A 144,179-nucleotide genomic window follows, 5' to 3' on the forward strand; every position below is an offset into this window, starting at 1 on the left:
GCTGGTGCATCTTCCTCAGGTGGTCTGAAACCCAGTTGGTTATGCTTGGCTTTCTCTTGTCTTTGGAAACATGGTGGTGTCTTTGCTGGTGTGGTGCTAACATCCTTTTGTTTCTTTTCTTCTCTTTCTGTCTCTTTTCTCCTCCTTTCCCTCTCTCTCTCCCTCCCTCCTTTCCTTCCGTCAATTCACCTTCTTGTAATTTTTTTTTCACATATGAGTTATGATTATGTTCCATATTTTGTGATCAAATAGGGCATTCTTCACTTCAACTCCTCAGCTGAAGGTAGCAAACACATCTTATCATTGTGTATGATACAGTGTGGAATTTCTACTCTTCTTGATGTCATAAATGATACATATAAATCTATATGATAAGCCACACTTCCAAAATAAGTTAACGTTGTGTTAGCTTATATGCAACATTCTGGTTCTTCATTTTCCTAGTAACTTAGGAAAATCTTTCATTTGTCTAATATCTGATGCTGACTTTGCCAATTTGGATGCTAATTACAGCCCTTGTTAGTGTTCACTACCTAGTAGTAAGAAGCCTCTCCATTCTCTCTCTGCACACACACACACACACACACACACACACATACACACACACAGATGCAAAATTAGTATAGTATCTCACAAACATATAGAAGCTATATCTAAAATATATACATAAAATAGATATGTTTAAATAAAATGTCAATACCTTAACTGAATAAAGTAAATGGCAATTATATTAATTGAAAAAAAATCACCTATTTAAAAATCTGTTTTAAAATATTGATTGGTTAATTTAAAAATATGTTGTCTATTCTATAGCTTAAGAAAGAATGCCTTATTTCCTATGTACTCAGTTTCAGTTATATAATCAACACCATGACATTTAGGTAAATTATTACATAATGTCAGTATTTTATTATGTAGTTTTTGGCCTAAGTCTTTTAATATTCTGTGAATAAATGTGGCAAAAGTGAGCACTTTTGTCTGGTTTCTTGCTCCGCATTAGAGCTTTTCCAGTTGCATTTGATGTTAGACGTAGTTTTGTCATATATGGTCTGTATTATACTGAGGTATTTTTATCTATATCTAACTTGTTGAGAGTACTTAGGTTATTATTTAGTCTCTGTGTATTTTTTTAATGCAGTGAATGTCTTTAAACCTGTTTCTGCCAAGTCTTCTGTTGATTCTCATTTACTTATAGCAAACTTCCACCTGCAAAACCTTGATTCTCAACATCCTGCTCACATCCTACAGTTGCTGTAGGTTAATTTTTGGAGTTAGAAAATTCTGTTGGCATTTCCAGCTAAGATTACTTACGTTTTTATGAAAAAATTTGACAGCTTTGCCACATATGAAATATTTATTTTTACATAATATATTCCTAGGTTTAGAGAAGGCCCAAGTTTCAATAAAATTGTTAACAAAAAAGATCCAGAAAGGAGTTATCTAATGCATTCATTTTATTTTGTTTTTTAACTTGAAATTTTATATTGATTGTCAAATACTATAATCCTTTCCATGGGTGATGGTCATTATAACATATAAATTATATACATTCTCTCTACTAAGAATTCTATATATTCTTTACTAGGCTGCTTATATTTTATCTCATATATCCTATATTACTTAAGGTATATTTATTTCTATTTTTAATTAACAAAGCTTATTTAATGCATAAGCTTATCTTAAAGACATGAATTAAATTCTTTTTTGTGTGTGGGTACAGATTTTAGTACTGCTTCTAAAATGGTCTACTTCACATTAAGTCCTTTTGTAAACGTAACTTGTCTCTATCTGATGAATCCATTAGCTCAAGACTTCTTAAAAATATGTAATCCTTTGGACTGCATGTTCTCTCTCATTAATATCTACAAATACATCCAATATGCATATGAAACTCAAAAAGATCAATAAAGACTTAGCCCAGAAAGAAGTTCTGCCAGAAATCTTTGAAGAGTATTTGTTTCAAAGAAGCATGTCTATACTGATAGTTCTCCATTTTTAAAAGGAAGACACATTTACCCCAAGCCAATATTGTTTTTGAATGTTAACCACAACCTCATTACTAATCAGGATGCTACTCTAGAATTTTAGCATGCATCTTCTTGAAAGAGCAATATGTTAACCCCTGACGAGGTAAAGCAAGGTACCCTGAGATAAAACAGGATAAATAGGACAAAATGCAAGATTCACCTTGCTTCCTTTTATTGCAAAACGTGAGTTTAATTAAGAATGAATGCACTTTAACAATTAGCACACAAATGAGGCAGACTTCTGTGTTCATTTAGTAAAATAACTTAAAAATTTATAAAAGATATTTTTGAATATTTCAAATATGGCTGAAGGTAAACTGCATGTGTGCATACTAATTTGCTTCAGTTGTGTCCAACTCTCTGCAATCCTATGGACTGTAGCCTGCAAAGCTCATCTGTCCATGGGATTCTCCAGGCAAGAATACTGGAGTGGGTTACCATGCCCTCCTCCAAGTTCAGTTCAATTCAGTTCAGTCACTTAGTCGTGTCTGACTCTTTGTGACACCATTGACTGCAGCACACCAGGCTTTCCTGTCCATCACCAACTCCCAGAGACTGCTCAAACTCATGTCCGTCGAGTCAGTGATGCCATCCAACAATTTCATCCTCTGTCGACCCCTTCTCCTCCCACCTTCAATCTTTCCCAGAATCAGGGTCTTTCCCAATGAGTCAGTTCTTCACATCAGGTGGCCAGAGTATTAGAGCTTCAGCTTCAAAATCAGTCCTTCCAATGAATATTCAGGACTCTTTTCCTTTAGGATAGACTGGTTGGATCTCCTTGAAGTCCAAGGAACTCTCAAGAGTCTTCTCCAACACCACAGTTCAAAAGCATCAGTTTTTTGGTGCTCAACTTTATAGTCCAACTCTCACATCCATACATGACTACTGGAAAAACCATAGCTTTGATTAGATGGACCTTTGTTGGCAAAGTAATGTCTCTGCTTTTTAATATGTTGCCTAGGTTGATCATAGCTTTTCTTCCAAGGAACAAGCATCTTTTAATTTCATGATTGCAGTCACCATTTGCAGTGATTTTGGAGCGCCCCCCCCGCCCCCCAAATAAAGTCTGTCACTGTTTCCATTGTTTTCCCATCTATTTACCATGAAGTGATAGGACTGGATGCCTTGATCTTACTTTTCTGAATGTTGAGCTTTAAGCCAACTTTTTCACTCTCTTCTTTCACTTTCATCAAGAGGCTCTTTTGTTCTTCTTCACTTTCTGCCATAAGGGTGGTGTCATCTGCATATCTGAGGTTATTGATATTTCTCCTGGCAATCTTGATTCCAGCTTGTGCTTCATCCAGCCCAGCATTTCTCATGATGTACTCTGCATGTAAGTTAAATAAACAGGGTGACAATGTACAGCCTTGACATACTCCTTTCCCAATTTGGAATCAGTCGATTTTTCCTTGTCCAGTTCTAACTGTGGCTTCTTACCTGCATACAGATTTGTCAGGAGGCAGGTCAGGTTGTCTGGTATGCCCATATCTTTAAAAATTTTCGAGTTTGTTGCGATCCACACAGTCAAAGGCTTTGGCATAGTCAATAAAGCAGAGATAGATGTTTTTCTGGAACTCCCTTGGTTTTTCCATGATCCAGCAGATGTTGGCAGTTTGATCTCTGGTTCTTCTGCCTTTCTTAAATCCAGCTTGAACATCTGGAAGTTCATGGTTCACGTATTGCTGAAGCCTGACTTGGAGAATTTTGAGCATTACTTTACTAGCGTGTGAGATGACTGCAATTGTGTAGTGATTTGAACATTCTTTGCCTTTCTTGGAGGCTGGCATGAAAACTGACCTTTTCCAGTCCTGTGGCCACTGCTGAGTTTTCCAGATTTGCTGGCATATTGATCCTCCTTCAAGGGATCTTCCTAACCCAGCGATTAAACCCTCATTTCTTATGTTTCCTGCATTGCAGATGGGTTGTTTAACTCTAGCGCCACCTAGGAAGTCGTGAGGATACACTGTTGCTGTTAAGTCGCTTCAGTCATGTCCGATTCTGTGCAACCCCATAGAGGGCAGCCCACCAGGCTTCCCCATCCCTGGGATTCTCCAGGCAAGAACACTGGAGTGGGTTGCCATTTCCTTCTCCAATGTGTGAAAGCGAAAAGTGAAAGTGAAGTTGGTCAGTTGTGTTCTACTGGTAGCGACCCCATGGGCTGCAGCCTACCAGGCTCCTCCATCGATGGGATTTTCCAGGCAAGAGTACTGGAGAGGCTTGCCATAGGGGGTCTAATTTGAGGATTTAGTAATTTAAATTTGAGTAAACTCTGAAATTAAAAGCATTCCACCAGTCATGGCAACCCATTCAAATATTCTCACTTGGGAAATCCCAAGGACAGAAAGGCCTGGCAGGCTACATTACAGTCCATAGAGTCACAAAGTCTGACATATCTGAGTGACTGAGCACATACAAAGCAGGCTATATCAGATCATAAAGCTTTCCTCAGTGGATAAAATTGAAGGCAAAAGAAGAAGAGGGCAGCAGAGGATTGGATGGTTAAATAGCATCACCCACTCAATGGACATGAATTTGTGCAAGCTCTGGAAGACAGTGAAGGACAGAGGAGCTTGGCATCCTGCAGTCTATGGGATCCCAAAGAGTCACACACAACTTAGAGACTGAAAAACAACAGTGGGCAAATGTTAAAGAGGAGGAAATAGGGCAGAAAACAACACAGAAGAAAACTTTGAACTAAATTCTACTTTTTGTGCATGAGTGAAGCAAATCTACATGGTGGTTACTTATAAAAAAAAATGTAGTTGCCATTTCTGAAAGAGAAACAAGGGTTGGAACTGAGGTATCTTAATCAAACTATTGTAGCTGGATATTGGGATTTCAGAGAGGAAAAAGAGACCTAAGTTAAGAAATGTTAAAAAAGAAACATCTTCTAATATTCCTAGAAACCTGTTTCTTCTTAGATAAGCAAATAACACTCAATATACTCTATGAGGATTATGTCCCTAAAGATGATTTGGCCACAGTATCACATGCATTTCGTTCTGCCAAATGAGCTGTAGCTACACCAAGGCTTACACACAGGCTGTTTCCTGTTCATGACTACTTGCCAGCCTTCTCCCAGGACATTTACTGCTAAGTGACCTCCCCCCCAACAAGCTCTAAAGAGTCAGGAAGATACAGCCATTGCTCAGTTTTAGAAGCTGAGATGTCAAAAGTGACCAGTTAATTGTGAAATTAATGGAAGTACAAGGTTTGGATTCTTCCTGACATTTATTTGAGGTTCCTTTAGAGTACTGTGGCTGTCTATTTCTGTCAGTGAGTAGCTGTAACTTACAATTCAAATAAATAAAATATGTGAGCCATGAATCTCTATAGCTTTCACTTATCTGCCTTTCTCAGACTCTAACTGCAGGGTACACAGGCAAAAGCTAACAAAATAACTTGTAATGAACCACTTTAAATAGTAAATTTGGGGGATACCACGGAAAGATTCCTACAATGGAATATTTAGCAACATGTTCCACAATAAAATTCTAGGCAAATAGGTTGAATGTCCTAGGGAAATGAATATTATTGTTATGCATGTTGATGCCTATAGTGTATGCAGAAAGGGACTTTTAGAGAACTTTGCTAAAGCAAAAGTTTACTATGTTATTAGAGTAAACTTTTAAAATTATATATGCCCAGGATCCTTACTCCCTTTTGGTCATTTTAAATGGACGTTTCGGGTGCTATAAAAACATGGAATGCTTTAGACAATTACAGTGACTTCAAAGGAAATCAATATACACAGTGCTGAATTTTACCCAATATAAATTTAGTCTTTTATTACTTAATTGTACACAAAGCACAGATCAGTTCAGTTCAGTCGCTCAGTCATGTCCGACTCTCTGCGACCCCATGAATCACAGCACACCAGGCCTCCCTGTCTATCACCAACTCCTGGAGTTCACCCAAACCCATGTTCATCGAGTCAATGATGCCATCCAACCATCTCATCCTCTGTCGTCCCCTTCTCCTCCTGCCCTCAGTCTTTCCCAGCATCAGGGTCTTTTCCAATGAGTCAGCTCTTCATCAGGTGGCCAAAATATTGGAGTTTCAGCTTCAGCATCAGTCCTGCCAATGAAAACCCAGGGCTGATCTCCTTTAGAATGAACTGGTTGGATCTCCTTGCAGTCCAAGGGACTCTCAAGAGGCTTCCCCAACACCACAGTTCGAAAGCATCAATTCTTCGGCGCTCAGCTTTCTTCATAGTCCGGTTCTCACATCCATACATGACCACTGGAAAAACCACAGCCTTGACTAGATGGACCTTTGTTGACAAAGTAATGTCTCTGCTTTTTAATATGCTGTCAGAAAAAAAGAAGCAAAAGTAACTTTCACTGATTTTTTTAAAAACAGGAAAGAAAAATAACTTCACTGTAGGCTTTTCATCTGCCTTAATGGTAAAAAACCACCACATGGCTTCTTTATAAGACCATTGCTCTCTTATTAAATGTCACAATTATCATTTTGAAACCTCCTGTCAGCTGTCTGTTTTTCAGCCACAAAAATCATAAACAACCTGGTACCATGATCAAATAAATTCCTTATTTATGTGATGCTTATTGGAGAAAGCAGCCAAGAAACAGTCATGGCTGTTGCTTGTTTTCTATTGCCTTGCATCTCTGACCGAAAAAAAAAAAAAAAGAGTTGGAGGGTGTTTTAAAATAGAGAGTTAATAAATTTCCTTTATAGTCATGTTTAAGATAAATTGATAACAACTAATGATACCACTGTTGTTAATGCTACTATCCTTGAAACACTACACAACTGCTTCCCCAACAAGCTCATCATAGAAACTGGGAAAAACAATCAATCTTAAACTTAATCCATAGGTGTGCCTATCAGATATACGTATATTGCAAATCACCCAATTTTGTTAGCATTGTTGTATTCAAATGTAAAGTACATAGTAATAGTCATATCTGCCTTTCTCACTATACTGAAAGAGAAACAAGAGATGAAACTGAGGTATCTTAATCAAACTATTGTAGCTGGATATTGGGATCTAAGGGAAAAAATGGTCAATGTTAAGAAATGTCAAATGCTTTGAAAGTAAGAGAAATTATAGAAGTGCTAACTCTGGGGACAATTTAGGGATATCTACTAAATATCAAAATTGATAGAGTTCATTTTTGAGAACCTAAGTTGAGTAAATGATTTATTATCCCATGAAGTAATATTAATATGTATATGAGCAAGTCAAAGCTATGGTTTTTCCAGTGGCCATGTATGGATGTGAGAGCTGGACTATAAAGAAAGCTGAGCACTGAAGAATTGATGCTTTTGAACTGCGGTATTGGAGCAAACTCTTGGACTGAAAGGAGATCCAACCAGTCCATCCTAAAGGAAATCAGTCCTGAATATTCATTAGAAGGACTGATGCTGAAGCTGAAACTCCAATAATTTAGTCACCTGATGCGAAGAACTGACTCACTGGAAAAGACCCTGGTGCTGGAAAAGATTGAAGGCAGGAGGAGAAGGGGACCACAGAGGATGAGATGGTTGGATGGCATCACCAACTCAATGGACATGAGTTTGAGTAAACTCTGGGAGTTGGTGAGGGACAGGGAGTAGTCCATGGAGTAGCAAAAAGTCAGACATGGCTGAGTGTCTGAACTGAACTGAACTGAGTAAGTATATCTATGCAGTTATTTTGAAATGTTCAAAGATAGCTCTGCTCAAACCTAAATGTGTTTGGTCTGCTGGAGTTCTTACTATTATTGGTTTCATTCTTCAGTGTGGGCTGTGAGCATCATCATCTAAGGAGGCCTATCTTGCTCAGGGCCTAAGGTAGACAACCAAATAAGAAACTTTAAAAGTATCATTAAACAAAAGGGTTATTTTTCCTTTTTGTCTTCCTTTCTTTTTATCTATTTTCCTACGCTTAGCCACAAAGTATTCAAGTCCACTCTACTTGAATTCTGTAGAGTTAACCATCAAGAATTAAGCCATGACTCTTCAACCAGAGCCTTTTTACAATACAATTTTAGCTAAGTTATGCTGGAAAGAGCTATCCCACCCCCAAGGTCAGGAGCAGTGGCTGCGCTTTGCTGGAGCAGCTGTGAAGAGATACCTCATGTCCAACGTAAGAGAAAACCAAGTAAGATGGTAGGGACTGAGAGAGGGCATCAGAGGGCAGACACACTGAAACCACAATCACAGACAACTAGCCAATCTGATCCCATGGCCCACAGCCTTGTCTAACTCAATGAAATTAAGCCATGCCATGTGGGGCCACCCAAGATGGACAGGTCATGGTGGAGAGGCCTGACAGAATGTGTTCCACTGGAGAAGGGAATGGCAAATCACTTCAGTATTCTTGCCTTGAGAACCCCATGAACAGTATGAAAAGGCAAAAAGATAGGACACTGAGAGATGAACTCCCCAGGTTGGTAGGTGCCCAATATGCTACTGGAGATCAGTGGAGAAATAACTCCAGAAAAAATGAAGGGATGGAGCCAAAGAAAAAACAACACCCAGTTGTGGATGGGACTGGTGATAGAAGCAAAGTTTGATGCTGTAAAGAGAAATATTGCATAGGAACCTGGAATGCTAGGTCCATGAATCAAGGCAAATTGGAAGTGGTCAAACAGGGTGACAAGATTGAACGTCGATTTTCTAGGAATTAGTGAGCTAAGATGGACTGGAATGAGCTAAGATGAACTGGAATGGGTGAATTGAACTCAAATGATCATTATATCTACTACTGTGGGCAGGAATCCCTTAGAAGAAATGGAGTAGCCATCATAGTCAACAAAAGAGTCTGAAATGCAGTGCTTGGATGCAATCTCAAAAACTACAGAATGATCTCTGTTTGTTTCCAAGGCAAGCATTCAATATCATGGTAATCCAAGTCTAGGCTGAAGAAGCTGAAGTTGAACAGTTCTATGAAGACTTACAAAACCTTATAGAACTGACACCCCAAAAATATGTCCTTTTCATTATAGGGAACTGGAATGCAGAAGTAGGAAGTCAAGAAACACATGGAGTAACAGGCAAATTTGGCCTTGGAGTACAGAATGAAGCAGGGCAAAGACTAATGGAGCTCTGTCAAGGGAACGCACTGGTCATAGCAAACACCCTCTTCCAACAACACAAGAGAAGACCCTACACATGGACATCACCAGATGGTCAACATCAAAATCAGATTGATTATATTCTTTGCAGCCAAAGATGGAAAAGCTCTATGCAGTAAGCAAAAACAAGAAGGGGAGATAACTGTGGCTCAGATCATGAACTCCTTATTGCTAAATTCAGACTGAAATTGAATAAAGTGGAGAAAACCACTAGACCATAGAGGAATGATCTAAATCAAATCCCTTATAACTATACAATGAAAGTGAGAAATAGATTTTAGGGACTAGAGCTGATAGACACAGTGCCTGATGAACTATGGATGGAGGTTTGTGACATTGTACAGCAGACAGGTATCAAGACCATCTCCAAGAAAAAGAAATGCAAAAAAAGAAACATTTCTGTCTGAGGAGGCCTTACAAATTGCTGTGAAAAGAAGGGAAGTGAAAAGCAAAGGAGAAAAGGAAAGATATACCCATTAGAATGCAGAACTCCAAAGAATAGCAAGGAGACATAAGAAAGCCTTCCTCAGTGATCAATGCAAAGAAATATAGGAAAGCAATAGAAAGGAAAAGACTAGAGATCTCTTCAAGAAAATCAGAGATACCAAGGGAACATTTCATGCCAAGATGGGCTCGATAAAGGACAGAAATGGTAGGGACCTAACAGAAGCAGAAAATAATAAGAAGAGGGCAAGAATGAACCGAAGAACTGTACAAAAAATATCTTCACGACCTACATAATCACGATGGTGTGATCACTCACCTAGAGCCAGACATCCTGGAATGTGAAGTCAGGTGGGCCTTAGGAAGCATCACTATGAACAAAGCTGGTGGATTTGATGGAATTCCAGTGGAGCTATTTCAAATCTTGAAAGATGATGCTGTAAAGTGTTGCACTCAATATGCCAGCAAATTTGGAAAACTCAGCAGTGGCCACAGGACTGGAAAAGGTCAGTTTTCATTCCAATCCCAAAGAAATGCAATGCCAAACAATCTTCAAACTACCGCACAATTGTACTCATCTTACGCGCTAGTAAAGTAATGCTTAAAATTCTCCAAGACAGGATTTAGCAACACGTGAACTGTGAACCTCCAGATGTTCAAGCTGGTTTTAGAAAAGGCAGAGGAACCAGAGATCAAATTTCCAACATCTACTGGATCATCAAAAAAAGCAAGAGAGTTCAGAAAAACATCTATTTCTGCTTTATTGACTATGCCAAAGCCTTTGACTGTGCTGATCACAGTAAACTGTGGAAAATTCTGAAAGAGATGGGAATACTAGACCACCTGACCTACCTCTTGAGAAACCTCTATGCAGGTCAGGAAGCAACAGTTAGAACTGGACATGGATGGAACAACAGACTGGTTCCAAATAGGAAAAGGAGTACGTCACGGCTGTATATTGTCATCCTGCTTGTTTAACTTCTATGCAGAGGATATCATGAGAAACGCTGGACTGGAAGAAACACAGGCTGGAATCAAGATTGCCAGGAGAAATATCAATAACCTCAGATATGCAGGTGACATTTTCTTATGGAAGAAAATGAAGAAGAACTAAAGAGCCTCTTGATGAAAGTGAAAGAGGAGAGTGAAAAAGTTGGCTTAAAGCTCAACATTCAGAAAACTATGATCATGGCATCTTGTCCCATCACTTCATGGTAAATAGATGGGGAAACAGTGGAAACAGTGGCTGGTTTTATTTTTCTGGGCTCCAAAATCACTGCAGAAGGTGATCACAGTCATGAAATTAAAAGACGCTTACTCCTTGGAAAGAAAGTTATGACCAACCTAGATAGCATATTCAAAAGCAGAGACATTAATTTGCCAACAAAGGTCCATCTAGTCAAGGCTATAATTTTTCCAATGGTCATGTATGGATGTGACAGTTTGACTATAAAGAAAACTGAGAGCCAAAGAATTGAAGCTTTTGAACTGTGGTGTTGGAGAGGACTCTTAAAAGTCCCTTGGACTGCAAGGGGATCCAACCAGTTCATCCTAAAGGAGATCAGTCCTGGGTCTTCATTGGCAGGACTGATGTTGAAGCTGAAACTCCAATACTTTGGCCACCTGATGCAAAGAGCTGACAAAGGAAAAGATCCTGATGCTGGGAAAGATTGAGGGCAGGAGGAGAAGGGGACGACAGAGGATGAGATGGTTGGATGGCATCACCGAATCAATGGACATGGTTTGGGTGAACTCTAGGAGTTGGTGATAGACAGGGAGGCCTGGTGTGCTGTGATTCATGGGGTCTCAAAGAGTCAGATATGACTGAGAAACTGAACTGAATTGAACTGATTCCAAAATAAAACAAAGTTCAATGTTCTATAGTGAGGAAAATGAGTTGGGTAGAAAGCACCTTGCATAATCAACTTACAGGAGTGATTTATGAAAGTCAACAGTCAGGCTATGGCTGAGAGCAACATTTAAGGGGATTAAAAGCAAACAAAAACAGCCACATATTTTCCTAGTTCATTGTTTGTTTATATTCCTATTCAGAATGCCACATCTCTCAAGAAGAAAAAGAAAGAAAAGAAAAGCATCTTTTTTTTTCCTTTTCTGCATCTGCCAGTTAATGCAGAATTAATAATAAATACAGGACAATTGAATGTAAGTTCTAAGAGAAGAAAATTGGCAAGATGACTGTTGACATCAGTAATGGAAGTCCTCCATTTCAAACCTCAACATTATCCCCAAACTGGGCTTTACTGCTTTTCTTTCTAATTGTGAAGAGAAAGATGGTTACATGAGATAATGTACACATTACATGAGATAATGAGATAATGTACTCGCCATGTCCAGTGTTAACACTTGGTTACAGTTGCTTTCAGTTCAGTTCAGTTCAGTCGCTCAGTCGTGTCTGACTCTTTGCGACCCCATGAACTGCAGCATGCCAGCCCTCCCTGTCCACCAATTCCCGGAGTTCACTCAGACTCACGTCCATCGAGTCCGTGATGCCATCCAGCCATCTCATCCTCTGTTGTCCCCTTCTCCTCCTGTCCCCAACCCCTCCCAGCATCAGAGTCTTTTTTACTACTGGAAAAACCATAGCCTTGACTAGACAGATTTTATTCGGCAAAGTAATGTCTCTGCTTTTGAATATGCTATCTCAGTTGGTTATAACTTTTCTTCCAAGGAGTAAGCGTCTTTTAATTTCATGGTTGCAAGCAACATCTGCAGTGATTTTGGAGCCCCCCAAAATAAAGTCTGACACTTTCCACTGTTTCCCCACCTATTTCCCATGAAGTGATGGGACCAGATGCCATGATCTTCATTTTCTGAATGTTGAGCTTTAGGCCAACTTTTTCACTCTCCTCTTTGACTTTCATCTAGAGTTGCTTTAGAGTAATCCTATATGAAATAAAATATTATAGATAACATTTTAAGCTTTCTTTGTTGTCCTCTTGTTCTTATTTTCCTCTCTCCCTCCCCAGAAGGAAACATTATATTAAATTTGATATCCATCCTTATTATACTCTAAGATATTTTAAATATCTACAACAGAAACATGAACACTTTCAGGATAAGAGCAGATGTTTTTGCTTAACATCACAACTAAGATATCTATGTCAATGCACATAAATTTGTTATATCTTTATCTTTGTTTTATTTCAACTGCACATAATTTAACCACACAAACAGGTCACATTTTATTCATCTATTCCTATACTGATGAGTATTTTGATTATTTTGCCACACTGTTTTAAAATTCTTTGTGAAGGTGTTCTTATGCAAGAGCTCTTGAAAACTTCTCTAGGCTTTACACCTAGAAGCGAAGTAGCTGGGTAAGCTATGCACATTTTTAAGTTTAAAAGAAGGTCAAATTGCTCTAGAAATGGACTACACTAGTATGCTTGTCTACATGAATCAAGCACATTATTTCTTAAATTCTATATTGTCTGATGATGTTCCTACACAAGTCTCATTTTAGTTGATCTTTAAAGGATCCAACTTCAGGGGTATGTGTTAGAAAAAACTAGGTAAGATGATGAGCATCTTATTTTATCAGATTCTATTCTTGGTTGGAGCTTCCTAGGTGACTCAGTGGTATAGAATCTGCCTGCCAAGCAGTGGACCTGTGTTTGATCCCTGCGTCTAGAAGATCCCCTGGAGAAAGAAATGATAACAGATGACTTAAAGACTGAGCACACACATTGTCTTCACCTATGGATTCTAAGTACCTTGTATTATTGTTGTTGTTTAGTCAGTAATTTTTGTCTGATTCCTTTGCAACCGCTTGGACTGTAGCCCACCAGGCTTCTCTGTCCATGAGATTTCCCAGGCAAGAGTATTGGAGTGGGTTGCCATTTTCTTCTCCAGGGGATTGTTCCAACCCAGGTATGGAACCCGAGACTCCTGCATTGGAAGGCACTGGCAGGCAGATTCTTTACCACTGAGCCATCAGGGAGGCCCATGTTGCACTATGCCTGACAACTAAATGGTTGCACAGAAATATGTGTTTAGTTCAGCAAACAGAGATGTACCTACTTTCTGAACAAGAAAGTATATAGCATACATTTTCTTCTAGTTGGCATGTGTTCCATTTTTGCATCAGCCTTAGAGCTGCCTGCTAGCTTATTTGTTTTGACGGATTTTTAGCTTAAGTTGTCACCTTCATGCTGTCTGCCAGATAAGTTATGAAAGGAGGTGGGGAAGCATGATAAATTTTAACAGTGGGGAGATCCTATTGGTAGCACACTCCCTAACAAAGATACTTGGAATGTTACATTATCTCAGCTACAAGCCCAAGAGATACATTTATTTATAGATTCCACTAGAAGGTGTTGTCCTCCCTCTATGTAACAGATGGATGTGTTTGGGAAAAAAGTGGATCATTTTAAGAGCTTCACATAAATTGTTACAGGCACAAGCTGTGAAATTAAAAAAAAAAGCTTCAATTTTAAAAGTATTTATTTATGAATCAGATGTTGTCTTTTGATCACAAATAATTTATCTTAAAATATAATGTTAAGTGAAAAAAAATTTGTATCCACAAAATATTTTACGTTGAAGAGTCTTACCTCTGTGGATCCTTTAATGAGCACAGCACATTTTAAATGTTGACTGCTGAAGTTACAAAGTTTCTAGAAATATACACCCATTTTAAACTTCTAGCTTTTTTTCTTCAGGTGTTCACTTTTTTCTCTTTTCAGTTAAAGCAGGAAAACATGTGGCTATATACATAACATAGATCTGTGACTTTTTATCCAGGGTATCAAAATGAGTGGGTTCTAATACACTTTTGAATATCATAGTCTATATTTCACAGGCACTTTTTTTTTTGACTTTTAGAGTTTTTAATTCTTTTTTAATTGAAGTATAGTTGATTTACAATGTTGTGTTAGTTTCAGGTGTAAAGCATAGTGATTCACTTATACATACACACACACACACACACACACACACACACATATTGGAGAAGTCAATGGCACCCCACTGCAGTACTCTTGCCTGGAAAATCCCATGGACGGAGGAGCCTGGTAGGCTGCAGACCATGGGGTCGCTAAGAGTCAGACATGACTGAGTGACTTCACTTTCACTTTTCACTTTCATGCGTTGGAGAAGGGAATGGCAACCCACTCCAGTGTTCTTGCCTGGAGAATTTTATACACACACACACACACACACACACACACACATACACACACATATATATATATACATGTTCAGCTCAGCTACCCAGTCATGTCTGATTCTTTGAGACCCCATGGACTGCAGCATGCCAGCCTTCCCTGTCCATCACCAACTCCTGGAACTTGCTCAAACTTGTGTTCATCAAGTTAGTGATGCCACCAACCCTCTCATCCTCTGTTGTCCCCTTCTCCTTCTGCCTTCAATCTTTCCCAGCATCAGGGTCTTTCCCAAAGAGTCAGTTCTTCGCATTAGGTGGTCAAAGTATTGGGAGCTTCAGCTTCAGCATCAGTCCTTCCAATAAATATTCAGAACTGATTTCCTTTAGGATTGAGTGATTGTATCTTCTTGCAGTCCAAGGGACTCTCAAGTGTCTTCCCCAACACCACAGTTCAAAAGCACCAATTCTTTGGTGCTCAGCTTTCTTTATAGTCCAACTCTCATATCCATACATGACTACTGGAAAAACCATAGCTTTGACTAGACGGACCTTTGTTGGCAAAGTAGTGTCTCTGCTTTTTAATATGCTGTTTAGGTTAGTCATAACTTTCCTTCCAAGGAATAGGCATCTTTTAATTTCATAGCTGCAGTCAGTATCTGTAGTGATTTTGGAGCTCCCCAAAATAAAGTCTGGCACTGTTTCCAGTGTTTCCTCATCTATTTGCCATGAAGTGATGGGACCAGGTGCTATGATCTTGGGTGCATAGATATTTGCAATTTTTATGTCTTCCTCTTGGACTGATCCCTTGTCCTTCCTTATCTCTTGTACTCTTCTTGATTTTAAGGTCTATTTTGTCTGATATGAGGATTGCTACTCCAGCTTTCTTTTGCTTCCCATTCGCATGGAATGTATTTTTCCATCCTCTCACTTTCAGTCTATAGGCATCTTTATGTCTGAAGTGGGTTTCTTGTAGACAACATATATATGGGTCTTTTTTTTTTCCTTTTTTTCATTCTGTCAGTCTGTGTCTTTTGGTTGGAGCATTTAATCCATTTAAATTTAAAGTAATTATTGACATATATGCTCTTATTGCCATTTTCTTAATTGTTTGGGGTTGATTTCGTAGATCTTTTTTCTTCTCTTGTATTTCTTGACTATATAAATCCCTTTAACATTTATTGTAAAGTTGGTTAGGTGGCACTGAATTCTAACTTTTGCCTCCCTGAAAAGCTTTTTATTTCTCAATCAATTTTAAATGAGATTCTTGCCGGGTACAGTAATCTTGTTTGTAGGTTTTTTTTTTCCCTTTCACTGTTTTAAATATATCCTGCCATTCTCTTCTGATCCGTAGAGTTTCTGCTGAAAGATCAGCTGTTAAATGGATGGAGTTTCCCTTGTATGTTGTTTGTTGCTTCTCCATTGCTACTTTTAATATTCTTTCTTTGTGTTTAGTCTTTGTTAGTTTGATTAGTATGTGTCTTGGAATGTTTCTCCTTAGGTTTATGGGACTCTGCACCTCTTGGACTTGATTGACTATTTCCTTTTCCATGCTGGGGAAATTTGCAACTATAATCTCTTCAAAAGTTTTCTCATACCCTTTCTTTTTCTCTTCTTCCCCTGGGACCCCTGTAATTAGAATGTTGGTGGCTTTGATATTGTCCCAGAGGTCTCTGAGACTATCCTCAGTTCTTTTCATGCTTTTTACTTTATTCTGCTCTTCAGAAGTTATTTCCACCACTTTATCTTCCAGATCACTGATTTGTTCTGCTTCAGATATTCTGCTATTGATTCTTTCTAGAGTATTTTTAATTTCAGTAATTGTGTTGTTTGTCTCTGTATGTTTATTCTTTAATTCCTCTGTCTTTGTTAATTGATTCTTGCAGTTTCTCCATTTTGTTTTCAAGGTTTTTGATCATCTTTATTGTCATTATCCTGAATTCTTTTCCTGATAGTTTGTCTATTTCCTCTTATTTGGACTTCTATGTTTCTAGTTTGTTCCTTCACTTGTGCAATATTTCTCTGCTTTTTCATTATTTTTTTTAAACTTATTGTATTTGAGGTCTCCTTTTCCCAGGCTTCAAGAAAAGTTGAATTCTTTCCTTGAAAAAGGTTGAATTCTTTCTTCCTTTTGGTTTCTGCCCTCATAAGGTTGGCCTAGTGGTTTGTGTAAGGTTTTTATAGGGTTAGGTTTGTACTGAGTTTTTGTTTGTTTGTTTTTCCTCTGATGTGCAAGGCTGAGTGAAGTGGTGATCCTGTCTGCTGATAATTGGGTTTGTATTTTTGTTTCGTTTGTTGTTTAGATGAGGTGTCATGCACAGGGTGCTACTGGTAGTTGGGTGATGCTGGGTCCTATATTCAAGCGGTTTCCTTTGTCTGAGTTCTCACTATCTGATACTCCCTAGGGATAGTTCTCTGATAGTCTAGGGTCTTGGAGTCACTGCTCCCACTCCAAAGGCTCAGGACTTGATCTCTGGTCAGGAACAAAAATTCCACAAGTGGTTTGTTATGGCATTAAGTGAGATTAAAACACATATCCAAAAATGGGAAACCCCAGACAAATAGCACTTACAAAATCAGGCAAATAGTAGTTAAAACAATGGAATTTCCACGTGTATATACATACCTATGAGCAAAGTCAAAACAGTCCAACAAAAATAAAGTGTAGTAGATTGACCCAGCAAACAAAGGAAATAAAAAATTATATTTACCAGTTAAGAACAAAACTAACTAAAGCACAAACTGGAAAACGAAACTAAAGCAAGGTGCCAAGTGCAGAATAAAGCAATGAAAACAAAACTAACAAATATGTTGAGAGGAAAAGAAAGAAAGAAAAGAAAAATAGATACACAAAGTTAAATAGAAGTAGATAAAGAAGACTTACATACATTTAAGATTAACTGCAAGGGGAAAACAACAGTAGGAAAAGCAAACAAAGGAATAAATGTAGAAAAAATAATAATAGGTTTAAGGAATTAAAAATTGAAATTAAAAAAAGAGAAAAGAGAGAGAGAGAGAGGAAAAAAAAAAAAAAGAAAGAAAACTCCACAGAATAGTAAAAGGCCAGTGTAGAGGCAGAGGTTTATAACAACAACAAAAAATGTGACTGAGAGAAAAAACCTCAAAAGCATAAATGGATTACTTAGTGCCAATAAAATCAACAACTACAACAGAGGGGGAAAAGAAGGGGGGGGGGGTGAAATCCAAAAGAATCTACAGAACAAGTCAAAAAATAAGAATGATAAATGTTCTTCTTGAGTCACTGCTGTCACAGTCCACTTTATCCCACTAGGATGTCCTCCAACACTGTGCTGATCTCTGGACCTACTGTGGGGAAGCTCAGATTCTAATCTGGTTTTATTCCTATGTGTTCTTGCCTCCAATGTCCAGTTTTCAGAACTAGTGCATTTTCTTTTGTGGGAGCTCTCCTAGTTGATCATGTGGATTTAATCTGAAGCTTGTACAGCTGATGAGAAGGTTTGGAGTTTTCTTCCTTAGCCACACTGCCCCTTAGTTTCAATTGTGGTTTTATTTCCATCTCTGGATATGGGCCCTCCACTGGGGTTTGCTCCTAAGGCTGCCCTGGAGGACTTGGGTGTCCCCCCGCAAGGGCCAGGTGTGGAGGTGGTGCAGCTGCTTGAGTCACAGGAGTTCTGGCAGCACCAGGTACTCAGAGGGGTGGCGGCTAAGGCAGCAGGAAATGCAGTGCTCTATAAGGGTATGGCAACCAATATTGGCCAGTATGCTCTAGGATTCTTGACTAGAGAAGCCCCTCTCCCTGACAGAGAAGGCTGGCAGGCCACAGTCTACAGGGTCGCAAAGAATCAGGCACAACCGAAGCAGCCCTGTGTGCACAGATGCGGGACTCTTTGCCTGTGGCAGCTCTGCCCCAGTGGGAGTTGAATGTGAAGATGGCGCAGCTGCTTGGCTTGTGCGGACCCCGGTGGTGCCAAGTGTGCAGAGACAGCCTCCGCCTCAGGAGTCATGGCCCTATCAGTCTATTTTTGAGCCTCTTGTAGCTGGTGATCAGAAGGCCTCTTTGGCCAGTCTTTCTCTGTAGCTCAGCCCATTCAAACACTTTAAGGACTGCCTTGCCTTGGGTCCTTCTCTGTTGTTCAGAGCGTCAGGCACATAGAAGGACCCTCCTGGTGGGGGTCCTACCCTGTAGATCAGCACTTCAGGCACTTACAGGGGCACCCTGGGTGGAGTCCTACTCTGTAGCTCAGAGTGTCAGGTGTTTGATGGGGCAACCACTCTATTGTTTAGCTGCCGATGCTGGGGTGTGGGGAGAGAGGCTATGGTGATCGCTCTGCCCTCTACGTGTGACTCAGCAGCATCAGTTTGCTTCCATGGCTGCCTGGCTTTCCTCCCCCAACATTTCCCACCAGGATCTCTTCCCTCACATCCCCTCAATCCATCTCTCCACAGTCAACAGCTCTCCTCACCCTGGGATTGCTCCACAAACCTTAAACTCCAGCTTCCAGCCACTGAGCCTTCCAGGGGACCAGCATTTGTCTGGGGTATGCCTGGCTGTGGCAAGGATTATCTTATTCTCATTCCATTTAGGCTGCCACAGATCAGCTGTTTCACTGTCAGCCTTAAGTGTTTCTCCTTTGACTCAGACAGTTGCCCCAATGTGGGGATCTGACCCCTGCTTTGTTTCCTCAACCTGCTGAGGACAGGTCCAGTCCTGCTAACACCCTGTTTTTTCCCCTAGTTCCTTCACCCTACCAAGTTTTGTTGGTTCCATATATTTTTCTCCACTGGTCAAGTACTCCTGTCCACTCTCAGCTGGTGTTTTGCGTGCACTTCTAGGTCTGAAGGTGTCTTCCTGACGTATCTGTGGAGAGAGATCTACTCCAAGTCCACCTACTCCTCTGCAATCTTGTTCGATCCTCCTTAAAGTTTCTTTACTAAAAACGAGAAGTCAGTTTATCAAAGATTTGTAATTATGTCACCTTCAGGGATAACTACTACTGCAATTTTGTGTGTGTGTGTGCAACTTCTATCATAGGCTTCTCTGTTGGTTCAGATTATAAAGAATCTGCCTGCAGTGTGGGAGACCTGGGTTTGATCCCTGGGTTGGTAAGAGCCCGTGGAGAAGGGAATTGCTACCCACTCCAGTATTCTTGCTTGCCTGGAAAATCCCATGGACGGAGGAGCCTAGTGGGCTGCAGTCCATGGGGTCGCTAAGAGTGGGGCACGACTGAGCGACTTCACTTTAACTTCTAACTTTCATGCAGAAGTGGAGAAGTAAATGGAAACCGACTGCAGTGTTCTTGCCTGGAGAATCCCAGGGACGGGGAGCCTGGTGGGCTGCCGTCTCTGGGGTCGCACAGAGTCGGACACGACCAAAGCGACTTAGCAGCAGCAGCCAGTATTCTTGCCAAGAGAATCCCAGGGACAGAGGAGCCTGGGGGGTCCATGGGGTCGCAGAGAGTCAAACACGACTGAGCTTCTAACACTTCACTTCAAAACTTCTCTCATAGGCTCATATTAAAAGATAACTGGATCAAATTGAGTGCTAAAATTCTACTTTTGCTGAGCTGCTTCAGCTATTTTCAGGGATTATGTAGAAAGCTATGAACATAACACCTATTAAAATCAAGAATTTTGGAAAAAGTTAGCTGCTCCATTCAGACACAGTCACCAATATTAATTTTTAATATGGGAATTAGCTGCTCCTGGAAGCTCACTGAATAAAAATTATCCTATTTGCAACTGAGGAGAATTTGAAGGAAGGATAAATGATTGACAATAAATATGTCTCTAGGTTGTCAAAACAGTTAGATAAAAGATTGCAAATTGCAGTCCATTTTCTAGCAATTTTATCAGCTGTGACAGTCCTGACATCCTCTGGAATGGCTTATTGAAAGAAACTTCGTGTTCCGGATGTACATTACGTTAAATTCCCTAAGAACTTCAACAAAACATGCTGTGATTCTAACAGAGCGTGATGTGAAGTTTCGTAGTGGTCACACAGAGCAGGTTACACAATGCACCGCTCCCTGTACCTGCAGTCACTGGCCACGCAGATAGTGTCCCTCGTTTTGGGTGGTGCTTGGGCTGCTGAATCAGTCAATGTTTTCCTGGGTGACCTTGCCCCTGCTTGGGGTGCCTGCAAGTGAATTATAGAGTGAGGAAGGGCTGAAGATTAAATCAAACTCTAGCCTTAAATCCTTTCCTTTCAGTGATCTTTCATTTTCACCTGAGTATTTGGGTCATTTGTCCTAAGAAAAAGTTAGAGGTCTCTGTGGGCCCTTTCTCCTCAGCCCTATGGGGGTCTTTCTTCTCCGGGTACGAGGGCTAGAACCTGGTAGGAACACACATTAAGGGCCTTTCTTACTGTCTCCCTTGCCTAGAAACTGCTCATTTCTTACATCCTAAGGAGGAGGAATGAGAGGTGCCAATGTCACAGACACCCAAGAGCTGCTTCAAGAAAAGACCTCTACATGGATCACTTGCACTCTCCAGCCAGATGGCCATCCAAGCTGGCTCACCTGAGCTCCTGGAGCTCCAACATGACCTAATCTACCTCTTCTAGCAGCCCTCCAACTCTGCTGTTCTGCTAAGCTGCTGATGTTCACTCTCTTAGAAGTAGCAGGAGCCCCAGGAAATGGGCTGACCGCTATGTCCTTGCTGAGGATGACAACTGGTTCAGTGGTGCTGAACAGCATCGGTGTCGTTGGAGCCCTTTTCAGTGTCCCATACCTCTCTCAGCATTCCCCACCTGGGTTTTATGGTGGAGGCAGTTCCTTTGTCAACTTGAGCATACACCCAAAGCTTTTCCCACAGGAGCCTGTTTTTGTTTGCCTTTTTTTTTCTTTTTTTGACCACTTGGGTGGCATGTGGAATCTCAGTTCCCAGACCAGGGATCAAACCCAAGCCCCCTGCACTGGAAGTATGAACCACTGGTGGTCCTAACCTGATGTCTCACAGGAGCCTGGTTGGAGAAAACTTCTCACCACATATATGTTTCTAAGCTGGTGGGAAGAAATAGTGGTAAATTCTTGGTGTCAACACCTAATCACTTCCACTGTGTAAATACATTTCTCTACATCATTCTTACACTGAAAACATTCCTTTGTCCTTTAAACGAATACACATACTCCTTGAAGTCTTTATTTCTAAGGCTTTATTTATCCTACTTTCTCAAATTTTTCTTCCCTGCTCCAGATTGTGGAACATATGCAAAAAGTTTGGGGTCAAAATCATGACTTTCCCATAATTTTTCCTTTGGAGGGAAATTCTCCTCCTTTCCCTCCATCCTCTCCTGTTTTACCCTCTCTTTTCTCTATCCTTTTCCCTCCTTTCCTTTTCAATACTCTTTTCTTTTCCTTCATTTTTCTTATCTTCTTTTTTTTTTATTTCACAAAACCTACTTCGTTTTCATAAACAAATCAAAGTAGATACCAATACTGACATTGATGACACATGAAGAAAATTACTTTTTTTGGGGGGGGGGTCTTCTAATTTTTTAAGTTTAATGATAAAATACCCATTTTTTCCATAGTATTTCATATGCACATTATAGAATATATATAGTATTTTACATTCATGTCCCTAAACTTTTATGTTATATGTAACATGTTATGGTATCATAGTTCTCATGAAGGATCCCTATTGCTAAAATAAACCAATTTTATTCAACTATGTATATATAACTTACTATCTAAATTACTTTTAGAGTGAACTTTTTCAGAATGAACATTGAGAATGATATTTCACATTTATTCACCATGAAGAGACTTCCACAGATTAGTCATATGCAATATATTTTAGCAGAGTTTTTTCTTCGAAAGCAGGAAGAATAGTTCTGTGGAGTTCAAGTTCTGATGAAGATGACATAAAGTGAAAATCATTAGTTATTAAGGGAATAGTCTATCATTAGATTAAACCAGGTGGGGTTTGTGTTCCTCACTTCCTCCCCAGTCTCTCCCAAGGGATAGACTTTCAATGTTCTGAGCAGAGAGGCCAGGTGTATTATGAGAACATAACATTTCCTTTTTAGCTCCATGAAATTGATTTAAGAGAACATGTTTGCTTTTCTGCAATTCAGAGAAATGACTCAGAGAAATTAAAATCACTGACTCTCTTTGGTGATGCTTTACTTTCTTTCATGGCAGATCTATTCCTCCCATGAGCAATTTCTTACACTAAGAAAGCCTCAAGAATGTGCCCTATTAATATCACTTGAAAAAATCTATAATGATAAATGGTATAATAAACAAGCCAAGGCATGCAATAATAATGAATTTTTAAAAATAGAAATTGAAAGAAAGGAAATAAAGTATATCGATTAACCAAGACTCCCCCCACCCCAGAAATCTAACACTCTTGTAACTTTTTCAATATTTTATGATGCAATTATCCTTATGTATTCATATCTATTTCTAAAAGTTCTGTTAATGCTGCCTATTTACTAAACTTATCTAAGGAAACAAAGAAAATAACCATCTATGTCAGCTAGATGTAGTCTTTTTTCTCAGTTTATTTATTTTTATAGTTGTGTCTTACTAGACTTCATTTTCAAAAAATGACATGCCCACTGCCCACAGCAGCTGCAATCCATTAGCCTAATGGATTGGAATTATAGGTTGCCTTGGGAATTGTCTATTGTGTGGTAACATCAAATGTAAACCCTACTGTGAAAAGTCTTGACACTATTAAATGTGAAAAATACAATGTGTTCAGTAAAATGTTAAGAAAAGAGATGTAGGGCATTTGACTAACCAACCAGAAAGTAATATGAAGTTTATGCTGAAATAGAAACTCCTTGTGTTTTCTTGTTGTTGGGGTGAGCAAAGTAATCATGCACTGTCATTCACCACCCAGCAGTGTAGGATGAATAATACTAACTACTTAGATATCCCCGTTTCCTACTAAATACTGGTCATAGACTATTGCTGTGCTGTGCTTAGTCACTCAGTTGTGTCCAACTCTTTGTGACCCAGTGGACTGTAGCCTGCCAGGCTTCTCTGTCCATGGGGATTCTCCAGGCAAGAATACTGGAGTGGGTTGCCATGCCCTCCACCATGGGATCTTCCCAATACAGGGATTGAACCTAAGTCTCTTGCATTGCAGGCAGATTCTTTACCAGCTGAGCTACCAGGGAAGCCTAGATTATTGCCAGATATACCTTCTTCTTATTCAGAATTCTACCTTATGAACACTTTCATTCATTCAACAGAAAACATCTGAGTGCCTGCTCTGTACCACACATTGTGAAGGTACACGGTTTATAGACGTGCCAAAGCCAGTAAATGACAAACAAGGAAAAACATTACTCCTTGACTTCTCAAGTCCTTTTGGCTCTTTCCCTCTCAGTTCTATCACAGACTACCATTACCACCTTGCCAACACATAGGAGTTTTCTGTTTGGGATCAGCTCTGCAAGAGCATTCACACACCTATGCAAACAGAGTTCATATAGTTGTACTATTTAATAATTTATAGTAGTCGTTCTTATATACTTAGCACTGTTCTGAGGTGCAGAGAAAATTACATAAAAACTTGGTTTCTGACCTCCAGCCTGTACATTTGTAAAGTGGAACATCCACTCGCTCATTTATTCATTCAAAAAGCAATTGCTGAGTGCTTATTTTGTGCTGATTTTGGGTGTGTGTTAAGTAATGAACAAATGAAGTGAGAAAATATGAGGATGGAGGTCAGGGAACTGAAGAAATGGTGACTAAGGTAGAAGCTAAATGAGCCAAGCAGGAAGACTAGGATTCTAAAGGACTAACGTATTGCAGAAGGTAGAGTCCAGGTACATGTCAGGAAAGCAGAAACTGAGTAGAAGAGAAGCAATCAATGATTTCAAACAGAGAGAGTGTAAGGAGACACTGAGCCTGGAGTGAGGCTGGGGAAAGGGTACCTCCATCTCAGAAGTGTGTAGATATAATCAAGGACTGGTGCAGAAGGAATGGCCTCTGAAGCCAGAGCTTGGCTGGAGGGATCAGAGCTGGATAAATTGATGGAGTTGGGGGAGCAGTACTTCTAGTCAATTGAGATCACAGTTTGTGTACAGGCTTGGAAATAAGAGTGAGAACTGCAAGTCAAGCAGAAAGGGACAGATATAAACAAACTGGAGCATTTGAAATAGAACCTGATGAACTAAGATATATCAATTATTACTCTAAAGAAAAGATTTACAAAACTTTTGCTTCTAGGCTTGGTTGCTCAACTTTGTTTGCATTATGTCAATATTACCTTACTCTTCAAATAAATCGTTCATTGAGCTCTTGATGGTTATTATAACCTATACCTGAAAGAATCTTGATATTGCATTTTTCCTATAAGAATTACAGACAAATATTTGGAGATTAAAGTTTTGATAGGGTATCCAGAGAAGAGTCCTTACTGGGGGGAAGTGCCATTTCAGTAGAGACCTGAAGGGTCTAAGAGTGAGAAACTTTTCAAAATAGAGAAAGCAAGTAAAAATTTTGTCTTCTACTTACTCCTATGGTTGGCTCCAGATTTGTTCCATCACTTAATTGTAAAAAATTACCTGCACCAAATGACCCTGCATTAAATATTATGCTTTTGTAATAGAATGACTCCAAAAGGGTAAATATCTAATTTAGTTCCACGACAGAGATATCCTGTCTATTCCTGACATTTTCCCTAACATATCAATTTTAGTATTAAGCATGTTGATTTTCTTGGAAAAATATCCCATTTGAAATTTTACGGAAATTGCATTAAATCAGCATATACATAAAGTTCTGCACCCTGTTCCAATGTGCTAAGTGGTTCCCCACACATCTGGGAAATTCTTTGTGACACAAGCTGGATGTCCTACAGTTCAACTAAATTTTGACACTGTCCACCTGGAGATAGTGTCAGATCCCACAAGTTAAGGGCTTTGTCCTACAAGACTACCCCTGCTCCCCAGCATCAAAATCCAGTCACCCAGACTATCATACTGGCTATGCATTAGAGATTCTAAGGATTCCCTTCTTGGGCTTGGTTAACTTGCTGAAAAGAACACAAAACTCAGACATTTTACCTACTGGATAACAGGTTTATTCTTAAAAAGTGTACTTAGGAACAGCCAGATGGAGGAGATGCCTAGGGCAAAGGGATGTGAGATGGGGCTCAAAGCTTTCATGCTCTGTCCCAGAGTATCTCTCCCCAAACTGGTATGTGTTCCCCAACACAGAAGCTCCTATCCTTTGGGTTTATATATATATATATATATATATATATATATATATATATATATATATATATATAAAGGGTCATGTGTATTTAGATATGATGTACATATAAAATATGTATTTAAAATTTAACTTAATCTTTTTTTAAGAGGACTATTTTTTAATAGTCTTTATTGAATTTGTTGTAATATTGCTTTTGTTTTATGTCTTAGTTTTTTGGCTGTGAAGCATGTGGGATCTTAGCTCACTGACCAGGAATTGAATTGTCACCCCCTGCATTGGAAAGTGAAGTAATAACCACTGGAGCACCAGGGAAATCCCATTAACTTTAACTTAATCTTGAACAAGTGGCACTAGTGGTAAAGAACCCACCTGCCAATGCAGGCCAGACACAAGAGATGTGGGTTTGATCCCTGAGTTGGGAAGATCCTCTGGAGTAGGGTGCAGCAACCCTCTCCAGTAATCTTGCCCGGAGAATCCCATGGACAGGGGAGCCTGGAGGGTTACAGTCCATTGGATTGCAAAGAGTCAGATATGACTGATGTGACAACATTTATGCCTGCAATCTTAAACAAATTTGAGGGCTGAAATTGCAGTTTTTTTTTCTTTCACAGATCATTGGAGTTCTGTGTCTACCAGAGCTGAGTTCTGCTACTTCCCTGGAATCGGTTTAGCTCCTTTTATTCATCTTGGGTGAATGCAAGCATCTCAGGTTCAGTCTCCAGACATTTTTTGAGTCTATGGTTTAGTCCCTTAGTGGTACCTACTTTCCTTCTCTGGTTCTTACTCAGGTTCTTTCCTTTTCTTCTTAAGCTTCCTGTTCTGTGTTCTTTCAAGTGATTTGTTGTGTCCCTTTGAAGAGTTCTGTTATTTATTAAGGCCAAAAATGTATTGTAAGTTGTTTGTATTTGCTGTAATTATCTTGGGAGTGTTAAACCGCATTTAATTGGTACACAAGTGGCAAGTTAGACCAGTCTCATAAATGTCTCAGAGAACACTTAAGTTCATTGCATTTTATAACGTTTATGTACAGTGCATTAATTAGAAAATGCAATGGCAATTGCCATCTTCCCACTGGACAAAATTGACAAAATACAAATATCTTTACTAAAGGCAGCACAGTTAATTAACTTTTCTGCATTATACTTCATCATATATAAAGCAATTTGCTTTTAGAAATAGAATATGGCTTGCTACATTATTGCTTTTATAAACTCCATATTCCTCTTTGTGCAACAAACTCAGCCAGTGAGTTTTATTTGGAAAATTCCTAATCTGTGAACTATTATTTATTCTGCGTTTTATATCAGAAGAGCAACTTTTAAATGGCTCATGAACCAAATAAATCTAATTGATTAAATATTCGCTCACATTTATGAGTCTGATTAGGCAAGGAGAATCCTATGTACAAATCACTTTTACTGCTTGTGTTCATGTAAGGCACCTCAGTGATATTAAATATTGATATTTAATGAATATTGGTATTCATGAAATCAATATTTGCTATTTCATTATTGAAATAATGAATATTAATATTATTATAAATGAATATTGATATTTCATTATTGTAACACTTTGTTAACATTATCTGATATGTTAAAAAATACAAGGCAAAAGAGGTATAAAGAGAGGGTGATTTAATTTCACAAAGAAAACTCCCCAGTCTCAATATCTTAGGTGTATTTGAAGGATTTAATCTTTGGGCAATACTTGATGATGAGCATTTTTCAAGTAGTGGAGAAGGCATGCAGTGAAATAGCAGAGCTAGGTAGAGCCATGCTTCCTAATTTCTCTGCCTGAGAGTATTCAAAGTGAAACCTCGGAACCTGACTGTATATAAGGAAATAATAAAATACAGTGGTGTAGGCACCCAAAAATATAACCAACAAGCAAGCACATGATCAGAGAGAAGTTAAGCCAAATATCTGCTTTTTCTTCTAGGCACTATTCTCCATTTCCAATTTATAAACTCTCAGTCTTCCTGATAGAACACTGTCTATCACTGTACGAGCCCCCACGGCCTCATTCCATGAAGGTGTCTGTCTCAAGAACAGTCCTAAGTTGTCTTCTTACTGCTCTTAGTTCTCCCTGCAACTCACTTTGAGTGGATGATTGCCTATGGTGCTGAGACTGTGTTCACTTGAGAAGATGCTGCTACCAAGTGCACTTGCTTCAAAACCCCCTTCCACATCTGTATCACTTAATTGTCCAGAATTTTATTAATGCAGGATTCTGATTGCATGGTACACTAGACTGAAGGTGAAATGTCAAATCAGGAAGATAAAACTTGGAACTGGATGTAAAACATAAAAACAAAACTGTTTTGATAGCCTAAGGAAAGAGCAGACATTTCAACCTATGTGCGTGTGTGTGCACACACACATACTGACACACTCACAGTCAACCAAGACCTATTTTCTTGTTTTGACAAACTAGTCTGAGAGACTCAAGGCAAATCTTCAAACTTCTTTTGAAAAACCCTCTCCGTTACCTTCCTGACACTGTGGCAATCAAAGCTGAAATAGTTCCACAGAAATAACAATGCAGAGAAAAGTAGCATTCAGTTGACAAAGAAATCGCAAACGGACCTCTATGTTCAGCCTGTTTATTCAGAAATATGGTTGATTTACAATTTTGTGTTAGTTTCGTGTATATGGCAAAGTGACACAGATACACACACACACACACACATATGGCTTCCCTGGTGGCTCAGGCAATTATATACTCATTCATATTAGCATTACTGTTCTTGAAAAAGAGTGTGTGTGTTCCAAGATTTACTTACTAGAAAAAAAATATATATATATAGTAGATAGTAGAGAATCTGCATGCAAAGTGGGAGACCTGGGTTCGATCCCTGGGTTGGGAAGATCCCCTGTAGAAGAGAACGACTACCCACTCCCATATTTCATGGACAGAGGAGCCGGGTGGGCTACAGTTTATGGGGTCGCAAAAAGTCAGACACCACTGAGTGACTAACACATTACTTTTCACATTTTTCCTTTATTGTTTATTACAGGATATTGATAATAGTTCCCCTGTGCTATACAGAAGGGCCTTGTTGATTATCTAGGAATTTTTCAGGCAAGAATACTGGAGTGTGTAGCCATTCCCTTTTCCAGGGGATCTTCCTGACTGAGGGATTGAACCAGGGTCTCTTGGATTGCATGCAGATTCTTTACCATCTGAGCCACCAGGGAAGCCCCATTTTATATTTAGTAGCTTGCATTTGCTAATCCCAATCTCCTAGTTTATCTCTCCCTAGCCCATTTCCCCTTTGGCAACCAGAAATTTGTTTTCTAGTCCATGAGTCTGTTTCTGTTTCATAAACAGGCTCGTTTGTGTCATGTTTTAGATTCCCCATATAAGTGACATTATATGGTATTTGCCTTTCTCTTTATGACTTACTTCACTTTGTATGATAATCTCTCAGTCATCCACGTTGCTGCAAATGGCATTCTTTCTTTCTTTCTTTCTTTTTTTTTTTAAGACTTATTCAATCCATGGTGGCTCAGATAAAGAATCTGCCTGCAATGTGGGAGACCAGAGTTTGATTCCTGGGTTGGGAAGGTCCTCTGGAGAAGGTAATGGCAAGCCACTCTAGTGTTCTTGCCTGAAAAACCCCATGGAAAGAGGAGCCTGGAGGTCTACAGTCCATGGGGTCCCATTGAGTTGGGCATGACTGAACTAGTTAGTCCTAACACTTTCACTTTCAACCCATTTTGGGTTAATTTGCCAGGGAGGTTAGCCTTGTTTTTCTGCTGGAAATTTTCTAGTAAGTAAATCTTGGAACACACACACACACACACACACACACACGCACACACACACTTTAAAGAAGAGTAGCATTAATATGAATGAATATAATCTGACTGCACACTTTGGTAGAATAGCTGCCTGCAAGTGCAGGAGATGTGGGCTCGATTGCTCGGTCAGGAAGATCCCCTGGAGAAAGAACTGACAACTCACTCCAGTATTCTTGCCTTGGCAATTCCATGTGGTCGCAAAAGAGTAGGACACAACAATAAAGATAAATAGTTTTTTGTTAAATATAACTTTAAATTCCAAAATATTCTTAGTCTAAAGGTAATAGCATTTACCTTCTCTTATCAACTTTTTTTTTCAAAGAAGCTCTAAAGGCATTCCATTCTTTAAAAACTGATGATTAATTGCAATGTTTCACCAAACCAAGCTCCATTTCATTGACAGTCAATTTTAGTTATACAGACTTCATAGGGATTTCATTTTAACGTCCATCACCAATCTCTGAAAGTGTAAAGAATACAGACTTTTTGAGAGCAAATTCCCAGGGTGGGGATATTGTGGTTCCAGCTTTTAGATTACTGATACTATTTTCAAGTGCCCATAATACTCTGGGATTGGAACTGTCAGAAGTAATCACTTCTGTTGACCTAAATGGTGCTAGTGGTAGAGAACCCATCTGCCAATGCAAGAGGAGACCTAGGAGATGTGAATTTGATCCCTGGACGATCCCCTGGAGAAGGGAATGGCAACCCACTCCAGTGTTGTTTCCTGGAGAATCCCATGGACAGAGAAGCCTGGTGGGCTGCAGTCCATAGGGTTGCAAAGAGTTGGGCAAAACTGAAGCAACTTATGAGCACAAGTACAAATAGACTGCCAGTTATTTCTACAGATTAAAAAAAAAAAAAGGTAGAGGGAAGTGTTCAGGATCAGCAGAACATTGCAATTTGGGGTCTGCAACCATGTGCAACTCCTCCAACAACAAGGAGGAAATGCTTTTATAAAAGGGAAAAGAGATTAGAAGGGCTACAATAAGCAGAGTCCATTTTCCACTTTTGATATTTTTCATGGAGAAATGTATTTACTAATTTGCAGAAGCAATTTTTCTTCCAGTTGCATTGTTGGGTCTCTTCATTTAATTTTAAAATTTAACAGTTAAGTTATCTTGCAAATGGTGATTGCAGCCATGAAATTAAAACACGCTTACTCCTTGGAAGGAAAGTTATGACCAACCTAGATAGCATATTAAAAAGCAGAGACATTACTTTGCCAAAAAAGGTCCATCTAGTCAAGGCTATGATTTTTCCAGTAGTCATGTATGGATGTGAGGGTTGGACTGTGAAGAAGGCTGAGCGCCAAAGAATTGATGGTTTTGAACTGTGGTGTTGGAGAAGACTCTTGAGAGTCCCTTGGACTGCAAGGAGATCCAACCAGTCCATTCTAAAGGAGATCAGCCCTGGGCTTTCTTTGGAAGGAATGATGCTAAAGCTGAAACTCCAGTACTTTGGCCACCTCATGAGAAGAGTTGACTCATTGGAAAAGACTCTGATGCTGGGAGGGATTGGGGGCAGGAGGAGAAGGGGACGACCGAGGATGAGATGGCTGGATGGCATCACCGACTCGATGGATGCGAGTCTGAGTGAACTCTGGGAGTTGGTGATGGACAGTGAGACCTGGTGTGCTGCAATTCATGGGGTCACAGAGAGTCAGACACGACTGAGCGACTGAACTGAACTGGAGTAAAAATAGTTTTTGTTTCTTACAGAAGGAATAATAATTTGCCTCACATTTTAAAAAGATAAGAATGAATTTCTTCTAGGCTGTGGAAAAATAAAACTCAAAAAGATGTAAATGTCACACCAACAGACCACAGTCTTAACAAACAAAATGGACAATAACTCACCGGTACCCACTTGTGTGCAGAGAGGTGGACATGATTGAGTGACTGAGCACACACAAACACACTTCCAATGAAAGTGCAGTTGAGCTAGTGGGATGTCAGAAAGTAGTGATATGTTAAGGCACTGCAATTCTCATCACTTTACATTTTAAGTTCCAAGGTAGCATGAGTGATTAGAACAGATGGTGCTTGTAATGTCTCAGGTTTAGTATTCTCCAAAAATTAGTGGCATATTTACATCCTGCTTCAGAATTAATAAAAGTCTGTTGTTTCTATATCACAAGGAAATTGAAATATACATTCAATGGTTGACATAGATGAAGTGCATCTGCTTTTATATAAAGAACTCCACTTTTTAAAAAAGTTATGACAAGTAATGCTCAATTATAAAGAACATATATTATGACTCAATACTGTCTAATGCTTGTATCCTTTCTTAATGAGCTCTGCTAACCCAATTATGTCAGTCATCAAAACAAAATATGACTTAAATGTTTACATGGTTTATTCACATAGGGTACTCAGTAGGTTTTTTGTTTTTAAACTAAAGTGATTTGGAATATTATGAATGGTATTTGGGATACTGGAATGGCCATGAGCACTTCTTGTTTGTAAACTGTCCTGCCAACCAAATATAAAGCAATCTAGAATAATTTAGTCTTGATCAACACAAATCAAAGAGAGTGAAAAGATTGGGAATGAACCGAAGTTATCTGAATCAATTGTTAACATAGAAAATCAAACCCCAAATAACTCTCCATTGTTTTGTCCATGGAAACAATGAATTTGATGATTCAACATCATACGATTGACTTTCCCAATGGTTAAGAAAGAGTTGGCATCTGTAGCTCTGTTTCTGTGTTTCAGAGAACTCTGCTCAGTACTCTGTAATGGCCTATATAGGAAAAGAATCTAAAAAAGAGTTGATATCTGTACATGTATAACTGATTTACTTTACTGTACATCTGGAACTAACAGAACATTATAAATCAACAATGATTCAATAACATTTAAAAAAATTACTAAATATAAAAAAAATGGTAAACTCTCCAGCTCCTTTGATCAAGTTAATCAGTATTTTGAAATAAACCAAATATTTAAGGACTAAATTAGAAGTCTTTTCATCCTAAATTACCTAATTTTTTTATTTTTGTGAATTAAATTCCATAATCATTGCTGTTCTTCATAGTATTACTCTCTTTACATGGCAACCACTTGGTGAAACCAGAGATTTGTGGATCAAAGATTAGAAAGTTTCATTTCATTTAGGCTTGCTACACACTGTTAGATTTATCTGCCCCTGTGAAACAAATTGCTCCCAAAGACACTTTGAATGAAGCCTGATCCATAATCTCTGTCAGCTGCATGTTGAACTCAATACATCTGTCACATTTTTTTTTATTAAAGGAAAGCAAATGTATTGAAATGGATATAATATTTTGAAAAATATATCTAATCTACATTATACATGTATTCTCAGGCTAGCAATGGAGCTTGATTTAACAGAAAAATTTTATGGCCCATTCTGGTGTTTAGTTTATAGCCTCTGTATCTTGTTTGCCAAAACAATAAAAAGTCTGCTTTATGTAATCAGCAAAAATAACAAGCATTTTCATGGTTGGGCAAACTGGGAGATAGTTCATTGTAATCTGCTTTATGGTTATAACTGGAAAAATTATAAAAGACTGATTAAATATGCATATCAAAAGAGTGTTTCCATAGTGAAATTCGCAAATGTATATGGTCTTCCTTTAAAAAAATCAGAGTTTCTCTACACGAGGAGGAAAGCAGAAAGAAAGTCATAGTGAATCATATGACTTTCATATCAGAAAGTCAGAGTGAATCACAGTGAAAGCAAAAGCTAATAATAAGGCTAAGGTAAATGTTGCAATTTAAACATCAGAAATTACATTTGATTTTATTAGAAAAAAGTATTTTGTTTACTTTTATTAATATTTAAAAGTATTTGATTTATTTAAAAGAAAAAAATGTCAAACTAAATCTCTCAGGTTAACAATTCAGTTTAGTTTTTTCTAGTTAAAAAAAATATGTAAATCTTCATGAGTCCCCATTTGTGACATTATAATGTAACCATTCTTCAAGAAAAAGAAATGCAAAAAAGCAAAATGGCTATCTGAGGAGACCTTACAAATAGCTGTGAAAAGAAGAGAAGCAAAAAGCAAAGGGGAAAAGGAAAGATATAAACATCTGAATGCAGAATTCCAAAGAATAGCAAGGAGTGATAAGGATCCCTCAGCGATCCATGCAAAGTAATGGAGGAAAACAATAGAACAGGAAAGACTAGAGATCTCTTCAAGAAAGAGACAGGGATACCAGAACACCTGACCTGCTTCTTTAGAAACCTGTATGCAGGTCAGGAAGCAACAGTTAGAACTGGACATGGAACAACAGACTGGCTTCAAATAGGAAAAGGAGTGCATCAAAGCTCTATATAGTCACCTTGCTTATTTAACTTATATGCAAACTATGTCATGAAAAATGCTGAGCTGGAGGAAGCACAAGCTGGAATCAAGATTGCTGGGAGAAATATCAATAACTTTATATATGCAGATGACACCACCCTTATGGCAGAAAGTGAAGAAGAACTAAAGAGTCTCTTGATGAAAGTGAAAGAAGAGAGTCAAAAAGTTGGCTTAAAGATCAACATTCAGAAAACTAAGATCATGGCATCTGGTTCCATCACTTCATGGTAAATAGATGAGGAAACAGTGGGAACAGTAGCTGAGTTTATTTTTCTGGGCTCCAAAATAACTGCAGATGGTGATTGCAGCCATGGAATTAAAAGATACTTACTCCTTGGAAGGAAAGTTATGACCAACCTAGAGAGCATATTAAAATGCAGAGACATTACTTTGTCAACAAAGGTCCATCTAGTCAAGGCTATGGTTTTTCCAGTGGTCACGTATGGATGTGGGAGTTGGACTATAAAGAAAGCTGAGTGCTGAAGAATTGATGGTTTTGAACTGTGGTGTTGGAGAAGACTCTTGAGAGTCCCTTGGATTGCAAGGAGATCCAACCAGTCCATTCTAAAGGAGATCAGTCCTGGGTGTTCATTGGAAGGACTGATGTTGAAGCTGAAACTCCAACACTTTGGCCACCTGATGAAAAGAGCTGACTCATTTGAAAAGACCCTGATGCTAGGAAAGATTGAGGGCAAGAGGAGAAGTGGATGATGGAGGATTAGATGGTTGGATGGCATCACCGACTCAATGGACATGGGTTTGGGTTGACTCCGGGAGTTGGTGATGGACAGGGCAGCGTGGCTTGCTGTGGTCCATGGGGTCACAAAGAGTCAGACACGAGTGAGCGACTGAATTGACTGAATGCAGCCATAGCCAAAAATTTCAAAGTTTCTTAAAGACTTATAGATAAATATTGTAAAAAAATAATATTGAGAACATACGAATATGCTCAGTTTTATATAGACTATTTACTCCTATCTCCATTCTGCATATCAACATAGTGTCTTAAGGCCACACATGTAACAAATTCTAGGCATTGTTCTTCTATCTACATTTTTTCCTGGTAAGTACTAAGCTATCAGTATATAATACATTTTTTTTTTCAAAAAAAAAAAAAACACATATTCTTTAAAAACTCATGCAAAGACTGATGCCAATCATAAAAGGAGACCATGGCTTCTCCTTTTGAATTTTAAAGTAGAAGTAAATGAAAATGACAGTAGTCAAGTAGCTACATTGTAAGATAAATAAAGCAGATTTAAATAAAATCAATTATAGAACTTCATTTTGGTTTTCTATTTCCCAATACAGATATTTGGTTATCAACAGCTGTGTGTTATCAGAGCTTTGGAAATACTTTATTACACTCAAGAAGTCTGTATCATTCTGCTTAAAATTCAAGTAATTTTAAGCTTTCATTTTGAATGAACTTTTTAGAATCTGTTTGGAAAAACTTTTCTATCTTTGTTACATAATGTATAACTGTAATGATCTCCCTAATGTGTGATTGGCTTGTGGGGAAATTGGTATTTAACTTTAAGTATGATAATATAGACCCTAATTGCCAAGAAATTAATTTCTCTTGGAGCTTGATTATGCTTTTATTAAAAAAGTAAATATATTGAAGTATTGATGTCATTAGGTTTGCACTGTATTTGTGTTACAAAGAGTCATGGAGAGTGGCTGCATGGTCATCATCTAGGGATTGCAGTGATTCTATGTTGTTTCCCATGTGATCTCTTATTGAAAGGAACTGAGGGAGTTCTAAAGACAGTATTTTAGTCAGGTTGGCTGCCCTGTTTTTCCGGCACAGAAGAGAAGCTGATATCTTTCAAATTCTTCTTTAGGTTCTCCTGAGGAAGAGTCTACATGAGAACTTATACCTCATCATCAGAAAATAAAGTTAGGGTTTACAATATCTTGCTCTCAAATGTTATAGTTTTCACTTAAATGTAGTACATAAAAAATGAATATTTAATCTTTGTAAAATAATTATCATTGTCTACAAATTGCCAGTTATTTTATATAAGTTGTTCTGAGTGCTGAATAATCCACCTAAGAAACAGGAGATGTGGGTTAGATTGTGGGGTTGGGAAGATCTCCTGGAGAAGGACATAGCAACCCACTCCAGTACTACTGCCTGGGAAATCCCCCAAACAGAGGATCCTGGTGGGCTACAGTTTATGGGTTAAAAAAAAAGTCAGATGACTTAGCAACTAAAAACAGCAATATATTTACTGACAATGAAATATCAATAATATTATTACACCTACTAAATAGCTGAGGAATTTAAAGATGACAAAAATTAAGTAAACTTGCATAAAGTCACAGTTCAGTTAGTTGGACAGTCAAAGCTTTGCTTCAGTCAGTTCAGTACAGTTCAGTTCAGTCTCTCAGTCATGTCTGACTCTTTGCGACCCCATGAATCGCAGCACGCCAGGCCTCCCTGTCCATCACCAGCTCCCGGAGTTCACTCAGACTCACGTCCACTGAGTGGGTGATGCCATCCAGCCATCTCATCCTCGGTCGTCCCCTTCTCCTCCTGCCCCCAATCCCTCCCAGCATCAGAGTCTTTTCCAATGAGTCAACTCTTCTCATGAGGTGGCCAAAGTACTGGAGTTTCAGCTTTAGCATCATTCCTTCCAAAGAAATCCCAGGGCTGATCTCCCTCAGAATGGACTGGTTGGATCTCCTTGCAGTCCAAGGGACTCTCAAGAGTCTTCTCCAACACCATAGTTCCAAAGCATCAATTCTTCAGTGCTCAGCCTTCTTCACAGTCCAACTCTCACATCCATACATGACTACTGGAAAAACCATAGCCTTGACTAAAAGGACCTTAGTCGGCAAAGTAATGTCTCTGCTTTTGAATATGCTCTCTAGGTTGGTCAAAACTTTTCTTCCAAGGAGTAGGAGTCTTTTAATTTCATGGCTGCAGTCACCATGTGCAGTGATTTTGGAGCCCCCCAAAATAGTCTGACACTGTTTCCCCATCTATTTCCCATGAAGTAATGGGACCAGATGTCATGATCTTCGTTTTCTGAATGTTGAGCTTTAGGCCAACTTTTTCACTCTCCTCTTTCACTTTCATCAAGAGGCTTTTTAGTTCCCCTTCACTTATCTCCAAAGCCCAGGCTCTTTCCTTTGTACTGGGTGATTCCTAATGCTGATAAAGTTTAAACTGTGAAGATCTAGTCCTCTACACATGGAGATCACCAGATGGTCAACACCAAAATCAGACTGATTATATTCTTTGCAACCAAAGATGGAGAAGCTCTATACAGTCAACAAAAACAAGACCAGGAGCTGAATGTGGCTCAGACCATGAACTCCTTATTGCCAAATTCAGACTCAAACTGAAGAAAGTAGAGAAAACTGCTAGACCATTCAGATATGATCTAAATCAAATCCCTTATGATTATACAGTGGAAGTGAGAAATAGATTTAAGGGACTAGATCTGATAGATAGAATGCCTGATGAACTATGGAATGAGGTTCATGACATTGTAGAGGAGACAGGGATCAAGACCATCCCCATGGAAAAGAAATGCAAAAAAAGTGAAATGGCTGTCTGGGGAGATCTTACAAATAGCTGTGAAAAGAAGAGAAGCAAAAAGCAAAGGACAAAAGGAAAGATATAAGCATCTGAATGCAGAGTTCCAGAGAATAGCAAGAAGAGCTAAGAAAACCTTCTTCAATGATCAATGCAAAGAAATAGAGGGAAAGAACAGAATAGGAAAGACTAGAGATCTCTTCAAGAAAATTAGAGATACCAAGGGAACATTTCATGCAAAGATGGGCTCAATAAAGGACAGAAATGGTATGGACCTAACAGAAGCAGAAGATATTAAGAAGAGATGGCAAGAATACACAGAAGAACTGTACAAAAAAGATCTTCATGACTCAGATAATCATGATGGTGTGATCACTCATCTAGAGCCAGACATATTGGAATGTGAAGTCAAGTGGGCCTTAGAAAGCATCACTACGAACAAAGCTAGTGGAGGTGATGGAATTCCAGTGGAGTTGTTTCAAATCCTGAAAGATGATGCTGTGAAAGTGCTGCACTCAGTATGCCAGCAAATCTGGAAAACTCAGCAGTGGCCAGAGGACTGGAAAAGGTCAGTTTTCATTCCAATCCCAAAGAAAGGCAATGCAAAAGAATGCTCAAACTACCACACAGTTGCACTCATCTCACACGCTAGTAAAGTAATGTTCAAAATTCTCCAAGCCAGGCTTCAGCAATACATGAACTGTGAATTTCCAGATGTTCAGGCTGGTTTTAGAAAAGGCAGAGGAACCAGAGATCAAATTGCCAACATCATGGAAAAAGCAAGAGAGTTCCAGAAAAACATCTATTTCTGCTTGATTGACTATGCCAAAGCCTTTGACTGTGTGGGTCACAATAAACTTGGAAAATTCTGAGAGAGATGGGAATACCGAACCACCTGCCCTGCCCTTTGAGAAATCTGTATGCAGGTCAGGAAGCAACACTTAGAACTGTACATGGAACAATAGACTGATTCCAAGTAGGAAAAGGAGTACGTCAAGGCTGTATATTGTCACCCTGCTTATTTAACTTCTATGCAGAGTACATCATGAGAAACGCTGGACTGGAAGAAACACAAGCTGGAGTCAAGATTGCCAGGAGAAATATCAATAACCTCAGATATGCAGATGACACCACCCTTATGGCAGAAAGTGAAGAGGAACTAAAAAGCCCCTGATGAAAGTGAAAGAGGAGAGCGAAAAAGTTGGCTTAATGCTCAACATTCAGAAAACGAAGATCATGACATCCGGTCCCATCACTTCATGGGAAATAGATGGGGAAACTGGAAACAGTGTCAGACTTCATTTTTGGGGGGCTCCAAAATCACTGCAGATGGTGACTGCAGCCATGAAATTAAAAGACACATACTCCTTGGAAGAAAAGTTATGACCAAGCTAGATAGCATATTCAAAAGCAGAGACATTACTTTGCTGACTAAGGTCCGTCTAGTCAAGGCTATGGTTTTACCTGTGGTCATGTATGGATGTGAGAGTTGGACTGTGAAGAAGGCTGAGCACCGAAGAATTGAGGCTTTTGAACCGTGTTGTTGGAGAGAACTCTTTAGAGTCCCTTGGATTTCAAGGAGATCCAACCAGTCCACTCTGAAGGAGATCAGCCCTGGATTTCCTTGGAGGGAATGATGCTGAAGTTGAAACTCCAGTAGTTTGGCCAGCTCATGCGAAGAGTTGACTCACTGGAAAAGACTCTGATGCTGGAAGGGATTGGGGGCAGGAGGAGAAGGGGACGACAGAGGATGAGATGGCTGGATGGCATCACTGACTCGATGGACCTGAGTCTGAGTGAACTCCGGGAGTTGGTGGTGGACAGGGAGGCCTGGTGTGCTGCGATTCATTGGATTGCAAAGAGTCAGACACGACTGAGCAACTGAACTGAACTGATAGAGGCCTGGAAAGAGGAACTGGAGAGATTTTATATTTGTAATCCTATATGGGCCATAACAATATTAATCGGTCACATAAAATGTGACATCAAGGAATGGAAAATTCCAATAGTTTCAAACAGCTAGTTATGGTTTTTACTTTAGATTATATAGAATAATGGTTTATATCAACACTGGTCATTAGGAATAGAAAGTAAGCTAAATGTGTAATTTAAAATTTTATATTAGTTATACTAAAAAAGTTAAAAAAAGATGAAATTAATTTTGATAATAAATTTCATTTGATTCAAAATTTCCCAAATGTAGTTTCAACATGAAAACAATTTGATATGATAATTTACATTTTTTTCCATATAGAGTCTTCAAAATCTAGTGTGTTTATTATACATATTGAGGATCTCAAGTAGAATGATAAATTTTTATCAAAAATATTGATCTGTATTCAGGGTCCATAAAATTTATAGATGGAAAATGATTCATTAATCCAAGTTGTTTCAGGACTGCTAAAGTATTTGAAAATCAGTTAAATTTTTTTAATTGATATGTAACATTAATAAAATCAATATAAATAATATTCACATTTCTGAATACATAGGAGTTCTTTCTTTCTGAGTCATTCTCAATCCTGGTTGGTCATCAGACCCAGTGAAGAGGCAGGCTGCTTTGTGTTTTGGGGCCCAGTTCTGGGTATTAAATTTTTTTTTTCAAATAAATTTTTTATTTTGAATCAACTTAGATTTACAGAGAAGTTTCACAGCAAGTGTCGATATATCCCACACTCAGATTTTCCTATTATTAATATCATGTTGATAAGCTAATTTGTCATGATTAATGCACCAATATTGGTACATCAATATTAACTAAAGCCCATACTTTATTTTCTCATATGTCCTTTATTGTTCTAGAGTCAATCCAGGGTATCACAGTACATTTAGTCAGCAGGAGGTCTAAAGCTACCCCTTAGCTGTGACATTTTCTCAGACTCTCCTTGTTTTTGACGCCCTGAAGGGCATCTTCTGAGTATCATTGATCAGGAATTGTATAAAATACTTCAGTTAATATTCTTCGGATTTTTTCCTTCATAATTAGACTGGGACTATGGGATTTTTGAGGGGGAGACCGCATAGTAACATGTCATTCTCATCTCATCATATTAAAGTTATCGAATGTTTACTACTCTTACTTTCAACTAATATTACTTGTGATATTCTATCATAGCTGATGTGCTATCAGTGTAACTTACTCTTGTTGTTGACCTTGATCACTTGGCTCAGATGTTATTTTTCAGGTATCTCTGTTATGAACTTATTAATTTTCCCCCTTTCCATACTGTACTCTTTGGAAGAAAGTCACTATGTGCAGCACACACTTCTGATATGGGAAATGATTCTGCCCCTCCTTCACAGTGTCTCTGCCTGTTACTTGAAATATCTCTGCAGGGAAAATTTTTTTCTTATCCCTTATCTATTCATTCATTAATAGACAAGGGAAATTTATTTATATCAGTGGAGATTCATAGATATTTATTTTAAGCCTCTGTTCCTAATTCAATACTCTTTATTTTGCTGCTCAAATGTTTTCAACTTTGGTCATTGGGAGCTTTTAATTGTCTCCTGCATCCTTTTGACATAATTCCATCATTATGTGTGTCTGTGTGTTTGAATAAAGTTTGAATATAAAGTTTTAAAATTTAAATTACTTAAAATTAAATTAGTAAAAATTACTTTGACTCCTTTCCCTTCTTTTAAATACTTAGTTGCTACCTATGGCTACTCTATCTGTAAAGAAAACACCATGTTGGACAATAGATTCTAGAGTAAAACTGCCTAGGCTTAGCTCCTGGATATCTCACTTACTAGCTAACTAATGTTGTCTGAGTTGATTAACCATCTTGTCACTTACTTTCTGGGCTTTGTAGGTGGTGCAGTGGTAAAGAATCTGCCTGCCAATGCAGCAGACATGGGACATGTGAGTTTGATCCCTGGGTTGGGAAGATCCCCGGGAGGAGGAAATAGTAACCCACGCCAATATTCTTGCCAGGGACAGAGCAGCCTCGTGGGCTCGACAGTCCATGAGGTTGCATAGAGTCAGACATGACTGAGGGCACAAACACACACACGCATATACTTCCTATATGTATAAGACCACAATAATAGTACCTGCTTCTTTATGGAGTTGTCTTTTCAAATTAAGTGATCTAATTCATGTAAAGTGCTTATAATAGAGCTATACACATACCTATAAGTTGTCAAAATATCAATTATCTCTAAATTTGGCAATTTTTTTCAAAATACAGCCTTTTTTATTTTTTAAATGTTTATTTATTTTAATTGGAGGTTAATTACTTTAAAATATTGTATTGGTTTGCCATACATTCACATATATCTGCCACAGGTATACATGTGTTCCCCATCTTGAACCACCCTCCTTCCTCCCTCCCTGTACCATCCCTCTGGGTCGTCTCAGTGCACCAGCCCAAAGCATCCAGTATCATGCATTGAACCTGGACTGGTGATTCATTTCATATATGACATTTTGCATGTTTCAATGCCATTCTCCCAAATCATCCCACCCTTGCCCTCTCCCACAGAGTCCAAAAGACTCTTCTATACATCTGTGTCTCTTTTGCTGTCTCGCATACAGGGTTATCATTACCATCTTTCTAAATTCCATACATATGCGTTAGTATACTGTATTGGTGTTTTTCTTTCTGGCTTACTTCATTCTGTATAATAGGCTTCAGTTTCATCCACCTCATTAGAACTGATTCAAATGTATTCTTTTTAATGGCTGAGTAATACTCCATTGTGTAGATGTACCACAGCTCTCTTATCCATTCGTCTGCTGATGGACATCTAGGTTGCTTCCATGTCCTGGCTATTATAAACAATGCTGAGATGAACATTGGGTTCCACGTGTCTCTTTCAATTCTGGTTTCCTTCATGTGTATGCCCAGAAGTGGGATTGCTGTGTTGTATGGCAGTTCTATTTCCAGTTTTTTAAGGAATCTCCACACTGTTCTCCATAGTGGCTGTACTAGTTTGCATTCCCACTAACAGTGTAAGAGGGTTCCCTTTTCTCCACACCCTCTCCAGCATTTGTTGCTTGTAGACTTTTGGATTGCTGCCGTTCTGACTGGCATGAAATGGTACCTCATTGTGGTTTTGATTTGCATTTCTTTGATAATGAGTGATGTTGAGCATGTTTTCATGTGTTTGTTAGCCATCTGTATGTCTTCTTTGGAGAAATGTCTATTTAGTTCTTTGACCCATTTTTTGATTGGGTGGTTTATTTTTCTGGAATTGAGCTGCAAGTGTTGCTTGCATATTTTTGAGATTAGTTGTTTGTCAGTGGCTTCATTTGCTATTGTTTTCTCCCATTCTGAAGGCTATTTTTTCACCTTGCTTATAGTTTCCTTTGTTGTGCAGAAGCTTTTAATTTTAATTAGGTCCCACTTGCTTATTTTTGCTTTTATTTCCAATATTTTGGGAGGTGGATCATAGAGGATCCTGTTGTGATGTATGTCGGAGACTGTTTTGCCTATGTTCTCCTCTAGGAGTTTTATAGTTTCTGGTCTTACATTTAGATCTTTAATCCATTTTGAGTTTATTTCTGTGTATGGTGTTGGAAAGTGTTCTAGTTTCATTCTTTTACAAGTGGTTGACCAGTTTTCCCAGCACCACTTATTAAAGAGATTGTCTTTACTCCATTGTATATTCTTGCCTCCTTTGTTGAAGATAAGGTGTCCATAGGTGTGTGGATTTATCTTTGGGCTTTCTATTTTGTTCCATTGATCTATATTTCTGTCTTTGTGCTGGTACCATACTGTCTTGATGACTGTGGCTTTGTAGTAGAGCCTGAAGTCAGGAAGTTGATTCCTCCAGTTCCATTCTTCTTTCTCAAGATTGCTTTGGCTATTCAAGGTTTTTTGTATTTCCATACAAATTGTAAAATTATTTGTTCTAGCTCTGTGAAAATTACCGCTGGTAGATTGATAGGGATTGCATTGAATCTGTAGATTGCTTTGGGTAGTATACTCATTTTCACTCTATTGATTCTTCTGATCCATGAACATGGTATATTTCTCCATCTATTAATGTCCTCTTTGATTTCTTTCACCAGTGTTTTATAGTTTTCTATATATAGGTCTTTAGTTTCTTTAGGTAGATATATTCCCAAGTATTTTATTCTTTTCATTGCAATGGTGAATGGAATTGTTTCCTTAATTTCTTTTTCTACTTTCTCATTATTCGTGTATAGGAATGCAAGGGATTTCTGTGTGTTGATTTTATATCCTGCAACTTTACTATATTCATTGATTAGCTCTAGTAATTTTCTAGTGGAGTCTTTAGGGTTTTCTATGTAGACGATCATGTGTTCTGCAAACAGTGAGAGTTTTACTTCTTCTTTTCCAATTTGGATTTTTTAAAATTTCTTTTTCTGCTCTGGTTGCTGTGGCCAAAACTTCCAGAACTATGTTGAATAGTAGCAGTGAAAGTGGGCACCCTTGTCTTGTTCCTGACTGTAGGAGAAATGCTTTCAATTTTTCACCATTGAGGATAATGTTTCCTGTGGGTTTGTCATAGATAGCTTTTATTATGTTGAGGTATGTTCCTTCTATTCCTGATTTCTGGAGGATTTTTACCATAAATGGATGTTGAGTTTTGTCAAAGGCCTTCTCTGCATCTATTGAGATAATCGTATGGCTTTTATTTTTCAATTTGTTACTGTTTACATTGATTGATTTGCGGATATTGAAGAATCCTTGCATCCCTGGGATAAAGCCCACTTGGTCATGGTGTATGATCTTTTTAATGTGTTGTTGGATTCTGATTGTTAGAATTTTGTTGAGGACTTTTGCATCTATGTTCATCAGTGATATTGGCCTGTAGTTTTCTCTTTTTTTGTCAGGTTTTGGTATTAGGGTGATGGTGGCCTCATAGAATCAGTTTGGAAGTTTACCTTCCTCAGCAATTTTCTGGAAGAGTTTGAGTAGGATAGGTGTTAGCTCTTCTCGAAATTTTTGGGAGAATTCAGCTGTGAAGCCATCTGGACCTGCGCTTTTGTTTGCTGGAAGGTTTCTGATTACCGTTTCAATTTCCGTGCTTGTGATGGGTCTGTTAAGAGTTTCTATTTCTTCCTGGTTCAGTTTTGGAAAGTTGTACTTTTCTAAGACTTTGTCCATTTCTTCCACGTTGTCCATTTTATTGGCATATAATTGCTGATAGTAGTCTCTTATGATCCTTTGTATTTCTGTGTTGTCTGTTGTGATCTCTCCATTTTCATTTCTAATTTTATTGATTTGCTTTTTCTCCCTTTGTTTCTTGATGAGTCTGGCTAATGGTTTGTCAGTTTTATTTATCCTTTCAAAGAACCAGCTTTTGGCTTTGTTGAGTTTTGCTATGGTCTCTTTTGTTTCTTTTGCATTTATTTCTTCCTTAATTTTTAAGATTTCATTTCTTCTACTAACCCTGGAGTTCTTCATTTCTTCCTTTTCTAGTTGCTTTAGGTGTAGAGTTAGGTTATTTATGTGACTTTTCTCTTGTTTCTTGAGGTATGCCTGTATTGCTATGAACTTTCCTCTTAGCACTGCTTTTATAGTGTCCCACAGGTTTTGGGTTGTTGTGTTTTAATTTTCATTTGTTTCTATGCATAATTTGATTTCTTTTTTTAATTTCTTTTGTGATTTGTTGGTTATTCAGAAGCGTGTTGTTCAGCCTCCATATGTTGGAATTTTTAATAGTTTTTCTCCTGTAGTTGAGATCTAATCTTAATGCATTACATTCAGAAAAGATGCTTGGAATGATTTCAATTTTTTTAATTTATCAAGGCTAGATTTATGGCCCAGGATGTGATCTATCCTGGAGAAGGTTCCGTGAGCACTTGAGAAAAAGGTGAAATTCATTGTTTTGGAGTGAAATGTCTTATAGATATCAATTAGATCTAACTGGTCTATTGCATCATTTAAAGTTTGTGTTTCTTTGTTAATTTTCTGTTAGTTGATCTATCCATAGGTGTGAGTTGGGTATTAAAGTCTCCCACTATTATTGTGTTATTGTTAATTTCCCCTTTCATACTTGTTAGCATTTGTCTTACATATTGCCATGCTCCTATGTTGGGTGCATATATATTTATAATTGTTATATCTTCTTCTTGCATTGATCCTTTGATCATTATGTAGTGTCCTTCTTTGTCTCTTTTCACAGCCTTTGTTTTAAAGTCTATTTTATCTGATATGAGTATTGGTATTCCTGCTTTCTTTTGGTCTCTATTTGCATGGAACATCTTTTTCCAGCCCTTCACTTTCAGTCTGTATGTGTCCCTTGTTTTGAGGTGGGTCTCTTGTAAGCAGCATATAGAGGGGTCTTGTTTTTGTATCCATTCATCCAGTCTTTGTCTTTTGGTTGGGGCATTCAACCCCAACGTTTAAGGTTAAGTATGATCCTGTTGCCATTTACTTTATTGTTTTGGGTTCTGGTTTATACACCCTTTTTGGGTTTCCTGTCTAGAGAATATCCTTTAGCAATTGTTGGAGAGCTGGTTTGGTGGTGCTGAATTCTCTCAGCTTTTGCTTGTCTGGAAAGCTTTTGATTTCTCCTTCATATTTGAATGAGATCCTTGCTGGGTACAGTAATCTGGGCTGTAGGTTGTTTTCTTTCATCACTTTAAGTGTGTCTTGCCATTCGCTCCTGGCCTGAAGAATTTCTATTGAAAGATCAGCTGATATCCTTATGGGAATCTCCTTGTGTTTTATTTGTTGTTTTTCTCTTGCTGCTTTTAATATTTGTTCTTTTGTTTGATTTTTGTTAATTTGACTAATATGTGTCTTGGGGTGTTTTGCCTTGGGTTTATCCTATTTGGGACTCTCTGGGTTTCTTGGACTTGGGTGATTGTTTCCTTCCCCATTTTAGGGGAAGTTCTCAACTATTGTCTCCTCAAGTATTTTCTCATGGTCTTTCTTTCTGTCTTCTTTTTCTAGGACTCCTATAATTCGAATGTTGGAGCGTTTCATATTGTCCAGGAGGTCTCTGAGATTGTCCTCATTTCTTTTAATTCGTTTTTCTTGTTTCCTCTCTGATTCATTTATTTCTACCATACTATCTTCTATTTCACTAATCCTATCTTCTGAATCTCCTATTATTCTACTGTTTGTTGCCTCCAGAATGTTTCTGATCTCATTTATTGCATTATTCATTATATATTGATTCTTTTTTATTTCTTCTAGGTCCTTGCTAAACCTTTCTTGCATCTTCTCAATCCTTGTCTCCAGGCTATTTATCTGTGATTCTATTTTTATTTCAAGATTTTGGATAATTTTCACTATCATTATTTGGAATTCTTTATCAGGTAGATTCCCTATCTCTTCCTCTTTTGTTTGGTTTGGTGGGCATTTATCCTGTTCTTTTACCTGCTGGGTATTCCTCTGTCTCTTCATCTTGTTTATATTGCTGCATTTGGGGTGTCCTTTCTGCATTCTGACAGTTTGTGGAGTTCTCTTTATTATGGAGTTTCCTCGCTGTGGGTGGGGATTTACCAGTGGTTTGTCAAGGTTTCTTGGTTAGGAAAATTTGTGTTGGTGTTCTGTTGGGTGGAGCTGTATTTCTTCTCTCTGGAGTGCAATGAAGTGTCCAGTAATGAGTTATGAGATGTCAATAGTTTTGGAGTAACTCTGAGCTGCCTGTACATTGAAGCTCAGGGCTGTGTTCCTGTGTTGCTGGAGAATTTACGTGGTATGTCTTGCTCTGGAACTTGTTGGCCCTTGGGTGATGCTTGGTTTCAGAGTAGGTATGGAGGCATTTGATGAGCTCCTGTTGACTAATGTTCCCTGTAGTCAGAAGTTCTCTGGTGTTCTCAGGATTTGGACTTAAGCCTCCTGCTTCTGGTTTTCAGTCTTATTTTTAAAGTAGCCTCAAGACTTCTCTTTCTATAATGCACCGTTGATAAAACATCTAGGTTAAAGATGAAAAGTTTCTCCACATTGAGGGACACCCAGTGAGGTTCACAGAGTTACATGGAGAAGAGAAGAGGGAGGGGGGAGTTAGAGGTGACCTGAATGAGATGAGGTGGAATCAAAAGAGGAGAGAGCAAGCTAGCCAGTGATCACTTCCTTATGTGCGCTCCACAGTCTGGACCACTCAGAGATGTTCACAGAGTTATACCGAGAAGAGGAGAGGGAGGAAGGAGACAGAGGTGGCCAGGAGGATAAAAGAGGGGAATGAAAAGGAGAGAGACAGATCCGGCCAGTAATCCGTTCCCTAAGTGTTCTCCACCATCTGGAACACACAGAGATTCACAGAGTTAGCTAGAGAAGAGAAGGGGGAGGGAGGAAACAGAGGCAACCTGATGGAGAAAAAGGAAAATCCAAAGGAGGAGACAGCAGTTAAGCCAGTAATCTCACTCTCAAGTAAAAATGGGTACTGAAGATTGGGTTTTTGAAGGTACAAAATTGATAACAAATACCAAAAAGCAAAGATTAAAAAACTAGAGTAGATGTTGGATTTTCAAAAGTACATTATTAAAGAAAAGAAGAAGAAAAAAAAGTCACAAGATTTATTTATATATATATATATATATATATATATATATATATATATGAAGTTTGCTTTAAAAATAGGGTCTTTTTAAAAAGTAATAGTAGGTTATAAAAATGAAAATTAAAAGAGAAATAGAGGACTTAAAAATTGAAAAAATGTTAAAAAAAAGGGAAAAAGAAAAGAAGAAAAAACAAACAAACAAAAAAGAATGATGATAAAAATAGTAAAGATATATCTAGGACTTTCTCTGGTGTTGTTGTGGGCAGTGTGCAGTTAGTTCATTTTCAGATAGTTCCTTGGTCCGGCTTTTATTTCTCAATATCTATAGGCCCCTTCCTATGTAGTTGTTACTAATGACAGGGTTTTAATCTATTGCACCTGTCACTTCCAAGGCCATTCACTCTGTTTTAGCTTCTTCTGTTTGCTGGTCTCTTCAGTGTCTGATTTCCACCCTGACACAAGAGAGGTGGTGGTGGACACTTTTTTTTAGGCTCACTTGTTCAGTCGTGCTGTGGGGAGGGAGGAATGTTGCAAACAACACCAGCGTGTGCTCGCAGTGTCTCATCCACTCCGGGCCTGCCGCACTCATGATGCTTACAGCTCAGGCTCTAGGTTGCTCCACCGGGAACAGTCTGAGGCTGGCCCGGGTTTCATGCACCTCCTAGATCTAAGCCGCTCAGGCTCAGGCACTTGTGTAGTCCTCAGAGGTCAGACTTGGTTGGGCCTGCGTTTTGTGCCCTTCCCAGGTCCGAGTAGCTCAGGTGTTTGGCGAGCACAGTCGCTGTGACTTATCGCCTCTCCCAACCTTGCTGCTCAGTTTTCTGGGTGTACAACTGGCACATCTTCTCAGGCGGATGATGACTGTCCAGAACCCCAAGAAGTCTTAGTTAGCAAAGAAGCCTGTTTGCAGTTTGGTAATTAATGTCTCTCTGGGGCTGCTATTGGCCCCTTCTGGCTCTGGCTGCCTGTTACTGGAGGGGGATGGTCCGCAGCTGGCTAATTCTGTTCCATCCTTTGTTCTGTGCATGGTCCTGGCAGTGCCTTATGTTAGAGCTTTTCATATGGTAGCTATCCCACAGTCTGATTTGCTAGCCCATTAGTTTGCTCTGGTTCCACTCAGGGCATTAGGGCCTGAATCTTAAAAATCAATGCAGCTCTTTCAATTGAGGCTGCATTGATTTTTAAGATTCAGGCCCTAATGCCCTGAGTGGAACCAGAGCAAACTAATGGGCTAGCAAATCAGACTGTGGGATAGCTACCATATGAAAAGCTCTAACATAAGGCACTGCCAGGACCATGCACAGAACAAAGGATGGAACAGAATTAGCCAGCTGCGGACCATCCCCCTCCAGTAACAGGCAGCCAGAGCCAGAAGGGGCCAATAGCAGCCCCAGAGACACATGTACCCCAATGTTCATCGCAGCACTGTTTATAATAGCCAGGACATGGAAACAACCTAGATGTCCATCAGCAGATGAATGGATAAGAAAGCTGTGGTACATATACACAATGGAGTATTACTCAGCCGTTAAAAAGAATTCATTTGAATCAGTTCTGATGAGATGGATGAAACTGGAGCCAATTATACAGAGTGAAGTAAGCCAGAAAGAAAAACACCAATACAGTATACTAACACATATATATGGAATTTAGGAAGATGGCAATGACGACCCTGTATGCAAGACAGGAATAAAGACACAGATGTGTATAACGAACTTTTGGACTCAGAGGGAGAGGGAGAGGGTGGGATGATTTGGGAGAATGGGAATTCTAACATGTACACTATCATGTAAGAACTGAATCGCCAGTCCATGTCTGACGTAGGGTGCAGCATGCTTGGGGCTGGTGCATGGGGATGACCCAGAGAGATGTTGTGGGGAGGGAGGCGGGAGGGGGGGTCATGTTTGGGAACGCATGTAAGAATTAAAGATTTTAAAATTAAAAAAAATAAATAAATAAAAAATAAAATTAAAAAAAAAAAAAATCAATGCAGCCAGTTCTTCCCTGCCCAGCCCCCGCTTGCTAGTGGCGGATGTAGATGTCTGCACTGCTTCTCTGCTGGGGAAGTTACCTTTGGGCTCATAATCTGTGGGTTTAATTATTTATTTATTTTTCCTCCCTGTTATGTTGCCCTCTGTGCTTGCAAGGCTTGCCATAGACTCAGCAGTGAGAGTGTTTCCTGGTGTTTGGAAACTTCTCTCTTTTTAAGGCTCCTTTCCCAGGATGGGGCTCCCTCCCTACCTCTTTTGTCTGTTTTTTTTTTTTTTTTTTTTGTCTTTTATATTTTTTCCTACCTGTTTTTGAAGACAATGAGCTGCTTTTCTAGGTGCCTGATGTCCTCTGCCAGCATTCAGAAGATGTTTTGTGGAATTTATTCAGCGTTGAAATGTTCTTTTGATGAATTTGTGGGGGAGAAAATGGTCTCCCCATCCTATTCCTCTGCCATCTTAGGACTGCCCCCTCTTTTCAGTGATTATTAGGTATAGTGATTATTAAAGTGATTATTAGGTATAGTCAACATGCTATCTGACAAATGTATTTAAATTAAATGATTTCATTAATATTATATGTGTACAATTGTGAAACTATAACCACAGTCAAGATCATAAACATATACATGAGATCCATAAGATTTCTTGTACTCCTATGTAATCCCTTACCAATACTCTCATCCACTGTCACAAGGATATTGTACTGAATATGTATATCACAAAGAATTCTTTCTAAAATGCAACCTGTACTTTTTTTTGTCCATTGGATCCATTTATACTGCATCTTTTTCTTCTAAAAGGACACATTTACTTTTCTCCAGTATACATAATAAAATGGGCAAAAACAAAATAGTCTGACTCCAGTGATGGTGCAATGGAAATTGTATCCAGCTCCTGTCATGACTATAGTTCAGGGTTACAGAGTGTTTGCACACTCTGTGAATTATGTTTCCACACATTATCAAATGTGTGTCTTAATTCTGAATGTAGACCTTAGGCAATTATTAATCTTCAGGAGCAGAAAAGCTCAAGCCCAACCTTTTTATGTTACCTCATTATTTCTGTTCATAAATGAAAATTTAATTTCTTTTATGGGACTTAGTGCAGTCAACTGTTATATTATTAATTATAGAACTGCTGCTAATGCCTAGGAATGGTATTTTAATAAGATTTAATCTCTTTTCCATGTTCTAGTGTCTTTCATAGTTATGTCTCTGTTTTTTCTTCCTGCTTTTATTCTGTTTGCAACCAAATACAGCAGTGCAAGCTGTAATTCTAAGTTTGTTGGTGTTTCTGAGGCAGTCATATCACTCATAATCCAGGCTCTGAATTTGTTCAGAAAAAAGGACAGGAAATACCACTTTATTTCAAATGTCAACTGTGGTCTTGAACCACATCTAAGTCTGGCTTTAAGATTTAGTCCCTTCACTATTGCTAAGAGCTGTCTTGTATACATGTATTTGAAAACTTTTCCTGAAACTTTTTCATTTGGAAATTGTTTTGTGTTTCACATGGACAATAATTCTGATTTTAGTCATGCTTTAAGGCTGTGTGTTGAAGAATTGATGCTTTTGAACAATGGTGTTGGAGAAGACTCTTGAGAGTCCCTTGGACTGCAAAGAGATCAAACCAGTTAATCCTCAAGGAAATCAGTCCTGAATATTCATTGGAAAGACTGATGCTGAAGCTGAAGCTCCAATATGTTGGTCGCCTGATGCAAAGAACTGACTCAGTGGAAAAGACCTTGATGCTGGGAAAGATTGAAGGCAGGAGGAGATAGGGATGGCAGAGGTCGAGATGGTTGGATGGCATCACCAATTTGATGGTCATGAGTTTGAGCAAGCTCCAGGAGTTGGTAATGGCACCCCACTCCAGTACTCTTGCCTGGGAAATCCCATGGAGGAGGAGACTGGTAGGTTGCAGCCATGGGGTCGAGAAGAGTTGGACATGACTGAGCGACATCAATTTCACTTTTCACTTTCATGCATTGGAGAAGGAAATGGCAACCCACTCCAGTGTTCTTGCCTGGAGAATCCCAGGGTTGGGGGAGCCTGGTGAGCTGCTGTCTATGGGGTTGCACAGAGTCAAACACAACTGATGTAACAGCAGCAGCAGCAGTAGGAGTTGGTAATGTTAATGTCTGACTATTTTGCAATCCCCTGAAGAAGGAAATGGCAACCCACTTCAGTATTCTTTCCTGTGAAATTCCTTGGACAGAGGAGCCTGGTGGGCTACAGTACACAGGGTCCCAAAGAGTTGGACACGACAAGGAGTGAACAGCAACAATAATGGACTGTAGCCTGCCAGACTTCCTTTGTTCATGTGATTTCCCAGGCAAGAATACTGGAGTGGTTTGCCATTTCTTTCTCCAGGAAATCCTTCCCACCCAAGGATTGAATCTGTGTCTCCGTGTTGGCAGGCAGATTCCTTACCACTGAGCCACCTGGGAAGCCCAGTGAATCTCTACTATATAATGGCATTAAAGGATGAAAACTGAGCCATTTACTTCCTACACTTTGCATAGTTTATTTTTCCCAGGGTAATGTCAATTAACATTATGAGAGCTATGTTATTTTATTGCATATTTTTCTTCAAGCATAAAGATTGAGATCTAAGTTGTTTTAAGTTAATATTTCTTCCTCTTTATTCTCAGAATGCATAATATTGAGTTAAGTTACTCCCGTGGTGTTCTCTGTTTCTCTTTCTTCTGCTCCTAGAATATTTTAACTATTAGCATAATATTTTTTTACATAATTGCTCTACGTTTTTATCTGGTCAACTCATGAGAGAGAAATTAAAAATATTTTTGGTTCTGGTGAGTTGGAAGGATCAGCTCCTTTAGGACATTTAAGTTTGTGTTATGGTGTATGACATTGATGGGAATTCACAATAGGAAGAGAGAAGCCTAATCTACAAGTCAATTTTAAAAGATAGGAGAGCAGAAAAAGATATCTATTCTGCTTGGTCCACAAGTACTTACTCAGCATTCTATATGTTTTGATGGCTGATCAGGTACTAGAAACATGACCAATTGGGGAAAAGCTTAAAGACATAACTGTTTTCTGAAACATGTTTAGTATAATAGAGAAAAATGGCAGATGTTAGCCTATCTGGACTGCTTTTGTTTTGAGGAGTGGAGGAGATAATGTGAAAAAGAGTGTGATTGAAAATAAGAGCCATAGGGATGAAACTTTGGAATTACCAAAATTTAAGGACCAGAGGAAGAGGGTAAGAAGGACTATTAAGAGAGATGAGGGAGGCTTCCCAGGTGGTGCTAGTGGTAAAGAATCTGCCTGCAAATACAGGAGACACAAGAGGTATCAGTTTGTTCCCTGGGTTGGGACAACCCCCCGGAGTAGGAAACTACAAGTTGCTCCAGTAATCTTGCCTGGAAAATGCCATGGACAGAAGAGCCTGGCAGGCTATAGTTCATGGGGTCACATAAAGATAGACATGACTGAACACATGCACATGCAAGACAGATAAGAGATACAGAGGAGAAAATGGAATTAAAGAACCAGAGGTAAAGTTACAGCAAAAGGTAACAATTAGTAGCCCAACCTGTTGGAGGGAGGGCTGGTTCTGTGAGTAAGAAGATAGTTTCCTTGGATTTGGTAACTTCTATTACCTCACTAAACTTTTTATTTTATCTTTTTATTCAAATAAGAATAATTTTATCTTATTTATTCAAATCTTATTTTTGAAGACTGTACAATCTATGTTGTAACTACTCAACTCTGTCATTGTAGGGCATGAGCAGTCGTAGAGAATATACAACTAAATTGGCTGTGCTCCAGTAAAACGTTTTATACAGTAACAAGTGGCTTGACTTTGGGCTGTTGGCCAGAGTTGCCAACCAGATGGAAAAACTGAAACAAGGTAGTTTGTTAGTTGTTTGCGACTAAATAGCTGATATTGGTTTCCCTGGTGGCTCAGAGGCTAAAGCGTCTGCCTGCAATGAGGGAGACCTGGGTTTGATCCCTGGGTTGGGAAGATTCCCCTGGAGAAGGAAATGGCAACCCACTCCAGTATTCTTGCCTGGAGAATCCCAAGGACGGAGAAACCTGGCGGGCTACAGTCCAGGGGGTCGCAAAGAGTCGGACACGACTGAGAGACTTCACTTTCACTTAAGTGACAGGCACAGTTACACATATGCTAGGGTTCAAGATCTCTTCACTACATCATGTCACCTCTAAAATGCTAACGTTGCAAAAGTAAGTTGGGGCCACTTTGGTTTTTATTCAAATCTCTCCTTGAGTAATACAGATCCTGTGCATTCAATCTCCTTGTGGTGGGACATTTGCCTGTATGCAATGACTTGCTGGTATCCGTCTCACAACTAGCCTTGATATGGATGGCAGTTGCAGCTTCTTACGGCTTATTTTTTTAAAGTGGTCCATCCTCTAAAATATTGTTTCTCAAAAGGTGTCATAGAATTTGATAGTTTTCCATTAGGAATCTCTCTTAAAAATGCAAACAGGACTGCAAAGAAATTTACATTACAACTCAATTGAATGAGTATAGCAGGTATTTTTTATTAATTTACATATTGAGAAAACATTGGCATACAACATTGTATTAGCTTAAGGTGTTCTACTAATGATTATATATATGTATACATATATATACGTTCATTCACTTCAGTTGTATCTGCCTCTTTGCAACCCTATGGACTGTAGCCTGCCCGTCTGGCTAGAATACTGGAGTGGGTTGCCATGCCCTCCTCCAGGGGATCTTCTTGACCCAGGGGTTGAACATGCATCCCCTGAGTATTCTTCATTGCAGGCAGACTCTTCACTGTTAAGCCACTGGGAAAGCCTCATATATACACATATATAATGTAAAATGGTCATATATTTTTCAGATAATACTAAGAACACAGGTGATCAGAGAAGTCTGATGGAAGTAGAAGTTAAAGGAAGAGGAAATGGAGAAAAATGTCTTTGCTACATACTTGTTGAAATCATTAGAAATTAAATATCTCAGCAAAATGTAACATATATGCTGATGTGTAATTCTTATACTGTAGTCTTTTAAATTATGTTAATATGTGCTACCGGTTAACAGAGCCAGGGGTGTTCCAAAGGTTGCAAGACTTTTAGATACAAAAGTAATGAAAATATGATCTGTGATGTATAAGTTGAGTGTGTTGAGTTTCATGTGGGTCTTTGGTATATATGTTATATCCATCTCCATTCCAATTTGAATATGAACAATTCCAATCACATTGGGGCTTCCCAGGTGGCGTTAGTGGTAAATAACCCACCTGCCAATGCAGGAGACATAAGAGATGCAAGTGTGATCCCTGGGTTTGGAAGGTCCCTTGGAGGAGGACATGCAACCACTGCCCCCAGCACCCTTGCCTAGAGAATCCCATGGACAGAGAAGCCTGATGGGCTTCAGTCCATAGAATTGCAAAGAGTCAGACCCAACTGATGTGACTTAGCATGGGGCACCATTCCAATCACATTAGCCAAAATGCCCACTTTCAATGTGTGATAAAAAGTGAATTATTTAAAAAAGTCACCATTTTATCATAAAACCTAGTAGACAGGGTACTTGATAAGTGAACTGATACTTGCACAAATGCGCCAGTGTAAGAATTAATGAATGACTGAGTGAATGAATCAATTAGTCATAATCCTCAAATGATCTCAGGGTACAGCTTTATTAATCTATGAAAATCTCACCCAGAGATAATAATTGCATTTTCTACATGGGGAAAGAAATAGATAAAACTGCTGTTTAGGGTGACTCTTTGGGAATACTGATAGAACATTAAGGATCAGCAGGGACCCCAGGCAGGTTCCACCCCATAGCATCTTCTGGATTGAAAACAGCAGGAGAATCACATTCCACATCATTTCCTAAATCATTTTTCTTCTTCAGAAGAATGACTAACAACTGTGAAGGAAAATTGAAGTCTTACTAGACTTTTGAAAAGAGGAAGAGATTATGACAGTGAAAGCTTATGGAAAGAAATGGACCAGAGTTATTTAAAAATAATAAATGTATCCTATAAGGCATATTAAAAATACAGAGTAGATCTTTTAATTGCTTAGAATTCTAAGCTCAGTATTTTGGAACAATATTTTAGCTTTTAGCAATAACATTCTATTTTTTTCTAGCACAGTAATAAAACATTGCCATAATTTTAGAAAATATAAAGAAAACCTTTGGCTAGATTTTCAAAACTGTGTTTGGTGAGTCATTACTGATTTTAAGTTTAAAAGTAAGCATTCTGTTCCCTTGGCGCTTCAAACCAATCTGACAGTTCAGCTTCCCTTTGTGTGGGTCCTGTCGGAGCTATGAGCTATTATTCATATAAGATACATAAATATTTCCTTTTAACATACTTGGTTTGATGATGCATTCCCTCTTCATCCTTCTATTTTCCTCTGCCTGCATAAGAACAGCGATGAAAAATTGAATTGGCTTAAGGCATTAACAAAATCCTAACTGCTGGAAGCAAAAGAGGCAAGAGAGTTTGCTGGAGAAACCAACCTGCACCATATCATTTAGGACAAACCTCTGGGCCCTAAGCCTGTTTTGAATATGTATTACCTTGTATAAACAGGAAATGAATAAAATCTACAGAAAAAGGAGAAAAGACATTTTACGCAATTTAATTAAAATCCTTGAGGATCCTACAATATTGTTTTCTGATCTAAAATAATACTGAAACATCAATATAGAAAGCACATTCTAAGAAGTAGAATGGTGCCCATTCACCCCATTTGACTACCTGGATTAGTGCCATAAGTAGCTCAATGTTTCCTTAAAATTGTAACTTTTTTCCTCAGGTATCCAAAGTTACTGCTGTATTATCAATCTTACCTGGTTTTCTTGTGGTTTAGTCGCTAAACCCTGTCTGATTCTTGCGACCTTCCAGGCTCCTCTGTCCATGGGATTCTCCAGGCAAGAATCCTGGAGTGGGTTGCCATTTCCTTCTCCAGGGGATCTTCCTGATCCAGGAATCAAACCCAGGTCTCCTGAATTGCAGGCAGATTCTTTACCCACTGAGCTATGAGGGAAACCCATGTGATTATCTTAATGCCAGTGTTTAACCAGATTAGGTCAATTCTCAGTCCTATTCATTGCTAGATAACTGATTGGTAATTTATTAATTAATGTAAAGTACTTAGAACCTAGCCATCAGTTCAGTTCAGTTCAGTTCAGTTGCTCAGTCATGTCCGACTCTTTGCAACCCCATGGACTGCGGCACGCCAGGCCTCCCTGTCCATCACCAACACCTGGAACTTGCTCAAACTCATGTCCATGGAGTGAGTGATGCCATCCAACCATCTTGTCCTCTGTTATCCCTTTCTCCTTCCACCTTCAATCTTTCCCAGCATCAGAGTCTTTTCAAATGAGTCAGTTCTTCACATCAGGTGGCCAAAGTACTGGAGTTTCAGCTTCAGCATCAGCCTTTCCAATGAATATTCAGGACTGATTTTCTTTAGGATGGACTGGTTGGATCTCCTCGCAGTCCAAGTGACACTCAGGAGTCTTCTCCAACACCACAGTTCAAAAGCATCAATTCTTCAGCACTCAACTTTCTTTATAGTCCAACACTCATATCCATATTTGACTACTGGAAAAACCATAGCTCTGACGAGATGGACCTTTGTGGGTAAAGCAATGTCTTTGCTTTTTTAATATGCTGTCTAGGTTTATTATAGCTTTTCTTCCAAGGAGTAAGCGTCTTTTAATTTCATGGCTGCAGTCACCATCTGCAGTGATTTTAGAACCCAAGAAAATAAAGTCTGTCACTGTTCCCATTGTTTCCCCATCTATTTGCCATGAAGTAATGGGACTGGATTCCATGATTTTAGTGTTTTTAATGTTGAGTTTTAGGCCAACTTTTGCATTCTCCTCTTTCACTTTCATCAAGAGGCTCTTTAGTTCTTCACTTTCTGCCATAAGGGTGGTGTCATCTGCGTATATGAGATTATAGATATTTCTCCCAGCAATCTTGATCCAGCTTGTGCTTCATCCAGCCCAGCATTTCACATGATGAACTCTGCATATAAGTTAAACTTATTTAACTGCTTATTTAACTTATAAGCAGGGTTACTATACAGTCTTGACATATTCCTTTCCCGATGTGGAACAGGCTGTTGTTCCATGTCCAGTTCTAACTGTTGTTTCTTGTCTTGCATACAGATTTCTCAGGAGGCCAGTCAGGTGGTCTGGTATTCCCATCTCTTTAAGAACTTTCCATATTTTGTTGTGGAAAATACTAGCCTTTGGTAATCACTCAATAAATGTGGACAATAAACATCGATTCATGAATATTGTTAATGAGTCACTTCTCAGTTAATCTCTGCTTAAAAATTAGAGTATTCAGGGATTGAATAAACCAAGTGAAGTCTGTTTTGCCATGCCTCATTCATAGATGCAACCAAATTTCCTTGCACAAGTTTCACAAAAATTAAAAGGTAGTATCACTGTGTTTTTACTTGAAAAAACTAATAGCAATTAGGAAAAAATATGGTAAAATGATGTGTGAAGGAAGATATTTCAAAAGTTCTTTGTAAGTTAATTAGAAACTTAATGATGCTGTCAAAATTTATTTTGCATGATTCAAGATGAAGCCTCTGAAAAGAGGGATAATATCTGATAAATTATCCTATCAACTGCTGTACATAAGCCTGTTATTTCAGGCAAGATAATTGCATGGTAAACAGCATTAGCTATTCATTAGTTGTAGCTGTTCTAACTGATTCTTTCTCAGCTGGGCAGATTTAATTTAGTGACAAGAAAAATACTGCAAATCAGCTCTGTGATATAAACTATGTAAATACAGGAATAAATCAGTAGGAAATAATTCTGACATACATGAAGATAGTCAATGTTTAAGCATCTGAATGCAAAGTTCCGAAGAATAGCAATAAGAGATAAGAAAGCCTTTCTCAGCAATCAATGCAAAGAAATAGAGGAAACCAACAGAATGGGAAAGACTAAAGATCTCTTCAAGAAAGTTAGACATATCAAGGGAACATTTCATGCAGAGATGGGCTTCGATAAAGGACAGAAATGGTATGGACCTAAGAGAAGCAGAAGATATTAAGAAGAGGTAGCAAGAATACACAGAAGAACTGTACAAAAAAGATCTTCATGACCAAGATAATCATGATGGTATGATCACTCATCTAGAACCAGACATCCTGGAATGTGAAGTCAAGTGGGCCTTAGAAAGCATCACTATGAACAAAGCTAGTGGAGGTAATGGGATTCCAGTGGAGCTATTTCATATCCAGGAAGATGATGCTATGAAAGTGTTGCACTCAAGAAAGATGATGTTTTGAAAGTGCTGCACTTAATATGCCAGCAAATTTGGAAAACTCAGCAGTGGCCACAGGACTGGACAAGGTCAGTTTTCATTCCAGTTCCAAAGAAAGGCAATGCCAAAGAATGCTCAAACTACTGCACAATTGCACTCATCTCACATGCTAGTTGGAGAAGGCAATGGCACCCCACTCCAGTACTCTTGCCTGGAAAATCCCATGGACGGAGGAGCCTGGTAGGCTGCAATCCATGGGGTCGCTAAGAGTCAGATATGACTGAGCAACTTCACTTTCACTTTTCACTTTTCACTTTCATGCACTGGAGAAGGAAATGGCAACCCACTCCAGTGTTCTTGCCTGGAGAATCCCAGGGATGGGGGAGCCTGGTGGGCTGCCGTCTATGGGGTCACACAGAGTCGGACAGAACTGAAGCGACTTAGCAGCAGCACATGCTAGTAAAGGAATGCTCAAAATTCTCCAAGCCAGGCTTCAGCAATATGTGAACTGTGAACTTCCAGATATTCAGGCTGGTTTTAGAAAAGGCGGAGGAACCAGAGATCAAATGGCCAACATCTGCTAGATCATGGAAAAAAGCAAAAGAGTTCCAGAAAAACATCTATTTCTGCTTTATTGACTATGCCAAAACCTTTGACTGTGTGGATCACAATGAACTGTGGAAAATTCTGAAAGAGATGGGAATACCAGACCCCTGACCTGCCTCTTGAGAAACCTATAAGCAGTTCAGGAACAACAGTTAGAACTGGACATGGAACAACACACTGGTTCCAAATAGGAAATGGAGTGCGTCAAGCCTGTATATTGTTACTCTGCTTATTTAACTTCTATGCAGAGTAAATCATGAGAAATGCTGGGCTGGAAGAAGTACAAGCTGGAATCAAGATTGCCAGGAGAAATATCAATAACCTCAAATATGCAGCTGAAACCACCCTTATGGCAGAAAGTGAAGAGGAACTAAAAATCCTTTTGATGAAAGTGAAAGAGGAGAGTGAAAAAGTTGGCTTAAAGCTCAACATTCAGAAAATGAAGATCATGGCATCTGGCCCCATCATTTCATAGGAAATAGATGGGAAAACAGTGAAAACAGTGTCAGACTTAATTTTTCTGTGCTCCAAAATCACTGCAGATGGTGATTGCAGCCATGAAATTAAAAGACGCCTACTCCTTGGAAGAAAAGTTATGACAAACCTAGATAGCATATTGAAAAGCAGAGACATTACTTTGCCAACAAAGTCCATCTAGTCAAGGCTATGGTTTTTACAGTAGTCATGAATGGATGCGAGAGTTGGACTGTGAAGAAAGCTGAGCACCGAAGAATTGATGCTGTTGAACTGTGGTGTTGGAGAAGACTCTTGAAAGTCCCTTGGACTGCAAGGAGATCCAACTAGTCCATTCTAAAGGTGATCAACCCTGTGTGCTCTTTGGAAGGAATGATGCTAAAGCTGAAACTTCAGAACTTTGGCCATCTCATGTGAAGAGTTGATTCATTGGAAAAGACTCTGATGCTGAGAGGGATTGGGGGAAGGCGGAAAAGGGGACGACAGAGGATGAGATGGCTGGATGGCATCACCGACTCGATGGATGTGTTTGACAGAACTCTGGGAGATGGCAATGGACAGGGAGGCCTGGTGTGCTGCGATTCATGGTGTTGCAAAGTGTCAGACACGACTGAGACACTGAACTGAACTGAACTGAACTGAAAGAATAAAATTATCACAACTGGTTGTCATGATACTATATTAGATAGTTGTTAATATCTGTAAGTAGTAACATTTACAACCAATAGTGGATTTTGTTAAGTGCAATTAATTTATATGAATATGCTAGATGTTACAAGGAGTCACTGGCAAATTAATTAAACACGATCATATTTGTTCATCATAGTCAAAATAGGTATATTTTTGTCTCACTGAAACCAAGATTTCTTATTCATTCCTGCCTACTTGTACTTTTTATAGGAAAAACTGTGATTGAGTTTTCCATGGACATCTAAAGTTTATCATTTCCTCTCCTAATGTGCTTAGTTTCTCTGTACTTTCCAACACTTTTTACAATTTCCTTGGTGGCTCAGACGGTAAAATCCACTATGTGGGAGACCTGTGTTCAGTCCCTGGGTTGGGAATATCCTCTAGCAAAAGAAATGGCAGCCCACTCCAGTACTCTTGCCTGGAAAATTCCATGGACAGAGGAGCCTGGTAGGCTACAGTCCATGTGGTAGCAAAGACAGGGACACGACTGAGCGACTTCACTTTCTTTTTTTCCAATACTTTGAGATCCCATGGACTGTAGCACACCAGGCTCCTCTGTCTATGGGATTCTCCAGGCAAGAATACTGGAGTGGGTTGCCATGCCTTTCTCCAGGGAATTTTCCCAACCCAGGTATCAAACCCAGGTCTCCTGCATTGCAGATGGGTTATTTACAACCTGAGCCACCAGAGAAGCCCCACTCTCTTAATAGGGATGTGGATTTATTTATTTTTTTTTCAAATTTCAAGCCAAAACATAAATTTTTATTGGAAATAACAAATTTTTTTTTCTTTCCATAATTGTCAAATTCCCCTTTTCAATGATTTGGTTTATTATTTGTGTTTAGTTTTGCCTTTGAAATCTTGCTTAAAGTAAAATTCTTTAAAAAACCATTTTATGCAGATAGTTATTTCTATAAGTTGCCCCTTCCTACTAAATATTTTTCTGCTGATAATTATAGAGAAAACTGAATGCCACAGTTAAATATAGGCCATTTATATGGAAAAAAATACCTAATGGATGGACAATGTATTTGAAGTTTTGCACTTTAATCTTTGCATCTTTTCAGAACACATATAAGCTGAGCTGTTTTCTAAAGAATGATGTTATTGAATATGGACAGCCCATTAGATAATCTTAGACATTTCAACATCACCTCAGGGAAAGTTTTAAAAGTAAATCCACTGGTAGATAGAGGATAAAAAATGTCTTGATCAGTTTGGAGAAGGAAAACCTAAGGGTATATATGGTGATTGTCATAACTCAGCATTTGTGATATCCTTGAAAATTTCCCAGGTGGCAGAATTCACATGCCAAAGCAGGAGACACAAAAGATACAGGTTCAATCCCTGAGTCAGGAGGATCCCCTGGAGGAAGAAATGGCACTCCACTCCAATATTCTTTGAGGGAAATCCCAAGGGCAAAGGAGCTTGGAGGGCTACAGTCCATAACGTTGCTCAGTCAGACACGACTGACTGACTGAACACATATATAGAAAATAATCAATTCTCTGTTTTGTTACAAAGGAAGAGTGAAGTGAATTTAAAAGAGAAAATTTGTGATTCATTTCTTGCATAATCTTAACACTCATATATTTTTAAAAAGTTATTTTTAAAAAATTTTTATCAGTCTTTTCCTAAAATATCGATCATCCATATTCTGTATCAGCTATAGACAGAGCAAGCAGCAGGTGTTGTTGATGTTCAGTCACTCAGTTGCGTCTGACTCTTTGTGACCCCATGGACTGCAGCACATCAGACTTCCCTGTCCTTCACAAACACCCAGAGCTTGCTCAAACATATGCCCATTGAGTCGGTGATGCCATCCAACCATCTCATCCTCTGGTGTCCCCTTCTCCTCTTGCCTTCAATCCTTCCCAGCATCAGGGTCTTTTCTAATGAGTTGACTCTTCTCACCAGAAGGTCAAAGTATTGTAGTTTCTTCTTCAGCATCAGTCCTTCTAATGAATATTCAGGGTTTATTTCCTAGCTATATAAAATTGTCCTTCACAATGATTTTTAGACTGCATAGTTTCATTTGGAAGACCATATGTCAGGGTGATTACAGACATGGTTCTTGCACAGATAATGGTTGAACAAAATAACCCCTGAAATCCTTTTAAATGCTTTGATTCTATGTACTAAGGATTACAGTGGAGCCACAATAGAGCCTTCGTAGCATGGATAAAAATGAATATGTAAATAAATTTTGAGCTAAATGTGTCTTGGCTAATATAGACTATACTTTTCTTGTTTATTGCCTCTTTGATCATATTGGTTTCTCAGCTTGAATGTCAAAGCAGTTGTAATCCCCTTTCCTCCTACTTTAATGTTATAAACATGCCCTCACAATTACTGCAACAAAACTTTTGATATTTCTGACTTTTATCACAATTTGATGGAGGTTAAGCAATTCACTTAGGTTTCCTTCCTCTACAAAATTGCTCAAGGATCCAGTGACTTTCCATCACATGTATTGATGGGAAATTAGTCAATTTAAGAAAAAAAGGAGAATTTTATTTAAGCCAAATTTGAGAGTCCCTTGGACTTCGAGGAGATCAAAACAGTTAATCCTAAAGGAAATCACTCCTGAATATTCATGGGAAGGACTGATGCTGAAGCTGAAGCTCCAGTACTTTGGCCCCCTGATTCGAAGAACTGACTCATTGGAAAAGACCCTGATGCTGGGAAAAATTGAAGGCAGGAGAAGGGGACAACAGAGGATGAGATGGTTGGATGGCATCACCAACTCGATGGACTTGAGTTTGAGCAAGCTCTGGGAGATGGTGATGGACAGGGAAGTCTGTTGTGCTACAGTCCATGGGGTCACAAAGAGTCGGACATGACTGAGCAATTGAACTGAAGTGAGGATTATAATCCAGGAAGAGCATCTTAAAAGTCTCTGAGAAGTGTCCTGCCCATTAGAAGTCAAGACACAGTTATATCAGGTCTTTGACCCTAGGGGTTACATACATCAAAAGACATGTTATTGAGTTTACATAGACCAGATCTAAGCATCATTGTGGTGGGTCATGTGACCCTTTAAAAGATGAAGGAAGAACATATCATTTTCTCAGGAGCTTTCTTGTTGATGCCAGGAGAATGTTGCTGGTTTTGATTAAGCAGGTATTCCTTCCAGTAAGGATGATTTGGTTGATGTATAATGCATATATACAATGCTCAGGGCAGGGGAGAGAGGAAGCCAAAGGGCAGAGAAGACTTTTTGTTTAAATTTTTCTTGTCTTGCCATAAAATATGAATTTTATTTCACATATGGCTCTACTACATTTGAGTCCTTAGCTTTCAGCCACAAAGATGGGAAGAAATGAAATAGTAAGAATCACAGGAGAAATTTTAGGTGCCAGATCTGGAATTGATGTTCAATACTTCTGTCCATATTCTGCTACTGCTGCTGCTACTGCTAAGTCGCTTCAGTCATGTCCGACTCTGTGCGACCCCATAGACAGCAGCCCATCAGTCTCCCCTGACCCTGGGATTCTCCAGGCAAGAACACTGGAGTGGGTTGCCATTTCCTTCTCCAATACATGAAAGTGAAAAGTGAAAGTTAAGTCGCTCAGTCATGTCCGACTCTTAGCGACCCCATGGACTGCAGCCCACCAGGCTCCTCCATCCATGGGATTTTCCAGGCAAGAGTACTGGAGTGGGGTGCCATTCTATGGACAATCTATTTAATCCCTTTCTCCCCAATGTAAAACAGAAATTAGCAGGGAAATGGTACTTTCCTCTGAGTTGAGGAAATGGAAATAAAGAATATCTATATCTAAATTATATGTTTTTAAAATTATGCTTAATAATTTGAATACATTTATTTATTTAGTACTTATTAAGTATATTCTATGCCAAGACCTATGGTATGTTCTATGGATAAAGTATTGATAAAACTCAGCTTCTACACTTAAATAATACACACATTAAGGTGATTTTGCTCTATGCTCAGCGTCATTTGAATGCTATTTTATTCCATTGCTTGTAGAACTAGGATCATTCAAGGTAGACAGTTAATAAACATTAATCTGACTGAACATTATTAATCTAATCATTTGTAGATTTATTTTTCTTTCAAACATTTTACATATTTCTTCCATGTAGACGTTATATGTAATATTAATTTTGACACAATTGTTTGTGTTTAAAGAATTATAGCTACAAACCAAGGTAGGTATAGAAAAAGGAAAGAGAAAATAAATTAGGGACCCATAACAACAAAAGAACTTGAATGAAATGAATTATTCACGTGAAACTTGCTTTTATATCTATAGTATAATAAACAGTATATACATGTTTGGTTTGTCCCCAACTCTTGTCACAGAACTGCTAAAATCTTTGGCATTTCCTGATTGGTGGGGGTGTCTTTTGTCATATGAAATTTCAGGAAAGGCTTTAATGGGCCCTTTCATTGTTGTTGTTTAGTCATTAAGTCATGTCCAACTCTTTGCCACTCCATGGACTGCAGCATGCCAGGCTTCCATGTTCTTCACTATCTCCAAGAGTTTGCTCACATTCATGTCCATTGAGTTGGTGATGCCATCCAACCATCTCATCCTCTGTCAGCCCCTTCTCCTGCCCTCAATCTTTCCTAGCATTGGGGTCATTCCCAATGAGTCAGCTCTTTGCATCATTTGGCCAAAGTATTGAGCTTCAGCATCAGTCATTCCTATGAATATTTAGGGTTGAGTTCCTTTAGTATTGACAGGTTTGATCTTGTGGTGGTAAATTGTTTGAACCTTGTTTCACGAAAATAGGATGGAAAAGGAAATGAAATGGTAAATCACTTTGCCTGACAAACTTAAATGGATCTTCCTTGAAAGGAGATTGTTTAGGCAAAAAAATGTTTAATTTCTCTCTGCTGCTGCCAAGACAGGAGTTAGAGGAGTTTCTGGGCCTTGAGAAGACAAGAGATTGGAAAAGAGATACAATGCAAGGTGGGGAGTGAGTGGCTGAGGGAAGAGAGGCTGAGGACACAACTTTCTGTGGGAGAGGCATCAGGCAACCCAGAGATACACAACATTTAGTGATGAATTTTTGACTTCTGTGATTTTTTTTAAATTGTCTTCGATAACACCAGTTAAGGAAAAACAAAACAAAACAAAACAAAACAACTTTTATTGGTCCTAATATTAGTGTTACTTTGTCAGATGAATGAGGAATTTGGAAAAAGAAGCCACTAGGAAAAGCAGAGATAAATTTGCTTTGTTTACATTAGAAAATATAGTTTACCATTTTAAAATCATTTTTCCTATAGCTTTTGCTATAAGTTTCAATAAATAAAACAGCTTGACAACAATGCTAATGACATAGTAAAACTTATGTGATATAAAGTATTGCTCATTTTTCCCTTTCACAGTTTATATTTTATAAAGTTGTTCAGAGAAACCCTGACTGAAACCGCCTACCTGACCAGGCACCAGAGTAACCATTTGCATGAGTTATTTTATGATGGGAGATCCTGTTAAGGAACACAGAACTAACAAATCACCACCAACTGGAAGAACTCAAGAAAGGTCAAAAGGAGATGCCACATGGCTTCGCAACCTGCCAGAATCCTCCTCTCTGGAATCCATCTTAGAGGAGCAATCATGCACCACCAAGATGGACCCTGAGTCACAATGATTGGCCAGAGACAACCTGGAAACTCATTTTATCACCGTAAAACCTGAGACTGCCAGCCATATGGCAGAGCAGTCCTCTTGGGTTCCCTAACCCTCCTGCTTTTCACCCAGGCACCCCTTTCCAATAAAGTCTCTTGCTTTTTCAGCACATGTGTTTGCTTGGGAGAATTCACTTCCAAGTGTTAGACAAGAGCCCACTCTCAGGCCCTGGAGCATGGGTTCTCTTTCTTGCAACAAAGTAGTAGCCCATAATGTTGATTTGATAAGAGACTGCCTTGACATATTTTAGTAATAATATGTTAAATTGACTTCCAATGTAAATAATATTGTTACCAAACCAGACTTGAGTCTGTTCACCAGCGTACAGTAAAGCCAACCTACTGACACCCACTGTACTGAAGGAAAGTGCAGAGTTTACTTGCAGGAGCCAAGTAAGGAATGCAGGCAGCTAATGCTCAGAAAAACATAACTTCCAGATGTCTCTTAAGGGAAAGTTTTTTAAAGAACAGGGTGAGGGAGAGGGTTGTGGGGTGTACGGTCATGTTATGGACATTATTTTGATCACTTGACAGTGGGATAATCAGGAATCAATATAATCAAACTTCTGGTTCCAACCAGACTGAAGTTTACATGCTTTTTTCTGGTCATAATGAACTGAATTTCTTCTCCCTGCTGGGGATTTCAGTACCTGTAAAACAGTTCAAAGCATATGGCTCAGAATATTATCTATAGCCCTGGAGGGGGAATTAAAGGTCCTTGACTTTATTTTATGACTAAACTATCATTATCTTGTCTCTGCCTGTTTTCCTTTGTTTCTGCATTTTCTTGCTTCTCTGATTAAATTTACTTTTGGAACTCAGGAAGGGTACAAGAGTCTAAAATTTTTCTAGGAACAAAAAGGAGACAGAGGACATGGGGGTGGTCCATTCTGGGAAGGCCCCATATGGTCCTGCTCAGTTACCTCTGGGGATTTACATTTCTCACTCATTTATAAGATTAGGACAAGAATACCATCTTAAAGAAATTTCTATTAAAAAATGAGAGATAATTTAACCCTTGGTAAATGTAAATTCTTTAGGAGAGCTGTGAATTGTATTGGAATAATCCAGGGTGCTTCAGACAATAAAGAATCTGCCTGAAATGTAAGAGTCCTGGGTTTGATCCCTGGGTCAGGAACATCCCCTGGAGAAGGGAATGGTTACCCATTTCAGTATTTTTGCCTGGAGAATTCTATGGACAGGGGAGCCTGGTGGACTACAGCCCATAGGACCCAAAAGAGTTGAACACAACTGAGTAATACTTTCAGTAACCTGGTCACAGAGGATGTTAACTTGGAACAAGGTGATCTTGATAAGGGTGGAAATAAGTAGGAGAATTGAGTGAATCTTAGGAGATAAAATCTGAAGGACGTGAATATGAATCAGTTCAGTTCAGTTGCTCAGCCGTGTCTGACTTTTTGTAACCCCATGGACTGCAGCATGCCAGGCCTCCCTGTCCATCACCAACTGCCAGAATTTACTCAAACTCATGTTTATTGAGATGGTGATGCCGTCCAACTATCTAATCCTTTGTCATTCCCTTCTCTTCCTGCCTTTAGTCTTTCCAATATGGGTCTTTTCCAATGAGTAGCTTCTTCGCATCAGGTGGCCAAAGTATTGGACCTTCAGCATCAGTCCTTCCAGTGAATACTCAGGGCTCATTTCCTTTAGGATGAACTATGTTGGATCTTCTTGCTGTCCAAGGACTCTTAAGAGTCTTCCTCCAATACCGCAGTTCAAAAACATCAATTCTTTGGTGCTCAGCTTTCTTTATAGTCCAACTCTCACATCCGTACATGACTATTGAAAAAACCATAGCCTTGGTTAGACAGACATTTGTTGACAAAGTAATGCCTCTGCTTTTTAATATGCTGTCTAGGTTGGTCATAACTTTTCTTCCAAGAAGCAAGTGTCTTTTAATTTCATGGCTGCAATCACCATCTGTAGTGAGTTTGGAGCCCCCCCAAAATAAGGACTGTCACTGTTTCCCCATTTATTTGCCATGAAGTGATGGAACCAGATGCCATGATCTTAGATTCAGGAATATGAATATTGATGGATAAAAAATTTCTGGCTTCAATAGCTGAGTAGGTGATGTTGCAAATTCTTGTTATTAGAAATAAGTGATAAAAAGATACTCAGTTTAACAACTGGTAGTCTTTTTACATTCTCTAAAACTTGAATTAAAAAAAAGCTCTAATCTATCAAAAATATTTTTAAGGAAAAGATTTTATACTGTATCAAACATTTAAGAAAAATAATAAAATATTTCTATTACATGTAATTTAAAGTATGTTATGTTTTTAATTTTGTTAATAAGAGTCAGATGTGTCATTGTTTAGATATTGACTCTGTGTGTATATGTATGCATCTGTATATACAATCAAAAGATATTATGACTCAACCTTTATAACTGTCTTAAAAGTCATCTGTTTTATTTTGCTTCATGTTACATTTTTCATTATCAGTACATTAAATTTCTTGTGCCTGGTTAAGAATCTGATCAATGAACAAACAAGTATCTGAAGGGAACTAAAGCACTCTAGTGTAATGGGAAAAAATTGTGGAATAGTAAGGGCCTGGCTCGTTTGGAAAATGTACAATATTGCTGGTTTCAAGCATTCAGGAAAATGACATAGAGAACCTCCTTGCTGTCCTTCTGCACATTGGGTCTAATTTGAATTCATAATGCCACCTGCTACCAATGCTTTTCTAGGAATTGTAATGACTAGAACATTTAGCAGAGTTTGATAAACTAGGGAAAAACAGAGGGTTATATGGTTAAAATTGTTTGGTAATTTTTATTATTGAAAATAAAAAAAATAATGGACTATAACCATGCAATCTGAAAAATGCACATATATTCACATCAGGACCTAATATTCAAATTTTATGAAAGGGGAAATATACATTTCAGTTCTTCCTTGCTACTCCTTAATATCAAGAATGGAGAACGACAAGAAATTAATTTCTTGATTACCATCATTGAAGTTTTTAAACATAGCACTATAAAATTGTTGCTTCTGAAATTAAATGACAAAATAGATGCACATTACCACTGAGTTAGGAAAGTTAGAATTAGGACAATTGAATTTTCATATTTTCATTTTGCTTTGGCATTAATGTGTTTTATAAAGGAATTTCAAGCAAACAGTGCTGATTAATTAGATTATCAGCTGATTAGTGCATGTAAAGTGGTGTCTTATGATTTTGTTGTCACTTAGCAATGATACAAAATATCTCTCCATATGTTTCCAAGTGAACAATGTGATGACAACTCTTTAATTAACTTAGGACTTGACTGCATCATCCATCTAATGCTTGTTGTAGCTTCTACACTAATGTAGTTGCTTATATGCTAATGCTTGTTAGCTTGGCATTTTCCAGATATGCTGACAGGAGGAAATTAAAAATAAATTTTCTAAAGGTTAGTTAATTACAGATAATAAATTTTGTTATGCAAATGTGAAAATGATTTAATTTCTCAACAGCTCATACTGAGCCAGTAAATTAAAGCTTACCTTTAATTTTCAGTGTTAAATTGACAAAGAGACAAAGGAATTAAAGGTCCTTGACTTTGTTTTATGACTAAGCTATTATTATTTTCTCTCTGCCTGTTTTCCTTTGTTTCTGCTTTTTCTCACTTCTCTGATTGAATTTATTTTTTGGAGTTCAAGGTTACTCAAATAACTCAAGGTTACTCAATTATAAGAAATTTTAAGTTTCTAAGTGTTTTTGAACTTTTCCCTTGGAAGGAATCTAGGGATCCAACTTTAATCTTTTGAGGTCCATTTTAGAGCTTTGAGTCAATGATAAAGTATAGTTTTACCCTGATATTGATCTTCCAATGTTTAAGTCAGAACTCGAGTAAATTTTACATATTAGACAAATCTATTTTTTTTTAAGCTGAATCATTCGGCCCATAAAATTTATTTTGATTTGAAAAGTGCAGTTTAGTATAATTAGTTTTATCTTATCTTATAATTAGTTTTATTTTATCTTATAATAACAAGAATATGAATGCCATTTGACACTTCCATCTGTGATGATTTTTGCCTGTCCCTCAACATACCACCTCTATTTACTTGATGACAACCACTCAACCCTTGGAGATCAGCTCCAATGTCAATCATGCTTCTTATATATTCTTTCTTACATTTCTTTCATAGCCCTTTTCATGGATTGCAAAACATATACTTCCTTTGTAATGTTTGTTATCCTGCTGAATTGTAAGCTCCAGAAAGAGAAAAACCATTTCTATTTTTCAGTTTACTTTTTATCTCTAACATCTTTCACCCTGCTAGGCACATGATAGATGCTCAAATGATATTCATTTAATAAATAGAAATATAAATGGATACATCACATATGGACCATATAAATTGGAGAGTGAATAGTACAATAAAGATATTTGCAATAGCTGATTTTGTTAGGTAGGAAGTAAGGCATAAACAACCTGTGTTGGCCTAGTTGAAAAGGATTCAAGCTGATCTCTAAACCCCTCCTCAGATACTCTCCAATGTCCTCTGGGAGAGCTCAAAGATATGCTACAAAATAACCACAGAAAAATTTCCAACTCCAGCACATTAACCCTAGGCTCACAGTGGATAAAAAGCAACCACAGAGGCTTCTCCAACTCTGGCCTAGTACCCTTGATGTATGGCTGTGTCCTCAACTGACATTAGCAGGGAGCCTGTTCAGTTCAGTTCAGTCGCTCAGTTGTGTCCGACTCTTTGTGACCCCATGAACCACAGCATGCAAGCCCTCCCTGTCCATCACCAACTCCTGGAATTTACCAAGCTCATGTCCATTGAGTCGGTGATGCCATCCAGCCATCTCATCCTCTATCGTCCCCTTCTCTTCCTTCCCTCAATCTTTCCCAGCATCAGGGTCTTTTCAAATGAGTCAGCTCTTCTCATCAGGTGGCCAAAGTATTGGAGTTTCATCTTCAACAACAGTCCTTCCAATAAATACACTCAGGACTGATTTCCTTTCGGATGGACTGCTTGGATTTCCTTGCAGTCCAAGGGACTCTCAAGAGTCTTCTCCAACATCACAGTTCAGAAGCATCAATTCTTTGGTGCTCAGCTTTCTTCACAGTTCAACGCTCACATCCATACATGACCACAGGAAAAACCATAGCCTTGACTGCTGCTACTGCTAAGTCACTTCAGTTGTGTCTGACTCTGTGCGACCCCATAGACGGCAGCCCACCAGGCTCCCCCGTCCCTGAAATTCTCCAGGCAAGAACACTGGAGTGGGTTGCCATTTCCTTCTCCAATGCATGAAAGTGAAAAGTGAAAGTGAAGTCACTCAGTCATGTCCGACTCTTAGCAACCCCATGGACTACAGTCTATCAGGCTCCTCTGTCCATGGGATTTTCCAGGCAAGAGTACTGGAGTGGGGTGCCATTGCCTGTTCCGATAGCCTTGACTAGATGGACCTTAGTCGGCAAAGTAACGTCTCTGCTTTTGAATATGCTATCTAGGTTCGTCATAACTTTTCTTCCAAGGAGTAAGTGTCTTTTGATTTCATGGCTGCAATCACCATCTACAGTGATTTTGGAGCCCAGAAAAATAAAGTCTGGCACTGTTTCCAGTGTTTCCTCATGTATTTGCCTTGAAGTGATGGGACCGGATGCCGTAATCTTAGTCTTCTGAATGTTGAGGTTTAAGCCAACTTTTTCACTCTCCTCTTTCACTTTCATCAAGAGGCTCTTTTTAGTTCTTCTTCACTTTCTGCCATAAGGGTAGTGTCATCTGCATATCTGAAGTTATTGATATTTCTCCCAGCAATCTTGATTCCAGGTTGTGCTTCTTCCAGCCCAGAGTTTCTCATGATATATTCTGCATAGAAGTTAAATAAGCAGGATGACAATATATAGCCTTGATGTACTCCTTTTCCTATTTGGAACCAGTCTCTTGTTCCATGTCCAGTTCTAGCTGTTGCTTCCAGACCTGCATTACAGGGTTCTCAAGAGGCAGGTCAAGTGGTCTGGTATTCCCATGTCTTTAAGAATTTTCTTAAGAATTTTCCACAGGGAGCCTGTTAAGCATTTGTAAATATTCTATACATGCATACATCTGATTACAACAGACTGAATTATGGGAAAGACATAAATATTATAGCCTGTTGTTATGTAACTTGCAAATGTCAATCAAAACTGTCAGTCCATCCCTCCTATATGAATATGTAAAAGTTTGTCTTGAGAAACCTCATACCTAATCATTCCATCTCCAGTGCCTTTCTTGACTTTGCCCATCTCTCTCTTGAGGTATTCTTTCTGTTCTTCCTTTGATAAACTTTATTTTTGCCATGGTTAAGACCTCAGATCCTTCTTTGTGTCCTTACCAAGAGCCAAGGCCCACAAGGAAGTGTTCTCTTTGACTCTCCCTATCTGATTATAGTTTGAAGAGGTATCAGTTTTTCTTATGACCATGTTTCCAACCAAATGAGATGAAAACTAAAAGCACACTAAAATGAGAATAAAATTTAACAGTGATTTGTCTCATGAACTTGCAGGGCTACCAAGGGCAATAAAGTCAAGGTATCTGGTCTTTCAGTCATCAGCCTAGACAAACAGAGCTTGGATTAGAGAGAGCAGTGGGAGGTTATTTAATGAAACTATTTCATACCAAAGAGGCAAAGCCTTATACTAGGTACAGTGAAGATAGTTTCTGTTAATTTACAAAGGCAAACATTAAGACAGCATTACAAACAACCTTGCATACCTCCATTTCAACATCATTTCTGTTTAACCATCATTTCTCTGCTATTAGAATCATCTAACACACTAATGAGATTTTTTTTTTAAGATTTGGTTATTTTAATTTTTGATTGTGGTGGGTCTTCATGTCTGTGAATAGACGTTCTTTAGTTGTGGCGAGCTAGTGTTGCTAATTTTTGTTGTCTTGTGTGGACTTCTCTCGTGGCTTCTCTTGTTGTGGAGAATGGGCTCTAGGTGCACGGGCTTCAGTAGTTGCAACACATGGGCTCAGCAGTTGTGGTGTGAGGACTTAGTTGCTCCACAGAATGTAGGATCTTCCTGGACCAGGGATAGAACTGGTGTCCTCTGCGTTGCAAGGCAGATTCTTAACCACTGGACCACTAGGGAAGCCCTGATAGGATTTTTAAATGCAGAAGCTTTTATGGAAAGCCTTATTTGAAAATAACCAAAAACATAGTATAGCTAAGATATATTGTTTTTGAAGTAACTATAACACACATAACTACATGCATGCATATATTATTACACTTATCCAGTTAATTCTAACTCCTGTGATAATTTTATAAGGACTCAAATTAAGCTCCCTTTAGGCCACCAAACTCATCTCACTTAGGCATTTGACAACTAAATATGAGTAAGACTTGTCTAATTTTTTGGCTTGTCTTGGTTTTTCTAAATCAAATGCATTCCATAGTGTTATCACATAACATTTTCTTTTCATATTTTTATTAACCTTTCTTAATTAGTTCTTGTGGGTAGTATGTGCATATGTGCTAAGTAGCTTTAGTTGTGTCCAACTCTTTGTGGCCCTATGGACCGTAGCCTGCTATGGTCTTCTTGTTCATGGGATTCTCCAGGCAAGAATACTGGAGTGGTTGCTATGCCCTCTTCCAGGGGATCTTCCCCACCTAGGGATTGAACCTGCATCTCTTATTTCTCCTGCATTGGCAGCTGGGTTCTTTACCACTAGAGCCACCTGAAAAGCCCTCTTCTGGGTAGGACTGAGACCAGTTCCCATATTTGGGGAAGGAAAATGGTTGGGACCTTTATTTTTTTGCTTGAGACAAAAAGATTCACAAAAAAGGATTAGATTTGACTGCCTTCTCTTGATGTTTCACTGTTTCTTCTTCTTCTTTTGTTTTTTTTTTTTTCATTTCCCTCATTTCTTTCTTTTCTATTATAGCCACCTTTTTTCCACCCTACAAATTCCTGTTTTAATAAGGATTTGTTTATTTTGAGGAAAAATGTTCCCCCAAATAAATCAGAATATCAACTTTAGAAAACAAATCTTAAGACTATTAAACTAATCATTTCTCTAGAGGATGCATTTGATGTGCCAGCTCTCATTCACAACAATACAGTGTTACGTTTGTGCTAAACAGCCCCATATAGCACTCTTAGGTGGGATTTAACACACATACCTCTAACTCAAAGCTGCTCTCAAGTGCTAATGAGATTGCCTTTGTAGTTAGGTGGACATCACCTAAGATTTGGTTTCAGTGTCAAGACTGATGATGTCATACACCAAGGAGGGGATGAAAAGATTTTTTTTAAATTTACATATTGAGGCTGTATGTGGAGAACAGGGTGGGATTCTTATGGTGGTTAAGGGATGAAGCGGGAGTGAGTCTGCCCAGAGCAAAAACTTGTGTAGTTTGTGCCTCCTGCTGTCACTAAGGAGGGTGCACCCAGGACTTAGTATGCTCGTATGTGGGACAGAGGGGGAGCAAGCTCCCCCAAATGGAGTCACTCTAGTTCCTTCCTTGCCTCCCTACTCTTTTCCTGCCTTCCTTCCTTTACCCCTCCCTCCCTTCCTTTCTCCCGTCCTTCTTTGTATGCACACGATAATTGTCCTTTCATCTACCATCCTTTTTATATCCTTTTTCATTTTTATTTTTTACTTTCATTCCAGTTTAGAATTTCCTTGTATCTCTGAAGACAGCCAATGAATTGGTAGAGAGAGTACAGCCTTTTTCATTATACTCTGAACAAGACAGGTCATCCAAGGCAGCAACACTGGTATCTTATGCCTTCTGTTTCCCAGAAATTGGACTTAGTAGGTTTTTTCTCTTCTGAACATCTTCAGTAGAGATTCATTGGATGTACCACATGCAGAAAAAAGCAGTTAGTACATTAACTTGAGCAACTACCACCATCTGCTCTGAATTATTGAGCTCTACAGCACAATATAATAGTCATACATTAAAAATTTTGTGATAAACCAAATATAAAAAATTCACAATATTTTGGGCTTCCCCATAGTCTAAAGCAGATATATGCCTTATATTATGTTAAAAAAATAAGAAATTCTAATTAATAGAATTCAACTGATTATATAAACTGTTCACAAAATACTAGTTTCTTCTTTAGATGTTAGAGTTTTTCTTAGGGCTTGTAATCTTAAGTCTTATTTCTATATCTTGCAATTTTAATCATGAATTTATATATATATATATAAATAATTATAATTGAGCTACACTTTTTAAAAAACTAGATTTATTTTTATGTATCCATGGAACTCACTTTTGTCATCACAAGTTAGACTTTAATATTTAATAAAGCATATAATTGGGCAATGAGGCTATAATTCAAGTTTATGACTGATTCTTCAGAGTCAGTAATTTAGTTGTTAGGACTGGGAGATGAAAAGACTTTGTACTTTTCCTATTTGCACATGTTTCCAAGTGGAGATGACTTGATGACATTCTCTTTCTCTCAAGCTATTAACAGCTTTTGTATCTCCACACTGCTTTCATCAACTCCTGTCTCCATGATGATTTTTCTCAGATACATTTCTCACTCCTCTTACTCCTTTGAATTAGCCTTTTATTTTTTAAGCACTCTTAAATTATATGTTCTTAATGTTTTACATGCTGTTTGTTTGGATGCATCAGTCATTAACTGGTGCATATTTCATATACTTCTTCCAGTGCTGCTACTGTTTTTTCCAATATATTCAAATGTTTTCACAAGAAACTTTTTAGGTACTGCTGCTATATGTATTAGGGCTTCCCTGGTGGCTCAGATGGTAAAGGATCCACCTGCAATGCAGGAGATCCAGATTCAATCCCTAGGTTGGGAAGAGCCCCTGGAGAAAGGAATGGCTATTTAATGGCTCTAACCTGGTTATTTGTGAATAGAGAGGGAAGTTGGAGATGAACAAATTCTATCTGTTGAACTATAGTATAGGTGCTATTCTTCCAGGAAAGAATACTGGAGCGGATTGCCATTTCATCCTCAGGGGATCTTCCCAACCCAGGGATTGAACCCACATCTCTTTGTATCTGCTGCATTGTCAGGTGGATTCTTTATCAGCTGAGTCACCAGGGAAGTCCAAGTCATTTTAAAACATCTCGTAACTAATAAGTGGTAGAGTAGGGAAAACTTAAACTAGGGTTGTGGTTGTTATTGCTGTTGTTCAGTTGCTAAGTTATATTCAACTCTTTGTGACCCCATAGAATGCAGCACGCCAGGCTTCTCTGTCCTCCAATATCTCATAGAATTAGCTAAGATTCAAGTCCACTGAGTCAGTGATGCTATCTAACTGTCTCATCCTCTGCCACCCTCTTTTCCTTTTGGCTTCAATATTTCCCAGCATTAGGGTTTTTTCCAATGAGTTGGCTCTTCACATCAGATGGCCAAAGTATTGGAGCTCCAGCTTCAGCATCAGTCCTTCCAATGAACATTCAGGGTTGATCTCCTTCAGGACTGACTGGTTTGATCTCCCTGCAGTCCAAGGGATTCTCAAGAGCTTTCTCCAGCACCACAATTCAAAAGCATCAACTCCCTGGTGCCCAGGCTTTTTTATGGTCCAACTCTCACATGCATTTATGACTACAGGAAAAACCATAACTTTGATCATATGGACCTGTGCTGACAAAGTAATATCTTTGCTTTTCAATATGCTGTCTAGGTTTCTCATATGGAGAGTAAAAAAAGCTGGCTTGAAACTCAACATTGAAAGGCTTAAGATCATGTCATCAGGTCGCATGATTTCCTGGCAGGTAGAAAGGGAAAGGGTAGAAGCAGTGATAGATATTTTCTTGGGCTCCAGAATCAGTGCAGATAGTGAATGCAGCCATGAAATTAGAAGATGCTTGCTTCTTGGAAGGAAAGCTATGACAAACTAGAGTTATTTGATTTTTGTCCAACCATATTCACATCCTGGCTGTGTCCATACTATAGTTCTTTCCATTATTTTTTGCAGTCACTATAGGGATTAACATATGTGCTCCTATCTCATCTTTAATACTGTGAGTGGGTAGCTCAGATGATAAAGAATCCGCCTGTAATGCAGGAGACCCAGGTTTGATCCCTGGGTCAGGAAGATCCCTTGGAGAAGGAAATGGCAACCCACTCCAGTACTCTGGCCTGGAGAATTCCATGGACAGAGGAGCCTGGTGGGCTACAGTCCATGGGATCACAAAGAGTCGGACATGACTGTGTGACTAACTGTCAACTGTGAGTGAGAGAAAGTCACTCAGTCATGTCTGACTTTTGCGACCCCATGGGCTATACAGTCCATGGAATTCTCCAGGCCAGAATACTGGAGTGGGTAGCCTTTCCCTTCTCCAGGGCTTTAGTACTGTAGTTGTCACATGTATGTTATACCTACACATGTTATAAAACCTAGAAAACAATAATATATTTGCTGTTTTAAACCAATATCTTTACAAACAAAGACAAAAAGGATAAAAGATTGAAATATTTACCTACTATTTCCAACAGTCTATTTATTCCCATAGCTACATCTGGTATGATTTCACGTGGTTTCATCTGATGTTATCCTTCAGCTTGAATCCACTTATAATGAGTTGTTTATAATGCAGGTCCACCAGCAACATGTTCTTTGCTTTTGCTTATCTGTAAATGTATTTATTTTGTCTTAAATTTTGAAATTTAATTTCTTAAATACAGAATTGTAAGCTGTCTTCTTTGTGTCAGAATTTTAAAGATGTCACTCTATTGTCTTCTTGACTCCATGGTTACTGATGAGAAGTCATCGTTTTTAAAAATCTTGTTTAAATATATCATTTATTATTCTTGGGCTGCATTAAGATTTTTCCAATGGAATTCCCTGGTGGCCTAGTGGTTAGGATTTCAAACTTTCACTGCCATTACCCAGGTTCGATCTCTATTGCGTTTTTTTAATCACCAAGTTGTGTCTGAAACTTGCAATCCCATGACTATAGCTCACTAGATTCCTCTGTCCAGGTGATTTCCCAGGCAAACTGCAGTGGGTTGTCATTTCCTTCTCCAGGGGATCTTTCCAACCCAGGGATTGAGCCCAGGTCTCCTGCATTACAGGTGGTCTCTTGCATTGCAGAATGATTCTTTACTGACTGAACCACCAGGGAAATCCCCAGTCTCTGTTGGGAACGAGATCCTGCAAGCTGAATGACCAAACTTAATTTTTTTTCCTTAGGTTTAATTTTGCTTTTGAACTATGGTGTTGGAGAAGACTCTTGAGAATCCCTTGGACTGCAAGGAGATCCAACCAGTCCATCCTAAAGGAGATCAGTCCTGGGTGTTCATTGGAAGGACTGATGTTGAAGCTGAAGCTCCAGTCCTTTGCCCACATGATGCGAAGAGCTGATTCATTTGAAAAGACCCTGATGCTGGGAAGGATTGAGGGCAGGAGGAGAAGGGGATGACAGAGGATGAGATGGTTGGATGGCATCACCGACTCAATGGACATGGGTTTGGGTAGACCCCGGCAGTTGGTGATGGACAGGCAGGCCTGGCGTGCTGCAGTTAGTTCATGGGGTCGCAAAGAGTCAGACACGACTGAGCGACTGAACTGAATTGAATTTTGAACATTTTGATTATAATGTGTGCCCATATGTTTTATGTTTATGCTTCTCATGTTCAGGCATTTACTGAGTTTGTTAATTCACTGCATTTGGGATATATTTGGCATTAATTCTTATAATAGTTTTGTCACTGCATTCTGTTTATCCCCCCTTACTGGAGCTCTTATTGTGCATATATTAGGCCATTAGACATTTTTTCCTTCATCATCAAGATTCTATTTTTTAAAACGTATTTTCTCTCTGTTCTTCAGGTTGGATAATTTCAGTTTATCTATTCCCAAAATCACCAGATTTTTTCTTTCAACTCTACTTTGCTATTAAGACAATGCAGTAAATGTTTTATTTTAGACAGTTTAATTTCCATGTCTAGAATTTTCCCTTAATTCTGCTTAGTTATCTTTATTCATTATCAGCTAACTTTCTCTCAAGTCCTTGAACATAATTGCAATATTGATGTCTATTAAACACCACTGGCTCAGCGGGTAAAGAACCCGCCTGCAAATGCAGGAGACACAGGAGACGTGGGTTTGATCCCTGGGCCAGGAAGATCCCCTGGAGTAGGGTGAGCAACCCACTCCAGTATTCTTGCCTGGAGAATCCCCATGGACAAAGGAGCCTGGTGGGCTATAGTCCATGGGGTCACAGAGTCAGACACAACTGAGCACATGCACTGGGTCATATCAAGATTAGTTTCTATTGACAAGTTTTTTGTTTTGTTTGTTTGTTTTTGTTTTTAACTATGTCCTTATTTTTCAAAGGTTTGATAGATTTTACTGCCTACTGGATAAAATCCCATAGATGCAGGAGCCTGGGAAGCTGCAGTCCATGGGGTCTCTTAGAGTCGGACACGACTAAGTGACTTCACTTTCACTTCTCACTTTCATGCATTAGAGAAGGAAATGGCAACACACTCCACTATTGTTGCCTGGAGAATCTCAGGGAAGGGGGAGCCTGGTGGGCTGCTGTCTATGGGGTTGCACAGAGTTGGACATGACTGAAGCGACTTAGCACCAGCAGCAGATGTTGGGGATGATAAATTGTAGAGATTCTAGATTTTTTTTTTTATTACACCAAAGAATATATATATATATATATATATATATATATATATATATATATATATATATATATATATTTTGTCCTTGCGAGCAATTAACTTAGCTGGACTAAAAGTATAAAACATGCGTCCTGTCAAGTGAGAAGGAGTTTAACTTTCTGTTCATTTCCTCTCTTCTACCATCTGTTGTTTTTGACACAGATGTTGAGAATGTCCTCAGGGATCAGCCAAAAGTTTGGTAGAGTTTAAGTGCAGGATTTGAAGCATGTCTCTTGTGATTCCCTGCTTTCTATTTTGCTTTCTCTAATTTTCAATTACTCTGGCTGTCTTGATTTCTGTCCTCTAACCCTTCAGAAAAATAATGTGACAGGTTTCTACTTTGATTTTGCTTGTCTTACTCCATACAATGTGGAGAATGTTTTCAGACCAAAAAACAAAACAAAATCCAAACAAATCTTACTGGTACTGTTTCTTTCTTTCAAGGTTCAACTCCTCTCTAATTTCTACTTGCTGTTGGTCATAGTTGACTTTCATATCTTCACATAGTTGACTTTCATATCTTTTCCAGAATAATGAATATTATTTATGTTAAGGTTGATTTGATACAGGCCATTCTGTCATACTTGAAAGAATCCTCCCACCACATTTATTTACTTGTTTGAGATATATGTTTATATATGTAAAGCATTTTAGTTTCCTGGTGAGATTTTACCAACTCATTGTTAAATGCCCTTTTAATCTGTTTTGTTGTTCAGTTGCTAAGTTGTGCCTGACTCTTTGCAATTCCATGGACTGCAGCACACCAGGCTTCTCTGTCTTTCCACCATCTCCCAGTGCTTGCTCAAACTCATGTCCACTGAGTCGGTGATGCCATCCAACCATGTCATTCTCTGTCGTACCTTTCTTTTCCTGCCTTCAATCTTTCCCATCATCAAGGTCTTTTCCAATGGGTCAGATTTTCATAACAGGTGGCCAAATTATTGGAGCTTCAGCACCAGTCCTTCCAATGAATATTCAGGGTTGATTTCCTTTAGGATTGACTGGTTTGATCTCCTTGCAGTCCAAGGGACTCTCAAGAATCTTCTCCAGCACCAGTTTGAAAGCATCAGTTCTTTGGTGCTCAGCCTTCTTTATGGTGCAACTCTGATATCTGAACATGATTACTGGAAAAATCATAGCTTTGACGATACAAATCTTTGTCAGCAAGGTAGTGTCTCTGCTTTTCAAGATGCTGTCTATATTTTTCATAGCTTTTTTCCCAAGGAGCAAGTATCTTTTAATTTCATGGCTGCAGTCACCATCCACAGTTATTTTGGAGTCCAAGGAAACAGCTAAATGTACTTTATATATAATCTCCTTAATGTCATTTTGACACTATTTAATCTTTCAGTCTTTTCAATCCACCATGACTTTGTTAATGAGACTATTTTTATCAATCCATTTTTAGTATGAAGTGCAATGCAGACTTATGTACTAAAACTACTGCCTTTATCCCCAAGAGGTATTAGTTACCAATCAGTTGTAGGAAAGTTTTAGGATGTATAGAAAAACATCAGCTGATAATAGAGTTTTCAAATACCCACACCCAGTTTTCTCTATTACTAGTAGCTTACATTAATATGATATATTAGTTACAATTAGTGAATGATTATTATTAACAAAAATCCATAATTTATTCAGAATTCCTTAGTCCTTTCCTGATTTTTCTTTCCCATTTAATGTTCCATGACCATCCAGGAAATAGTCATTCAAATAACCACATTACATTAAATTGTAAGGTCTCTTTAGGCTCCTTTTGGTTGTGACAGTTCCTCAGACTTTCCTTATTTTTGATGATCTCACCAGCCTTAAGAAATATTATTCAGATGTTTTGCAAAATACTCCTCAATTGGAATAACACTCCTTATTATTCTCATGATTAATTTGGGATAGGTTTTGAGGGAAAGACCAGATATTTAAAGTGCTATTTCTATCACTTCATATCAAGGCTTCTTACTATCAACATGATTTATCATTATTAATGGTAACCTTGACCATCTGGATGAAGTAGTGTCTGTCAGGTTGCTTTGCTGTCAAGTTATTTACACATCCTATATTGCAGTTTGAGAGGACATATTTATATGCAGCTCACTCTTACAGGATGGTGAGTTATGGTTCTTCTTGTCAACAGCAGAATATGTACATAAATTATTTGGAATTTTTGATGGTTCATTCTATGTGTCACTGTTGCTAGGGTATTAGGTCCAGCTATTTGGTCAGACACTAGTTCATGCACTGTTGTGACAGTATTTTGTAGAAGTCATTATATTTACAATCAGTTGACTTTAAGCAGATTACCCTTCATGATGGGAGTGGGCCTCACCCAATTAGTTGAAGACTGTAAACCAAGGTTTATCAGAATAAAAGAAATTCTGCTTCAGTACTCTAACATAAAAATTCTGCTGAGTTTACAGTCTTCTGTTATGTCTTATAAATTTTGGACTTACCATTCCCTGTTATTGCATTAGCCAATTCCTTAAAGATCTATCTGTGCTTACATCTATCTATCATCATTTGTTTATCTCCTATTCATTCAGTTTCTTTGGAGGTATTTAATCCTTCTGCCTAAAAGGTTTGCCTTTTCTCTTAAATTTATTTATTTAATCACTTGCTTATATTAGTATGGCCTCATGGATATTTATCTTATACTTTGGATTACTATTCTGTCACTTCCTTATTGTTTTGTTCCTTAATTGTTTTGCCAACTAGGAGCACCTTTAGTTGTCCCTATGTTTTTTTTATGTACCCCATGAACATAGGTTTTTATTTTGAGCAGCTCTGTATTTTCTGTCATTACAAGATGCTCCAACTCATCTTTTGTATTTCTTGCCTCATTTTGAATTTCTACAGCATCATCTTGGAAATAGATTCTTTTTCCTACACTATCCTCCATTCTAGGGATCAGAGTCATAAAAAGTATATAATGTTAGAAAGCATCTAGTCCAGTGAATTTCAAAGATTAAAATTCATATGAATCATCTTGGGACTTTATAAAAATTCAGATTCATTGGTTCTGGGTGCATGAGATTCTTTATTTTTAGGAATCTTCATGATAGTCTAAATGTTAGTCCTTTGAGGCACAAGGATGTGGTCAAAATTTCTCACCTTATACCAGAGGAAATAAAGTTTCATAAATGCTTCCTCAATTTGTCCTGAATACTATCTCTCACAACAAACTATTCAAAGTCATAAACACCTGCAGCAATGATATTAACTTATGTGCAACTTTGGTTCCATTTCTAAGGTTGGGAAGGTAGAATCTTCTTTACTAGGTTATTTGTTATATTTGTTTCCTAAGTTTATATGGAGATATTCTAATAGTACATAATTTTTATATACAGAATACATAATTCTAATAATACATAATAGGAGACATTAAAATTAATACATAATTTAATTTAAGTAAGTCTTTTTTTTAAAAAAAACATGTAAAGCTTTTTTATCATACAAATCTTCAGTCAAAATCTGAAATAGTTAGCAGTTATCTAAGGAATCCAAGAAATTGTGATATAAATTCTTTATATAGAATAATGATGTTCCATACAATCTTTCATTAGTCTAATGTTGTTTCCCACATTAATCAATTTCATTTGGTTCTATATGAGAAAGAAAACAGAGGAGAAGCATACGTAGGGGCTGAAATATTCCGTGCTTATTGCAAATGCAACAGATAAGGTTACAGCTGTTTTGAATAAAGGAGGTTGATATGATATATTCTTCTGAGAAGATTGTGTAAAGGAAGGGTTATGCAAATATTCAAGAGGAAACAAAGTTTGAGGAATTCTCAAGTCAGTTGAATTACATCACATACTTCATCATCAAAAAGCAGACGAAAAAGAGTAATCTACTTACCTCCAACCTATCATCATATTTTTCATCAAAAGTTCCATAACAGTGAAAAGATTGGATTACATTCCATGTTTATTGACATATGGGGTAATATAAGTATAATAAAGAACTAAATGAACCTGTGTCTGGTTTATTGCTTATAAAACTCACATCAAATGGTCATGAACAATGGATGGGCAAATGTAGATGTTCTTTATTAAACTTCTCCTAAGATAATAGTGGCTTTATTTGTGAAGTTATTACTTCCCCTCTTCTTTATATCTATCCAAGGATTTTATGTTCGTGAATACTGGCAATTGAATCTAATAGTGGCTTTCTGGATATTGCTTCAAAAGCCAAAATCTGTCTAGTTTCCCTGGGCTCAAAATAATATATAATCCTCAGTACCTCCTTCAATAACTTAAAGAGAGGAAAATATGCTCTGCTACAATTGACATGAATTTTAGTGTATATATGTTTATATATAAATGAATTTTAGTATATATATGCATATGAATTTTAGTGTATATACATATATGTGAGTTTGTGTGTGTGTAGCAGTGACCCACAGAATAAAGACAGATTTTATATGGTAATAATAGAATTCACTTAGACATATATTCTAAATTTTTTCATTCTGATATTTTTCAATAGTTATTTATCTATAAGTCTTTGCTTGTTTTGTTTCACTGGAATGTTTGATTTCATATAGCTTATCATAGACAGATGTTTCCTATAAGTATGTGTGTGTGTTTGTATGTGCATGATATAAATAAATGTGTATTTACTTAAATATTCATACATGAGGAGCTATATGTCAACATTGCATTTCTTATTCATAACGTTGATATTCTCAATGAGTTACTCCTGGTTATGTCCATGAAGCAAATCTTATTTAAATGCCAGTATCATAATTTCAGGATCCTACCCTGGTCCATTTTATATTCTGTCTAATTCATTACAATTTTGTGAGGATTAAATAATATCAAATGTTTATATGACACTGACTAATTTAACATATGCCACTCGAACTGTCTTACACACTTACACTCATTCAAACCTAAATAGGCCCCGGTACCATCCTCATTTGACAGATGAGAAAATGTACACACAATAGGCTTAGTATCTCATCCCAGGAAAGCTGAGATTGAAAACCCTATAATCTGTCTCTTATCAAGTAAAATAATAAAATTCACTTTGTGCGTTTGACATCAAGAACTTTCCAACAAATACTACTTTTTCTCTGCACTTGTTCTCAGTTTCTTTTTTATTCCTTTTCATCCTTAAAACATTTTTTCTTATTTAATGTCGGCAAAGAGAACAGAAAGAAAAAGCCTCAGTAGCATACTTTAATATGCACGTTATATAGCGTTGGTATCAATATTAAGATTACCAATGGTAAAAATCACAAATTCCATTTTATATTCTTTATGGCACTGCAAAAAAGGACTTTGATAACTTTAAACTGTGTTATGGCTCTTTCTCTACATTATTCTGGCTCATTTTTAGTTAATCCAATTTTACAGTTAAACTTTTTAAAATTAATCAAATGCTTCTTGATAGAATGACTGAAAAATTCTCACTGACTCTGGTCTTAAATGTTTTGTCATGCCTCTGACAGCATAAATATTTTAGCCTAAAAATAGTCTAAAGTGTTTTCCTATTAAAATAAGAGCTAAACTGAGGGTTTAAAAAAGCTGTACAGTTATACTGAACATTCAAGTGTGAATTTTGGTTACTCTTATATTCTTATGACAAAGAAGAAATTGAACATCACAAATACCAAATTTAATTAGTTAGGTCTACTTATTACTATAACTCATAATTATCAGATAATATATAATGGAGTAAAATGGCAATTTAATATTTGCAGAATGGTAGTCAGCTACAGGATACAAAGTGAAATATATTTTATAAGGGTGAAGGGTCTTCTTAAATAAATAGATCTATTACACTAATAAAATATTGGCAAAATAAAATTATTTACTTGACAGATTTCTCATGTGATTTGCTAAATTGTCCTGACACATTTGAAAGCTTGAGGCTTGAAGATTCATAAGAGTTAATGAAAACAATGATGATCTGAGGTATTTACATTTTCTTCTTATTCAGTAAGAACTCTCCAGTATAAATCTTTGTGGAGATGGTTTATGCTCTGAAGAAAGAACAACCGTTTGATTCTCAAAATCTCATCAAAAAATGAAAACTTTATGACTTGTATCCCAAATGGTCACATATTCATAAATTAACCAAGTCAAATGCTTGGATAAGAAATTCTTGATTGAACAGATGGCTTTGGATCAGAAATGGAAGAGAAAGTGATTTTCAGTCCTATACTTTTATTTTTATAAGTGTCAATATTCTGAACATTTGAGATATCTCTTAGCAGATGGTGACTTTGGAATTTCCTTACCACATCCTGAGAATGATACATTTCTATTGTTACTAAAAATATATAGACAATGATGCTATTTCCTAAAGTAAATCATAATGAATTGAAAATGCTCTTTTATTATTATTTATCATTAGATAGAAAAATCAATATTTTTTAAAAAACTAAATCTGCCAGAACTTTTAAGAGACCAAAAAAGAAGAATTCATACTGAGAACAAGAATTCTGCAATTAATTTGTTTCCCATTGTGAAATCACAACATTGAATCATTTCCTATATTTATTATAAAATAAGACTTGATCATAATATCTATTAAGTTGACAACTGACAATCCAGCCCATTGTTATTTTTTGACCCACCAAACTTAGACATAATATGCAATATTTTTCAAAACTGCTGCGGTTGGTGATTGCAGTCATGAAATTAAAAGACGCTTACTCCTTGGAAGGAAAGTTATGACCAACCTAGACAGCATATTAAAAAGCAGAGACATTACTTTGCCAACAAATATCTGTCTAGTCAAGGCTATATGGAGAAGGCAATGGCACCTCACTCCAGTACTCTTGCCTGGAAAATCCCATGGACAGAGGAGCCTGGAAGGCTGCAGTCCATGGGGTCGCTGAGGATCGGACGAGACCGAGCGACTTCACTTTCAATTTTCACTTTCATGCATTGGAGAAGGAAATGGCAACCCACTCCAGTGTTCTTGCCTGGAGAATCCCAGGAACGGGGGAGCCTGGCGGGCTGCCATCTATGGGGTCGCACAGAGTCAGACACGACTGAAGTGACAGCAGCAGCAGTCAAGGCTATGATTTTTCCAGTAGTCATGTATAGATGTGAGAGTTGGACTGTGAAGAAAGCTGAGTGCCGAAGAATTGATGCTGTTGAACTGTGGTGTTGGAGAAGACTCTTGAGAGTCCCTTGGACTGCAAGGAGATCCAACCAGTCCATCCTAAAGGAGATCAGTCCTGGGTGTTCTTTGGAAGGACTGATGTTGAAGCTGAAACTCCAATACTTTGGCCACCTGATGCCGAGAGCTGACTCATTTGAAAAGACCCTGATTCTGGGAAAGATTGAGGGCAGGAGGAGAAGGGGACAATGGAGGATGAGATGATTGGATGGCATCACCAACTCAATGGACATGGGTTTTGATGGACTCTGGGAATTGGTGATGGACGGGGAGGCCTAGCATGCTGAGGTTCATGGGGTCACAAAGAGTCAGACTGAACTGAACTGAATATATTGTAATAAATATGTGTATTTTTCAATGTGATATATCTAAATTTGGGGGTCAAGAAATAACAATGAGCTGGACTGTCCATTGTCAACTTAATAGTTATTACGGTCAAGTCTTCTAAGGTCTTCTGTAAGAAGTAGAAGCAGGGAACTGTGTTTTTCAGATCCCTGTCTCTCTTTTCATCATCCAAACAATAGCACTTTCATTTGATTTTAGATAAAGGAGAGGGATAAAGTTTTATGCCCATGGGTCCACTAAAGATAGACACTGGGCCAATGTTCAAGAAGCCTTCAGTTGAGCTTTTTGAGAATCATGTTCACTTGTGTTGATAACCAAAGTACTTGGATGGGAATGGTCCAGAGGTTCTTAAGTGGCTTTGGAGTTACCATGTAAGATCCACCTGTTTACATGCTTAAGCAAATATCTTCATATAAAACTATTAGTTGTGTGCTTTGCTTTTTTATATCATTTTTTTTCATTTTTTTAAAAAGTAAGCACTTTGAAACTTATTTATTTATTTATCTGTGGCTGCACTGGGTCCTCTTTGGTGCATGGGTTTTCCTCCAGTTGCTTCAAGCGGGGGCCACTCTCTACTTATGTGTGCAAGGGCCTCTCATTGCAGTGCATTCCCTTGTGGAACACAGGCTCTAGGGCACGTGAACACCAGCAGTTGCAGCTTCCAGGCTCTAGAGCACAGATGCAATAGTTGTGGCACACGGGCTTAGTTGCTCCATGGCCTGTGTGATCTTCCAGATTGAACTCATGTTGCCTGCACTGGCAGGCAGATTCTTTACCACTGAGCCACCAGAGGAGCCCAATATTTTCATTTTTATGAAAATAGCAGGAAAATACTGCTATTAAGTGTAATAGTGATAACCTGCCCCACACCATACACCAGAAACATATAAAAACAATGTTTTATACTGAAGATGATAGATTCTGCTTCAAGTATTAGGGGAAAAACAAGCCACCTCAACAAATTAAAACTGAAGCATTAGCAATACAAAAGCCCTAGAATCTATGGGTTACTTGCATACAGCTTAGGTTGTAATTTCCAGGAATATGTTTGATTTTTTTTGCTTTCTTCAATGTTAATATATTTTATTCTCAATGACAGCAAAAATAATTGCTTTGAACATAACAAAAGTAATTGCGTGAGAAATTTCACATGACTCTGTGGTAGTGCCTATGTTGTTTCTGCGTTTGCTTTTGCATATCAAAATGTGAAAAAAGCAGATCTATTCCTGGAACTTGAAAAATGAGATTGCGGTTAAGGGCACCGTGATATACTCTGGTAGAACATGTGTCTTTGTTTCCTATTCTTTTTAGTTTGAAATGCTTTGAGAATGTGCTTTATTGCCACCTGCTATTTGTGCCTCTTTAGAAAAATGGACTGCAATGTAAATAACTATGTTTTTGAAAAGCAAATAATCACTTTCTCCAGGAAGACTGATAAATTCATGTTCCAGCTAGGCTCCAGCATTTGTATCCCAGCTTTTCTCACATCTTTGCTACTTGCCTTTCACTTTTAGCTTCATTTATATTTCAGTCCCTAACATGAACTTTAATTGAGATAAAGCTAATTAGATTGAACACAGTACTCCAAAATTCAGTAATAAGCCAAACATCTAATATGCCCGTGTGACTATATGAATTCCTATTGATGGGAACTCTCTTTCCCAATGTCTCTTGGATAGTTCCAACATTAACGCTCAGGTCCTAACACACCCTCTAGGAGCCATTCTATTTATCCCAAGACTTGCTTTAGTTGTTTATCGCTCCTTCCTCTCAGTCAATCTCTCTCATAGGTTAATCACATTATGCTGCTGCTGCTAAGTCGCTTCAGTCGTATCCGACTTTGTGAGACCCCATAGACGGCAGCCCACCAGGCTCCCCTGTCCCTGGGATTCTCCAGGCAAGAACGCTGGAATGGGTTGCCATTTCCTTCTCTGTACATTATGCTACAACAATTTAAAAATCTAAAAGTAGATGGCGTATTTGACAACAAGTGGTGTAGTATTCTTCTTCACATCTAAGTACAGGCACAAGTAGGACTTAAAGAATGTTTGCTAAACAACTGGATGAATCATTGCTAAAATACCTTAAACATTAGTAAGTGAGAATAGAGGTTTGATAACTATGACTGCGATCTGGACTTCCGGAATTTGTCCTCAATGTAGTCATGTCAGAGCACATGTCACGGCATGGCAAAGCTTGAGAGAAGTTGATTAGAGACTACCTCACTATGTTTACTCTAGTTTAGTGCTCTTTTAGTTAATCAGAATTTTCAGGTATATTCCTACACAATGGATTTCAGTACTCAGTTAAGATTTTACTCCTTTGCTCTCTCACTATAATAAAAATCTATACCACTGGTGCAACTATGCTTAAAGTAAGGTTTAAAGAAGTAGACAAGGCTATGGTTTTTCCAGTGGTCATGTATGGATGTGAGAGTTGGACTGTGAAGAAAGCTGAGTGCCGAAGAATTGATGCTTTTGAACTGTGGTGTTGGAGAAGACTCTTGAGAGTCCCTTGGACTGCAAGGAGATCCAACCAGTCCATTCTGAAGGAGATCAGTTCTGGGTGTTCATTGGTAGGACTGATGTTGAAGCTGAAACTCCAATACTTTGGCCACCTCATGCAAAGAGTTAACTCATTTGAAAAGACCCTGATACTGGGAAAGATTGAGGGCAGGAGGAGAAGGGGACGACAGAGGATGAGATGGTTGGATGGCATCACTGACTCAGTGGATATGGGTTTGGGTGGACTCCAGGAGTTGGTGATGGACAGGGAGGCCTGGTGTGCTGCCTCTCATGGGGCAGCAAAGAGCTGGACATGACAAAGTGACTGAACAGAACTGAATGAAATAGACAAAATAAGAAAAAAGTTCTTAAATTTTTCTGGTTTAAAAATAAAGAAAACCCATGGAATCTTCTGTAAGTGAAATCAAACAGTATTTGTCTTTACCCAACAATGGCACCCCACTCCAGTACTCTTGCCTGGAAAATCCCATGGACTGAGGAGCCTGGTGGGCTGCAGTCCATGGGGTCGCTAAGAGTCAGACAAGACTGAGTGACTTCACTTTCATGCATTGGAGAAGGAAATGGCAACCCACTCCAGTGTTCTTGCCTGGAGAATCCCAGGGACGGGGGAGCCTGGTGGGCTGCTGTCTCTGGGGTCGCACAGAGTTGGACATGACTGAAGCAACTTAGCAGCAGCAGCAACAATGTATATTGGAGTGAGTTTTTAGAGTTAATATATATACTGCAAATACATTGCATCTCCTTCTTCCCTCCTCCCCGCATGCTATACAATTTGATTTCACTTATATGAAGTACCTAGAATAGATAAATTTATAGTCAGAAATTACATTGGTAGATGCTAGGGATTGGGGTCAGGGGTGGGGAGGGAATGGGGAGTTGGTGTTTAATGGGGTTCAGAGTTTCAGTTTAGGAAGATGGAAAATCCAAGAGACAGATAATAATAGTTGCATAACAATGTGAATACTGAATTGTATACTTCAGTTCATTTCAGTCACTCAGTCATGTCCAACTCTGCCACCCCATGCACTGCAGCACTCCAGGCTTCACTGTCCATCACCAATTCCTCGAGCTTGTTCAAACTCATGTCCATTGAATCAGTGATGCCCTCCAACCATCTCATCCTCTGGCATCCCCTTTTCCTCCTGCCTTCAATCTTTCCCAGCATCAAGATCTTTTCCAAAGAGTCAGTTCTTTGCATCAAGTGGCCAAAATACTTTAGCTTCAGCTTCAGCATCAGTCTTTCCAATGAATAGTCAGGACTGATTTCCTTTAGGATGGACTGGTTGGAACTCCTTGCAGTCCAAGTGGGACTCTCAAGAGTTTTCTCCAACTCTGCAGTTCAAAAGCATCAATTCTTTGGGGCTCAGCTTTTTTTATAGTCCAACTCTCACATCCATACATGACTACTGGTAAAACCATAGCTTTGACTAGACAGACCTTTGTTGGCAAAGTAATATCTCTGCTTTTTAATATGATGTCTAGGTTGGTTATAGATTTGTTGTCTTGCAGTTCTTTCCTTCAAGATTCCCTGAAGCAGAACCAGCTTCTCCCTGCACTTGGCATTTAAGACAAGGAACAGACAAACTTCTAGTGTCAGACTCAGTTTGTAATATTGAAGGCTCCTGTAGAGAGCAAGAAACACTCCAGGAACATTGTGGGGTCACACAGCCTGCCACATTCTCCCTGGAACCTGAGCCTCGAAAGAAATCCAGCTTGGGTCTCAAGCCTGCCCAGTCTCCTGAAATTTGATACTAGCCAAGTAGGTCATTTTGGATTATTAATTGGATACATAAGCCCTCTTGGAGGAGGTCACCATTAACCCCACCATGGAGCCACTAAGCAGAAGACCCACAAACTGTAGAACAATTATACCAAAGAAATTCTTGCACTGTTAAGAAAGTTCTAGGACCCACAACAGATTTCCCAACCTGGGCGATCTGGCAAAGGGACTGAGAACCCCCAGGGAAATTGACTTTGGAGGCCAGTGGGATTTGTTTATAAAACTTACACAGGACTGTGGAAACAGACTCTTAAAGGGCACAAACAAAGCCTTGTCCTCACCAGGACCCAGGAGAAAGAAGCAGTGACCCCGCAAGAGACTGACTCAGACTTGCCTATGAGTGTCCTGAAGTCTCCAGCAGAGGTGTGGGTTGGCGATGGTGTGCTGCAGGGTTGGGGGCTCTGAGTGTGGCAGTGCTTGCATGGGGCTTTTTGAAGGAGATTGCCATTATTTTAATTACCTCCACTTTAGTTTGGTCTCAGGTCAAACAAGAGGGAGGGAACACAGCCCCGCCCATCAACAGAAACTATACAGTTAAACATGATTAAAATAGTATGTTTTACATTATGTAACTTCTACTACAAAAAAAGAAAAAAAAAGGGAGGTAGCCCTTCTTTTTTGATAACTTGAATTCTTTAAGAGCTGAAAGATTCCTTTTTCTTTAAATTGTATTTTATTTAGTACATAACTAGATGCAGTTGATTAGTTAATTTTTGGCAAAAATAAATTGACTGCTGAGTGAATGGAAGTCACTCAGTCATGTCCAATTGTTTGCCACCCCATGGACTGTAGCCTGGCAGGCTCCTGTGTTCGTGGGATTCTCCAGGCAAGAATAGGTTGCTGTTTCCTTCTCCAGGGGATTTTCCCAATCGAGGCATTGAACCCAGGTCTCCTGCATTGCAGGCAGATTCCTTACCATCTGAGCGACCAGGGAAGCCCTGGTAACTCAGAACTTGACTGAATCAGAAGTTGACTGCTTGTGAACTTTATTTCACTACTAATCAAATCAGTTGATTATGAAGATTGCCTAAATACTCATGTACTTATTTAAAACAGCTGATATTTTACTAATGAAAATAATTAAAATAGATTAACATAAATATAAGTTATAAATTAACTAAACTTATCCAGGTAGTTTTACATACTTAATTCTAAGGGGATAAAAGTCTAAAAAATTATATCCAGTTTTATCATCCAGTATATTTTGCCTACTTGTATTTTGTGTATATTCTTGAACTATTTTAGTAAAATTTTTTAAAAAGCTATGTTTCTAATAATCATTGATATTTCTATATGTTTCCAAATTTCACTTTTTATTTATTCCTTGCCTTTAGATACTTATGATATAGAGTCTTAACTTTTTTCTTTTGACAAAACCTGACTCGGGCCACAGATTCCAACTAAAATTATTGTTACCTTTCATCTTAACTCTTTCCTGATAAGATTTTAAGCTCTTTTCATACTTCCTGAAAAAGCTAGCAAGAGACACAAACATTTGATCTTTTACCATTTAAATAAAGGATACCAGAGATAATTAGGTTTGTCATTCTCCATTTTTTTTAAAAGAAATTTAGGATAAAATGAAAATTAGCAAACTTAGAAAGAAGTTCAGTCTTCTTTAGACTATGACATATAAGTAAACTGTGTTAATATAAATATATTTCAGCAATTGTATATTTTCAAGTTAAAAATACACTCATAACTGGACACACAGATAGGACAATATCTATATATAAATTAATTTTTTTCTAGGTTTCAATGTTTTTATTAATCAGGAATATGTATAATAAACCTTAGTATATAAATGAAAGGCCCTGAAAGTTTTTTCAGTATGCTTACATTTGCAAACAGTTCTTACTCTCCAGGTAATTATAAGTGTATCCTTATGAATTGATTTTATATTACATCTCAAAAGAAGATTCTACTGTTTTCTATCCTCATGATGCTGACTAACACACTGTTATCAAACCCAGCTTGGGTCTGCTTACCCAATGCACAGTAAAGCCAATCTACTGACAATGTATGTACAGCATTTATTTCATGGCAGCCAATGTGGGGCCAAGTAAGGAGAGCTAGAAACAGCTCACATTCAACTTCTTGAAGAATTTTAGGGAAGAGTTTTTAAAAACAAAGGGCAAGAGGCAGTCCTAAGATGGTGGGGAATAGGATGGGGAGACCACTTTCTCCCTCACAAATTCATCAAAAGAACATTTCAACGCTGAGCAAACTCCACAAAACAACTTTTGAATGCTGGCAGAGGACATCAGGCACCAAGAAAAGCAGATCATTGTCTTCAAAAACAGAGAGAAGAAATCCAGCTCCACCCACCAGAACTCCAACACAATCCTCCCTAACCAAGAAACCTTGACAAGCCACTGATACAACCCCACCCACAGTGAGGAAGCTCCATAATAAAGAGAACTCCACAAATTCCCAGAATATAGAAAGGCCACCCCAAACGCAGCAAAATAACCAAGATGAAGAGACGGAGGAATACTCAGCAGGTAAAGGAACAGGAGAAATGCCCACCAAACCAAACAAAAGAGGAAGAGATAGGGAATCTATCTGAGAAAGAATTCCAAATATTGATAGTAAAAATGATCCAAAATCTTGAAATCAAAATGGAATCACAGATAAATAGCCTGGAGACAAGGATTGAGAAGATGCAAGAAAGGTTTAACAAGGACCTAGAAGAAATAAAAAAGAATCAATATATAATGAATAACGCAATAAATGAGATCAGAAAAGCTCTGGAGGCAACAAAAAGTAGAAGTAGAGGCAGAAGATAGGATTAGTGAAATAGAAGATAGAATGGTAGAAATAAATGAGTCAGAGAGGAAAAAAGGAAAATGAATTAGAAGAAATGAGGACAATCTCAGAGACCTCCTGGACAATATGAAACGCTCCAACATTCGAATTATAGGAGTCCGAGAAGAAGAAGACAAAAAGAAAGACCATGAGAAAATCCTTGAGGAGATAATAGTTGAAAACTTCCCTAAAATGCGGAAGGAAATAATCACCCAAGTCCAAGAAACCCAGAGAGTCCCAAACAAGATAAACCCAAGGCAAAACACTCCAAGACACATATTAATCAATTTAACAAAGATCAAACACAAAGAACAAATATTAAAAGCAGCAAGGGAAAAACAACAAATAACACACAAGGGGATTCCCATAAGGGTAACAGCTGATCTTTCAATAGAAACTCTTCAGGCCAGGAGCGAATGGCAAGACATACTTAAAGTGATGAAAGAAAATAACCTACAGCCCAGATTACTGTACCCAGCAAGGATCTCATTCAAATATGAAGGAGAAATCAAAAGCTTTACAGACAAGCAAAAGCTGAGAGAATTCAGCACCACCAAACCAGCTCTCCAACAAGTGCTAAAGGATCTTCTCTAGACAGGAAACACAAAATGGGTGTATAAACCCAAACCCAAAACAATAAAGTAAATGGCAATGGGATCATACTTATCAATAATTACCTTAAACGTAAATGGGTTGAATGCCCCAACTAAAAGGCAAAGACTGGCTGAATGGATACAAAAACAAGACCCCTATGTATGCTGCCTACAAGAGACCCACCTCAAAACAAGGGACACATACAGACTGAAAGTGAAGGGCTGGAAAAAGATATTCCATGCAAATAGAGACCAAAAGAAAGCAGGAGTAGCAATACTCATATTCAATAAAATAGACTTTAAAACAAAGGCTGTGAAAAGAGACAAAGAAGGACACTACATAATGATCAAAGGATCAATCCAAGAAGAAGATATAACAATTATAAATATATATGCACCCAACATAGGAGCACTGCAATATGTAAGACAAATGCTAACAAGTATGAAAGGGGAAATTAATAGTAACACAATAATAGTGGGAGACTTTAATACCCCACTCACACCTATGGACAGATCAACTAAACAGAAAATTAACAAAGAAACACAAACTTTAAATGATACAATAGACCAGTTAGACCTAATTGATATCTATAGGACATTTCACCCCAAAACAATGAATTTCACCTTTTTCTCAAGTGCTCATGGAAAATTCTCCAGGATAGATCACATCCTGGGCCATAAATTTAACCTTGATAAATTCAAAAAAATCGAAATCATTCCAAGCATCTTTTCTGACCATAATGCATTAAGATTAGATCTCAATTACAGGAGAAAGACTATTAAAAATTCCAGCATATGGAGGCTGAACAACACGCTTCTGAATAACCAACAAATCACAGAAGAAATCAAAAAAGAAATCAAAATATGCATAGAAACTAATGAAAATGAAAACACAACAACCCAAAACCTGTGAGACACTATAAAAGCAGTGCTAAGAGGAAAGTTCATAGCAATACAGGCATACCTCAAGAAACAAGAGAAAAGTCAAATAAATAACCTAACTCTACACCTAAAGCAATAGAAAAGGTAGAAATAGAGAACCCCAGAGCTAGCAGAGGGAAAGAAATCTTAAAAATTAGGGCAGAAATAAATGCAAAAGAAACAAAAGAGACCATAGCAAAAATCAACAAAGCCAAAAGCTGGTTCTTTGAAACGATAAACAAAATTGACAAGCCATTAGCCAGACTCATCAAGAAACAAAGGGAGAAAAATGAAATCAATAAAATTAGAAATGAAAATGGAGAGATCATGAGACAACAGAGAAATACAAAGGATCATAAGAGACTACTATCAGCAATTATATGCCAATAAAATGGACAACGTGGACGAAATGGACAAAGTCTTAGAAAAGTACAACTTTCCAAAACCGAACCAGCAAGAAATAGAAACTCTTAACAGACCCATCACAAGCACGGAAATTGAAATGGTAATCAGAATCTTCCAGCAAACAAAAACCCAGGACCAGATGGCTTCACAGCTGAATTCTACCAAAAATTTAGAGAACTAACACCTTTCCTACTCAAACTCTTCCAGAAAATTGCAGAGGAAGGTAAGCTTCCAAACTCATTCTATGAAGCCACCATCACCCTAATACCAAAACCTGACAAAGATTTTGGTACAGGCCAATATCACTGATGAACATAGATGCAAAAATCCTCAACAAAATTCTAGCAATCAGAATCCAACAACACATTAAAAAGATCATACACCATGACCAAGTGGGCTTTATCCCAGGGATGCAAGGATTCTTCAATATCCACAAATCAATCAATGTAATTCACCACATTAACAAATTGGAAAATAAAAGCCATATGATTATCTCAATAGATGCAGAGAAGGCCTTTGAAAAAATTCAACACCCATTTATGATAAAAACTCTCCAGAAATCAGGAATAGAAGGAGCATACCTCAACATAATAAAAGCTATATATGACAAACCCACAGCAAACATTATCCTCAATGGTGAAAAACTGAAAGCATTTCTCCTAAAGTCAGGAACAAGACAAGAGTGCCCACTTTCACCGCTACTATTCAACATAGTTCTGAAAATTTTGGCCACAGCAATCAGAGCAGAAAAAGAAATAAAACGAATCCAAATTGGAAAAGAAGAAGTAAAACTCTCACTGTTTGCAGATGCCATGATCCTCTACACAGAAATCCCTAAAGACTCCACCAGAAGATTACTAGAAATAATCAATGAATATAGTAAAGTTGCAGGATATAAAATCAACATACAGAAATCCCTTGCATTCCTATACACTAATAATGAGAAAGTAGAAAAAGAAATTAAGGAAACAATTCCATTCACCATTGCAACGAAAGGAATAAAATACTTAGGAATATATCTACCTAAAGAAACTAAAGACCTATATATAGAAAACTATAAAACACTGATGGAAGAAATCAAAGAAGACACTAATAGATGGAGAAATATACCATGTTCATGGATCAGAAGAATCAATAGAGTGAAAATGAGTATACTACCCAAAGCAATCTACAGATTCAATGCAATCCCTATCAAGCTACCAGTGGTATTTTTCACAGAACTAGAACAAATAATTTCACGATTTGTATGGAAATACAAAAAACCTCGAATAGCCAAAGAAATCTTGAGAAAGAAGAATGGAACTGGAGGAATCAACTTGCCTGACTTCAGGCTCTACTACAAAGCCACAGTCATCTAGACAGTATGGTACCAGCACAAAGACAGAAATATAGATCAATGGAACAAAACAGAAAGCCCAGAGATAAATCCACACACCTATGTACACCTTATCTTCGACAAAGGAGGCAAGAATATACAATGGAGTAAAGACAATCTCTTTAACAAGTGGTGCTGGGAAAACTGGTCAACCACTTGTAAAAGAATGAAACTAGATCACTTTCTAACACCATTCACAAAAATAAACTCAAACTGGATTAAAGATCTAAATGTAAGACCAGAAACTATAAAACTCCTAGAGGAGAACATAGGCAAAACAGTCTCCGACAGAAATCACAACAGGATCCTCTATGATCCACCTCCCAGAATACTGGAAATAAAAGCAAAATTAAACAAATGGGATCTAATTAAAATTAAAAGCTTCTGCACAGCAAAGGAAAATATAAGCAAGGTGAAAAGACAGCCTTCTGAATGGGAGAAAATAATAGCAAATGAAGCAACAGACAAACAACTAATCTCAAAAATATACAAGCAACTCCTGCAGCTCAATTCCAGAAAAATAAACGATCCAATCAAAAAATGGGCCAAAGAACTAAACAGAAATTTCTCCAAAGAAGACATATGGATGGCTAACAAACACATGAAAAGATGCTCAACATCACTCATTATCAGAGAAATGCAAATCAAGACCACAATGAGGTACCACTTCACACCAGTCAGAATGGCTGCAATCCAAAAGTCTGCAAGCAATAAACGCTGGAGAGGGTGTGGAGAAATGGGAACCCTCCTACACTGTTGGTGGGAATGCAAACTAGTACAGCCACTATGGAGAACAGTGTGGAGATTCCTTAAAAAATTGCAAATAGAACTACCTTATGACCCAGCAATCCCACTGCTGGGCATGAACATGAAGGAAACCAGAATTGAAAGAGACACATGTACCCCAATGTTCATCGCAGCACTCTTTATAATAGCCAGGACATGGAAACAACCTAGATGTCCATCAGCAGATGAATGGATTAGAAAGCTGTGGTACATATGCACAATGACGTATTACTCAGCCATTAAAAAGAATACATTTGAATCAGTTCTAATGAGATGGATGAAACTGGAGCTGATTATACAGAGTGAAGTAAGCCAGAAAGAAAAACACCAATACAGTATACTAAGGCATATATATGGAACTTAGAAAGATTGTAATGATAACCCTCTATGCAAGACAGCAAGAGACACAGATGTGTAGAGTGGACTTTTGGACTCTGAGGGAGAGGGAGAGGGTGGGATGATTTGGGAGAATGGCATTGAAACATGTATACTATCATGTAAGAAACGAATCCCCAGTCTATGTTTGATGCTAGATACAGGATGCTTGGGGCTGGTGCACAGGGATGATCCAGAGAGATAATATGGGGTAGGTTGTGGGAGGAAGGTTCATGTTTAGGAACTCATGTACACCCGTGGTGGATTCATGTCAATGTATGACAAAACCAATACAGTATTGTAAAGTAAAATAAAGTAAAAATAAAAATTAAAAAAACAAAAAAACAAAAAAACAAAGGGCGGGAGAGTGTCAGAGTGTGTATGATCAACTCATGCACAATTCTCTGGTTAATGGTGAGATGATGGGGTGACATTTCTGGAATCTCAATTATCAATCTCTGATTCCAGTTTGGGGTCTCTCTGCTGGTGGTTAGCATACAGTTAAATTCTTCCCCTCGTTAGAGGATTTAGAGGAGGATTAGTACCTATGGAATAACTCAGAACATTATTTACAGCCTCTGAGAAGGAGCTAAAGGTCCTTGACTTGGTTTTATGGCTAAACTATTATTATTTTGTCTTGCTTGACTGTCTTCCTTTTTTTATGCACTCACTTTTCAGATTAAATTTGCTCTTTGGAACTCTGGAAGATCTAGAAGGCTGAAGCTTTTCTATTATAAATGACAGTTAGGGGAAACAGGGAGCATCTGTCCTGGGGAAGCCCCTGCAGGGTCCTGCTCAGTTTCAGTACCATATAGGATAAAACTCCTTAGTATTCTCTTATTATCATATATAAACTTGCTTTTATCTTAAAACAATATTTCTGGATAAACTTCAAATGTATAGTCAAGATTGGCTGTGGTTGATGCCCTACGTGCCTGAAACATGATCCTAACAAAATTTTAAAGATGTGAGAATGGAGTCAGACCCTTTAAGGTTTGAGTACCTCCAAATGAATTTTAAATAACTGTGTTCTCTCTCTCGCATATAGATACATGCATATATTATAGTTAAGATAGATAAAAGCTTCTATTTTTAAAGGAACAAAAAACATTGCATGAGGTACTCAATACTGTCTAAAACAGTGGCACTCACTTAACCAGAGCTGTTAATAAGGAGCTTGGTACATGGTTGTATTTAATTCAAAAACTTCAGTGCCCACATTACTATCAATCTTCAGATACATTAGAAAGGACAAATGGAACTTTTCAAACTTAAACTAGTTTTCAGAAACTCCTGAATTTTGTGAATATCAGCCCCCAGTCCCAGATGCTGCTTTAAAACAGGACTAATTTTTGGTCATATTGCTAATAGGTTCCAGAGACTTCTGTGGATTTCCTGTCAACTTGTTCATAACTTACAACCTGGAAGAGACATACAAAAATGTCTGCCTAGAGTCTGGAGTAGACTTCAGGACCTTGATCCTTGGAATTATATCAGTTAAGTAGACAACTGAGTCATCTTAAAATTACTGAGATTGTTTTAGGAAGAGACCTCAAACTGAGATTGTGTGGGAATCTTCCAGAAGCAGATAACTGCAGAAGGAGATAGCTTCAGCATAGTACTATCTAATCAAGAAGAGAACCGACTACTTCTGCCCAAGTTTCATAGAAAGAAATAAATGGAGCTACAAATTGTTATGCTTTGATCTATCTGCTCCCTTATGTACTTTATCTTCTTAGATATTTTCCCCACTTGATTGTTTCATATTTGTAAGTGATTTACAGATACATGATACCTTTTGACAATAACAATGTCTTTAGCTTTTTTTTTTTTTTGGATTGTAAAATGATCACAATAAGTCCAATTAACATCCACCAACACATGTTTCAAAATTCTTTTTTCTTGTGATGCAAACTTTCAATGCTTACTTTCCTAACCCGTTTCAAACATGCAATATGATATTATTAACTATAGTCAGCAAAGCAAAAGGAGAAGGGGGTGCAAAGATGAGATGGTTAGATAGTATCAATTCAATAGACGTGAATTTGCACAAACTCTGAGAGATAGTGAAGAACAGGGTATCTTGACAGGAGTGCTGAAGCCCACAGGATAGCAAAGATTCAGACACGACTTATCAAGCGGACTACAAGCACCTGCTGTACATTACATCCTGATTTTCCGGCTAGAAGTTTATACTTTTTGATCCTTTCACCATTACCCACTCCCCACCGCCTCAAGCAACTACCAATCTGTTCTGAATCCATGTCGTTAGCATTGATTTTCTCTGTTCCCATTCACTTCTTGACACGAGTCCAATACCTGAACATAATTTACTCATGCTTTGGCTAAGATAAGTAATGAAACAGACTGTTGGGTTTGTACTCTTTCACTGTGATGTTATACAGTGTTCCATTGGTATGAGTTCCTCATAATAAATCTGCTTATTCTTCAGCTGGATTTTTAGATAGTATCACCACAACAGGAAAGAAAACCAGAAATCTAGAGCCTGTTATCATGACGTATCTGGGGTGGAAATTTTGTTTCTGCACTGAAACAACCCCCACAGAAAATTTGTGTCTGTTAGCTTTTAACCAAACTTTTACAAAATTAGAGGTTGGCAATGAACTATGGAACTGATAGTATATATTCCAAAACTGTCTCACAAGAAAGAGCCCTATTTAAATTCAATTTCAAACTCTTGCACCTTAGTTCTCCTTGGTGACCTTGCTAGTACAAAATCTATCTCCTTATTTTGGACCATTCTCGATGAGTGATGACTAACCATTACAAAGTTATTGGACAATCCCAAATTACATTTTTGGCTGAAAGTGGTAAAACAAAAAAAAAAAGAATCTTACTCCATTTTTTTTTTTTAATACTTGAATGCTACCATCTTTTTTAAACTTTTGCTCTAAAATTGGGCAAGCTGACAAGAAATCATGGGTGCTACTCCTTCAGTGCTGGAGGGAAATTCAAACCAGGCAAAACCCTTCTTGTGTGTGAGAACCTTATGAAAGTCCCATTTTTAAAGCATCTTTCAGACTTTATTTTTTAAATTACATTTTGTTATGGCAAGAACACTTAACAAGATATTTACCCTCTTCTTACATTTTTAAGTGTACAATACAGTATTGTTGACTATAGATGTAATGGTATATGACAGATCTTTACAGCTTATTTCTCTCGTATAACTGGCATTTTATGCTCATTGATTAGTAGCACCCTGTTTTCCCCTCTTTGCAGTCCCTGAGAGCCATGACTGCTATCTTTGCTTCTATGAATTTGACTGTTTTAAATATCTCCATGTAAGGGAAATCAGGCAAAATTTATCTTTCCGTTACTAGCATATTTCACTTAGCATACTGTCCTCCTGGTTCATCCATGTTATTTTATGCTGGAGAATTACTTTCTACATTAAGGCTAAATAGAATTTCATTATGTGTTTGTCATTATCTATCAATGGACAGATAGCTGTGTCCAAACCATGGCTAATGTGAATAATATTACAATGAACATGAGAGTGCTAATAATTTTTTTTGAGATCCTGATTTCATTTCCTTTTGATAAATACCCTTAAATGGGATTGGTGATTATATGGTAGTCCTATTTTTATTTTTTGAGGACTCTCTATACTGTTTTCCATAGTGGTTGCACCATTTTGTGTTCGCATCAATAGAGTATAAGGGCTGCAATTTCTCTACATTCTTACCAACACTTATTTATCTTTCATTTATTTGGTAAGAGCTATTTGATTGATGTGAAATGATATCTCAGTGTGGTTTTGATTTGCAATTCTCTGATTACTAATGGCATCAGATATTTTTTCATATACCTGTTCACCATTGGTGTGTCTCCTTTGGAGAAATATCTATTTTAAAGTCACTGTTGTTCAGTCATTAAGTCATGTCTGACTCTTTGTGACCCCATGGACAGCAGAATATCAGGTTCCTCTGACCTCCACTATATCTCAGAGATTGCTCAAATTTATGTCCATTAGTCGCACCCTGCAATAAAACTCTGAGCCACTCTCCTTTCTTTGACCTCCCAAGCCATTTGGAACTTTCTTGAGAACCTTATTCTACTCTCAGTTCAAGCAAAAAACCTTTTTAATCTCCTTGGTATATGTGCAGTGTCATCAGTTTCAAAGTCCATGACAAATTTTTGGTGGGGTCCATTCTCATATATTGTCTAGCTTCACCTGGAAAATAACCACAAGTAGTCATTTGAGATTTAACCATTTGCTCAGGAAATTCTTACTCAAAAGAGACAAAATTGATAACTAGTAAAAAAAAAAATAGTTTGCTTTAGATCTTTGCCAATCAACTTATGTGGGTTCACTCATTTAGCCAAATAATTATCTAATTAAGACAACAGCCTGCTCACCTGAAGGTTCATAGTTGTCTCATCAAGATTGATTTCAAGATTCTGGCCCGGTTGTGTCTACTCTTCTCAAATAATGATATCATGAACTCTAGCATGAATGTACAATCATTTTTCTTGCCTTGAATATCCTGCATTAGGGGGGAAGGTATATATATATATATATATATATATATATATATATATATATATATAATTAACTGATTTATATTGTTGTATGGCAGAAAGCAACATATAATTGTAAAGCAATTTTCCCTCAATTAAAAAGTAAATTAAAAAAAGAGAAAATTCTGCATTAAACCATTGGAATCCATGGAATGAAACCTATAAATTCTCTTTCCTTTCCTCTCCTTTGATACTGTTAAGAATTTGTAAATGTGGAGCTTTTCATATCTGTAATAATTTAGTTAACTCAGTTTTGAGTGATCAAGAGGTTTTTGTTTTCTTTTTAAAGGGAGGTGGTTTTTGTAATGAGTCAAGAACTGACAAATACTATGTCTCACTCAAACTCTTAATTTCCTTTCTAATTGCTGTTTACATGGCTTAACCTAGTTTTCGAGTCACTGCTGTTTCCCCAAATTGCATCCATCTTTAACAGTGACCCCAGTATTCCATGGATAGATTTTCTATTCTGATATACTTCTGCCTCTATCAGACCATAATTCAAGCTAAACTTCATATATTTTCTGGAATACGAACCATTAAGATCAAGAGACTGTGCATCTGCTATCTGAGGCATGGTGATTTACATAGTAAGTACCCAGTGACATGTTTATTACGCTAATAAACTCTTACTGAATATGCTATTGATAAAATTCTTGACTTCTCTCTTTATCTCCCAACATATGGTGCTTCATATCTTGTGCTAGCTGTATTCACGTAGTTGATTCTTTAAACCAGAGTGTAGAACCAATTTGTGTAAAGTAGAGCACCCAGAACCAAATCTAATACTCCAAACAGAGAACAAAGAGCCTCCATACTCTTGTGACAGATATTCTATTTTTATTATCAAATCATAGAAGACTGCCCTGGTGTTTTGACAAGCACATGGTGTCTTCTACTAAGTGAAGTTACTCACTTTTGTCTGACTCTTTGTGAGCCCATGGACTATACAGTCCATGGAATTCTCCAGGCCAGAATACTGGAGTGGGTAGCTTATACGTTCTCCAGGAGATCTTCCTGATCTAGGAATTGAACCGGGGTCTGATGCATTGCAGGCAGATTCTTTAGCAACTGGGCTATCAGGGTAGCACTTTGACTAAGTATACAATTAACTAAATCCTTAACATAATTTTTTCTTTTTTTTTTACCTCTTACAATGCTAAGTTATATCTTGTGGTATTTTCACTGCTACTGCTGTTTCTTTGGACTGGGGGGTAATTATTTTATTTCATTTAGATAACTGTAACCTCTCAAAATTGTGTGCAATCTTGATCTATCATATTCTATATTGATTATCCTTCTTGACTTTGTGTTAATCACAGATTTAGTATTATAGTTTCTAAATCATTATCTTGATAATTCATGAACATCTGAAATAAACATATCAAAGGGAAGAAGTTTGTGCCATAATGTATAAGACCTACAATAATGAAAGCATTATCCTCAGTGACAAGGCCATTTGGTCATGTATGTTTGAACTGGATGCATGAAGAAAATCTGAATAATCTGGAAAGTGCTCTCAGATTCCTTTTTCATGCTTGGATCAGAGTCTACAGGCAATCAGTGTCTTTGAAATGAAACACCGAAACCTCTGTGGTTTGCTTACAATTCTAAGACCACCTTCACTGATGAAATATTGATTCTTTCTTCAATCTCATCTTAAACTCTCTCTCTCTCTTTTTTTTTTTTTTCTGGAAATCTTTCTAATCACACTTTCCAAGGCTGGGTTAGATGTCTCATCCAAGTGTTCCTTTTAGACTTTTACCACTTCTATTACAAAATTTTTACACTTCATTGTAATTATTTATGGCACATGCTTTTTGTTCATTAATTGTGTTTGCAGCTCCTAGATTTCTGGTTGACATATAATCAATGAATATAAAATATCATCCCAAATACATTCATGTTACTTTCTAATGGATGATGAAATGTTAACTTCTTTATTTTCTATGACTGATCTAATCTAAGAGCCTCAGTTTCACTGAATATCAGTCACCTTAAAGTATGAGTTAAAAAAAAAGCCATTAGTTTTTTCAATGTATACTACAAGTTCAACTGTCTATCAAGGGCTAATACAAAAATATTTTACATGAAGAATCAGTTTTTCAAAGTCTGTCCATCTTTCAGTCCATCCCTCCAGCCTTTGTTTCTGTTTTCCAAGGTGGTATTGCTGCTGCTGCTGCTAAGTTGCTTCGGTCATGTCCAACTCTGTGCGACCCCATAGATGGCAGCCCACCAGGCTCTGCCACCCCTGGGAATCTCCAGGGAAGAACACTGGAGTGGGTTGCCATTTCCTTCTCCAATGCATGAAAGTGAAAAGTGAAAGTGAAGTTGCTCATTCATGTCCGACTCTTAGCGACCCCATGGACTGCAGCCTGCTAGGCTCCTCCGTCCATGGGATTTTCCAAACAAGAGTACTGCAGTGGGGTGCCATTGCCTTCTCCGAAGGTGGTATTAGGTTGATGCAAATGTAATTTTGGTTTCAGACCATGGATCTTAAATCATTATAATTAGGCTTAAATCAATCTAATAAATAGGTATATGCAGGAGTGTACTGAGGCCTTACAGAGCATCAAAGGAAGCATTCTTCTGAACCATGAAGTCTTCTGAATTCCTTAGCTCAGTGAAGTGGCTAGTTTCTCTGTAATAAAGAATTTGGTTGGCCTTTGTCCCAGTTATTAGAAAGTGAAAGTATTAGTTACTCAGTCATGTCTGACTCTTTGTGACTCCATGGGCTGTAGCCCACCAGGCTCCTCTGTCCAAAGGATTCTCCAGGCAAGAATATTGGAGTGAGTTGCCATTTCCTTCTCCAGGAGAATCTTCCCAACCCAGGAACTGAACCCGGGTCTCCTGTATTGCAGGCAGATTCTTTACCAACTGAGCAATCAGGAAACCTTAGTTCTTAGAAGTAACCTTTAAATCATTGAAAGCTCCCTTGGTAATAGAAATATCGTTTTTATGGTGGACTTTGTGGGTTTATGGGCTTCCCAGGTGGCTCACTGGTAAAGAATCCACCTGCCAAAGCAGGTGACTCAGAAGACAAGGGTTCGATTTCCTGGGTTGGGAAGTTCCTTCAGAGAAGGAAATGGCAGCCCACCAGTATTCTTGCCTGGGAAATCCCATGGACAGAGGATCCTGGCAGGCTATAGTCCATATGGTTGCAAAGAGTTGGACATGACTTAGTGACTGAGAACATGCATGCAAACTGGGGCTTATGCTCATGAGTTACCTCATGTCAGGTTTATAGATAGATTGTGCTAATGATAATGATTCTAGATAGTTGCTCAGATCAGAAAGGCCAACCATATGACTGGGGGATTCTGGCTTTGAGTCACGTGGTATCAGTTCAACCAACGGTGAAAGGAGATTGAACTGTCATGTGGGGAATGATCTAATCAGTCATGATTAGATGAAACCCTAGTAAAAACTTTGGACACCAAAGTCAGAAGAGCATCCCTCATTTGCAAAATACTCTATATATCATAACATATCCATGTACTAGGAAGGTAAAATATCCTGACTATAAGGAGAAGCCACTGGAAGCTTTGAGTCTGAGATCTTTTGAGACCTTGGCCTATGTATCTTTCCTTTGGCTGGTTCTGATTTGAACCCTCTTGGCTTTAACAAAACTATAATAATAACACTTCCTTGAATTCTGTGAATCATGGTAGCAATTAAAAACCTGAGGGAACTCTCAAATTTATACTCACTTGGTCAGAAGTGAAGGTGGCCCTGGGAACCAGGGTTTGTGGCTGGTGTCTGAAGTTAAGGGTAGTCTCAAAGAGGAGTGTACCCTTAGCCTTTGAATATTTTTCTAATTCTAGGTGTTAGTGTAGAAGACATTGCAGTCTTAGTTTCTGTGCTGGTAGATGGTGAACAGTTCTTATAATGATCCAAGCTCTTTGCAAACCCACCATCCTTTGTAGAATGCCTATGGTTGCTATCTAGAGGACTTGGTTAATCTCAGTCACTTGAAAATCACAGAGACCTTGGTGCACTGCTTAAGATTCATATGTCCATCTGCCAAAGCTCCTGGCATGCCATTATCCTCTTATTGAAAGTGGCTGCGTGCACTGGAAGCTAGCACTACTGAAATTTCCAGAGTGAATTTTGTGATGTGCCATCTAGACTCCTCTTAGGACTAAAAGACTTAGTCCCTTAGCTTTTAAGGAGGTTGCTAACTACTGTTAGATGACAGCTTCTCTAGAAAATGCTCCATACCAAAGTCAGCTGTGTTGCCCAAGGTTGTATCCTCTTTCTAGAGATAACCTGCATTAATGATGATAGATGCAGGGATATTAAACCTCACCTTCTTACTACAATGAAGGCAGTATTGAAGGGTCATTATAGTTTCAGAAATCCGTATAGGCTTGGCTAGAGCTCTGGGCTACATCACAATTCAGCTTCTCCTTCTGTCGAATCCTGCCTCATTTCATTTCTCTCTGAAGTTGCCATGATTCTGTGATAAAGTTCTTGCATGTTAGTCTCAGCTTCTGCTTGCCGGGACCCCAGGCTATAATCACTGCTGCTAGGAATGGTCATAGGAATAAAAGATAGAATCCAGGAACTTAGTCATCTTCTAGCTCACACCTAGAATTCATGGCTAGCATCAGATGATCGCAGAAGACTCTGGTACAAGGGAGCAAAACTGTTGTTAAAACTTTCTTTCACAGTGAGCTGGATTGGTGTATCAGTGGAGAAGGATGCACTAGCAAGGGCACTGTATTGTAACCTTGCGAGATACGGGGTAAGTAACAACTGACATAAAAGATGGTGAACTCAAGCAGCTGTTGCTAAGTGTAATAGATGCTTAAAGGAAAGATGAGCAAAGGGTAACTGATTAAACAGCAATTAAAAATTAAATGCGAAAGTGACAGGCTTCCTTGGTAACACAGCATGCTATAATTGCAACCAGAAATCAGTTAAAGCTGAAAACCAGACAAAAGACTTTGTGATTAAAATACCAAAGTGTCAAAGAAAGTTAAACAATGAACTAAGGCAATTGTCCTATGTAAAGTCAAGGCTCTAACTGAGAAATAAAATGACTTAGGTGTGTGATAAAGATATCCGGGTTGACATACTAAAATTTTTACATTCACAGATTCCCCTAGTTCATGTAGAAGTAGCCCCCACCCCTCCCTATTAAGGGTTAGAATATTCCCTTTACTGTAGAGGATCTCTGTGGTGGGAACATGTGTCTTTCATCCCCAACTCTGCCCTCATCTCCTTTCCTGGTAACTATATCATCAGGATCATTTCCCAACATATTTTGGTTTTAGAAAGTTTTGGTTAGATAAAGGATTATAAGAACACAAGGAGCTGTAGAAAGTAATCTTTCTTTTCCTGGGGAGATAATTAAGGCTCATCCTTCAAAGAAGGTTATGAAAGAAAGAAGGCACAAAAATACATCAAGAAAACATATCTTAAAATGAATGAATAGATCTTATTTGCAAAGCAAAGATAGAGACACAGGTGGAGAGAACAAAAGCATGGATTCCAAAGAGGGGAAAGAGGAGTGGGAGGAATTGGAAGATTGGAATTGATATCTCTACACTATTGATACTATGATAATGAATGAAAACCTACTGTATAGCTCAGGATCTGCACAATGCTCTGTGGTATCCTAAATGGGAAGGAAATCCAAGAAAGAATACAGCTGATTCACTTTGCTGTACAGCAGAAACTAACACAACATTGTAAAACAACTATACCCCAATAAAAATAAAATGAAATAAAATAAATGAATGAATGATTCAATTCATATTGACTCCTCTAAGAATATTTCATGTCCTATGAAGGCAGAAGTAGTTCCTCTTATACATACTAATAACCTCTTTTTCATATTTCTATTATAGGAATTATTCTGTTGCTGTTGCTGTTATTCTTCAGAGAACTTAGTATCAGAGGAAATTCTAGAGAATTGACAGCTCATTGAATATGCAACAGACACTAACACAGTGTCTTAATTTTGCAGTTCCAAGACCAGTTTGATTCATCTTTCAAGTCACCTCTTAAACTCACCTTTTCTTAATATGTTTAAAATTTTCTAAATTAAAATGAGTCAATAGATAAAATAGGTTAAACAATTCAGTTGAGTGGATTGAAATCTTTTCTCTCAAAGATACCTGGCAAGTTAAATGGCCCGAGACAGTTGACATTGGGATATGTTTGAATTTGAGCTGATATGATTATACTAAAATGATAATACTAAGTGGAATTTTCTTTTTCAGACATTGGTCAGATAAATATTTTGGGGAGGAGGCAATTCTTCCATGGCTCACCAAAAATATATGAAGTTTGAGACAATGGGTAATCCTAATTGTTTCATTTTGTTTGCACCTCGTCGGGGAAGGCATGGCATCCCACTCCAGTACTCTTGCCTGGATAATCCCATGGACTGAGGAGCCTGGTAGGCTACAGTCCATAGGGTCGCTAAGAGTCGGACACGACTGAGTGACTTCACTTTCACTTTTCACTTTCATGCATCGGAGAAGGAAATAGCAAACCACTCCAGTGTTCTTGCCTGGAAAATCTCAGGGGTGGGGAAGCCTGGTGGGATGCCATCTATGGGGTCGCACAGAGTTGGACACCACTGAGGCAATTTAGCAGCAGCTGTAATAGTGGAATATTACCTAATCCAGCCCTAAAGACCAGACCTATTACCTTCTACAAACAAGATATGTTCAAGCTGCCAGTTTGAGGCTTAAAGTAAGCTCTCAAAAGACAGCTGATAGCTGTACCTCCATGTCAACTGAAGCCAAATAGCGTAAAGCTATTTAAAGATATTTTTTGGCACTTAAGTTGGGAAATGGCAATTGCCCAGGATGGCGGTGAAGCTGCAGGATGCTGAACTCCAAGTGACAGATGTAAATTCTTGGAAACTGTGCTCAAAGGGAATTGTAATCAACTGGCTGCATGATGAAGAGAACATACAGTGTTGTAGCAGCACATTCATGAGAAATATGGATTCAGCTGATACTGTTTACAGATCAAAAAAAATGTATTTTTGTGCTGAATTCAACCTGTGATGTTCCAGTAAGAACATGTGGCTTCCAGTAATCCATTATCAAAGCTGATCTCCCGACTCTCAAAAAGAGTGATATGAAAGAAGCAGCGATTTTAGTCTCCAATTCATTTCATTTTTCCCAATGTTATCTTTGGGGGACTAAGGATGACTGGTGCTGATACACAGAAACAGCCAGTTTAGACCAAGTAATTCCAGAGATAGTGAAATGACAGCTGTATCTGGCTATGCACCTGAACTCTGGGAAAATGCTGATGAAACTTTGACTTGGGTTTAGAAAGGCTCATTTGGATATATTGTGTATATATTTGAATTATAAAGGAAAGAGGAGGGCTATGTGAAGTCTATAGGAAATGCACTTTTGGAAGGTCAAATTGGCATTTCCATGGCTATACTTTCTATGTGGAATGAAATTAACCAGAAACATACAATGAAGTGTCCTTGGGGTAGCACAGAGTCGGATATGACTGAAGCGACTTAGCAGCAGCAGCATAAATTTCTTTGCAAAAAGAAACATGCTTATAAATGTCCATCTGTTAGTTAGTATGCCGCCACAGTGAGTTTAGTGCTGAAACTGTGCTTTTGGCAGAGATACACTTACTACAGGAGTGTCAATCAGCCCTAGCTTTATAACTGAGAAAAATGAACAGTGCCCAATGTTCTGTATCCTCAGGCCCTTGCAAAGTGTCTGGAAAATGTAAGTATTGCTTCATTAATGCTTGCTGAATTGAATTATATACAAGTGAACAAGATCAGGCAGTTTACAGAGTGCAAATTTCTCTGGAAAGAAAAAAAAGAAACATCAAAGCGTGGATGTCACTGTAAGTATTTTTGACTGAATTCTTCAAGAAGTTTATTTATATATACATGTCCAGTTTATTTCTAAAATTGAATGCATTCACTTTTATTTGAATAACTACTTGCACAAGACCATTCCTTAAACCAAAAGTCCTTCCTTAAACCAAAGGACTACACTTTGGCCCCATGGTGGGTAAGTTATTAGCAATAAATCTGCTTTGTTATGACCTCGATTCCATATTGATAGATCCCTTCAATAAGCCATCATAATATGACTTAAGAACTCTATTTAATATTATATAGTCCATTAAATTGATACATTGGATGAATAATTTAGTACCAAGAAAAAATGATGCCATTTGAAGAACTGGTGTATTATTTTTTATCAGATCATGACAATTAGATAATGTATCATATATCCATTTTATCTTGCCAAGATGCCCAGAACTAAATATAATGCTCAATTAGCATAACTACTTAGACATATGTTGATATATTCTCTATGATATGTTTTTATTTTATTTTTCTATTCTAATATTTACATAATGAAACTTAGAGAACCAGTGCATACATAATAGATATGTAGATAGGTAGCCAACTAGCAAACCAAATATTTGTCATTGTAAAGATAAGCCAAACAGCCTGAAAAATATTTTTTGTTGATAAGACAAACATAACCTGAGGATACTCGAGCTGAATGAAATAAAAGGAATGACCTTCAGACTAGGCACCAAACTCTGCTTGTTATTGCAAAACATCACATTCAAAAACATTTATTAAAATCACCAGAATATCAGTCTCTTTTTCTAATTTCAAAGTGTTAGTTTCTCAGTTGTGTCTGATCTTTTTTGATTCCATGGACTATAGCCTACCAGGTTCCTCTGTCCATGGAATTCTCCAGGCAAGAGTACTGGAGTGGGTTGCCATTTCCTTCTGCAGGGAATCTTCCTGACCCTGGTCTCCTGCATTGTGGCCAGATTCTTTACCATTTGAGCCACCAGGGAAGCCCCTTTCGGTTTCAAGAGGAACGATTAAATAAATATTTGTTCTAAGATAATTTATGTCCTATATATAGTGAGAATAATCAATATTAGCTGTTTCCTTCATTTTATAAAAAATAGAATTTAAATACCAAATGGAATTATATTTTTTTAGTTCATTTTTATAATAATATTTAAATACATAAACTTATTTGTATGAATTTGTTTATATACTATATATAGAGAGAGTTCAGTTTAGTTCCCTCAATCATGTCCAACTCTTTGTGACCCCATGAACTGCAGCACGCCAGGCCTCCCTGTCCATCACCAACTCCCAGAGTCTACCCAAACCCATGTCCATTGAGTTAGTGATGCCATCCAACCATCTCATTCTCTGTCGTCCCCGTCTCCTCCTGCCCTCAATCTTTCCCAGCATCAGGGTCTTTTCAAAAGAGTTAGCTCTTTGCATCAGGTGGCCAAAGTATTGGAGTTTCAGCTCCAACATCAGTCCTTCCAATGAATACCTAGGACTGATCTCCTCTAGGATGGACTGGCTGGATCTCCTTGCAGTCCAAGGGACTCTCAAGAGTCTTCTCCAACACCACAGTTCAAAAGCATCAATTCTTTGGCACTCAGCTTTCTTTATAGTCCAACTCTCACATCCATAATTATGGTTATTATACCATATATAACATATAGTATGTATAACATGTATATTTACTTAAATATGTATTCATATGATATACAAAATGCAAAGGCTATTGGATATTACTTTGTGTTTGAAGAATTAATAGAAACTTAAATTTGTTAGTCTATACATCTGTGATAATATTTTGTCAGTTTTCTAAAATTGAAACTTGCTTGAATGGCATTTGTGGAATTCTCTATCAACAGTAAAATCTCATGCTACACAAAGAGATAACAAATGCTTTTTTAAATAAGAAATTTGTGTAAACCACCTTTAAGATTATACTGAAGATTAGTATCAAATAAAGCAGTTGAACTGTGTACCATGTTGAAGATTTTTCTATCTATGGAATAAACAGAGGCCTAAGGTCAAGATTCTGTAACAGAAAGCATTTTATATAACTCATGTTACTTGCTTCATTGGACAGGATAGGATGCTATGGAGTCTTGCACTAACTAAAATTAGTAAATTTGATATGTGATGTGAAAGGTTGAAAATTGAGATATATAATTTACATGTCATTGTGTCTGAATTTTGTGTGACCCCATGGACTATGCTGGCCAGGCTCCTCTGTCCATGAGATTTCCCAGACAAGAATACTGGAGTTGGTTGCCATTTCCTTCTACAGAGATCTTCTTGACCCGGGGATTGAACCCGCATTTCTTATTATCTCCTGCATTGGAAGGCAGATTTTTTACAAACTGTGCCATGTGGGAAGCTCTAAAGAAGTAAAGAAGATTGAAATATGTTTTTACTGAATGGGAGTCGTTTTTCACACTATTCTATCACAACCAAGAATTCTGGGAAATCTCATTCCAAATTACTGACAATGTGTGGAACAATAAAATACAAACTTACAGCCTTTATATTTGATGCAGGTATCATTTTACAAGGGATTTTTATGTTCAGATGCTTGGTTCCACTTCACTAGAAATCAAGTAACACCACTAGCACCACCAATCTATGGCAAATCAGAGAAAAAGTAGTAGCACACATGTATTATATTCATACCACTGCTTTGGATTCTCCTGTTTAGTAAACATAGCTTTGAGTTACTCCATCTCTGTGCATGAAGTATGTTAAAAACAAAATCACTTTTTGTTGTTTTGTTCAGCCATATTCAATTCTTTGCTATCCCATGGACTGTAGCACACCAGGCTTTCATGTCCTTTACTCTCTCCCAGAGTCTGCTCAAACTCATGTCCATTGAGTTGGTGATATTATTCAAGCATCTCATCCTCTGACACCCCCTTCTTCTCCTGTCCTCAATCTTTCCCAGCATCAGGAACTTTTCCAATGAGTTGACTCTTCACATCAGGTGGTCAAACTATTGGAGCTTCAGCTTAAGCATCAGTCCTTCCAATGAATATTCAGGACTGATTTCCTTTAGGATTGGCTGGTTTGATCTCCTTGCTGTCCAAAGGACTTTCAAGACTCTTCTCTAGCACCACAGTTTGAAAGCATCAGTTCTTTGGCACTCAGCCTTTTTTATGGTCCAGCTCTCGTATCCATACATGATTACTGGAAAAACCATAGCTTTGACTATACAGACCTGTGTTGTCAAAGTCATGTCTCTGCTTTTTAATATGCTGTCTACGTTGGTCATAGCTTTTCTTCCAGGAACAAGTGTCATTTATTTTGTGGCTGCAGTCACTGTCCACAGTGACTTTGGAGCCCAAGAAAATAAAATTTGCCACTGTTTCTACTTTTTCCCCATCTCTTTCAGAATCACTAAAAACCAGTATCTCTTCTTAATGACTTTAATTCATTCCTGAAGATTCTACCCTTAAATGCAAGAACATTAAATGAAAATAATTTTTCCCTAATTTCAATGGGAAAAATGATACATTCTAACTTAACTCAAAATATCCAGTTTTCACAGATAGCATATGTCAAGTAATTTGAAGCTAAAATAGTTTGTAAATAAAATAAAAAGTAGTAAAGTTTAATATATTTATTCCAAACTTTTCTGAGCCATGTTCTTTAGTCTTTTGAGAGGATGTTTATTTTGCATTGAAATACATTTTAAGATAGAGTTTTACTACAGGAAACATCTCCAGGGCAAAAATTAAAGCTAAACACTAAAGTCATGGGAAAACTATGGAAAAAATAAGTACACACAATAGCCCCAAATCAGAGCATACACTTTCTCTTCATCTCTCACATTTTATATGTGTATACAATATGAAAAGGGTTTTGGACTCATCTGAACAAAATGTACAATTTAATTTTGTTTCATAAGACAATCTCTGAAGGAAAACCTTTGTGTTGAGTAAACTGTTATGCATGCTCTTTTCTGAAATCATAATGTCAAAATACTACAGTGCTATGCTGTGCTTAGTCTTTCAGTGGTGCCCAACTCTTTACAATTCCATGGACTATAGCCCACCAGGCTCCTCTGTCCATGAGGATTCTCCAGGCAAGAATGCTGGAGTGAGTAGCCTATCCTTTCTCCAGGGGGATTGTCCTGACCTAGGAATTGAACCATGGCCTCCTGCATTGCAGGTGAATTCTTCACCAGATGAGCTACCAGGGAAGCCCCCAAATATTGCTGCTATGTAGCATTTCTTTGCTGAGATTTGGAGTAAAAACTTATAAAACAAATAAAATAAGAGATGTTTCCAAACTGTTTAAAATTTTTCTGGAGCTGACATGGCTAAAAGTCTGAGTATTATTTAGTCATAATCATTAAGTAATAAACTTAGTTTTACACCACTTCTAAGTTTACAATAACTCAATTTTAAATTGATGTCTAATTAAATTGATAGTTTATCTGCCTTTGATTATATTAATTTCATCCAAAATTAGATTTTCAGGAGCATCTTCATGTTCAGGGTATCTTCAGAAGTCTTAGAATTACTGTTTACCTTAGAGTTGTTGTTTAGTAACTCTGTTGTATCTGAATCTTTGTGACTCCATGGACTGCACTATGCGAGGCTTCTCTGTCCATCACCAACTCCCAGAGGTTGCACAAACTCATGTCCATCAAGTCAGTGATGCCATCCAACCATTTTATCCTCTATCGTCCCCTTCTTTCCTGCCTTCAATCTTTCCCAGCATCAGTGTCTTTTCCAAGGAGTGAGTCCTTCTCATCAGGTGGCCAAAGTATTGGAGTTTCAGCTTCAGCATCAGCCCTTCCAACGAATATTCAGGGTTGACTTCCTTTAGGATTCACTGGTTTGATCTCCTTGAAGTTCAAGGGACTCTCAAGAGTCTTCTCCAACACCACAGTTAAAAAGCATCAATTCTTTGAGGCTCAGCTTTCTTTATAGCCCAACTCTCACATCCACACATGACTACTGGAAAAAACTATATCTTTGACTATATGGAATTTGTTGGCAAAATAATGTCTCTGCCTCTTAATATGCTGCTAAGTTTGTCATAGCATTTCTCCCAAAGAGCAAGTGTTTTTCAATTTCATAGCTGCAATCACCATCTGCAGTGATTCTGGAGCCCAACAAAAGACAGTCTGTCATGCTTTCCATTTTTTCCCTGTTTGCCATGAAGTGATGGGACCAGAAGCCATGATCTTAGTTTTTGATTGTTGAATTTTAAGCCAGGTTTTTCACTCTCCTCTTTCACTTTAGTTCCTCTTTGCTTAAATAAAGTATTTTATATAAAATGAAATATATACAAAATTCAATAGTTGAAGCTTAAGTTGAAGTTTTCACTTCATTCTAAGCTGTTATTTTATTAATGGAATACATTCAACCATTGAGAATAATGAATCCACCAGAGAGAGGATCTTAGGTGACTCTAGCTCTGTTTTCCCCCTAGTAGTTTATATTCACCAGGGAAATGGTAATTTTTATTGTTTAGCTTGACATGAACAGAATTCAGATTGAGATTTATTATGTTGCTCTGCTATTTTAACTTCACTTCCGTTAGCATCCCCCACACCAGTAATGATAAATGGGAAAAACTTCCTTTTTTTTTCCTCTGAAGGAAGAGAGAGCCTGAAGTTGTCAGAAATTCTGAGTTGGTCTGTTATCTCTTTATCCTTTTATTCTATCATGAATGCGGAAAGACTATGGGAGGTTACATTGTTGTATACGTTCAGAATATTTGTTTATAACACCCTATATCTGTTTGGCAAGGCTGCTATAATAAAAATACCACACACTGGGTGACTTAACATAAATTTATTTTCTCATAATTCTGGAGGTCAGAAATTCAAGGTCAGGTGTCTGCAGGTTTGATTTCTCCTGAGGCCTCTCTCCTTGGCTTATAGATGGCTTCTTCCTTGCTGTGTTCTCACATGGCCTCTTTTCTCTGCACAAACTTTACTGGTGTTTCTCTTTCTTCTTCTAAGGACTTCAATTATATTCTATTAGGACTCACACTAAGAAACTCTTCCTTACATAACCACCTCTTTAACGGTTCTAACACCAAATAAATTCATATTCTGAGCTACTGGGAGTACATCCTTCAGAACATGAATTGCGAGACTCAGTTCATTTCTTGACAATTATTATATTAACCAAAGATTCCGAGGATATGAAAACTTATTATGAAAAGTGAAAAGAGAAGAGTGAAAAAGTTGGTTTAAAGCTCACCATTCAGAAAACTAAGATCATGGCATCTGGTTCCATCACTTAATGGGAAATAGATGGGGAAACAGTGGAAACAGTGTCAGAGTTTACATTTTTGGGCTCCAAAATCACCACAGATGGTGATTGCAGCCATGAATTTAAAAGACGCTTACTCCTTGGAAGGAAAGTTATGACCAACCTAGATAACATATTCAAAAGCAGAGACATTACTTTGCCAACAAAGGTCCGTCTAGTCAAGGCTATGGTTTTTCCAGTAGTCATGTATGGATGTGAGAGTTGGACTGTGAAGAAAGCTGAGCACCGAAGAATTGATGCTTTTGAACTGTGGTGTTGGAGAAGACTCTTGAGAGTCCCTTGGACTGCAAGGAGGTCCAACCAGTCCATTCTAAAGGAGATCAGTCCTGGGTGTTCTTTGGAAGAAATGATGCTAAAGCTGAAACTCCAGTACTTTGGCCACCTCATGCAAAGAGTTAACTCATTGGAAAAGATTCTGATGTTGGGAGGGATTAGGGGCAGGAGGAGAAGGGAACGACAGAGGATGAGATGGCTGGATGGCATCACCGACTCAATGGATGTGAGTTTGGGTGAACTCTGGGATTTGCTGATGGACAAGGAGGCCTGGCGTGCTGCAGTTCACGGGGTCGCAAAGAGTCAGATGTGACTGAAGGACCTGACCTGAACTGAACTGAATGGAATCTATTTACTTGAGGAGTAGCAGGCTCAAAAGGCTTTAAGCTTGTATAGGTATCATTAAAACTTTTTTGTAGGCACCATGTGAAATAGTAATGAGTTAACTGCATATTCACATAGGAAGAAATAAACTTAATTTTAATCTCTAATTCATTCTAAAAACTATTTATTTCAAGCTGCTTTATAGATCTAAGCGAAGCTGATAGAACCATCAAGTTTGTAAAAGAAACCATAGGGGAATATCTTTGTGACCATGGAGATTGGCTTTCATTTTTCAGAGAGAATATAAAAAGAACAATTCAAAAGGGAAAAAGTTGATAAATTAAACAAGATTAAAATCTATCATTTATGCTCATGAAAAACACCATTAAGGAAATGAATCAGTAGCTTATAGTTTAGCTACTATAGAAGATATCTATCTGATGTTGGAAATATACATATAAGTACACACACATACACAAAAATATCACTATAAATTAAATAATCCATAACTATAAACCATATTAATCTAAATCTGGAAACAAACCAAATGCCTATCAACAAGAGAACATGATAGGCACATTGTGGTAAACTCACATAATGCAGTACTACTCAGCACTAAAGGGAAACCACTATCTATTTAAAATTTTCATTGAAATTTAGTTGATTTACAATGTAGTTTTACTTTCTGCCTACAGCAAAGTGAATCGGTTATACATATACATAATTTTATTATTTTTTAGATTCTTTTCTCACATATGTCATTACAGAGTATTATATATATAAAACTAATAAGGAACTACTATATAGCATAGGGAACCCACTACTTAGATGTGCAAACACATGAATGGGTCTCATAGACACTCAAAGAGACACAAGAAAGTTTTCTGTCATGACAGAAATGTGCTAGGCTTTATCAAATGCATTGAACTAAACACTTAGAATCTGTGCATTTTATTGAATAAAAGCTTTTGTAAAGGAAAATAAAAATACACAAATTCACAAAACATTTTGTAATTGTAAAAAGGCTGAACATGTATTTTATGACTTGGGATATTATTGTATTTAAATTTCTGGAGGGACAGGCCTCAACTAAATTATTTACCATTATATGAGATATTCAATAACTATATGCCCAAGAGGAGTTAATCTGGAAAGATGATAGGGAGCAGGAAGTTTGTGAGAAGATAATTTTATTTACTTTTATTTTTCTGGTAGAAAACTGGCTAGCTCATGGAAAAACATTTATAAAACACAAACGTATTGTGTACAAATATTTCGAGAATTGTCTTAGAAGTAATCAAAATCTATTTTTTTATGACTTTGCTCGGGTTTCAGCCTGAGAAATATGTAGACGTTTTATTCCTATACTATAGGTTAGCCAATAAAAAATACAACATCAAGCCCTGTCTATAAGTCTCTGATGACTCTGGGAACTTCATGCATTTTATACTTTAATCGCTGCTTTTGGTAGTAGGGCAGTGACTCACTGTATTGCATAGTCCCCTTGACACATGCACAGGTTATAAAAGAGTGAACTAAAATATACCCTATATTTGGACCCAATTTTTTTTTTTTCCTTCTGGGAAGCATACTCTCGGCAAGAAAGAGAGAAATCCGCTTCCACAGTGTCCTTAATACTTGCAGAAGATCTTAAGAAGATTTTTAGTTACACGATTAAAGATTTAAACATGATGTTGGGAAGAAAAGCTATATTCTTTGGTGCAGTCTTCAGAGAGAATGATGAACATATTCCAGTAGCTATTTGAGGCACTGTAAGTGTTGTTTTTATTTCCACTTCTTATGGATTGTTTACGATTGAGTGATTCCTGAGAAACTTAGCTGCCACTGATAGACTTGGATTAAAATAAATAAGTGGATGAATATATTAAATACATCAAGTCATAGAATGGAGCATTTAATGAACTTCACTTGTGTTATTTTGTGGAATACTAAATAACATGACAAAATGTACATGATAAAATAAATAGAAAAAATATCAGAAATCACACTCAAATCAGCATAGAATTAATAATAAAAATAATAGATAGCGTCTATACAATGATAGCTGACCCGGTGGGCTTCCCTGGTGGCTCAGACGGTAAAGCGTCTGCCTGCAATGAGGGAGACCCGCGTTTGATTCCTGGGTCGGGAAGATCCCCTGAAGAAGGCAATGGGACCCCACTCCAGTACTCTTGCCTGAAAAATGCCATGGACGGAGGAGCCTGATAGGTTACAGTCCATGGGTTCGCAAAGAGTTGGACACGACTGAGTGACTTCACTTTCTTTCTATACAACGATAGTCAGCTATGTGCATTTCAAAATAACTTATGTATATTTAACTCATTGAATACAACATTATGTTTCATGCTTAGTTGCTCAGTTGTGTCCGACTCTTTGAGATCTGATGGACTATAGCTTACCAGGAGGCTCTGTCAATGGAATTATCTGGCTAAGAATACTAGAGAGAGTTGCCATTTCCTTCTCCAGGCGATCTTGCCAACCCAGAGATCAAAACCTTGGCTCCTGTAATGCAGGTGGTTTCTTTACCATTGAGCCAGCAGTCTCACAACACTATGATAAAGTACTAACATTTTCTTCATTTCACTTATGAGATATCTGAGGCCCAAAGTAGTTAAATTGCTTATCTGAGATCATACTGATTAAAGAGCCAGATCTGCAACTCAAACTCAAGTTGTAGGACCTCAGAGTCTGCTCACTGTACTGCATAATTCTGTGAGCACAAACAGACACAAATACAAATTGATAGAATGGTGGCAAGAATGTGTGGAAACTCATTATTTATGGTTGCTCTATTTGATGATAGGGATGGGGAAAAGAAAGTTGGGAGACTAAAATGATGGGGAGAGTTATTATTTGGTCATTTAATACTGAGTAAATTAACAAAGGGAATTTATTGCTTGTCATATAGCACTAAGGGCCAGATTGAAATTATTGGTCATGAATTTAAAGTGAGATGAATCAACTTGGTGGCTGCAGTCAGTGTTCTAAAGAGAAACAGAACCAATAGTATATGCAAAAATATATATTTATATCTTTATCCATCCATAGTATATATACCTAATAGTATCTATGATTTTTGTAAATTATTGATTGGATATTCACACATCTATAAATGTGTGTGTGCACAGGCTTCCCTGGTGGCTCAGTGGTCATATATTTTTGTGCATTTGTGTATTTGTATATATACGCACATACATATATGAGAGAGAGACAGAGAGAGAAAAATAGAGTGAAAAAAAAAAAAAAGAAAGAGAAAGGGAAAAGAGACAAATTATAAAGAAGTGACTCACATGATTATTCAGGCTCCAGATTTGCAATTAGCAAGCTGAAGACCCAAGAGACCTGATAGTGTAAATTCCAGTCTGAGACTGAAGTTCTAAGAACCAGGAGGATTGATGATGTAAGTTCTAGTCTGAGATTGAGTCTGTCTGAAAACAGGAGATCATTTTCACAACCTGAAGAGATTAAGTGAAATTGAGAGAGAAAAAGAGAAAATGCGTATTTTCTTGTTCAGCTTTTTTGTCCTAGTTAGGCCAGTGAATTGGATGAAGCCCACCCCATAGGGAGGGCAATCTGCTTTACTCAGTTAATCCATTCAAATGTTAATCTCATCCAGGAATACCCTGGATTAGCTGGATTTAGCAAAGGTAGAGGAACCAGAGATAAATTGCTAACATCCTGTTGGATTATAGAAAAAGCAAGAGATTCCAGAAACCATCTGCTTTTGCTTTATTGATTACACCAAAGCGTTTGACTGTGTAGATCACAACTGTGAAAAATGCTTCAAGAGATGGGAATAGCAGACCACCTTACCTGCCTCCTGAGAAATCTGTATGCAGATCATGAAACAACAGTTAAAACCGGACATGGAACTCCAAATTAGGAAAAGAGAACATCAAGGCTGTATAACATCACACTGCTTATTTAGCTTATAGGCAGAGCACATCATGTGAAATGCCAGGCTGGATGAAGCACAAGCTGGAATAAAGATTGCCAGAATATCAGTAACCTCAGATATGCAGATGACACCACCTTTACAGTCAAAAGTGAAGAGGAACTAAAGATCTTCTTGATGAAAGTGAAAGAAGAGAGTGAAAAAGCTGGCTTAAAACTCAAGATTCAAAAAACTAAGATCATGGCATCTGGTCCCATCACTTCATGGCACACAGATGGGGAAACAGTAACAGACTTTATTTTTTGGGGCTCCAAAATCACTGCAGATGGTGACTGCAGCCATGAAATTAAAAGATACTTGCTCCTTGACAGAAAAGCTATGACCAACCTAGACAGCACAAAGGTCTATCTAATCAAATCTACGATTTTTCCAGTAGTAGTGTATGGATGTGAGAGTTGGACTATGAAGAAAGCTGAGCACTGAAGAATTGATGTTTTTCAACTTTGGTGGTGAAGAAGACTCTTGAGAGTCCCTTGGACTGCAAGGAGATGAAACCAGTCAATGTGAAAGGAAATCAGTCCTGAATATTAACTAGAAGGACTGATGCTGAAACTGAAACTCCAATATTTTGGCCACCTGATGTGAAGAACTGACTCTTTGGAAAGACCCTGACGCTGGGAAAATTTGAAGGCATGAGAAGAAGGGGACAACAGAACATGAGAGATGATGGACACAAGTTTGAGCCAACTCTGGGAGTTGGTGATAAACAGAAGGTTATGGAAGACTGGTGTGTGCAGTCCATGGGGTCTCAAAGACTCAGACATGACTGTGTGACTGAACTGAACTGAACTGAACGGATGGCCTATTTAACTTGATACCTAAAATTAACCAATGCAATGGTTGCATATTTCTTCCAACCATGCACAACTGCAAGTGTGCAGGGGTAGAAGAGACAGAGAATTTTATTCAAGCTAAACTGATGTTTTACCAAGTGATTAAGACAGAGAGGTCCAAGAGAGCAGGAGGTAAAATGCAGAAATGTATAATAACAAACCATGTTGTTTAAACTGTGTGATAAAAAGTTCCTTTAGAGCCTTGAAAAGGATGAACAATCTGATGAGATAGAGGAATTGTTGAGATAAGAGACTAGCTACTGCTGCTGCTAAGTTGCTTCAGGCGTGCCCAACTCTGTGCAACCCCATAGACAGCAGCCCACCAGGCTCCTCCATCCATGGGATTTTCCAGGCAAGAGTACTGGAGTGGGTTGCCATTGCTTTCTCCAATAAGAGACTAGAGGGGACAGAATTAGTGGCTGAGATTGGAATGTCTGAAATTGAAGTCATGGATGGAGTGCAGTGGTTTTTGTTTGTTGTTGTTTCATTAAGCTGTGTTCTACTTTTTTGTGACTTTAGCCCATCAGGCTCCTCTGTCCATGAGATTTTCCAGGCAAGAATACTGGAGTAGGTTGCCATTTCCTCTTCCAGGGGATATTCCTGACCCAAGGATCGAAACCATGTCTCCTGCATGTATCTCTTGCATTGAAGGTGGATTCTTTACTACTGAGCCACTAGACAGTGAAGTGGCAATTATGGTAAACGGGTGAAGGAACATGCAGAAAGTTTGGTAGATTGATAGTGGATGACAATCCCCATCTCTGCCCTTATTTACAGAGGAGAGTATAAAGATAAAATTTATGTGCATATGAACTATTTCATAAGTCAGAATGTGGTCAGCACCATAAGATATGTACCAACAGAGAACTAGGTGAGCTCTGAAAAGAAAGAAATTACTCTTGGCTGGTTACTAAGAGGGAAGTGGGATTTCAGTTCTATCCTGGAGGGTGAGAAATATGTGTGGGTGTGGTCATTAGGGTATTTGGATTGATTTGCTAGGTAACAGGATTTCCAGGGGGTTTTGATCAAGGACATTTTATTACTTATCATGTAAAAATAAAGCTGAAACCCCAGTATTGGGAATGGCAAATTAAAGACGTGTTTGGTTAAAGATTAGTTATCATATTGTCCAGGCACATATAGCCTGGAAAAATATAGACTCTACATTTAGCCAAGGTAGGGGGAAAGTGTCTGCGTTATTGGCATAGCTATTGAGAGAGCACACAGTCTAAGTGCTTATTTTTGTAAGTTAGTTGGCTGGTCAGGTTGCTTTCTAGCTCTCTTTGATCTTGGCTGGGATCACTCACATATTTCATGATCATCTGTCTGATACTGGTCTGGGATAGCCTTCCCTTGAAATGATTAGGGTAATTTGATTGAGCTTCATAAACCTTTCATTCCCTAGCAAGCTTGTCTTAGCATTTCTCATGCCAATGGCAGAGGGACAAAAGTAGAGTGAAAAGGCACAAGTACTTTTTACAAGTTTCTAGTTAAGTCACATCTACTCATTTGTCACTGGACAAAGCAAATGCCATGACTAAGCTCAGAATCAGAGAGACCGTACACCAAAAGAAAAAAAAAAAGTGATACAGAGAAAAGTAAAGAATTAGTCAACTTTAGGCTTCCCTGGTGGCTCAGTGGTAGAGAGTTCACCTGTAATGCAGGAGATGAGTTTGATCCCTGGGTTGGGAAGATCCCCTGGAGAAGGAAATGGCAACCATTTCCACTATTCTTGCCTGGAAAATCCCATGGACAGAGGAGCCTGGTGGGCTACATTCCATGGAGTTTCAAAAGAGTTGGACAAGACTGAGCAACTTTCACTCACTCATTCCTGTATATTTAGTACAGAATAGAAAAGAGAGGACAGATTTGCATGATGTTTTGAATGTGTGACATTTTGCATGTATATGTGTGCATTTAAGCAATGATTGATTAACAGATATAGATTTGTACACTAAGTCTAAGGTAATTGTATAGTTTTCGAGGGAAAGTACGTAAAGAGAACAGACAGAGAGCAAGAGATAGAAAGAGATGGAGAGAGCATCTCATATAAAAAACTTTTGGGTGTGTCCATGAATTGACTACAACAAAGGAGGTGGATTTGAGTCAATGGATTTGAGACTTCTTTCCTGTTTCATTTAGATTTATACTTGAAATGAAAAGCTGAGACTCAAGTAGAAAATATACTTCTATAATAATCTTCATTGGGTTGAAGAAATAACTTGTTTTCAGGAACCAGATAATCTGAGTTTGAACTCTATGTTAATTATTACATCTGGTCCTTAGGCATCTTTTTTGTTAAATGCAGGTAACAGCTGTAATTTGAGAGATGAATGAAATACCTAGCAAAAAGACAGATGTGTAGTTAGTACTCAATAAACAGGTCTATATCTCACCCCCATTTTCTTCTCTTAATTCTCCTTTCTTTCAATAGTGCATGTGCGTGTGTGACTGTGTGTGTGTGTGTGTGTGTATAATTTATGTTCTTTTTAGTATATGGAGCTCACTTTGCTATAATAGTACAGTATAAAAGCCACATTCTTGAATATTTACAACTTTATTCCAGAAATAGATCAGTGACAGAACATCAAGATTCTTATGCAAACCTTGTTGATACATTTTGAAGCGCTATGTAAATGTTAAAATCCCTGTCATAGTTTCCTGTGACTACTTAAATACTGGTGACATCTGCAGTTCTCTGATGCTTCATATTTTATATTATGAATTTTAAGACACTTGCAATTTAATTTTGAGGTGACTAAACTGAATGAAATGGAAACAAGATTGTGAAATATTTAATCACCTTGGGTTTAAAATTGACAACAGAATTAACAAATCAAAAACTGCTATCTTGAAACAAACTAATAAAAGTGCATGTTATCTGAAAAGTTCAACTCTGTAGATAGATATAAAGATAATTCTAAAAACAAAGTGCTCCTTTTGTGCAAGTAGGCAGAAAAAATTATATTTTTTCATGCCAAAGTTGATAAATTTTTCAATGTGCTTGGCATATCTTAAGGTACTCAGTGATTAAATTTAATATCATTTAATGTAATCACTATTCATTTTTACCCTTATTTTCTAGCTAAATACCTATACACAATAAATATAGGATGATGATAAGGCCTCATGAATAATAGGTAATTAATCCTCAGATGAGTCAATGGATGATGCAATGACCATCATTATTAACAGATTTTTATAAAAATATGCTCTTTTCTAGGTGTGTGACAATTTAAAAACTGAATAAATCCTTGTCCAATAAGACTAATTTCTTCGGGGAACAAGATAACATCTGTGATGACTGATTTCAGGGATATTGAAATACATAATTTTATTTTTAAAATAACTTCCATTCTCTAGAAATTCTAAAAAAATTTCACATAGTATAACAAGAGTTTTCAAAATTATTTTAGGTACAAGTAATTATAGCAGAAATTATTACTGCTGACTATACAGATTACCTGAAGTTCAATTATTTGATGACGTTACTTGAAGATGACTAAAATGGGAACACAATTCAAGGCAGATGCTTTTTTGAAAATTGGTTTTAAGTATAGAAAAAGCTGAGTACAATGGGTTTCTCAGCACCAAATAGATCACCAAAGATAAATGTCACCTTTGCAGTTTCGCTCAGAGTTAAATTTACCTCAAGTGAAATAGCCAATGGCAGACATATGGATGAAGGAGACAGCTCTCCACCAATAAGATTTGAAAAGTGGAGGACAAGCTCTGCTAATCAATGTCCTGCTTCAATATTTTGTAGGTATCTGAAATGAATAGCTACTATCTTAATAATTTAAGGTGATTGTCAATATGACATATACTCTAGAAGAGAGGTTCTAGAAGAAAATCATTAAAATGAGCAAAGGGCCTGTGTTTGAGATTTAGCTTTGGCATCTCTTTGTACCTGTGGGATGATGTAGAGGCAAGTGTGAGGAAGTTAGAACACTCTGAAAAAAGGAATTCCAGCAAAAAGGTAATATATAAAGAAATGAAGATATGCACACTAGAGAGCCAAAGTGAAACTAGGTGGGTAATCCTGGTATTTCTCTCTCATTTGCACCATGTTATAGGTGAATTTACCAGTGAATATATGGTTTCAGGGAACAGGAAAATCCAAGACAATTGAAAGAGATAGCTCAGTAGGTAAAGAATCTGCCTGCAATGCAGGAGACCTGGGTTCGATTCCTGGGTAAGGAAGATCCCCTGGAGAAGGAAATGGCAATCCACTCCAGTATTCTTGCCTGGAAAATCCCATGGACAGAGGAGCCTGGCTGGCTACAGTCGATGGGGTCACAAGAGTCGGACACGACTTAGCAACTAAATCACCACCACCAAAGGAAATTCAAAGAGCATTGCAATGCAAATGTAAATAAATAATTGTTGCTTTTCCTTCTCCTTCACCTCATTATAAGGTTATCTGAGCTTAAGAGAATCCAGATTAATACAGTATAGAGAATGACATATGTTTATTAATTTCTATTAAGATACTTAATGTTTGTAAATGTTTAAATTTGCATCTTCCCAGAAAAAAAAAGACTCCCTTTCTTTTCACCTAATATATGTTGTAAATGTTTAAAAAAAATTGTTTTGAAGGTTAGGACGGGTTAGGAAGGCTTGATTGCAGGACAGAGGGATAGGGGAGGGGGAAAGATATTGAAAGGCTATCCTGATCACCAAGTAGGAGGGCTGGGTGATTGCATCATTCATTTAGTGACAATTTTAGCTAATGCTTCCCTGGTGGCTCAGATGGTAAAGGATCTGCCTGCAATGTGGGAAAGTGGGGTTCAATCCCTAGGTCTGGAAGATCCCCTGAAGGAGAGAATGGCAATCCACTCAAGAATTTCTGGTTGGCTATAGTCCATGAGGTCACGAAGAGTTGGACATGACTGAATGACCAACATATTCATTCATTTAGTTGACTAAAAGATGATTTTGTTGATATACAAATAGGTGATTGAGAAACACTCACTTGATTATAGCTGTATTCATAATATCTTAGAAAATGCATATTGGACATTCTAATGCCCCTCCCTTGTATGTGCTATCAAATTAAGATTAAAATAAACTAGTAAAAAGAATCAAATATATATAATAGTCTCATGTGGGAAGTGAGAATCTTACCAAAACCCACTCTCAGATATCTACCAACAGGGCTCATGAATTGTGGAGAGCTGGGGAGTCATCCTGTTAACCCAAATGCCAGTCCCAGGTCCTTTCTGATCTCTTGGCTTCCGGGAGAGACTAGTGTCTACACAGTTGACTTTCTGGTCTTTCAGGTGCTCAAATGAATGCTGTGCATTTGAGCCCTAGGAGTTTCATGCTGTATTCTCTTAATACTGTTACAATCAGGTTCTGGCTCAGGTAACATGCAGTTCCTTTTCCTAAGTGTAGTTTTCATTTTTCTCCCTACCTCCACCTGACTATAAGAAGCTTGCGTTCACAAAAATTAGCTCATATTCTCCTTAGTGAATTGCCTTCTTAGCTTAACTGTGGCTTATATTCTACGATAAATCTATTAATCCCTGCAGCATCAGGGGAAAGAGCTCTCTGCAAACAGTCAACTCTTTGTATCTACAGATTATAAGTGAAGGTGCAATTCCCTGATTTTCTGTAAGCAGGGGTCAAGTGTATGTGTATTGTATCTACTCATTCTGCATTTTCAAATGAGAGAAAAGTCATAGGTATATAGTGAAAAAAAATAGCTACATTTCTTATCCATATTTTGTTTTCAATTAATGACAGTATCCTTATGGCAGAAAGTGAAGAGGAACTAAAAATTCTCTTGATGAAAGCGAAAGAGAAGAGTGCAAAATTTGGCTTAAAGCTCAACATTCAGAAAACTAAGATCATGGCATCTGTCTCCTCACTTCATGGCAAATAGATGGGGAAACAGTGTCAGACTTTATTTTTTGGGGCTCCAAAATCACTGCAGATGGTGATTGCAGCCATGATATCAAAAGACGCTTACTCCTCGGAAGAAAATTTATGACCAAACTAGATAGCATATTCAAAAACAGAGACATTAATTTGCCAAAAAAGGTCCATCTAGTCAGTTCAGTTCAGTTCAGTTCAGTCAGTCATGTCCGGCTCTTTGAGACCCCTGGCAGCACTTCAGGCCTCCCTGTCTATCACCAAATCCCAGAGTTCACTCAAACTCATGTCCATCGAGTTGGTGATGCCATCCAGCCATCTCATCCTCTGTCGTCTCCTTCTCATCATGCCCCCAATCCCTCCCAGCATCAGAGTCTTTTCCAATGAGTCAACTCTTTGCATGACATGGCCAAAGTATCAGAGCTTCAGCTTTAGCATCATTCCCTCCAAAGAACACCCAGGGCTGATCTCCTTCAGAATGGACTGGTTGGATCTCCTTGCAGTCCAAGGGACTCGCAAGAGTCTTCTCCAACACCATAGTACAAAAGCATCAATTCTTCAGCGCTCAGCTTTCTTCACAGTCCAAATCTCACAGCCATAATGACCACTGGAAAAACCATAGCCTTGACTAGACAGACCTTTGTTGGCAAAGCAATGTCTGCTTTTGAATATGCTATCTAGGTTGGTCATAACTTTTCTTCCAAGGAGTAAGCATCTTTTAATTTCATGGCTGCAAGTCACGATCTGCAGTGATTTTGGAGCCCCAAAAAATAAAGTCTGACACTGTTTCCACTGTTTCCCCATCTATTTCCCATGAAGTGATGGGACCAGATGCCATGATCTTATTTTTCTGAATGTTGAGCTTTAAGCCAACTTTTTCACTCTCCACTTTCACCTTCATCAAGAGGCTTTTTAGTTCCTCTTCACTTTCTGCCATAAGAATGGTGTCATCTGTATGTCTGGGGTTATTGACATTTCTCCTGGCAACCATGATTCCAGCTTGTATTTCTTCCAGTCCAGCGTTTCTCATGATGTACTCTGCATAGAAGTTAAATAAGCAGGGTGACAATATACAGCCTTGACGTACTCCTTTTCCTATTTGGAACCAGTCTTATTCCATATGCAGTTCTAACTGTTGCTTCCTGACCTGCATATAGGTTTCTCAAGAGGCAGGTCAGGTGGTCCGGTATTCCCATCTCTTTCAGAATTTTCCACAGTTTATTCTGATCCACACAGTCAAAGACTTTGGCATAGTCAATGAAGCAGAAATTGATGTTTTTCTGGAATTCTCTTGCTTTTTCCATGATCCAGCGGATGTTGGCAATTTGATCTCTGGTTCCTCTGCCTTTTCTAAAACCAGCTTGAACATCTGGAAGTTCACAATTCACGTATTGATGAGGTCTGGCTTGGAGAATTTTGAGCATTACTTTACTAGTGTGTGAGATGAGTGAAATTGTGGGGTAGTTTGAGCATTCTTTGGCATTGCCTTTCTTTGGGATTGGAATGGAAACTGACTTTCACAGTCCTGTGGCCCCTGCTGAGTTTTCCAAATTTGCTGGCATATTGAGTGCAGCACTTTCACAGCATCATCTTTCAGGATTTGAAATAGCTCAACTGGAATGCCATCACCTCCACTAGCTTTGTTCATAGTTGTGCTTTCTAAGGCCCACTTGACTTCACATTCCAGGATGTCTGGCTCTAGGTGAGTCATCATACCATCGTGATTATCTTGGTTGTGAAGATCTTTTTTGTACAGTTCTTCTGTGTATTCTTGCTACCTCTTCTCAATATCTTCTGCTTCTCTTAGGTCCATACCATTTCTGTCCTTTATCGAAGCCCATCTCTGCATGAAATGTTCCCTTGATATGTCTAACTTTCTTGAAGAGATCTTTAGTCTTTCCCATTCTGTTGTTTTCCTCTTTCTTTTCATTGATTGCTGACGAAGGCTTTCTTATCTCTTCTTGCTATTCTTTGAAACTCTGCATTCAGATGCTTATATCTTTCTTTTTCTTCTTTGCTTTCCACTTCTCTTCTTTTCACAACTGTTTTTAAGGCCTCCCCAGGCAGCCATTTTGCTTTTTTGCAGTTCTCTTCCATGGGGATGGTCTTGATCCCTGTCTCCTGTACAATGTCAAGAACCTCATTCCATAGTTCATTAGGTACTCTGTCTACCAGATCTAGGCCCTTAAATCTATTTTTCACTTCCACTGTGTAATCATAAGGGATTTGATTTAGGTCATACTTGAATGGTCTAGTGGTTTTCCCTACTTTCTTCAATTTCAGTCTGAATTTGGTAATAAGAAGCACATGATCTGAGCCACAGTCAGCTCCTGGTCTTGTTTTTGCCGACTGTACAGAGCTTCTCCATCTTTGGCTGCAAAGAATATAATCAATCTGACTTCCGTGTTGACCACCTGGTCATGTCCATGTGTAGAGTCTTCTCTTGTGTTGTTGGAAGACGGTGTTTTCTATGACCAGTGCATTCTCTTGGCAAAACTCTATTGCCTTTGCCCTGCTTCATTCCGCATTCCAAGGCCAAATTTGCCTGTTACTCCAGGTGTTTCTTGACTTCCTACTTTTGTATTCCAGTCCCCTATAATGAAAAGGACATCTTTTGGGGGTGTTAGTTCTAAAAGGTCTTGTAAGTCTTCATAGAATCATTCAACTTCAGCTTCTTCAGCGTTACTGGTTGGGGCATAGACTTGGATTACTGAGATATTGAATGGTTTGCCTTGGAAATGAACAGAGATCACTCTGTTGCTTTTGAGATTGCATCCAAGTACTGCATTTCGGACTCTTTTGTTGACCATGATGGCTACTCCATTTCTTCTAAGGGATTCCTGCCCACAGTAGTAGATATAATGGTCATCTGAGTTAAATTCACCCATTCCAGTCCATTTTAGTTTGCTGATTCCTAGAATGTCAATGTGCACACTCGCCATCTCCTGTTTGACCACTTCCAATTTGCCTTGATCATGTACCTGACATTCCAGGATCTTATGCAATATTGTTCTTTACAGCATCGGATCTTGCTTCTATCACCAGTCACATCCACAACTGGGTATTGTTTTTGCTTTGGCTTCATCCCTTCATTCTTTCTGGAGTTATTTCTCCACTGATCTCCAGTAGCATATTGGGCGCCTACTGACCTGGGGAGTTCCTCTTTTGGTATCCTATCATTTTGCCTTTTCATACTGTTCATGGGGTTTTCACGGCTATTATGGTTTCAGTGTATCTGCCCTCTGATGCCCTCTTGCAACACCCACCATCTTACTTGGATTTCTGTTACCTTGGACGTGGGGTTTCTCTTCACGACTGTTCCAACAAAGCGCAACCACTGCTCTTTACCTTGGATGAACGGTATCTCCTCACCGCCGCCCCTCCCGACCTTGAACTTGGAGTAGCTCCTCTAGGCCCTCCTGCACCCACGCAGCCACTTGGACGTAGGGTCAAGCCATCTAGTCAAGGCTATGGTTTCTCCAGTGGTCATGTATGGATGTGAGAGTTGGACTGTGAAGAAAGCTCTGTGCTGAAGAATTGGTGCTTTTGAACTATGGTGTTGGAGAAGACTCTTGAGAGTCCCTTGGACTGCAAGGAGATCCAACCAGTCAATCCTAAAGGAAATCAGTCCTGGTTGTTCATTGGAAGGACTGAATCTGAGGCTGAAACTCCAATACTGTGGCCACCTCATGTGAAGAGTTGACTCATTGGAAAAGACTCTGATGCTGGGAGCGATTGGGGACAGGAGGGGAAGGGGAGGACAGAGAATGAGATGGCTGGATGGCATCACTGACTCGACGCACGCACATGCGTTTGGGTGAACTCCGGGAGCTGGTGATGGACAGGGAGGCCTGGCGTGCTGTGATTCTAGGGGTCGCAAAGAGTCGGACACGACTGAGTGACTGAACTGAACTGAACTGAAAATTAGCTTAAGGTGTACATTTTGAAATGAAGAGAGACAAAACAAATCTTGTCTTTTGCAAATGATGAAGCAAAAGCCAGTTTATTGCACTCAGCTCAGTCCGTCAAAGGTTTTATTTTCTGATCTCTATCTTACCTTTGACCAAATGAACTTCGGTATCATCAACGATGCTGTCTTTTCTGTCGTCTACATTAAGCTTTAAGAAATGCTTGTGGAGAATACAAGGACTGACAAGTACATTTAGAATCTTGAATAAAGTTGGGCAACATCTACTTCTTTGTAATTTACACAATTTCGCACAAATGACCTTCTAGTATATTTTTCTTTTACTTACAACTTTGTTGCATTCACTTGAGTTCTTCAGTCATAATAAAGATGTGGATTCGAGCCCTGAGTACTAGAAACATTTTGGAGGCTTCTCATGAACAGATAAATAACATGGTAAATAGGTCAAAAAGAAGCTACAGAGAAACCCAATACCACGTATTTGAGTCCATGCTAACACAGATTGTTGCTGTTGCTGATGAGCCACATCCTCTTTTGTGATCCCATGAACTGTAGATTGCCTGGCTCCTCTGTCCACGGGGTTTCTCAGGGAAGAATACTGGAGTGGGTTGCCATTTCCTTCTCCAGGAGAACTTCTGGATCTAGGGGTCAAGCCCAAGTCTCCTAAATTGCAGGAGGATTCTTTACTGCTGAGCATAATATATATAAAATAACACTTTGTATACAAACAATGATAATTATTTTACCAAGCTTAAGTATTCATTCTTTATGTACCACTTGTAAGTGAAAACTATACCATTTGAAACCACCTGGTAAGAACCTACCTGTCAATGTAGGAAATGCAGGTTGGGTCCCTGGGTCAGGAAGATCCCCTGGAGAATGAAATGGCAGCCCTCTCCAGTGTTCTTGCCTGGGAAATCTCATGGACAGAGAAGACTGGCAAGGTGCACTCTGTGGATCACAAAAAAGTCAGACCTGACTTAGCAACTCAGCAATAACATAGCATAGTCAGACTTCCAAGATAGCAATATTCGTATATGAGGTGATTTACTGAATTTGCACCTTCAACTAGACACACTTAGTATATCTTTAAAACTTAATGAGATGGTTTTAATGGAAGACAGTTCTTCCTTGATCTTTCATGTTTGTATGGACTTCATTTCTTTTCAGAATGCTTGTATAAGCAAGTAGCCATGAAAAGAAAGAGATGTTTCACTCCCTGGGGCAGATTTAATAATAACAGAGTAATAAACGTAATAACAGAGCAATAAAAGTAATGTGTCTCTTTCTGGAGAGGAGGTAGGGCCAGTTTGTCAGAGGTGCTTGTATAAGACCATAGCCTTACTAATATCAGTGTCCTTCTCCTGTGATTCATCCCAGGTTGTGGGCAGTAACACCTGTCCTTCATGATGTTGCCCTGAGAATTCACCTCAGAAAACTGGGGCAAGATGTTATTTTGGCCCTTACTATAGCTATGTGTAATCAGCTGCTATTGCTCTGACCCAGAAACCTCATATCTTTTTGTATCTATGAAACTTACAGTCTAACTTGTTAGCTTGCAAGTAAGGTAAGAGCTAAAACAGTGTTCTGAGGTAACGATGTGAACTTTAGGAAATGTCTTAACAATTTTGCTTCACTGGATTATGTTTTGTCATTGTTTATGGAGAGATTTGTTCTTTTGTATCAAAAAACCTTATCTAATTTCACGATTAATAAATACAGTAGAAAATTAGAGTGACTCTAAAACAAGAGAAAGGCATCAACACCCATTATCCTACCACTTCGAGAAAATCAGTAATAATATTTTTCACATTTTCTTCAGTCTTCCCCATCTTGTGAGTATACACAGTCACAACCATTCACAGATAAAAATGTAATTTTATGATTTGGGATCATACTCTACATATTGCTATATTTTGTAATTCTGGAATCCCGAATGTGCCTTCTTACTCAAAATTGTTCATATGACACACTATCATTATTGGTTATAAAAGACACCATTTGGGTGTTACTTTTTCTTATTATTGCCTTTTTCTCTCAGCTTGACTTCCTGTTCCCCAACTATATTTTAAGCTAACATTTACACACTATTAGCTTATCCTACACAATCTACCAATAGCTTTGTATGTATTATTTTGTAATAAATTCAAGAACTGGAAGAAAGTTTTTTTTTTCCTATTTGCCAGCTGTCCTCCTTAGAGAGAACTTCCTTACCCTAAAATTTTTATCTTATAGTCTTAATATTTACATTTAACAGACATTCATCTAATGAGGAAATGATTTAATGTTTCTAATAATTATGAGATCTAATATTTATTGGACATTTATTATGATCAAATACTTTCCTAAGCAGTGTGCGTAGATAATGTTAAAATCTCTCAATCTCTCCAGATGGTAGTATTATTATTCTCATTTTAAAGATAAATTAACTGAAGCAAAACAAATTTACAATAGCTTCCCAGAATCACTGAGATAGTTGATTATAAAGTTAGAACTCACATCATGCAAGTCTGACTCCAGACCCCTCTCTGAACAGTGGTAACAGTTTGTCCTTCAGAATTAACCTAGAGTCCTGTCACTGTGTCTTGAAACCACCAGGCTAGGTTGTTCTTATTAACAACATATATTTATTTCTCATAATTCTGGTTGCTGGAAGTTGAACGTCAAGGCTCTGGCAGATTTGGGGTCTGGTGAGTTCATCAAGGGCTATCATTTTGCTGTGTCCTCACATGGCAGAAGGGCAAGGAAGCTCATTGGAGTCTCCTTTGTAAGGGCATTCATTTCATTTATGAGAACTCTATTCATGAACAAATCACTTCTTAAAAGCCAAACTTCCTATACTATTACCTTGGGCATTAGTATTTAAAGTTTAAAGTTTGGAGGGACACAATGGAAGCAGTGAGAGACTTTATTTTCTTGGGCTCCAAAATCACTGCAGATGGTGACTGCAGCCAAGAAATTAAAAGAAGCTTGCTCCTTGGAAGAAAAGCTATGACAAACCTAGACAGCATATTAAAAAGCAGAGACATTGGTTTGCTGACAAAGGTCCATCTAGTCAAAGCTATGGTTTTTCCAATAGTCATGTATAGATGTGAGTTGAACTATGAAGAAAGCTGAGAGTCGAAGAATTGATGCTTTTGAACTGTGAGTTGGAGAAGTCTCTTGAGAGTCCCTTGGATTTCAAGGAGATCAAACCAGTCAATCCTAAAGGAAATCAGTCCTGAATGTTCATTGGAAGGTCTGATGCTGAAGCTGAAGCTCCAATACTTTGGCTGCCTGATGTGAAGAACTGACTCCTTAGAAAAGACACTGATGCTGAGAAAGATTCAAGGCAGGAAGAGAAGGGGATGACAGAGGATGAGATTGTTGGATGGCATCACTGACTTGATGGACATGAGTTTGAGCAAGCTCCGGGAGATGATGAAAGACAGGGAAGCCTGGCATGCTGCAGTCTATGGGGTCTCAAAGAGTCGGGCATGACTGAGCAACTGGACCAAAACACTATCGATGGTATCATAAACATCCAGTCTATAGAGAAGAAATGGTATAGATTCCATCCACAGAGGGTAACAGAATATCCTCCAACAGCAGCCATGTCACAAAATCAAGACTGGGAATAATGAAAACTATCTCTTCAGTTTACTTGTTTATAGCACATTATCTTTAATTCAGGCAAATGGTCAGCACACTCTTCTCCCCTTCTCTCTTTATGATTGTTAAGCACACAAATTTCTCTTGCCAACACAACCCTGGCAATGTGTGTATAACTGAACAAACAGTTTTCTTAACTCCTCTTGGGCATTTGATCCACCACCAGCTTCTCTAAATTTAGATCAGGATTCTGCTTTAGAATTTGGCAAGTGTCTTACATTCCTGCCTTTTTCCTAGAGCCATAAGGTCCCCACTTCATATTTAGAAGTTCTTTTATTGTTAACTTGTTTATGTAGCACTTTCTGAGATCATTTATCTTTATAGCAGCCTGAAGTGTGAGGCTGATAAGTTTAGGAAAAAAACACTTAACTTTTTATAGATCAAAAATGAGATGGATGAAACTGGAGCCGATTATACAGAGTGAAGTAAGCCAGAAAGAAAAACACCAATACAGTATACTAACACATATATATGGAATTTAGGAAGATGGCAATGACGACCCTGTATGCAAGACAGGGAAAGAGACACAGATGTGTATAACGGACTTTTGGACTCAGAGGGAGAGGGAGAGGGTGGGATGATTTGGGAGAATGACATTCTAACATGTATACTATCATGTGAATTGAATCGCCAGTCTATGTCTGACGCAGGATGCAGCATGCTTGGGGCTGGTGCATGGGGATGACCCAGAAAGATGTTATGAGGAGGGAGGTGGGAGGGGGGTTCATGTTTGGGAATGCATGTAAGAATTAAAAATTTTAAAATGTAAAAAATAAAAAACTAAAAATAAAAAAAAACAAAAACAAAAAAAAAAAATAAAAAAAAAAATTAAAGTGAAGTCAAAGTAACTCAGTCATGTCTGACTCTTTACGCCTCCATGGACTGTCACAGAATTCTCCAGGCCAGAATACTGGAGTGGGTAGCCTTTCCCTTTTCCATGGGATCTTCCCAACCCAGGGATCAAATCCAAGTGTCCCGCATTCCAGGCAGATTCTTTACCAGCTCAGCCACAAAGGAAGCCCAAGATATTGAAGTGTGTAGTCTATCCCTTCTCCTGTGGAACTTCCTGACCTGGGAAACAAACTGGGGTCTCCTGCATTGCAAGTGGATTCTTTACCAGCTGAGCTATCAGGGAAGGAAAAATTAGAGAGTCTTATACAGATCTGATTCCAGCTTATTTATAATAATCATTCACTAGTTTTCATGCTGATCACTGTAAGAACTATGTCTGTCACTGAAGTAATGACTTACGTTTTCAAATTCTGATGGAGGAAAAGTAATATTTTCAAGCATCGGTTCCATACATACTTTTGATTTTTCATATGCAGTTTTCAGAGTGTAATCTAAAATTATATTTAGACATTTTCATATGAAGAAGGGCCTTGCTAAATTACTTCATTAGATTTTAGCTAGAAATCCCATGTTTTTTCCCCAGTTTCTAGGCTGTGTACATTCTGTATGAAATGACACATAAAATGTACCTTCAAACAGAACTATCATTTTTCTGTCATTATGTGGCTACAAAGAGATTATTGCAACCACTTTTATTCCTTATTACGCCACTGAGAGTCATAGACAATTTTTGGATTTTGGCCTGACATCACACACAGTTGCAATCACCACTGTTACATTCATTCTGTCTATTTGACTCTACCCTTACTAGACAGAGAGCAAAATTAGTATTTAAGTTATGGGCATGTGGCACATGAGTTGTTATTCGAATTCCTTAATACTAACAATTGTAAGAGTCAGATTTTGAAGATTAAGTCAAAAAATGTTTTTCTTAGAAAAGTTTGGAGATAGATCCTCCGTATTTTTTTTTCCTTTAAAATTCATGTTAACTTTAAACCTGAATTACTTATAGGAAAATAGAGAATTAGTCATTTCATTAAATGTACTGTTGGTGCTATTTTCTTCTTTCCAAAAGATATAATTATTGAGAATTACTGCTCCCAAGAGAATTCAGTTGGAAAGAATTATAATTTTTTTTTCTTTTTCAATAGTCACTTTGAAACATCATATACAGAGTTAACCTATACTGTTCTGTATAAGATTTCCTTGCTGGCAAATAAAAATTTTACTATCATGTTTTTCAAAATGACTATAGCATTTCTAGTTCTCAAAAAGTTAATAACAAAAATTGTAACTTATTTTAAAAAATTAAATATGTTCCAAGGTTTTATATTTTTTAATCCTCCCAATAATCTTATTGGAGTAAGTAAAGTTAAAATGATACGTCTTTTTATTGTATACCTGATGTACTATTTACAGCCATAATCATACCCATTCATACACTTTGTTTCTTGCTTTTTTTTTGTTTTGTAGAACATTAAATGACTTTGTCTTTCTATAATGTTTTAGATTTTCATTTGTATTTTTTTAGTAATAAAAATGTTTCAAAAAAATGATGTGTCCTTTGTATAGGTGAAAACACTGGCTCAGATATGATGAGCGACATTTAAGGGCCCACAGTGTCAATTAGGTTTGGACCTAATTCTTATGACTCTAAAACCAGTGAGTTTTAAAAGTATTTGTGTAAATTTTTGTTTATTGAGCTATCGTTGATTTACAATATTATATTAGTTTCTGGTGTACAATGTAGTGGTTCAATATTTTTACAGAAAATATAAATATACTCCATTTATATTTATTATAAAATAATGACTATTTCCCTGTGCTGTATGATCTATTTCTTAATTTATTTCACATACAAGTCTTCAACTACCTTTCTACAGACATTGAATATAGATGTTTCTAGGTTTTAATATGTCTTCTAACTTAGAAAAGCAATCTGTTGCATTTCACTTAACTTTTGCACATTCTCTCAGTGATTTTCTTCTTTCACATCACCCCTCTGGAAATATCCAGGGTACATCTACTGAAAGTCAGAGAGGAAACTGGTCATAGTGGGAGTCATAAAGTCTGTCAGACTCAATATAAACTGAATAATCACATAAGCCTACCTATTTCAAGGATAATACTACAATTCATTCAATTTCTTGAATCAAGAACTTGGAGAGGAGATGGGAGTGTTCTACTAGAGGAGACAGAAGAGAATTTTGAAATACTGGATACATGCTGTATCCTAGGAGTGAGAACATGATATTATGCATTTGTTAAAAAACCAGAGACCTTCATATCAGAAAGACTACATCTAGCATGTGAGTGTGTGCATGTGTTCTCAACTGTGTCTAACTCTTTGGAACCCCAAGGACTGTAACCTGCAAGGCTCTTCTGTCCATGGAATTTTCCAGGCAAGAATACTGGAGTGGGTTGCCATTCCCTTCTCCAGGGGATCTTCCCAACCTAGGAACCAAACCAGTGTCTCCTGTATTAGCAGGCAAGTGTTTTTTTTTGTTGTTGTTGTTGTTTGTTTGTTTTTACCACCAAGTCACCTGGGAAGCCCAAATCTACCACAATCAAATTAAAAATATAAGCAACAAGAATATCAGTGGATACTGGGAAGGAATGCAGACTGTGACAAAATACCTATATTGAAAATAATGACACATCTTCACTGAAGTGGTGAAGGGTAAAGAGACTGACCTAAGAAATATTGCAGTATGATATTTTGATTGAAAACTTTAAAATTAAGACAAAAAGAATTGTATATAAGCATTCTACTCTGATTGATAAAGATATTTCTTACAGCATTACATGTTAATAATTCTGAAAGTTGTGCATGAATTCCAAGACTGAACAAATAAATAAGTGGATGATAGATTGGGATGCCAGGTTTCTCACTGATGGAAAGGGGGGTTACCAATTAGCAGGAGGAGGGGTTAGAATAAACCATGTAGTACTGAATTAAAGTCAGAAATACCAGTATGAATTCAGGTTTAGTTCAATATAGCTATAGATGAGGGAGAAGGCAATGGCACCCCACTCCAGTATTCTTGCCTGGAAAATCCCATGGACAGAGGAGCCTGGTAGGCTACAGTCCATGGGGTCACAAAGAATCAGACATGACTGAATGACTTCACTTTCACTTTTCACTTTCATACATTGGAGAAGGAAATGGCAATCCACTCCAGTGTTCTTGCCTGGAGAATCCCAGGGATGGGGGAGCCTGGTGGGCTGCTGTCTATGAGGTCGTACAGAGTCGGACATGACTGAAGCGACTTAGCAGCTGCAGCAGCAGAAGCTACAGATGAGAAGGTACTTAAATAATTATAAGCAAGTATGTATACACGGATTGGGATATGTATGAAATAGGATTTCCTGGAGAAGTGAACTTGGCACATGTTTTAGTGACAAAAAAGTAAGGATGTTCTCAAACAACAAAAAATATTAGTCTTGTCATGGGAATGTGGGACCCAGGTGAAATATCACCTTGTCAACATCATCATCCTTCTGGTTCCTACCAGTCTGGGCTCTAATTGCTTCTGGGCAGCATACAGTTAAGTTTTTCTACCTGTGGGGCTTTCAGTATTTTCAAAACAGCTCAAAAGATATAGCTCAGAGTATTTTCTATAGTCCTTGAAGTCCAAGGAATTAAATGTCCTTGGTTTTGTTTAATGGCTAAACTAACTAGAATTATTCTGTCTTACTTGACTGTTTTCTTTTCTTTCTGCATTTTCCCACTTCTGATTAAACTTATCCTTTAGAACTTGGAGACATCTTAGAAGGTTAAATTTTTTCTACAAGCAAGCGGCAAGAGAAAGGCATGGGGGAGGGGGATCTGTCTTCAGAAGGCCCCATAGAGTCCTGCTTATGGCAGAAAGCCAAGAGGAGGTAAAGACTCTTGATGAAGGTAAAAAAGAAGAGTAAAAAAGCTAGCTTAAAACCCAACATTCAAAAAGCTAAGATCATGGCATCCAGTCCTATCACTTCATAGCAAATAGATGCAGAAGCAATGGAAACAGTGACAGACTTTATTTCCTTGGGTTTCAAAATTACTGCAGATGGTGACTGCAGCCATGAAATTAAAAGACACTTCCTTGGAAGAAAAGCTATGACAAACTTAGACAGTGTATTAAAAAGCAGAGACATCACTTTGCTGACAAATGTCCATATAGTCAAAGCTATGGTTTTTCTAGTTATCGTGTATGGATGTGAGAGTTTGGACCATAAAGAAGGCTAAGAGCTGAAGAATTGATACTTTCAAACTGTGGTGTTGGAGAAGACTCTTGAGAGTCCCTTGGACAGCAAGGAGATCAAACCAGTCAATCCTAAAGGGAATCAACCCTGGATATTCATTGGAAGGACTGATGATGAAGCTGAAACTCCAATATTTTGGCTACCTGATACAAAGAATGGACTCACTGGAAAATATCTTGATGCTGGGAAAGTTTGAAGGCAGGGGGAGAAGGGGACAACAGGATAAGATGGTTGGGTGGCATCACCGACTTGCCGGACACGTGTTTGAGCAAGCTCCAGGAGATAGTGAAGGACAGCGAAGCCTGGCATGCCGCAGTCCATAGTGTCACAAAAAGTTGAACACGACTGAGTGACTGAACAACAACTACATTATTGCCATTAAAATAAGATCCAAACAGTTCACTGAAAATTTCTCTAGTGACTTATGCAGTAAAGAATCTGCCTGCAATGCAGGAAAGCCACGTTCAATCTCTGACTTGGGAAGATCAGCTAGAGAAGGGAAGGGAAGTGAAGTGAAGTGAAGTTGCTCAGTCGTGTCCGACTCTTTGTAACCCCATGGACTTTAGCCTACCAGGCTCCTCCCTCCATGGGATTCTCCAGGCAAGAGTACTGGAGTGGGTTGCCATTTCCTTCTCCAGCGGATCTTTCTGACCCAGGGATCGAGCCTGAGTCTCCAGTGTTCCAGGCAGATGCTTTAACCTCTGAGCCACCAGGGAAGCCCCAGAGATGGGAATCACTACCCAATCCAGTATTCTTGCCTGGAGAATTCCATGGACAGCAGAGTCTGACAGGCTACAGTCCATGGGGCCATGAAAAGAGTAGGACAAGACTGAGCAACTAAACATATTATAATATAAAGTATAGATCACTTAAAAAAAAGGTTCAGTGACAATTATGGAATTGCATAGATGTCAAAAAATGTTTTTACAAAGAAATTAGTTTAGATAATTCTGTTATAACAGATAAATCCCAAATATTTAGTAGTTGCTTATATTTTTCCCCATGTGAAGCCCAAATCAGCTTTCCTGAAAAGCATATGAATTTCCATCATTGTGAATTTATAAAAAAGCTCATTTTGTGACTCAGCCTGCTTCAACAGGTGACTTCTAAATCAAGCCTGGGGAAAATTCATGGAGAGCTATTCAAGAGAGTCTTATGAAGTAAACTTGGAAGAGACACGAAACATTTATGGCCATGTTTGAATGGTTATAGTCATTACATGACTTTGAATTATTACAAAGGAGGCTGGGAAATGGAGTTCAACAGTGGACCAAAGCATTGAAGGAAAGGGTGAGATGGTCAGCCATAAAGATAGCAGTTCTTCCTTAACTTTCCGTGGCCTCCATTTTCCCACAAGATTGAGGCTCTGAGGATCAAGTCCCTTAGTCTATAAGCACACTGGAATTCCTTCTTTATTTGATATTCTAATTTTAACTTCCTCAGACTTTTACCTTGGCTGTTTTCTGCATCTACAACCTTTTTGATTATTTATAAAATGTATGCATCTGATTTAATATTATTTTTCAAGGGAGACCATAGCTAATACTGAATTCAAAATAATCCCCAGTTCTCTATTTTAGCAAAGCCTTTCCAACTCCTATCACATTCATCTTATCAAATTTTAAAAACTCATTTATTATTTGCCTTCCTGCCAAGCTCCATAGGAGCAGGACCTGACTTTCCTGTTCATTGCTCTGCCATCAGTGCCAGAGAAAGTCTGGAACTTGAAATAAAGAAAAAAAAATCTTTGAATGAGTGAATAAATATTCAGAAAGAATTGATCTTCACTTTCACTGAAAGGCTTAGAAGAGAATGTTAATTCTTTGTGGAAGGAATGAAGGAAAGGAAGCATAAAAACATAATAAAAAGGTGTACAAAAATGTATATAATGAATGAAAGTTTAACTGCCAACAGAATTTAGAGTTTCGTATTCCTTATTCCATATGTTAGTGTTGTTATTTGTTACTAAGTCATGTCCGACTCTTTGGGACTCCACGGACAATAGCCCACCAGGCCCTCTGTCCATAGATTTCCCAGGCAAGAATGCTAGAGTTGTTTGCCATTTCCTTCTCCAGGGATCTTCCTGACCCTGGGATTGAACCCATGTCTCTTGCATTAGTGGGTGGATTCTTTACCACTGAGCTACCAGGGAAGCTCACTCTTTATTCTCTTATTAAATAGTGAACCCTCATTTCAGAATTG

The sequence above is a fragment of the Ovis canadensis genome, chromosome 1 (genome assembly GCF_042477335.2).
Source record: "Ovis canadensis isolate MfBH-ARS-UI-01 breed Bighorn chromosome 1, ARS-UI_OviCan_v2, whole genome shotgun sequence".
Lineage (NCBI taxonomy): Eukaryota > Metazoa > Chordata > Mammalia > Artiodactyla > Bovidae > Ovis > Ovis canadensis.